The sequence below is a fragment of the Lygodium microphyllum genome, chromosome 20 (genome assembly GCF_053477565.2).
Source record: "Lygodium microphyllum isolate KBCC chromosome 20, Lygodium_microphyllum_v1.1.10, whole genome shotgun sequence".
NCBI lineage: Eukaryota > Viridiplantae > Streptophyta > Polypodiopsida > Schizaeales > Lygodiaceae > Lygodium > Lygodium microphyllum.
Window position 1 is genome coordinate 118,714,857 of NC_141154.1, and position 144,179 is coordinate 118,859,035.

General features: G+C 39.6%; 1 protein-coding gene across 2 annotated transcripts; it reads left to right on the top strand.

Moving 5' to 3' along the window:
• Nucleotides 1–13,395: 13,395 nt before the first annotated feature.
• Nucleotides 13,396–78,821, top strand: LOC148019307 (caffeoylshikimate esterase-like). Of its 2 annotated transcripts, none has more exons than XM_087660908.1 (9): nt 13,396–13,670; nt 13,953–14,259; nt 54,751–54,780; nt 64,398–64,524; nt 64,624–64,770; nt 75,734–75,864; nt 75,993–76,130; nt 76,286–76,384; nt 78,098–78,821. In XM_087660908.1, the coding sequence occupies exons 2-9, from the start codon at nt 13,993–13,995 to the stop codon at nt 78,317–78,319; spliced, it is 1,161 nt and encodes a 386-aa protein (XP_087517034.1). In that variant the 5' UTR covers nt 13,396–13,670; nt 13,953–13,992; the 3' UTR covers nt 78,320–78,821. The 2 variants fall into 2 exon arrangements, with proteins under 2 accessions (XP_087517034.1, XP_087517035.1); XM_087660909.1 differs by having other exon boundaries at nt 13,396–13,625.
• Nucleotides 78,822–144,179: the final 65,358 nt, after the last annotated feature.

Below are 144,179 nucleotides of genomic sequence, written 5' to 3' on the forward strand. Positions count from 1 at the left end.
GAACCTAGGATGAGCTTATTGTAAGGTCTTATTTCCTTTTCTCTCTTTCTCTCCCTCTCTCATTTCCTCTCCCTCCCTCACCCTCACCCTCTCTTTCTCTCTTTCCCTATTAGGTTCAATGATTTTTCTCTCTTTTTCTCTCTCCTTCCCCTCTCTCATTTTTTTCTCTCTCCTCTCCCTCTCTCATTTCCTCACCCTCACCCTCTCTTTCTCTGTTTCCTTATTAGGTTTAATGATTTTTCTCTCTTTTTCTCTCTCCTCTCCCTCTCTCATTTCCTTTTCTCTCTCCTCTCCCTCTCTCCTCTCTCTCATTTTTTTCTCTCTCCTCTCCCTCTCTCATTTCCTCTCCCTCTCTCACCCTCACCCTCTCTTTCTCTCTTTCCCTATTAGGTTTAATGATTTTTCTATCTTTTTCTCTCTCCTCTCCCTCTCTCATTTCTTCTCCCTCCCTCACCCTCTCTCTCTCTTTCTCTCTTCCGCTATTATGTTTAATATTTTTTCTCTCTTTTTCTCTCTCCTCTCCCTCTCTCATTTCTTTTTCTCTCTCCCCTCCCTCTCTCATTTCCTTTTTCTCTCTCCCTCTCCCTCTCCCTGTCTCATTTCCCTATTATGTTTAATGTCTCCCTCTCCCTCTCCTTGTCTCATTTCCTCTCCCTCCCTCCCTCTCTCTCTCCCTCCCTCTTCCTTTCCCATTTCCTCCCTCTCTCATTTCCTCTCCCTCCCTCTCCCTCTCCCTCTCTTTTTCTCTCATTTCCTCTCCCTCTCTCAATACACACGAATTATACCTCATTTCCTCTCCCTCCCTCTCCCTCTCCCTCTCTTTCTCTCTCATTTCCTCTCCCTCTCTCAATACACATATTTTATACCAAAAACAAGTAAAAGAGAGAGAGAGAAAACTCCATCTCCCTCTCCCTCTCTCAATACATATATTTTATACCAAAAACAAGTGAAAGAGAGAGAGAAAACTCCCTCTCCCTCTCTCATTTTCTCTCCCTTCCCCTCCCCCTCTCCCTCTCTTTCTCTCTCCCTCCCTCTCCTATTTCATCCCTCTCCCTCTCCCTCTCTCATTTCCTCTCCCTCCCTCTCCCTCTCCCTTTCTTTCTCTCATTTCCTCTCTCTCTCGCTTTCTCAATATATACAAATTATACAAAAAACAAGTAAGAGAGAGAGAGAGAGAGAGAAAACACAAAAGCAAAGCAAGAATGGACAATGCACTCACCGTAAAGACTCGAAGAAGGGTTTGGCAGCTCCTCTTTACGACGGCGACTCCTCTTCGCCCTCCATACACCTACTCCTCTTCTTCGCAAATAGCAGCGGCGGCGGCGGTGAGAAACTTTCTTTCTCTCTTTCTCTCCCTCTTAGCAAGATGTTTGCTCTCCCTCTTGCTCTCTGCTTCGTGAATGCGCGAAAAATGACGCACTCGGGTTTCGGCCCGTGTTTTTTTGCTCTGGGTACTATCACTATTTGTGTCGCTATTTGCGTCACTATTAAGGACGCAAATAGTGATGCCGCTATTTATCATCGCTAACGCCCATCTATAGGTTCATATCCTTGTAGTGAGAGTTCTTTGTGCATAGTATCCAAAACTATTGTAACACAAGACACAAGGAGGCCTTAGTAGAAAAGAGGGACTATGCCATTTGCAAGGTATCCCAAATGGAGGTAAGGAAAATCTTTTTTGGACTTTTGTATTTTATCATAAGGGAGACTAAGGAGAGAGATGAATTGGTCATCGTAGAAAGAGTCTCCAATGAAGATACACCCGTGGTCTTTAATAAAGATAGTAGAAGCCCGAAATTTAAAAAGAGAGCGTTTTCCATAAACTTCTATAGGCTTAACGGATGGCAACACCCATTTTCTTGATGGATTAGTTTTGTCTACTATGATAGTAGAATTAGCTAAAGATTGATATTTATGTGATAAGTTCCTAGCCAAAGATGCTAATTTGTTATGGGAGGATAGTTCCATTGTTACCAACAGAGATAAGCAAAGGACTCACTTGAGATTTGTATGGCCTAAACACTACCAGTTATCCATTTCCTTGCTTCCTCTAACTGAGAAACTTCTCTAGTTGCAACAACAAACTCTCCTTTGGCAAGCTCTAATACACACATATATACATGTGTATTTGTGTGTGTACGTGTGTGCATGTGCATGTATGTGTTTTTTTTTGTTTATTGCTATTTATATCTTTATTCTCTATCCAACTGTATATATGCTATCAAGGTTGCCCACAGTACATTTTCTCAATTATGGTTGAATTCAATACAACTTACTTGGAGACATAATGCTAGACTTCATACCCAAATGCAAAAAAATTATTTAGATCTTACTTCATTACATCATGGAAATCAAAATGACATGCTTCATCACTTTCCCTCTTCACATCAGTCTTTGCTTTACCCAAATCATGGTCACACTGTACCCTCAGTTCCTAATAATGGAGTTACTCATGAATCTCATGAGCTTACAATGTTGGATACATCTATGCATGTGAGTCCCCCTAAGGCATATTCAAGCTTTAGGTGCATATGAGTTTGAAAGAACCAGCTAACACCCAAATGCATTCCAAATTTAAGGCTTAATTGTGGCAATGGAGTTGTCCTCTCTCTTCTCCACGAGATGCATTGTATGGGAATTCATCCTATTATGTGCATACTACTTTATTGTCACGTTGGACATCATAGTCTTGTGAAAATGAGCAAGATATATGGCCAATGGCATGCAAAGATTTGGAGTTATAATTCCTAGATTGTTGGGGAGTTGATTGTGGGAAAGCATTGTTACATTGGGAAGATTTCATTGTCTCCCCTTCAAGAACCTCCAAAGTCTTTATAGAGTTTGTTGGTTGGTGAGCAACATGGAAGTAAAGAGTTTAGAAAAAATGTATATGCATACAATGTTACCCTTGCTTTTGTATCATTGAGTGCTAAGATTGATAATTCATTACTTGCTAGTCAAAATAGATACACCTTTTCAGTTCATGGCTCCATATATCACCATATTGGGTCCGTGGTGCCAAATATCGATGATTGCAAGACCAAGATTTGCATAATCATATGTATATGATAGTGAGCATGGACTTCAAAGCTAGTTATCAAAAATACCAAGTCTTGATTTGAGGATCATGGATTCACTACAAGAGATTATGCATGCTCACAAAATCCATGCTCATGCTTTACAAATAGTTGTTGAGAGAATGCTTGAGAATTTTGCAATAGAGATATAGATGACTATTTCAAAGCGTAGTGGAACATCAAGATAGTGCTTTGTGCCTATTGGTAATGAGATTTCTCCCATTATGTCTAGCCAACTATATGATGACTCCTTGCATCATCATGACATAATGAGATTTCTCCCATTCTATCTAGCCAACTATATGATGACTTCTTGCATCATCATGACATAAATATATATATCATGACTAGTGTTAGCAAGAAGCATTAACATAGCAATCCCTAACCATGAATATATAAATGAGCTACCATTGTAAACAACAATTGCTACAATGGAGCCTAACAAAGGACACCTTCATTTCCATTACCTGACTTCTTGCATCATCATGACATAAATATATATGTCATGACTAGTGTTAGCAAGAAGCATTAACATAGCAATCGCTAACCATGAATATATAAATGAGCTACCATTGTAAACAACAATTGCTACAATGGAGCCTAACAAAGGACACCTTCATTTCCATTACCCAACTACACAAAGACAATGTTTTGCAAAATAAAAGGACCCTTTTTTTTTAATTTATTTAAAGTGATTACTATAGTTTACAAAGTTATGCATCTCCAACAAAGAATGTCATAGTATGAGTAAGGGTAAGGCTTTGTACTTGCATCCGTGCAAACGAAGTGGGTAAGAACCAAAACTTCAAGTATGTATTCAGGTGTTGACGACCTTACCCAATTATTATCTTGATCCACCCTTACAAAATAATTTACCTTATTAGAGTCCACACTGAGCAAATGGTGTTACTGGAGCTGCTAGTGCTGTAAATTTGAAGTGAACAAAGTGACCAATGTATGATTGGTTCAAAGAGCCTATTGTTATACAAGGGCTTTATAGAGGAGGTTCCATCTTGGTGTGACCAATGTATTTTCAGAGGCAAGGTGGGGTTTAGAAAGACAGCTAGTGTGTGGGGGGATATATTTAGGTGTAGGCATAAGGTAGACGAGATAGAGAAAGGTGTGGCTAAGTAGGTGATTAAGAGCTACTATAGAAGTTATGCTCCTAAAGTGGATATTCAAACATGTATTAAGCACTTTTCAAAATACTAAAAATATAGCACATATCAAGCAGTATCAATTCATCGAGGAGGGTACTCCAAAAAACTATGTGATCGACATATTAATAAGTTAAAAACTAGGTAAATGTGAGCCAAATGTATACTATAGTACTTGCAATCATAGACTTAAAAATGAATATTTATATACATATCCACAACCGTTATACATTTACGTCTACTCCATAAGCTCTACCTATTGTTTATATAGTTTTATTTTTCTAATGTTACGTAAAATTATACAAATATATTATGAAAGCATTCTTATGGAAGTGCAAGACCCGCACTGTAGGTTGTTCATAATGCTCCATTGAGACCCATAGGGGAGGAGAGCATTAGAACGTAGATCTACTAAATGCTTTGTGAATGCTAACATCACATGGCACATCACCTTAGTTGATGTAATTTGTGTGACTGAGTACTATTGCACTGAGTACTATTGCACTGATGGTGCCTCTAACAACTCATTTGCGAGCCATGATTATGGTGCAGTAAAGTGTGCCACCTTGTAGATGTTGTGTGGCCCAGAGTGCCATCATGCACCAAAACTCATAAGGGCTATGATTCGAGTAGCAGATCAATGAGATATGGGAAATAGATGATGACATGTTATGCGTCTATTCAAGACTATCGGCGTGTCATGGATGAGGCTTGGGAGGAAAGCACTTTGTGAAAATGGCATGTGCATTTACTGTAGAGGCTAGGGTTTAGCTTGTGGTCCTTGAACAGGAATGTGACAAGGAACACTAGGCATCTAGGGTGAGTAACAAACGAGAAATGAGGATGGCATCCAACTCGGATGATAATGGAGGAGGATCAATTATAAAGCCATGGGGGAGGGGAGTTCAGGGCACTTTCTTGTGTGTTAATTTGAGCTAACATTCACTTAAAGATTTCGGTTTCCAAGGTCTGGTCAGGCCATTAATCCAAGGTCACTATATTGATGGGAGCTAAATAGAATCCAAGGCAACCTTTACAATAGGCTTAACCAGGAGGAGGGTTCAATTTTAGTTGTTCTAACTAGGATTTCAAGCAATTGTGCACTCCTATGCAGATGCATGTGGGCCTCTCCTTATTGCCTATTAAGATTAACCTAGGGGACAAAGTCTCTTAATAAGGTGTGCTTTTTTGCTTTGAAAAATTCTTGATCATTACTTACTTGAATCGTCTTAAGAAGTAGTGTAAGTAACATTATTGAGAGTTTGCCATCGCCTTAGAGAGTTAATGTGATGTATATATGAATGTGAGAACCTTGGAAAGTGTGTGCAGCGCATGCAAGTAATTAGTAGTTGAAATTTAGAAGGGCATTATTGTGTGGATATTAGTGAAGATCCTTATTTATACTAGTGTGACTTAAGAGTATAAATAATGGCATTGTAGTAACACATGAGTAATGTATATAAGAAGTTATAATAATCATATAGTTCGAATGCTACTAAAGATACATGAAGGTGTGAGCATATGTGTGTGAGTGTGAAAGTTCACTCCTACAAGGGTTAGGAAAAGGAAGGAGGTTCTATCCTTATCTCTTGACCTTAATAGATTATTGATAGCTTAAGTGTACTAATTGAGAGTTTTTAATTTAAGAAAGTTATTGATTATTACTATAGAGCTATCTATGTGTTTTAATTGGATAGCTTAAGAAGAAGTGTAAGTTGAACCATTGAGAGTTTGCTATCACCCTAGTGAGTCCATGTGATGTGTGTATGAATGTGTGGACCCTTTGGAATGTATATGCAAGTAATTATTAGTTGGCATTTAGATGGGTATTAGAGTGTGGCTATTAGTGAATGTTTTTCCTAACCCACCTAGAGCATCCAAAAAGAACACAATGCTACATGATGAGTTCATAGCATCAAGCCTATCCAAATATTCCCTCATATGACAATCATTCAATTTGGACTCTATTGAATACATGGCATGGTAATAACATATGAGTAGTGTATCTAAGTAGTTTTGGAATTCCCATAAAATTTAAAGATAAGCATATGTGTAAATGTATGTGATTCTAGATGAAGGTTTTGACCCACAAGTGTTAAGAGAGGGAAGGAGATTCTATCCCAATATTTTGTCCTTAATAGATGTTTTATAGGGGGGCTAGGAGAGGAGAGTTGAAAATGATAATAACTATGGTCTTTATCATGTGTGACGCCTAAAGCTTAGCAAAAGAAAGGCAAGGGATTCTTTTGATTGGATAGGTTTAAGTGGGCTACCCGATTATTGCCACCTAACTATAGGTGTTAAGAGGAGAAGCTTAGAGAGAGTAGTATTGTAAGTTAGCTTGACTTAACCACTAGAGTCTTCTTCCAAAAATACAAGGATATAACACACTTGCTAAGGGAAAAAAATTTGGTAGAGTTGTGACCAAGGTCAATGTTATGGAGTTTTAAAAGTGTAGCTTGTTGCATTCACATATGTTGTTGGTCTTGCATGATGCATTTAAATCCAAGGATGTAGACCACTATGATATGTTGGTTTGCATTGAGATTCCTAATTGAGAGATATTCTCCATGCTATTTGAGGCAATTCTTGCTTGCAATTTGCATGGGCCATGTGGTCATCTTGGGACCAACAATCCATGCATAGTGAATGGGAAATGTTTGAGACATTATCCACCAAGCTTTACAAATACAACTATAGAATATGATCATGGTTATCTTGCTTATATGAGGAGGAATAATGGCAAATGTGTTTTTGTTAGAGGTGCATACCTTGGCAACTATTGGGTTATGCCCTACAATCCTTATCTCTCTCAAAAATACAAAGTACACATGAATATGGAGGTTTGTTCTACCATATCTACTATTTAAAAATATGCATACAAAGGGCATGATCATGAGACAACCAGGTCCCAACTTGTGGCAAGAAATTTAGCAAATGCACAAAGTGATCTTGAAAGACCTCACAACGTTGATGAGGTACAAACATACCTTAATGCTCAACATGTTTTTGCTTTAGAGGCATGATGGAGGATCTCCTATTATCAATTGCAAAATGAAAAGTCAAATGCCATCCATTTACATCTACACTTGCCAGGGAAAAACACGATAACCTTTCATGATAATGATGATATTAGACAAGTGATTGCAAATGATAACATTTGGTGGATAACTCTAATATTTGTATGATTGTTTATTGGCAATATTGTGAGAGGGAAAGGAAAAGTTGCACTAGTAACTGCATCCTTAGGTATGCTGCGTTGTCTATATCCTTGCCAAATGAATGAACTACACACTTGAGATTCAAGATTCCACTAGAGCTAAAGAATACATCCTTCCATAATACTCTTATATAAGGCCAACTTAGAAAAGTTGTTAAGGGTTGCTTATCTTATAATTTGGGACGAGGTGCTAATGATATTTTGATATTGAATTCAAAATATTGACCTTCTTTTTGAATTGGTTGTTGCTATTGTGCAACTCTTGACATTCTCAAGGGAAATTTGAAAGAATTTGCTACATTTTCTTATTTAAGTGTAAATACCTTCATCACAATGGAAAAAGCATGAGCAACAAAACAAAGAGGGAGAGTAAGAAGCATGTCCTTGCAACTAAAGTATCCAAGTGTAGTTTTTACAACAATGAGTTCTTCGACTACTTGGAGTTTTCATAAAATTGAAGAGAGAGTATACATATTGGCTAAGTATCCTTGAACATTTATCCAAGGATATACAAACACTTGAGCTTCATAATGTTGTCAACAAGTTGCACTATGAGATTAAATGTGTAATGAAGGCTATATATGAAATAAGGTGATTGATAGATGACGTAGTAAAGGAGATTTGGCCTTATTTTAGGAAAATAGAGAATGAGAGCAATTCATTGGATGCAAGGGAGAATGCAAATCATCTTTTTCTAAAATTGTAGGACAAGTGTAGTTTATGCAATAGGTAGTATCATGTGTTAGGATGTCTATTGCTAGGTTCAATAATTTGTTGACACAAATGGGTTGATGTCTCCATTCCACTTGAGCCATAATATAGGCTTCTTAGGACATGCTTTCGTAATGCTTCGTATATTCTACTGATCAAATCATCAATTCAATAACTTACTTTGCTAAGCTATAATGGTGTCCTCAACATGCTATAAGTATGTTCTTTAGTAAATTTTTTATCTTTGGATGATTAAGAATGTCTTTATTTAGTTATTGATATCAACATATAGTATTGTGATGAAGTATCAAGATGGCTCACCCATTTTTTTGAAAATTGATTATTTTGAATGGTGCATTTGTGCATTGTGCATTGTAGATTTTTTCTCTAAATTGGCTTGTGATAAAGTTAAGCTTTTTATGGTATATAAATAGGCTTTTCCCTTTTTAATTTGACCTTTCTTGCATTCTTTTTCATTCCTAAATGTATTCAAGACCTCTCCTTTTCCAATTCCTTTTTTAGGTGTCTGCCCCCACCTACACATATATCCCATTTCAAAATTTAAATGCACCTACAAGAACTATTCACATATATCCCATTTCAAAATTCAAATGCACCTACAAGAACGATTTTCTTCTATGTTGACAAATCGCATTATGCACAGAGCCTTGCTCGCACTACTATGAAGAACCTACCTACACTCTCATTCTTGGATTCTTCAAGTTAGACATTTGTAAAGGTTTAGTACAGAATTTATGTCCAATGCTTTTATGTGTTGGTCCCTATGAATGCATTCATAATTTAAAAAACCCATTCTTTGTGCATACCTCAATATTGGGAGCATTATGAGTTCATGGATCTATCATGCTTACTTAGGGTGGTGCATCAAGTGAATCTTGATGTATTTGTAACCACTAGAATATAGATTCACTCATCTACTTCTAGTTAATGTGACTTCCTTTAAATTTTCTCTTTAATTTCAAATCTTTTTTAATGCAAGTATCCTATTAATAAGTGATCTAAGTGTGCTTTTTAGGTAAAAGGAGGTTCATGAAGACTAATACTCGTGACCATTCATGTTTAAAAAAAAGATGTTGGCATTGCATTGCACAATCTAATAGGCCCCCAATGCTATCTAACAATGTTCATTTGTAGAGAAGAAGACTTTTAAAAATGGTTTTTGTTACTTCATATATTTATTATGAGACTTTCTTAATGCTCCACAAGATCCTGATTATGATTGTAGTGTTTTAGTATACATTTAGCTTTATATGATTTTAATCCATCTATATTGCACAACAAATGATTCTTTGGTTTATTTGCAATGCATTCTTTGGAATATGTTTTGAAGAAGAGTCTGCAATGTCTTCTTTGGAATGCTTTTGTCTTTTTGCAAACAAAGTTGTGTCTTAGCATTCCTTGGAATTATGCAAAAGCTTGAAGTACATTAAAATATTGTAATGATTCATTAATAGCTATTTGTTTTTGGTGCATGTAGTGCATCATAAGTGATTTTCTTTATGAGCAAAGGGAATCAACTTGCAATAGTACAGTTAATTCTCTTTGCATTAAAAGGTTGCTTCCATTTGCTCAACAAAGTGTGAAGTGAAGAAGCCATAGCATTCCAAGCTTTACAATGATGCCAATCACAAAGCATAGTCAGGAGGCTTGGTCGGCAATGTTAGCCAAGCAAGCTAGTCTTTGCTTAGAAAAGTGAGTTGCATATGTTATTTTAAATAATCTAGCTACTACATACATTATATGGTGCTCAAATAAAAAGTATTTGGGCATTTTGATCACAAAAGAGTGAGAATGAGGGACTAGTAATAAATAGAGTGACACTCAAAGATGCATTATTTTAAGGTTTAACAAAATCCAAAAAGTAAAAAAATAACATGGCTCAATTGGTTGACTCGTATTAATTTGTATTATCATAGGTTTTGTGTGTGCATGTGTACACATAGGTGTCACATGTTGGAATGGACATGTAAATGTGCACCCATCCATCATACCCTTGCATTGTATCAAAGAGCTATTTGTAGCTATATCAAAAATAAATTTGTAGGGCTAGAAGTGGGTATGAAGAACATGATATAGAAGAAGAAGAAGAAGAAGACAACCATTTTAGTAGATTAACTCCTTGCCTTCTCCTCATAATTAATCCTTCCATATAGCCTCAACCTTTGGATCTATCATCTCCATGCTTTGTCACATCAAAACCTACTAGAATATCTCATTCTCCTCATCATTAATCTTTTTCTACTTCGGGCATGTTTGCCAATTTGATGCTTCTTAGTGCTCATGGAGAGAGAGTAGGAGAGTCCATAAAAAAAGTTTTGTTGGAGTGGACAATGTTAATGATGTTGCACACACACACACACACACACACACACACACACACACACACACACACACACACACACGCACGCACGCACGCACGCACGCACGCACGCACGCGCAGTTCAATTGGTTGTCAACAAACTTCAAAGTTTGCGTTGTTTTTCTTATGCCATATATTAGCTAAGTGGTCTAAAGGACTGTGAAGGGAGGATGATAGATGAAGAAAGTATAGAATTATTTGCTTAGCAAAACATTTGTATTGCAGGAACCTGGAAGAATCCAAATTAGGGGATTCAAGAGGGAAACAACCTGAATCATATGCTAAGGTCCTTAAGCAATCACTTAGTGGAAAAGGAGGCAATCGAGCATTGAAGCAACAAATGTAATGAATCTCGCAAGCAAACCCAAAACGAAAATTCCATCATATACTTTGTGCTTGGAGTTTGACCTAAAAAAACGGGCTTTGGCCACATGTGTGAGTGTGCATGTACCCGCACACACACACATAAACATTCACATAAGGTCAATATGACATGTGAGACAAAATCTAGAGTGCATTCATGTATAATGCCATCTCATCAATAAGGTGAAGATAACAATAAAATAAGTGGCCTATAAAACAATGTTGTGAGTAACAGTACGATAGGACTATGCTAGAGTTAACCACGTCTAGTGTTGTCCCATTTGGTAGAATGAAAGGGAAGTCCTAACATAACAAAACTATCTATAGAAATTGCTATGGATACAAAAGGTTGTAGTTGATCTCAAGATTTGCACATGATGTCAACTATGATGTGATCCCTAACTGCTTGATTAATGTGCATGGTGGTGAGTCTCTAGTATCTCGGGATCACAACTCTAATTTGACTATGGTGCAACCTCCTCAGATGTGGTCATTTAGCGGGGGGGCTCTATCACTACTCTGTGTGTTGGTCCCTCTGGGTGAGGTGGCCTCCTATCTCATCTCTAGAGCTCTAGGAGGAATAGATCAAGGCGTCTTTGGTCCTCATACTTTGTAAAAAAAAAGAAGAGATCCAAAAGCATCACGAAAGAGGTAGTGGTACCATCCTTGTATGTCATAGTATATTGTACATCTAAGTATGTAGTGGTCTTCTGTCTCAGGCCCTTGGTCACAAAGCTATCAAGTCCTATCCTTCATTGGAGTATTTGTCCATTTACTTGTCTTCATCTATAGCCTATGAGAGGAGGTATGAATTTGTCAAATAACAACATGTATACTATGTGAGAGATGGGTTTCCATGTAAGTGAATCCACAATCACATAGACACAAGACGTGACTTCAGTAGAATTCCCTCTTTGATCCTAGAGTGAGTGATGGGTGGGTCCCTCTCCCCACTATCTCAATCCTCAAGATATTAGCCTTTGATCACTTTGGTTTAGCTCTAATTGGCAAAGAGAAAGTGTAGGGTAGTCAAAGTTGTAGTGAAAAGGTGGAAGGTGGTCAAAATCCAACCCATGTAGACTCATCCAAAAAGTCATTTGTGAAAATTAGTAGTTCTTCTTGCCCTCTACTACTAGCTATCTAGAGGAACTCAATGCTAGCATGGATTATTTATGTTACGAGAGCTTCCATAAATTCTAGCAAAAAGTCATAGTCTTGAGGAGTGCCTCTGTGACTATAGGCATTGCTCCTAGCTCTACTTTGACAATGAGATATGGAGTGGAGGGCTTACTCTTAATCATACATGTTCGCATGATCAATGACCTTTCCATGCCATCCTAGCATGTGATACAAGTTGCAGTCCCATACCTTTACTTCATAGAGTAGTGTAAGTGTGACTACGATGTCTAACAAGCATAGTTTGGTGCAAGGCTCTTGGAACCGTATGTGAGCACATGGAGTCTTGATGAGTGCTCTTAATGCTCATAGCCTCATGCTAGACGGGCCTTTGATGCCCCTCTCAATGAAAATCATGGGCTAGTGAAGGTGACTCCCAGATAGACATTTTCCCTCACATGCTCCATTATGTCTCCTCCAAATGTGAATTGGTACATGGATCTAGTCACCCATGTTGCTAAAGGCCATGGTTTTGGTCTTCCCAAGGTTTACTATGAGGTCATTATCTCTACAAAAGACATGCAAAGCATTTAAGTGGCTTCACAATCCCTCTGGTGGTGAATTTGAAATGTGAACAATATCATATGCATATAATAATATTGGTATCAACACCCTTGCAAGGGTGGCTTCAACTTCTCCTCCTTGATCAACATAATTAGACACCTCATCTATATATAAATCAAACAATATGGTTGAAAGTGGGCATCCTTTTTTTAGTCCTATGGTATTGTCAATTCTCTCTAATAGCCCCTAGGTGTTTGTATATGGCCTATCACTCTCATATAATGCCCCCTAGAGAGAGAGAGAGAGAGAGAGAGAGAGAGAGAGAGAGAGAGAGAGAGAGAGAGAGAGAGAGAGAGAATATACATGTTAATTAAGCTTAGTTTATATTTCTTTAAAATTTTTATCCACATGCCACTTAGTTTGAGGTGTTATTTTGTGTGTTGGGAATTAGCTTTAGTGTACTTCCCTTAAAAGATACTAGGTGCTCCGTGCCTAGATTCTCAATGATGAGGAGCATTAATATGCAAGACATGCAATGTGGGAGAGAGGAGTGGATATTAATGTTGAACACATATGAGAGAGAGAGAGAGAGAGAGAGAGAGAACTTCTTAGTTAAGCCTAGTTTATATTTTAAAAAAAGTTATTTTCTTCTTGTGCTAGATAGGTTCGCGTGCGGTTTGGTGCTTCAGGAATCAGCTTCGGTGTAGAACAGATAAAACATGACCTAGGCTAGATTGTAAAATAAAAAAGCCTTCTCTCACAAATTCAAGATTCTTTTTGCAAATCTAACATTCCATCGGACACTGAGCGTGGTTTTTCAGTGCTTACGTGGCGGCAAGATAGCCAATCATTGGTCCTTGTTTGTTCCTTCTTTCCGACGTGGCCACGTGTCATGAAGCTGAGAGAGGGCGGGCCCCGGGGCGTCTTTCTCTTCAGGAAAAGCGCAGTCTCATTATCATCGTTATTCTCACATATATCTCATTAAGAAGAGGAAGAAGGGGCGAGAGACCTCTCTCTCTTACACACACATTCATCAGGTGGTCTCTCGCCATTAGCAACAGCGCGAGTCTCTCTGAGCAGGGGCAAGTCATCTATTGCTTCAATACCTGCCTTAGCTGTGCTTCAAGTGTTTGAGTTTTTGCTGGAAAATCCCTCAATGATCTCGAAAATATGTTGTATGATTGCTTGATCGTTAGAAATAGGGCTTACGCTGCTCACAGTACTGTTTATGTCTTACACATACCTGCCTTAAAGCTTCAAGTGTTAGAGCTTTTGTTGGAAAATTCCTCATCGATTCTCAAAATGTATCATATGATTGAGATTTACATTGCTGACATTACTGTTCATGTTTTGCACATACACAGATCAGGTGGACTGTGTTGACTGCCCTTGCCCAGAAGCGGCATGCACAACCTCATGAGCTGGTTTGCATGTGAAGATCCTTTCCAGCTGACGAGATTGCCAACGAGCACCACAACATTGGCCGTCTTTTGTGTTGTGGTTTTGGCGGTTACAGTCTTCTTGCAATCACGAGGGAGGTGCGCAAATACAATGAGCGAGTCCCGCCGTTTTGTTGGAAAGCTTGGCAATTTGGATCATGCTCCTGCCCGCCGACGTGTCCGTGCTGCTTTTCAGAAGGCACAGCAGGAATTGGACCATCCTTTCTTTCGTGTAAGGTCTTGCAAACAGGATCCTTGCAATGTAGTTTAAGGGAATAACCATATTCTTACTATGGGGAAAGACACTTTCATATAATTTCTTCAAGGGAATAACCATAGACCTACTATGGAGAAAGAGACTGCTGTTTAATCATGGAAGCAACACAACGCAGAATGGTAGCAGTTAGAGAGCCCTCAACGACAATGATGGCAAAATATGAGCCTTTAACGGCAATGAAAAGAATGCACCATGGTCTGAAGACTTGTCAGCTGTCTTCATCTTTGCTTGAGCCACTCAAGTTTCCTTGTATCTAATTGCAAGTGGCCGTTTAAAAGCGAATAATGGTGGATTGATGTGCCATCAGGACCTTGTGAGTCATGACGCTACACCCCATGTATTGCGCATGCATTTTTGGAAGTCCTAGAAGAAGCTCAGCGATGACTCCTCATGCATCCAGAGTTTTCTTACAATCCAAATACTAGTGAGGCTATATGCTGATGCACCGTAGCTAGAGAGGTTGTGTTAATTAAATTCAATCTTTGGAACATGCTGGCATGTTGAAAGCCAAGCATGGGAGATGGAGATGAACATTGACGTTTAACTCTATGAACTTTGCACATGAAGTTGGATTTTCAGAATGTAGGTGCAAAAGAGAAAAGTGAATGGATTTTAAATTTTAAACTTGAGATTGTGGGCACACTATGGTCCAATGTATTGGGGGAGAGACATGTACAAGGCTGTTGATGAGATGGAAACAAAACACTGCACAATTTCTCAAAATTGTAGCAATTTGCAAGTTGGAAGATTTGGTTTCTTAATCTGCAGTCTTGGTAGGTCCTTGGCCAGTCATGCATGACACCCTTGGCTCCTAGCCTTGGTCTCTTTGGGTGGAACCTTTTGGGTCAAGGTTCCAAGCCTTCTTTTTGCTCTCTTCGGTCACACTTTTTGGGCTTGAGAGGGGTTTACCACGGATTTGCTACTTAATTCATATTTTTCTGGCTCTTAAAACAGTCCCAACATCAATAAATATGAGAATCTAGAATATTTGGTTGGACAACTGGCTCAAAAAGTTCTATAAAAGGGACTGATTGTGCACTGTCACTGTCATCCCTCATTATGACACTCTTGTGTCAACAATCCTATGTCTCCATGTTGCTCCAAAACTTGTCGCCAACATTCTCATTCCTCTCATTCTCATTGTCATCATCTCTGATCAGTCCAGGCTTCAACTCCTCCATATGCTACATTCTGATCTATGGCCACATTTTCTTGCTCTAGAGGCCGTCACCAGGCTGCTGACTGTTGCATTATGCCATCTCAGCAATCGTTCACAGCTGTGTTTACATCCATGTCTGCTGCCCTACAGTCAGCAGCCCTCTATTCTCACACTCATCCTCTCTGCAATTGTTGCACGAGACAGTCCTCATTGTCTTGGTTGGTGCCAAAGTGGTCTAAACAGATTTATGCATTCAGATTAGTGGTTTGCTGCACTTGGGATTTGAGAACAAGCATGGCCCAGTACACTGTTGGCCCTAGGCTTGGCAGTGTCTTGTTTGGCTTTACAATTGGGAGGTGACTCTGATGTCCATTTCTTTATGGATTTTGTATCGTGGGTATAGCTTGTGTTGTGTCTCACATGCAAGTTGGATCCGAGGAGGACATTTCACCTATGCTTCTTGAGTATCCACTTTTGTTATGTAAACACTCCAAATTTTAAGAGTATGCCCCAAACATGGAGAGGAGAAGAGAAAGCAGGAACATAAGAGAAATTTGCACTGAGCAATGAAGGAAAGCTGAATACAACGAGGACGAATCAGTCCCTGCAAAGTGCGCAGCCTGCAGTCCACAATGGAGATGAAGAAGACTGCAGCCAACTGTTGGAGCTCCTGCAAGGGACAGAGAAGAATGATCTGCCCAGCCAGCTAACCTGCTATAAATAGCAAAAAATTGGCAAAACTGGCTGATTGTTGAGCTGGCTGACCTGGAAATTCTGGTTGATTGCATTTAATGCAGTTCAACTGCAATAAATGCAGCAAAATGATGATGTGGCAAGCCAGTAAAAGTCGCAGAAGTTTGGGAAGTGATCAGCAGCTGGTAGGACATCACAAACACTGGAAATGCACACTGAATGGAGGAGAAAACACTATTAGAGCTCCAAATGCCCTTGTCAAACTCCAACTAAGGCTCACAACTAGGAGATGACAAACAAAAAAAATAAGGTAGGTGAACACCCCCTCTCAGATCTTGGGAGTGTTTGAAGACCCAAGTTCCAAGAATCTCATGTGACAAAGCATAGAAGCCTTGGGTAAAGGCTTCGTGAAGAGATCCGCTGCATTGTCCATGTAGGATAGTAGACCACCACTAACTCGAAATCCATGATTCGCTCTTGTACACAATGATTTTGAACCTCTATGTGCTTTATGCAAGTAACATGGGGTTTTCAGCCAGAGCTATGGCACTCTGGTTATTCATGCAGAGTTGAGTGGGTCCTATTTGGGGAAAGCCAATCTCCACCAACATCTAGCAGAGCCAAATCGCCTCCATAGTTGTGGAACAAAGGGCATGGTACTCAGCCTCTATAGAAGTAAGTACCATAGCAGGTTGTTTGTCATTGCCCCATGAAATAGCTCTTGATCCAAGGGAGAGCATAACTCTTAGTGGATCATTTCGAATCCACATCACCTTTTCAAATTGAGTCACTTTCTCTAGAAAGAGTAGCCCCCTCTCCATACATGATCCCGTAGGATCGAGTTCCTTGTAAATAGCGCAAAATATGCAAAGCAGCTCTTCAAGAAGATAGCAATGCCACCACAAAGGAAATGCCCAATCGAGTATACATAAGCTAGATCAATGAACCAACAAGGTACCTTTAACGGGTAGCATCTAGGAGGGGATATCCAGTCGTCAACAAAAACTTGGACTTGTCAGAAGATGACACACCAACGAGATAATAGGGTTTGCGGGGAGGAACATGGAGTGAACTCGGCAAACATGGAGAAGAGAGGGAAAGAGAGAAGAAACTCTAATGAATGGAATGATGAAGACCTGAATCATGGAGTGAATGTGATACAAGGGAACAAGGGTTCCGTAGCACAAGGAAGATGATGAAGACAGCCACGAACCACGAACCCCAATGTCCTCTTGAAGGGGTGTGAGGGTGGTGGAGAGGTTGGAGAGAAGAGGTGACGGGCTGAATGAATCAACCGCAAGAAATGAATGACAGAGTGGCCTATAAATAGGCATAGTTAGTCTAGGATGGTGCCTCTTTTTGGGGTTGCAAACCCTAAATGCAAAACACATGAACACAAAAAACGCAAACCGTGGGTGAAGGGTTTCTCAACACCCCCTCTCAGGCCCTAAAAGGGGAACAAGCATAAAAACATGAAGCGGGGAACGGGAACGGGGACGGGGACGGGGACGGGGACGGGGATGGGGACGGGAATGCCAAATCTAGGGAACAGGGACGACATTTAAAAAGTAAAAATTCATGAAAAAAAATTAATATTTCACTCATAATCCATGTGGACTCTAGAGTGTTAAAATTTAAAACAAGGATATATAATCCACAAGGACAAATCATTTTAAGTTTTAACTTTAAGATATCATGTATCATTCTAAAACTACTCATTAGAAATTGAATTGCAACTTACAAGGCTCAAGAGGTAAGCTATTCGATTATAAATAATAAAATGCATAATACATATGCCATAAATGATAAAACAATGAACAATGAACTAAACTTTAAAGTCTAAGTTGAAAGAACATGCCTATGGTTCCATTGCCAAAAAACTTAAAAGATTATAAATATGAAATTGAAGTCTAATCTTTGAAAGAAAATGCTCATTGCCCCAAAGAAGACTACAAATATAAAGTCTAATCTCTAGACTGAAGCAAAATGCCTGCAGTAGGTATGGAGGTAGTACTTCTTGATACTGACTCTACTCTAGATACATCTGATGGGGATGGTGGCACAAAAGTTGCAGGGTTAATTGCAACACGTCGTGATCTAGATGCAAGATAAGCTTGTTGACCTGCTACACGGTCACGAAGCTTCCTTTTGCTTCTCCAAGGTCATATTCAGACAAAACTGTACCTCTGAATTTGACTCATGTAGGAGATGAGCTTGGACCTGATTATACATAAATATTAAAATGGAACAAGTGGCAGTTGGTATTCCATATTCTAATATTTAAGTAACTTTGAAAAATTAAAATCAATAAAATTTTGAAATATAAATGCTCAGCTCAATGGATTACCTTGTTTGCTCCACTAATTCGCTTGTATGGGCAAAGCTTGGAAGTCTATGGTCGAGATCCTTCACCACTCAATGGGTGGTTAGCATTTACTTTTTCCCACCATGACTAATCATCGGACCTTCTTCCTCGACCACCAATCCGATGAGCGGGGCGGGAAGGTGAAGCCATTTCAGGCTGAAAATTGAAGGCTCAAGAGTCGAGAGAAGGAAAAATTGAAGGCTCAAGATGAAGCCATTTTAGGCTGAAAATTGAAGGGAGAGAAGGGAGAAGGCTCAAGAGTCAAGACTCACTCAAGAGTCGAGAGAGAAGGGAAAAGGAGAGAAGGGAGAAGAAGAACAGAAGAGGAGAAGAATGGAGAACTTGGAACTTGGAGAAGAAGGAAGACTCAAGAGAAGAGGAAAAGAAGGAAAAGAAGGGAGAAGGTCCAAGGAAGAAGGAAAAAGAGAAGGGAGAAGTGAAGAGAAGGAAGAAGGAAGAAGGAAGAAGGAAGAAGGAAAAAGAGAAGGGAGAAGGAAGAGAAGGAAGAAGAAAGAAGAGAGGTTGGAGGCGGGAGGAGACGGGGGACTGGCTGCTGGTGACTGGGACTGGCGCAGCGCAACAGGGAACGGGGGGCACTGCGGATTGGTCATAGGGGCAGGAACAACGGGCAGACGATCTTGAGCAGGAGCAGCACGTAGGAGCTTGGCGAAATGTGCAGTCGCAGACGATCTGGGCATGAGCAGTAGCCGGCCGAAGGTAAGTGGTGCCACGTGGCATTCCTTGTCCCGTTTCAGACAGGGAACGCAACAAGGAATGCGTTCCCTGTCTGAAACGAGACATGGAACATTCCATCATTTGGAACGTGGCCCACTACGGCTTCGTGCCGGGGATGGTGATTCCACGTGCCGGGAGGCCGTTCTGGCCATTTCCTGTCACTATGGGAACAAGAGAAGAGTGAGGTGGAGATGCAATGCTACATGTTGAAGAATGCTCATGCAACAGATGCCACTTGGACAGTGTCCCTCGTGGAAAAATTGTTCACTTGCCCAAGCGCCCTAGTACAAAGATGATGAAATCATGCAATGCATAGGAGGAATGTGGGACTTTGTGTGGTGTCGAGAATCATAAGGATATGCTCGTACTCGATCTCGGGAGGTGGCTCCATGTTGACTAAGGGATGAAGAAGATCCACCTTGTAATCTGAGAATACCACCTGAAAGGAGACTTTTGAAGATACTCAAGAGATAGGATGAGTTGTAGAACCCGAAACTCAACCTTGGGAGAGAAGCCACTAGTTTTGTGGCTCCATGTTGGAAGGAATATGAAGGCCTAGCCACCAAGTCGCTGTTGAAGACCTTAGGGCCCCAATCTAGGTAGAGCATCTAGATCGTGGGTATGAGTAGAGGAAATGACTTCTCAAAGAAAAGCCACTCCTCGAAAGTGAAAGGTGGTGGTGTGTGAAGAACTTCATGGCACATAGAGTCCTTCTCTGAATCGGAAGGAGTAAAAGTAGGAGCCCCCTCTGAAGCCGAAGAACTGGAAGCCCCCTCTGAGAGTGAAGTAAGAAAATCCCCCTCTGAATCCCAATCTGAGAGAGAAAGGGAATCCAACCACTCGTGGCTCACAGAATGAGCATTTGATGACGAAGGAAGTGCCCTCGGTCGTGCCCTCGGTCGTGCCAAAGAAGTATCTGGGGCTCGAAAGAAGAAGCTGGGAAGCACCTAGAAGTGGCCTCTCAAACTTGAGTGGAAGAGGGTGGGGAAGAAGGAGGCTCAGGATGAGGCAAGGGTGGGGAATAGTTACAAGCTTTCAGGAGAGTGGACTGTGGAGGAGATGTGGGCCGTGGAAGCCACTGTACCTGAAAGTGGGTGGGGAAAATCTCCGCGCTATAGGGTGGTCTCTAGGAGGGCTTATCGCCTCGTAAGATCTTAGAGCCTCTGTGTGCTTGAAAAGACTTAGTGTGTGTCGGGTGTAGCTTATTGCCTTGAGTATAATACTCCGATAGCCGATGCAGAACGATCTCTGGGGCCCAGAAAGGAGAGGTGGCATAAGGAATTCTTGGTGGAAGATGCATATACTCTAGGAGGGTGGGGAGCAAAGGTCGATGTTGACAGTCGTCAGTGGAATGATCGTTCTTGCTATAGTAGAAACACCCAGTAGTTTGGTCATCTATTGGTAAAGAAGTCATCGGTACCAGTGTGCCTTGTTGAAGAAGGAAGAAGTCAAGCACGAACCATGAACCGCAATGTCCGCCTCAAGGGGTGTGAGGGCAATCTGAAGCACGAACCGCAATGTCCGCCGCAAGGATGGGAGGGCAGTGGAAAGGGCTGGAAGTGAGCTGCCAGTGCGAGGAGGATGCTACCAGCAGTAAGAGGTTGAAACTAGTAGAAAAATGCAAGTGAGGAGAGAGAAAGACTAAAAACGCAGGTGAGGAGAGAGAAAGACTAAAAACGCAGGCTGCAGGAGAGAGAAAACAGCAAACGCAGGAAAAACCAGTAGCAGCAGTTAGTATGATGAAATAAGCTCCGAACAGTGTATGATAGGTTGGAAACAGGCACCAGATTGTTGTAGACAGCAATGGCCAGCTTGGACTGCGATGTGCTCCGTGTCTGGGGTGTGGGCAACAAGCTGAAATACCTAAAATCTGCAAAAACGAGATTGTTTTTTGAATGGAGAGTGATCAGTAACAGTCACTTTGCTGTAAACAGCTGCAAACTGCGGGTGGAAGGTTGGAAACAGGTGCTAGACTGTAGATGACAGCAAGGGACAGTTGAGACTGTGATGTCCTTTGCGAAAGGGGTGTAGGGAGCAAGCTGAAAACACCTGAAACCTGCAAAAACGAGATTTTGATACAGCGGAAGAAGAAGAGAAGTGGATGCCAAACTTGCCACCGGTCTTTGCCGTCACTGGAGTGGAGGATCTTTGCTGCTGTTTGAGCAAATCCAACTTTGATACCATGTCAGAAGATGATGTACCAACCAACGAGACAATAGGGTTTGTCGAGAGGAACATGGAGTGAACTCGACAAACATGGAGAAGAGAAGGGAAGAGAGAAGAAACTCGGATGAATGGAATGATGAAGTCCTGAATCATGGAGTGAATGTGATACAAGGGAACAAGGGTGCTGTAGCACAAGGAAGATGATGAAGACAACCACGAACCACGAAGCGCAATGTTCTCCTGAAGGGGTGTGAGGGTAGTGGAGAGGCTGGAGAGAAGAGGTGACGGATTGAATGAATTAGCCGTAAGGAATGAATGAGAGAGTGGGCTATAAATAGGCATAGTCAGAGTTTAGGATGGTACCCCTTTTTGGGGCTGCAAACCCTAAATGCAAAACACAGAAACAGAAAAACGCAAACTACGGGCGAAGGGTTTGTCAATAGGATTTTGGGTCCATGGGGTAAGAAATAGGTTGACACTTGGCCATATTGAACTTTGAAAGTAACTCCGAGATATACTTGTGTTGGGATATGAAGATGCTTTGTGCCATTTGATAGATCTCCAAGCTAAGGAAGAAGTGTAGGATCTCTAGATCCGTCATGTGGAACTCCTATCTCAAGATCTCCCAAGTTTGATCAACCTCTTGTAGGTCACTCCTTGTGATAATTAAGTTATCCATGTATAAGATGATAGGCATACACTTGTTAACCTCAACCTTGTTGCTCCCTCTCTTCTTCTTGTCCACATGGACAAAATCATCGCAGGCAAATATACAAAAATGGAAAATGGAAGGCTTCTTTCTAAAGAAGGCCTCATGGGGAGTCATATCTTGTAATACGGAAGTAGGAAACTGGTTGTGGATGTGAACTACAATAGCCACTCCTATGTTCCAACATCAATAAGGCCATCTCCAGTGCAGTCTAATTGACATGCACTACCACATCATTTTAAGCTAGAGTCTTCGGATGGGAATACTCCATCCGAATGTTGTTATCCTTGTAGAAAAGAGTTTAGAACAAAACTCACCACCATGGGCTGCTCAAATGCCTTGAATCTTAAAAGATGTTTATGTTTTTATAAACACCTTCCAATTGTAAAAGTTGGAGTAAGCCTTGCTTTTGTGCTCTAGAAAATAAGGCCATACACAATGATTGAAGTCATCAACGATTAGCATCAAATACTTGGCCTTTCTAAGGGAGGCCATACTCGTAGGATTGCATAGATTGGTGTGGATCAACTCTAGTAGTGTAGAAGTCCTATGAGAGGCAACTTGTGGATGGGGTTGCCTATGGTGCTTGTCGCTCAAACAACGAGGGCATAGAGTTTGAATGGGAGGGAAATCGAAAAGTCCTCCATATTTTCTTTTGAGAAGCCCACTTGATAGCATCAAAGTTTAGTTGCCCATATTAGGCATGCCAAATCAATTTTAGCTTGTGGGAAGTCCTCATGGCAAGAGCTGTGAGCATATAAAGCCCACCATCTTGTGTACCTGTCCAAAGAAGTGCTTCTATAGAAGCATCCTTCACACTCACTACATCTTGTGTAAACACAATGTGGGTTTGTAGTTGTGTAAGGCCATGAATAAACAATAGGTTAAAACCCAAATTTGGTACATAGAGAACTTTGGTGGAAGAATGTTGCTGATCTTGTAATAGGGAAATGGTCTCCTCTCCACAAAAGGGTATGGAAGAATTGTCTTCTGAAGCCAATCTAGTCAATAGGTCATGTGGAAAGAAACCCCATTGTCCACCACGAGTCAAGGCTTCTCCACGGTAGAAAAATCAAGAGTGGTATCCTCCTCCTTGAACACATGTATGGAGATGGATTGAGTAGTACTATGGTAGCTAGGGTAGTCTTCGAATCTTTAGACTCCTCCTTGGGCTTCAAATGGGGGTACTTTTGCCAATAGTTCTCCTTTAGATGAGTATCCTTTCCATAGTGTGGGTACTTGGGCGGCTTCTTATCATCCTTCTTTACCTCTTTTGTTTCATCTTGTTTCTTTGCCTTTGGCTTCGCCTTCTTCTTTCCTCATTCTGAACTTGTTGTGAAAGCCTTCGTTGAGCTGGATCCACTGGCTCCTACCTCTATAAGCCACTTGTCATGCTCCAAGCCTAGCGGGGCAAGATTTTCCAAAGAAGTCTCTCGGGTCCTTGATGTGAGAAGGTTGGTATAGAACACATCAAACTTTGGAGATAGTAGCTAAGTCCGGAGAATCATTGCAATATCCTTTGAAGTGATAGTTCTCTCGAGGGATGCAAGCTCATCCCTCATGTCCTCTAGTTTGTTGATGCGATCTCATGGAAGAAGAGACACTGAGTGTCCAAAGTTTCTTCTCAAGAGAGATCTTTGTTAGAGAGTCATTTCCTGGACAGCAGAGTGCCACATCAGTAGTACGGACAGCACAGGAGCCACGTCAGCAGCCACGTCAGCAGTCTGTGCAGGTGCCATGTGGCAGCCTGCAGTCAGACAGTTTTTATCATTATTTTATGCAATCGGCTGCATTTACTGCAGCCGACCTGGTGCTGGGCACTATTTTTTCCTAGCTATTTATAGTCAGTTTGTGGCACACTTTTAGATATTCTGATCTGACATCTGACAGAGTTGGTCTGCTGAGATTGATAGTGCACGGGCTGATGGAGATCGAGATTCTCAAGGCGGAGACACACGCAGATATTTTCTCTGCACCCGTGTATATTTCTGCACTCCTTTACAGCATACTACACTGCAGATTTTTTGCGTTACATTGTCTCCATTTCTCTCTCTCTCTTCTCTCTGTGTTTACTCTCTCTCAGTCTTTGTCCTACGCTTCCGCATTGCTGCATTGTGACATGGTATCAGAGCGGTGAAATCAGACGGATTGATTGCAAAACCTACCTAAAGAGGAGTTTTCAGCGTGACACAAGGTTGCGTTTTCAGGATTGAAGGGCGAGCGGGAGGGCTGCGCATTAGAACAAGGCTGAACCGAGTGTGGGCGTGCGGGAAAGGCGTCCAACTAGTGAATTTGCTGCAGGTTATTGCTATTCGAAGGGGAGGAAGGTTGTGTTTTAGGCCTTCCATTGCAGATTTTACATTTTCATTGCCTCCGGCAGCTGAAGAAGGTTTGGAAAGCGGAGTAAACAATCCTAACAGGGTGCATTTACACAGTCAAAGGGGGGCTGATTTTGCGTTTGTGCAAGCATTGCAGGTGAACATGTCTACAGAGACTGATTTGGAGTTCCAGGCGATCATGGACAGGAAGGTGCCTGTCCTACCAGCTCTTCCATCAGATTAGAAGCTTGATGGTGACAATTACTGCATCTGGCGGGTGATGATGTTGGCCATTTTGGAGTCTTATGATTTGGTGGAGCTTGTGATGGAGGAGATTAATAGGCCCTCAGTAAGAGATGAGTCCAAACTCTCTTCCCATGCTCGTGCAGAGTTGACCAAGGCCCAGTCTCATTGGGACAAATTGAATGCCAGGATTCGTTCTTTTCTTTTTCTGTCTTGTACTACAGTCATGATAGCTCACATTGAGTACTTGACGGTGGCTTGAGAGATATGGCTAGAGCTCGATCAGATGTATAATCAGATGACCCTGATGAAGAGGGTTTCTTTGGAGGTGTAGATACAGACCTTGTTCATGAATAAGTCTTCTTCGCTTCAAGAACACATCAACAAGCTTCTCGGCAGCTTTAGATGCAGGTTCAAAATGCGGGGAAGCCTATTTCCTCTGAAGACATGGCGATCACTTAATTGTCCCAGTTGTCGCCACGTTTCGGTGCTTTTTAATCCGCTCTTATTGGATCAAGGCGGGAGTCAACTCTTCGGTGGGAAGAGTTGGTTCCTATGGTCTTGGACCAAGAGGAACAGTTGAAGGGATAGAATGCTTCCAAATCGGAGGCATTGGTTGGTCAAGCCTCTCAGAAGAAGGGGAAGGACCAAAAGAAGAAGAAGGACAACAAATCCAAGAAGGACAAGGAGAAGGAATCGGCTTGCCATATTTGTGATAAGACTGGTCATTGGAAGAAGGATTGCCTCGACAAAGACAAGAAGGATACCAAGACGAAGGACACGAAGGATTCTGGAGCAGTGACTGCACTCTCATTAGCTGCTTTTCTACACTTAGCAATCATCGAGGACTCTATGCCGAATACTTCTGATGCTGCGATGACAGCTCCCTAGGCTCGAGAGTGGATCGTGGTCAGTGGTGCCTCATGGCACATGACTCCTCCTCCGTTGGTGTTGCCCATAGGTGACCTTCACGTGGGCAGATTCTCATTGGAGACAGCTTTTCTGTGTCTATTGCTGCGCGGGGTGAGATGCAGCTGATTCCACATGGACGTGGTGGTACTCACACTTCCGAGGTGTTGCATGTGCCAGGCTTGGGGTATCATTTGCTTTTAGTCTATAAGATTTGTTCTCTTGATCTCCTGGTGGAGTTTGACAATGATGCTGTTTGAGTCCTTGATCGTGGATCGAGGAAGGTTCTCTCTTTTGGGTTTAAGGAGAATGGCATATTCAAATTAAAGTCTTCCATAGCTCTTACCTCTTTTCTTCTCACCTCTTAGACACAGCCCGAGCTATGGCATACTCGGTATGGCCACCTGAACTATGAGTACCTTTGGAAGGTGTTGCGAGAATCGTTTGTCCGAGGTTTGCCGGACATAGTGGTGAGCCATCAGCCATGTGTCTCCTGCATTCGTGAGAAATTGCATCGGGATGATGCGATTCCTCACAAAGCTTCCAGGCGGTCTATATCACCTATGGAGTTGTATCTACGGATCTTTGTGGCCCGATGAGGACCGAGTCTCTGAAGGAGAGCTTGTACTTGATGTTGATTGTAGATGACTATAACATGATGACTTGGGCCTATTTTTTGACATTGAAGTCGGAGGCTTTCTCTCACTTCAAGGATTGGCTTCTCTTTGAGGAGAACCGATCTGGCCGGCGATTGAAGACCTTGTGTTCAGACAAGGGCGGTGAATTTATGTCTAATGAGTTTGCTCGTTTTTGTGCAGATAGGGGCATTCACCATGAGTTTGCTAACACCAACACTCCTTAAGAGAATGACATTTTGGAGCAGAAGAACAGAAGTGTGATCGAGATGGTGCGCACCATGATGGAGCACCGACAGACATCTCAGTTTTTGTGGGCCGAGGCTACTGCAGTTCACATCCTTAATCAATCTTCCACTTCGGTCGTTGTGTGATAGGATAACACCTTTTGAGGCTTACTTTGGGACTAAGCCTGATGTCTTTTATTTTCGGATCTTTGGGTGTGATGCCTATGTGCACATCTCGAAGACGCAGCGTGACAAGTTTGAGGCGGCTTTCTGCCGAAAAGTTTTCGTTGGCTACAGCTTTTAGTCCCAAGGTTATCGTCCGTTTGATCTTGTTAAGCAGGATGTCTACACGAGCCAAGATGTGCGGTTCGTGGAAGTTCCGGCCATAGAGGGGGGTAAGGAGTACCCTGTCTTTGGAGATCCAGGGGAGAGTTGGGCTCTCGAGATAGTTCCTTTGGAGCCAAAGCCCCTTGAAGGTTATTTTTCTAATTTAGAGTCTTCTCTTTGTTGGGGGTAAAGGCGTCTCCGCCAAGCCTCCCGTGTATTACTACACTGGCAGTACCTGCCACTGCACACTGTAGGTGGCAAGCGTCCGTCATAGTCACTTATTTTTTATTCTTTTAGTGACAGCTTGAATAAAGAAAGGGCCAGCCACACATTGTAGTTTTTGGAGTTCCCACTTTTGAGTCTCTCTCTCTCTCTTGGCTCTCTCTCTATCCGCCATAGCTCTCACCGCCAAGCTTCTTCCTCCTGGGTTCCACTTCCCTTTCAACTGGTATCGGAGCAAAGGCATTGGAGCTTGTCTGGCATTCTCTTCAGCCCGGATTTGAAGAGCTTCAACCCGAGCTTCAATGGCAGCCATGGCACCTTTATTTGCATGTATGTTTTGATCTCCCGCCTCCTCCCTGAGCTTCCGGATCTTCATCGGCTTCTTCCCGGGCTACATTGTAGCCCCCTCGACATTGCCAAGTGTCCCCAAGGACTGTTGAAAACCCCCTAGCCCCCAAGAACAGCCAGCGCAATTTTCGGCGCATTTTTAGGGGGCTGGGCTGACTTGCTCTTGGCGTTTCCCTGCTCTTCCTCGGCTTCCCGGCACTCTTGGTAACCTTCCCGACCATTGTTGGACTCCCCGGCATTAGTGCTTGGCTTCTGGTGATCGATTTGAGTGCTTTCCCCTTCAGCCCTTGCTGTATACACAGTCCCAGGACTGTCAAAACAGGGCAGCACTTGACATTTACTATTTGATGCTTCTTGGCATTGCCCGTTTGATGCCTATTGATGCCCGGTGATGCCCGGATGTTATGGGATGCTATGCCTATGCTTTGGGACTGATTTGGAGCAGATCTGAGCACCGTTTGAGCTTCATTTAACAATAAATTGCTTGTTGTAATACAATGGGCTGAAGCTCATTTACTTGGTGTATGCATTGGTTCATGGATACGGGTTGCTTACTGGAGGTTTGAATGATCATACCAATGTATTTGGAGGTTGTCAAATGCTTCTTCTTGGTTCTAGAATGCTTTTGAGCTTGGATTAGGCTCCGACTTGGTTGCCCTTCACTGGCATTTGGCTTTAGTTGGCATGCTTTGGACCAGTTTATGTCTATTGTCACTACTTGACATTTAGGCTTCTTGCATTTATGCTTTGGTCAGATATGGATGCCACTTGGTTTGCCCATGCTTGACAGTTACTTAGAGCTTCGTCTTCAGATGTATTTGAGCATTTTGGACCTATTGGGCATTACATTTGGTTATCAGTTACATGCTCTTTGAATGCTTTCAGGCTTATGCTTTGCGGGTCTGAGATAGCTTGTGATTTATGCTCCGGATGTACCCTACTAGGATTTGGCATGTCTAATGCTATGTATTCTATGTATTAGAGCATTGCTTGCTCTCTTTGCATCTGACTTTACTTCTAGTGGGAGCCTCTTGGTATATTTGGATGTACACAAAGTCTTATTTACACTTGAGCTTGAGCTTGTGGGACAGTTACATGTATTTGCTCTCTTGAGAGCTTTATGTCTGCAGTTAGTCTGTAGTGGGCTGATTTGATACGCCTATTGGGACAGGCATCTATCTCTGTCATAGGTTTGTCAGTTTTGTATGCATCTTGGATGGATATGTATTGAGCTTCTTGCTCTATTAGTTGTGCTTGTGCTTAGTCTCTTCTCTTACCCTGAGACCCATTACATACATGACTTTTAGACCTATAAGATGTCTCTTACCTGACAGGTGATTGGTTTGACGGTTCTTGGTACCTTCTTGTCTCTGGACACTCACTGTTGGATGTATCTTGCTACTTGGCAGTTGCAGTAACATATGTATCAGTGATTGCTTCATTTTGGGACAATTTTACATACTGCTGTCATTTATTACAGCAAGCTGAAATCTGCAGATTTTGAGCACTTCTATGAGGGCAATGCTTACTATTTGATGTTATCTTAGTCATATTTGGTGGACAGGTGCTTCTCTTGGTGAAATCCACCCTTTCAGCCAGTTTTAGCAGTGATTTTAGTGCATTTTCTACTAATTACAGCAACCTGCAATTTTGCATTTTTTGCTTTGATTTGGGACAGTATGGCTGGTCATTTGAAAGATACAGCTCTCTTTAACATTGCCAAGTTGGATGGTACCAACTATGGGTATTGGAAGTCTTAAATATGGCAGGTTTTGGTGCAGAAGTTGTAGATTAAACCCTTGTGTTTTAAGGTTGTTAAACTTGAGGATATGGATGATGATGTTTGGATGGAAGTTGATGAGCTATGCAAGTCTACCATTATTTTGTCACTCTCAGAAGAGGTCCATCATAATGTTGTTGAAGATAAAAATCACAGTGCATGGGATTTATGGGAGAAGATTCAGGAGCTCTATGTACAGCAGAGTCCTGCATCATAGATGTATTGGCTGAAGCAGTTAATGGACCTTCGCATGAAGTAGGGGACCTCCCTTTCATCTCATTTCAGTCAGTTTCATGGTATCATGAAGAGTCTGTTGTCACAGGGTATTGAGTTCAAAGACAACTTGTACCCGTTGTTTCTGCTTGGCACTTTGCTTGAATCATGAGATGTCTTCCGTACTGCCATATGCACGAACAAGCTTAATGGGCTTAAAATCAAAGATGTTGAGAGTGCTTTATTGACTGAGGAAATCAACAGGAGAAACAATGATGCTTCCCGCTCTTCAAATGCATTGACCGTTAGAGGTGGCAGACATGGCAGGTATGATAATGATCATAAGGGCAGGGACTCTCAGAAGTCCAGGCCCAAGTCACGTGGTCGCAGTAAGTCTCGTGGATGGAATTCTGATCTTATCTGTCATTATTATTATTGTGGGAAAGTAGGACATATTAGGCCGCAGTGCCATAAAATGTGTGATGATAAGCGCAAGGAAAAGGGAAAAGAAAAAGCGTAGGAAAAGTCTTCTGAGCGCAGTATTGAATCTGCAAAGTCCAGTGTGAAGATAGAAGAGGTCAATGTCATGCAGGCCATTGATTCAAATGATGATTACATCCTTGCAGCTTCTTCATGCGATGCCTTACAAGCTTCTGAGATACATTCTATGTCTGTGTAGTGCTGGCTCTTGGATTTCGGGTGCATCCTTTCATGTGACACCCTGTAGAGATTGGTTTCATACCTATCGTACCATGTCTGGTTCTGTGCGTCTTGGTGATGACAGGTCTCTTGATATTGTGGGCATTGAAGATGTTAGACTATAGTTTTCTTCTGGCAGTTCTTTTATTTTGCATGATGTATGCCATGTACCTGCATTGACTCGCAGCCTTATGTCAGCTGGACAGCTTAATGATGCAGGGTATTTTGTGTCTTTTAGAGACTCTGTATGGAAGATTACTCGTAGCAGGCTTGTGCTTGTAAGAGGTGCCAAGTCTGGCAGCCTCTATCCCTTGTATCTGGAGCTACATTGGATTATGTTTTGTTTGTGGGTTCTATTCCCCATGTATCCCTTTGGCATGCTCGTTTGGGGCATATATCTCTTAAATGAATGAAAATGCTCCGTGCTTTGCAGTATCTTCCACCTTTTGACTCTTTGCATTTTGATTCTTGTGATCATTGTTTGTATGGCAGACAGACTAAAAATACGCATAAAAAGTCTGGTAAGAAACGCATGGGGGAGCCCTTGGCTCTTGTGCACTCAGATGTATGTGGGCCCATGCCTTGTCAGTCACTTGGTAGGGCAAAGTACTTTGTTACTTTCATAGATGATTACTCACATAAGGTTTGGGCTTATCCCATAAAGAGAAAATCCGATGTTTTAGACACATTTCAGCGTTGGCTTGCATTGGCAGAGAACCAGTTTGGGAAAAGGCTTAATGCCTAAGGTCAGATAATGGGGGTGAGTATGTATCACGTGCTTTTGAGCAGTTTTGTGATGAGCGGGGTATTAAGCGTCAATTAACCGCCCCTTACACCCCTCCCCAGAATGGTATGGCTGAACGCATGAATAGAACCATTCAGGAAAAGGTCCGTAGCATGCTTAGCCAGGCTGGCTTACTGCAACACTTTTGGGCTGAGGCAGTTACTACTGTAGTGTATCTCATTAACAGGTCGCCTAGCAGTGGCATTGACTTTCAGGTTGCAGAGGAGGTATGGGCAGGCAAGCCCCCCTCTTATGATCATTTGCGTGTCTTTGGATGTGAGGCATTCTGCCATGTGCCCAAGGACAAATGCAATAAGCTGGATCCTAAAAGTGTCAAATGTATTTTTATTGGCTATGGAGATGCATGAGAGATGGGTTACCGTTTATGGGATCCGCAGGCGCGGAAAGTAATCCGCAGCCCCATGATGTCATCTTTCATGAGGACAAAATGTATATGTAGCTTGAGAAAGTGGTTGAGGTACGCAAAGTTATCTTTTAGGAGGAGCCACCTGCTCCCTTTCAGCCCGCTCCATGGCCAGCCAGACAGCGTGCAGCATCACTTGATGCTTATGGCCCAGATGCTAGATATATTGATGTTAGACAGGATGTCGGTCAGGTAGCAGAGCATGGATTGAGGCATTCTACTAGAGATAGATGACCTCCTGACCGTTTTGCATCCTTTATGGATTATGTACTGGTTACATATGCAGGAGAGCCTCTCACTTATGATGAGGCTATGCATAGGGGTGATTGTCACTCTTGGGAAAGGGCTATGCAGTTTGAGCTTGACTCATTGCATAAGAATCAGACTTGGGATTTGGTTTCCTTGTCTCAGGGTAAGAAGGCTTTCAAGTGGGTGTACAAGCTGAAAAGTACCCTTGGACACCCCAAGCCGGCATACAAGGCTCAATTTGTTGTTAAGGGTTTTAAGTAGGAGCATGGTGTTGACTTTGATGAAGTTTTTCCTCATGTGGTCAACATGACCACCCTATACTTAGTCTTGGCCTTGGTTGCATAGCTTGACCTAGACTTGTACGAGATGGATGCCAAGACGGCTTTTTTACACGGGGACTTGTATGCTGAGATTTACATGGAGTAGCCTAAGGGCTTTGCAGACCCTGGCAAGGAACACCTAGTGTGCAAGCTCAAGAAGAGTCTATATGGCTTGAAGCAAGCACCTAAGGAATGGTACCATAAGTTTGATGCATTCATGCAATCGAAGGGCTACAGCCGTAATGCTATGAATCCATGCTTGTACACGAAGAAAGCTCGTGACGGTTCTTTATTGATTTTGGTACTCTATGTGGATGACATGCTTTTAGCAGGGATAGCTCATGAGGAGCTAGATGCTCTTAAGACTCAGCTCAAGAAGAGCTTTGAGATGAAAGATTTGGGACATGCCTCTCATATACTTGGTATGCGCATTACGCGTGATAGATCTCAGGGACTACTCTATCTGTCACAGAGGGAGTACATTCATAAAGTCCTTGAGCGCTTCTGCACGCAGGATGTTAAGCCTATTGGCTGTCCATTACCTTCTCATGTGAAGGTTTCACAGGCCGATTGTCCGCAGACAGATGAGTAGAGGGCCGAGATGGCCAAGATTCCCTATGCATCTGCTGTGGGCAGTCTTATGTATGCCATGATAGCCACCCGTCTATTGCTTTTGCAGTTGGGGTTATGGTATGCTATATGGCTACACTTGGCAAGAAACATTGGGATGCCGTGAAGGGTATCATGAGGTACCTAAAGGGCATAGCAGATATGTGTCTTTGCTATGGCAGCCAGGATACAGGAGTCGTGGGGTACACTGACTCTGATTATGCAGGATATGCAGATAGTAGGAAGTCCACTTCTGGCTATGTGTTCACTTATGCTGGAGGGCCTATCTCTTGAATGTCCAGGGCACAGAAGTGTACGGCCCTTTCTATTATAGAGGCCGAGTATATTGCAGCCACAGAGGCTTGCAAAGAGGCTATCTGGTTAGGCCGTTTGATTGCAGACCTTGGTATGACAGATGCTATGCCTACACTGCATTCGGATTCTATGAGTGTCATTCAGTTGGCCAAGAATCTGGTCTTCCATGCGAAGAAACATATTGAGGTGAGATATCACTTCATTCACGAGGTTGTTGAGGACAGGTCTGTTGACCTTGTCAAGATTCCGACTGAGTAGAATCCTGCAGACTTGCTTACAAAGAGCCTCACTACAGAGCGCTTTGCCTTCCTCAGGAGATTGATGGGCGTTGGATGAGATGACGTCTTTTTCCTCATCTTGTTGTACATGTGTACATCTTGTATTGTTGTTTCTTTTTCTCTCACTGGGGTAGATTCGCCTTTAAGTGGGAGGTTGTTGGGGATAAAGGTGCCTCTGTCTAGCCGTTCATGTATTACTACATTAACAGTACCCGCCACTGCACAGTGCAGGTGGCGGGCGCCCGTCACAATCACTTATTCTTTATTCTTTTAGTGACAGTTTGAACAAAGGAAGGCCCGGCCACACATTGTGGTTGTTGGAGTTTCCACTTTTGAGTCTCTCTCTCTCTTGGCTCTTGCTCTCCATCCACCATAGCTCTCACCTCCAAGCTTCTTCCTCTTGGATTCCACTTCCCTTTCACTCTTTCACCGGCCATCCTAGTGGAGTTGCCATCGGTGGATGTTCCGGAGTCTTCCGCTGATGGAGAGTGACGGGGAGAGGTTTCGGGGAGAGGCTCGGCCTCCTCCTCATTGAGCTTATGACATACTCCGAGATTCAGGGATTGAGGGGGTCCTTGAGGAGTGGGAACTGCAGGATGGACCGCAGAGGTCACGGCGGACCCAGTCACATTCTACGAAGCTTGTTTACTCTAACTATTGTTTGATGACCTGTGTTATGCAGGATCGAGAGCCCACTTCAGTAAAGGAAGCTTTGCAGTGTCTAACGGCTATGGACAAGCACAAGGGTTGCCTTGTTGCTAAAGGTTTTGCTCAGCGCCTAGGCATTGACTTCCATGATACTTTTGTCCCCATTGCTCGTATAGCGACTATTCGCGTTGTTCTTGCCTTGGATGGCCAGAGGAGATGGCTTGTCTATTAGTTGGATGTGAAGTCGGCCTATCTCAATGATGACTTGCAGGAGGAGATCTATTTTGAGCCGCCTCCTAGCTTTGGATCCTCGGATGGGAAAGTTTACAGGTTGAAGAAGGCCTTGTATAGCCTCAAGTAGGCTCTGCGTGCATGGAAAGAGAAGATTAACTCGTTTCTTTAGTCGACATTGGGATATTAGCGCTCCAAGGCCGATTTGCAGCTTTATGTGCACACTTCCGAGGTTGGTCGTGTGTTGTTTGTGTTGTATGTTGATGATTTGATTCTGACAGGGGATCATCCACAACAGGTGCAAGAGACCAAGATAGCTTTACATCAGACGTTCGAGATGACGGATTTGGAGCTTCTTCATTTCTTCTTGGGTCACGAGACTTATTAGTCTCAGAGGGGGATTTTTATCTCTTAGCAGATACATTCAGGAGCTTTTGGTGACTTTTGAGATGGAGACTTGTCGGACCATTTCTACTCCAATGGATCCGAACTGGAAGGCCACTTCACACTCCGATTCTCCCTTGACAGATGCTTCCTGCTACCACCAGTTGATTGGATCCTTGATTTGGCTACTCAACACTCGTGTTGATCTTTGTTTTGCTGTGGGTCTTTTGGCGGGGTTCGTGAGTGAACCCAAACAGGTGCATTGGTAGGCTGCCCTAAGGATTCTTCGGTATTTGCAGGGGACCTGCGACTTAGAGATTTCTTATCCAGATGGTACAGATGCTTCCGCTCTTGTTCTTGCAGATTGGAGCGACTCGGATTGGGCTGGTGATGTGGACCAACGAAGGTCTACTATAGGCTACTGTTTTACCTTGGGTATAGGTGTTATCTCATGGAGTAGCAAGAAGCAGCCCACGGTAGCCGTTTCTTCTACTGAGGTGGAGTATCGGGCCGCGCCTTCCACCACATCTGAGTTTGTGTGGCTTCAGAGATTGTTGGAGGAGCTTGGCTGCCCCCAGACTTGTCCTACTCTTTTACGGTGCGACAATGAGAGTTGCATTGTCTTGGTACGGAATCCTGTATTCCATGCCTAGACGAAGCACATTAAGATCCAGTATCACTTCATTCGGGAGAAGCTTCTAGATGGGACCATTGATGTGGAGTATTGCAAGACGGAGGATATTCTTGCCGATTTTGTTTACGAAGGTGCTTCCCTTGGCTCTTCTTCGGCAACATGCCAGATCCCTCAGTCTTTTTACCTGTTCAGGATTTGAGAGGGGGTGTTAGAGAGTCATTTCCTGGACAGCAGAGTGCCCTGTTAGCAGTGTAGACAGTGCAGGAGCCACGTCAGCAGGACATGTCAGCAGCCACGTCAGCAATCTGCGCAGGTGCCACGTGGCAACAAACAGTTTTTATCATTATTTTATGCAGTCGGCTGCATTTATTGCAGCTGACCTGGTGTTGGGCACTATTTTTTCCTGGCTATTTATAGTCAATTTGTGGCACACTTTTAGATATTCTGATCTGACATCTGGCAGAGTTGGTTTATTGAGACTGACAGTGCGTGGGCTGACAGAGATCGAGGTTCTCAAGGTGGAGACACACGCATATATTTTCTCTACACCTGTCTATATTTGTGCACTCCTATACAGCATACTACACTGTAGATTTTCTGTGTTACAGTCTCCTTTTCTCTCTCTCTCCTCTCCGTGTTCACTCTCTTAGTCTTTGTTCTATGCTTCCGCATCGCTGCACTTTGACAATGTTGTGGGCAAACATCTTCTGATGATACAAAGATGCAAGCTTTTTCCACACTTCTAATTGCTGCACTTTGACAATCTTGTGGGCAAACATCTTCTAATGATACAAAGATGCAAGCTTTTTCCACACTTCTACCACTATCTTCAACTTGTGGACATACATTGTGAAGATATGCTAGGGTTTGCACAAAGGAAGCATAGAAAGTACAGTCACGACTGAAACACAAAGACTCAGATAGTGACATACAAAACTCAAACGTAAACAAAGAAGAAAGAGAACTCTGAAGCGAATGAATCAATGTTGTATATGAAGGAAAGAATGCCCAAGATGCTCAAGAGTAGAGTTGTCCAAAAGTCAATGGCTCTGACGGGAGTAGGTCGAGGAGGTGTCGATGTGTGCTGTCCACTAGAGATGGATCTTGAATGCAGTAACCACTAGTTGGAGCAGAGGTTGATGAAGAAAAGTGTTGAAAACATAAAAATGACATGATGTAGATGCAAATATAAATCACGCCAATGCTAGAAATGGAAGGGCAGTATGTTGGAAACCCAAACGCAGCAGTCTCTTGGGCTAGAACTAGTAAATGCAACAATGTAACCACTTGAAGATGATGGCAGTTGATCACCCCGACACTAATGGAAGGCTATGTGACAGTTGGACCACGTAGTAGTGGTCTGGATAGCTAGTGGAAAAGGGGTGATAGCTGAAACTTGCAGGACAAGGATGAAACTCAATGGTGGGTGGCTTGTCTATTTATAGATATGGAAAGACCCTTCCAAATTAGGGTTTGCATGTGGGACACAACAACCCTCTAGAATCACTCTCTGTTTCATGGTACTTTTGGTAATTTGCATGTTTGGGGCAATTTTAAAGAGCAAATCAAATAAGTTTTGGGGCTATTTGGAAGGAAAGTTCAACTCAACATGCACTAGGATAGAATCCTATAAGTTAATGAACAGGAAGGATTGGGCTCGAGCGTTGAGTTGATCCCATAGGGCTGCACTATCCATTGATGTTTTCTCTTGGGGATCCTCCATGGGATAGAGTATAGGTAGGGTAACAAGCTCACAAAGATCAAAGCAATAAAGGATGCATTCCACCTCACATGACCAAAGTGAATAGTTAGAACCATCTAGCCGGTTCTCTTTGGGTAAAGATGTCACAACTCTATAGAAACAGAATTTGTATCCTTTTTCATTAATTTGTCTATATAATGATTTATTAAATTTATTTCCTTTGCACTAATTAGATATAAAGAAAAGTGCATTGGAGCTGGCCACTGATGAGTGGTCATAGGTTATGGTGGACCCACGCGGTGGGTTAGAGAAAAGATAGTTCACACTTCCACCTATATGGCCCGCTTGGACGCTTGTGACTAGAACTCCTGCATATCAGGGTTAGACTCGCACACAGAAAGGATTGATGCCTTGAAGTGTAGGCTAGATCCACCAGAACAGACAGTTACAATCAATAAGATGGCATGATCATGAAATGGTTGTATAATGTGCATGTGTGGGCTGAAAGCTTGAAATGCACATTTCTTTGTATAGGAAAGTCACATGAAGATTCGGATACCATTTTTGCAATGTACACGGAAAAAGCTTTCATATGACACCCATATTGGGGGGTCCCTAAATTTTAGGAGGTCCCTAAATTTTAGGAGCCTTGAATTAGCCTAAAAATGCTAGTCCTAAAAAGTAGGGATGTCATTCTAAAAATAGTAAGTTCTGTACTCTGACTGTGCTTACTAAATTTGGTTGTTTCTATTCTTGACAGTATTCAACCCAAAAAGGAAGGCCATAAATGACATATGGCTGGACACTTGTCTTGTGCTACTCCACTTTCCCCTTTTGTACTAGCTCTCCCCTCTCCTATAAATAAAAGCTCGTTTTTCTTCATTCAACATCATTTTTCTTTGCTGTAAACTCATGTACAGCACCCATAGATAGCCAGAAATTGGCCCCATCCATCCCCATCATCATCCCCCACTTCTCCATTATCGAATTCCTCCATATTCCCTCTTCTATCACTGCTGTTTTACAGGATAGCAAGCCTGTAAATTTATTACAACACCTCCTTTTCAAGCTCTTTCTTCCATTTTAGCAACAAGAAGCAAGCCCTATCCATGTACTACTGTTCAACGATGGAGAAAATTGATTTTCCCTTTTTCTTCTCTCATATTGTAAAGACATCAGTTCTCATCATTGCATAATAGATAATGCATGTGTGTTTGTACATCTTGCATGATCTTGTGAGAGTGAGAATTTCTTCTTCTTACTCTCAGGTTGATTGTAACTGAGCTCTTCCTTAAGGGACTTGGGTTGAGCAGAAATACATTCCTTCGGGGGGGGGGGGGGGGGGGGGGCGGGGGGTTGCCCATCTTCAACCCTCAATCTTGTCTCCATTACTTTTGCATTTTCATGGCTGTAATTTTGTGAGTAATTTTCATTTTCAGCTTTCAGTGTTCATTCTCTTTTATATTAAATCTCGAAAACAAGCGAATATCATAATTGTTAAGCATACCACGTTGTTCGGGGCGTTTACAGTGGTATCAGAGCTTTGGCTCGGTCCTCACCCCCAACATTGGTAGTGCTTACAATTATAAGTTTGTTTGTTTTCAACCCTTGCATTGAGTGCTTGAGCATATTTTTTTTCTTAAGAGTCTCAATGGACCAGTCGAGTGCTATCCTTCAAGCCATTCAAAGTCTTAGAGAGGAGAATCAGCAAATTCGTGAGCAACTTCTCAAACTAGAAAAAGTTGAGAATCCCAAAGAATTCAAGGAAAGAAGCCCATCTACTTCAAGGAGACAAAGCCATATCAATGAAAGGAGCCGATCAAGAAGTCCAACTACTTCTAAGAGGTAGTCCCATTCTACTTCAAGACAAAAGAAAGAGATCGCGTCGAAGCTCATCCTCTTCTTCAAAGTCATCTGGCGCCTATTCCGATGGATCCTCTTCTAGTAATGAAGAGTCACACTCTTCTCGTGGAAGACCTCATCATCGTCAAAGGCGTCGATATTCTTCACCCTCGACTCCATCTTCATCCCCATCAAGCACTTCATCATCTTCAACCTCAAGATACGAGCATGGACGAAGGCATAAGAAGAAGAAGACTAAGTCACTATCTCAACTTGAAAAGAAGATCAAGTTTAGTATGTATGATGGTTCCCGAAATCGTGATCTTCTTCTGAAGTTTATTCGTCAATTTCAAATTTTATATGGTCGTGACAAGTATAAAGAAAAAGAAAAGATTAAGTTTGCAGCTTTACATTTAACCGGCTTAGCCCATACTTGGTGGACGGGGTTGGAATATGATCATGCTGCCCCAAAATCATGGCAGTCCTTTGTTCGCATGATACAAAGCCAATTTCTTCCTGTTCATTTCAAAAGAGATGTAAAAATGGAATGGGATCGGCTTTGGCAAAGGAAAAATGAGTCACTTGGTGACTATACCAAGAGATTTTGGGAGCTACTTTTGAAGGTCCAACATTTCAAGAAGATCAGCAGTTCGGAAAAGCTTAGGAAGTTTCAAGGAGGTTTGCATTTTAAACTTCGTACTGCTCTTAATCATTATCATTGTTCTAGTCTCAGGGAACTCATTGACCATGTTGAGACATGGGAAATGGAGCACAATGGCAACAACTCATTCCAAAAGAATGATAACAAGAGAGTAGCTGACGATGAGGAGTATTCAGCCCCAAATGAAGGACAAAAACAGCGGCAAAAGCAGCCATCAAATCAAAAGAAGATGAAGCCCTATGCACCTCCTAATGCTCCTCAATTTCGCTCCAATCTGTATCCACAAGCAAAGCAACTTTCCGAAGAAGAAAAGCAACGCTTCATGAAAGAAGGGAAGTGCTTTAAATGTGGACAAACAGGCCACATAGCGAAGCAATGTCCAAACAAGGAACAAAGCAAGGTTTTTGACAACAAGCCTAAGTCGCCAGTGAAAATCAATGCTATCAGTGATGTAGTTGCAAACACAACTCACACTCCAGAGACACGCAAATTATTAAAAGCTTGGGGACAGTTGCAAGGTAAGCAAGCACTATTCTTGATAGATCTTGGGGCGAATGAAAATATCATTTCCTTGCAATTAGCTAAAGAGCTTGGATTAAAGAATGAAGAAATGGACACTCCGGCAGAAGTTCGCCAAGCTTTAAATGTTGATGAAGGTGACATAGTGAAGACTGTGATACCCTACATTGGCAAGCTCAAGTTTCAAATTCAAGGCTACAGTGACGAAGATACCTTCTGTATCAGAGACCTTGATGGTTGCGATGTGATTTTTGGCATGCCCTGGAATCATAGAGTAGATTCAACCATCTTCTCTCAGAAAAAGAAGGTAGAACTCACCAACAAAGGCAAGAAGTACGAGATCCAAGCTGGAGTTTCTAGAGACACCATACCTATGGTAAGCCATATGCAAGTCTCTAGAGCAATTAAGGATTGTGTTCAATGTTGTCTGCTTTATGTCACTGATGTAAAAGATAATATGAATGCTGAAAACCAAGAGCAACTTCAGCTCTTGGAAAAGTATAAAGATTGTTTTTCGGAAGATCTTCCTTATCAGCTTCCCCCAAAAAGGCCAGAATACCATCATATTGATATTATCCCGGGCAGTTCTCCTCCTAATATAGCACCATACTGTGTGAGCCGTCCTCAACAAGAAGAAATCAGAAAGCAAGTTGAAGACCTACTCAACCGTGGGCTAATTAGGCCAAGTAGCTCACCATTTTGTTCACCGGTTCTTCTTGTTCAAAAGAAAGATGGCACATTCAGGATGTGCATTGATTATCGAGCCCTCAACAAAATCACTGTGAAGAATCGGTTTCCTATTCCCAGAATTGACGACATTTTGGATCGTCTAGGAGGCTCAAAGGTTTTTAGCCGCATTGATCTAAAGAGTGGCTATCATCAAATTAGGGTAATACCACAAGATGTACACAAAACTGCTTTCCGCACTTCATACGGTCTTTATGAATTCTTGGTGGTTCCTTTCGGATTAACCAATGCACCAGCCATCTTTAATCGAATGATGGAGCGCATCTTTAGAGAGCATCGACAATATGTCGGTACTTTCTTTGATGATATTCTTGTCTTTAGCAAGAATGAAGAGGAGCATCATCAACACTTGGAAATTGTTCTACAATTACTACAACAAAATCAACTCTTGGTAAATGGTAAAAAGAGTGAATTTTTCATGCATAAAATAAATTACCTTGGGCATGTCATCTCTTCTGAAGGGATTCAGATGGATTCTGAAAAGATCAGGATAATCCAAGAATGGCCTCATCTTCATGATGTACATGAGGTGTGATCGTTTCTTGGCTTATGTTCTTATTACCGCCGCTTCATCAAGCATTTTGCACATATGGCTTCTCCATTTCATGACCTTACAAAGAAGAAGATCTATTTCCAATGGAAGGAAAAAGAGAAGGCAGCCTTTACAAGGCTAAAAACAGCTCTTACTTCTGGACCTGTTCTTATCATTCTAGATCTGGTAAAACCATTCGTGGTGGAAGCAGATGCTTCCGGTGATTGTATTGGTGCAGTGCTAAATCAAGAAGGCCATGGCGTAGCCTTTGAAAGCCGCCGTCTAAATGATATGGAGAAAATGTATGACATTTATGAAAAGGAGCTCTTAGCAGTGGTTCATGCTTTAAAGATATGGAAACATTATCTTTTAGGCAATGAATTCCTTATTAAAACTGATCATCAAAGCTTGAAGTATTTCAAGACTCAAAAGCATTTGTAGGAGAAACATGCAAGATGGGAAAATTTCTTGTCTATGTTTCATTTTCAAATTATGTACACTCCAGGGAAACAAAATGTAGTTGCTGATGCACTTTCTAGAGTGCCTCGCATTGCAACTATTACAGTGGCTCATCATGAAGATTTTCAAACCATGAAGAATACTTATGATGAAGATATTGATTTTGCAGCAATTTGGTCAAATTTACACCAAGGAGGTTCTCATCCAGATTATTCCATCAAAGACGGTTACCTTCTCATGAACAATCGCCTTTGTGTCACTCTTCCTGTTCGACAAAAGGTGCTTAAAGAAAGTCATGAACCCCCTTATGCAGGGCATAGAGGGAGGGCAGCCACTCTAAGTGCAATTGAGCGCTACTTTTATTGGCCAACATTACGAAGAGATACACATAGCTTCATTGAGGCTTGTCTGGTATGCCAAAAATCCAAATATGATAGGCAGAAGATTCCAGGATTGTTGCAACCTCTTCCAGTGCCCAAAGATCCATGGGAATCTATCACAATGGATTTCATCTCAGGTATTCCAAGAACACCTCAAGGTCATGATATGATTTGGGTCATAATTGATAGATTCAACAAACAATCACATTTTATTTCATGTCATAAAACATTGAAATCCGCATAAGCTGCAAGACTTTTCATTCAACATATCTTCAGATTACATGGTATGCCTTTTAAGATCATTTCAGATAGAGACTCCAAATTCACAAGTAACTTTTGGCGTGCTTTATTTAAGAATTTGGGAACCACTTTAAAGTTCTCCTCAGCTTTTCATCCTCAAACTGACGGCCAAACAGAGGTGATGAATCTCACTCTTTTGGATATGTTGAAAGCTTATGTTAGTGAACATAAGTCACAATGGGAGAAATATCTTCCATTATTGGAGTTTGCTTACAACAATACAGTGCACTCATCCACAGGGAAAGCTCCAAATGAAATAGTACAGGGTAAAGTGATTCCTCCTCCAATTATTCGTACTAAAGATAAGATTTTTGCTGTTGATGAGTTTGCTTCAGATTTAAAAACCGCAATGGATCAAGTTCGAGCCATTATCAAAGTTGCCCAAGAGCAACAAAAGAAGCAAGCAGATAAACGAAAAAGACCTTTGGCTTTTGAAAAAGGTCAATATGTCTTGCTAAAGTTTGATAAAAGCAGGCTCAAACAAGGTTCTGGTCAAAATTCAACTTTTCCAAAGCTCTCCAGTAGATACTTTGGACCCTTCAAAGTGATTGAGAAAATAAATGAAGTTTCTTATGGACTTGAGCTTCCTGCTCATTGGAAAATACACAACGCTTTTCATGTAAGTTTGCTAAAACCTTATATAGGACCAGAACCAAAGGAACCCATTACTGAAGATCCCCAGAAGTTGAAGAAACAGAGCAACTCTTGGAACCTGAAAAGATTTTGTTTCTCAAGGATCGAACCACGAGAAGTGGTCTCGTGACACGAAAATTCTTACTAAAATTCAAGAATCTACCCACAACAGATGCACAGTGGGTAGATGAAAAATTCATGAAGGATTACCCAAATATTCTACAGCAATATCAAGAAGCTTTTCAGCTGAGGACAGCTGAATAAAAGCCAGAGGGCTGTCACAACTCTATAGAAACAGAATTTGTATCCTTTTTCATTAATTTGTCTATATAATGATTTATTAAATTTATTTCCTTTGCGCTAATTAGATGTAAAGAAAAGTACATTGGAGCTGGCCATTGATGAGTGGTCACAGGTTATGGTGGATCCACGTGGTGGGTTAGAGAAAAGATAGTTCACACTTCCACCTATATGGCCCGCTTGGGCGCTTGTGACTAGAACTCCCGCATATCAGGGTTAGACTCGCACACAAAAAGGATTGATGCCTTGAAGTGTGGGCTAGATCCACCAGAACAGACAGTTACAATCAACAAGATGGCATGATCATGAAATGCTTGTATAATGTGCATGTGTGGGCTGAAAGCTTGAAATGCACATTTCTTTGTATAGGAAAGTCACATGAAGATTCGGATACCATTTTTGCAATGTACACGGAAAAAGCTTTCATATGACACCCATATTGGGGGGGTCCCTAAATTTTAGGAGATCCCTAAATTTTAGGAGCCTCGAATTAGCCTAAAAATGCTAGTCCTAAAAAGTAGGGATGTCATTCTAAAAATAGTAAGTTTTGTACTCTGACTGTGCTTACTAAATTTGGTTGTTTCTATTCTTGACAGTATTCAACCCAAAAAGGAAGGCCATAGAGAAGAGACAAGTGTCAAGACACTTGTCACACAAGTTTCCAAGTGTCCCACCACTTGTCACATCTCATGGCATGTGGTTGGACACTTGTCTTGTGCTACTCCACTTTCCCCTTTTGTACTAGCTCTCCCCTCTCCTATAAATAAGAGCTCGTTTTTTTTCATTCAACATCATTTTTCTTTGCTGTAAACTCATGTACAACACCCACAGATAGCCGGAAATTGGCCCCATCCATCCCCATCATCATCCCCCACTTCTCCATTATCAAATTTCTCCATATTCCCTCTTCTATCACTGCTGTTTTACAGGATAGCAAGCCTGTAAATTCATTACAACACCTCCTTTTCAAGCTCTTTCTTCCATTTTAGCAACAAGAAGCAAGCCCTATCCATGTACTACTGTTCAACGATGGAGAAGATTGATTTTCCCTTTTTCTTTTCTCATATTGTAAAGAAATCAGTTCTTATCATTGCATAATAGATAATGCATGTGTGTTTGTACATCTTGCATGATCTTGTGAGAGTGAGAATTTCTTCTTCTCACTCTCAGGTTGATTGTAACTGAGCTCTTCCTTAAGGGACTTGGGTTGAGCAGAAATACATTCCTTCGGGGGGGGGGGGTTGCCCATCTTCAACCCTCTTTTATATTAAATCTCGAAAACAAGCGAATATCATAATTGTTAAGCATACTACGTTGTTCGGGGCGTTTACAAAAGAAGGGAGAACATGCACTTGTATAGGAGGTGCCATGTTAGGCATTTTAAAGCCAGTAGAGTAGGCTTTGTGTGAAAGATGGAGAGGGAGGGGGGGGGGGGGAGAAGGCTGCTCCAAATGATGAGACCATACAAAAGGACTCGGTGTTCTTTGTTCTTCAATCACGCCGCTGTTCAGAGGAGTGATAGGAAACCTCCTTATCTAAGTCATCAAAGCCTTGGAATCGGGGATTTGACATCTTCATATAACCTGCAAACACACAAAGATTGCTGCATTTTGCTATAGAAGAGCCCAAATGGAGGGAAAATCAGCAACACCTGCAAAAGAAGAGCTGTGGATGTCCAGCCTTTGTTGAAAGCACCCATCCACTACAAAAAATTTGTGTTCACAGCAGTGAACAACAGGCTGAAATTTGAGTTTTTAACAATAGTGTGGTCTCCTCTTTGGTTGGAAACTCTGTGTTCTCACGTAGGCAATGATACCACATGTGAGAGTATGCAATGGAAGAAAATTAGGAACATGGAGAGAAAAAGAGAGAAGAGAAAGTAGTAAGAGAAGATAAATCTGCATTGAAAAATGAAGGAAAGTTGAATACAATGAGGACTGATCAGATTGCACGCAGCCCAAGGCATCAGGCTGAATAATGATGATAGCACTTGTGATGGTGTCAATGACGAAGATGGAGAATGTGTAGCCTGCAGACCATGATGGAGATGGAGAATACTGCAGCCAACTGTTAGAGTACCTGCAAAAGACAGAGAAGAATGATCTACCCAGCCAGCAAACTTTCTACAAATAGCAGAAAAATCTGCAAAACTGGCTGACTACTGAGCTGGCTGACCTTAAAATACTGACCGATTGCATTTAATACTGGCAGCAAAATGATGATGTGGCAGGCCATGAAAATTGCAGCAGTGTGGGAAGTGATCAGCACAACTAGTGGGACAGCACAAACATTGGAAATGCACACTAAATGGAGGAGAAAACATGGTTAGAGCTCTAAATGTCCTTGAATATGATATTTGATTCAATATCTCAAGAAATAGAGAGAATAAATACTTAAAGTTGAATATGATAATTTACAGCCATAGAAATGTAAAAGTAAAGGAGACAAGATTGATGGTTGAAGATGGGCAAAAAACCAATCCCCCCTTGAAGAAATGTATTTTTGCTCAACCCAAGTCCTTTAGATACAATCAATTAGAGAGTGAGGATAGTTCTCACTCTCACAAGATCATGAAAAGATGCACATGCATATATATATCACTTACTACACAATAAGAACAATTGATTTCTTTACAATATGGGAATGAAAGAGGAAAAATAATTCTTTTTCCATCGGTGAATAACAATATATTGATATGGCTTGCTTCTTGTTCTTAAAATGGAAGAAGAGATTGACCAGCAAGGGCTGTAATGAATTAAGAGGTTAGTTGCCTTGTAAAACAGCAATGAAAGAAGAGGGAATATGGGGGTATTCGATGGTGAAGGAGTAGAGGATGATGATGTAGATGGACGAGGTCAACCTTAGGCTATCTTTAGCTACTACTGTACAAGAGTTTACAGCCAAGAAAACTAATGTAGAATGGGAAAAAAGGAGCTCTCTTTGTAGAATAAAGGGGTGAACTAGTGCAAAAAGAAAAGGTGGAGTAGCATAAGATAAGTGTCCAATTACATGTCATGAGGTGTGACAAGTGGTAGGATATCTTGAAACTTGTGTGACAAGTGTCTTCATACTTGTCTCTTCTCTATGGCCTTCTTGTTTGGATTGAGTATTATCGAGAGTAGAAACAACCAAATTTATGGCTTTCTCAAGTACTATTATCATCCTTGTATGCCAACAACACAGAGTCAACATGATGATAACGAAATGTCGACCATATCTTGCGAATAAAGACAGAAACAAATATATGGTCTCATTGTTACCAGACTACACAAAACGAATTCTCAAAGCAAAGCCGTTATAATTTCAACTCTTGAGTATCATTGACACATCTGTCTGGGTCTCCAAAACGACAATAGCGATTGTGAACAGAACCTTGGACAGTTAATTGATTCTAGACAACCCTTTAGTCTCTTGGAATGATGCATTACTTTTGCAACCATCTATTAGGATTGACTTGACTATATTTGACATTGCAGATGTGTTCGCTTTCAATATACTACATAATCCATTGATCCAAAAGTACATGGCTCTTGTAGAACATCCACATCCAAGGACAAGGCTTTGCATCCTCAATAGGCAATCCATTGAAAGGATTCTAGAGCACTGCTAGAATATCAAACTTAAAATATTTTTAGAATGCCATCCTTTAGTATTAGTATTTTTAGACCAATCTAAGGCTTTTAAAATTTATGGATTCCTTGAAATTTAGGGATCCCCCACATGTGAAAGCTTTGTAGTATGAGTACATTACAAAGACAATTATGAAATATTTATACGAGTTTTCTATGTGCAAAGATATATGCATTTTAAACTTTAGTCTACACATACACATTATAAAAATATTTTATGATTATGCCATCTTGTTGATTGTAATTGTCTTTTCTGGTAGATCTAGTCTACACTTTAGGGCATTAATCCTTTCTGTATGCGAGCTTGATCTTGATATACTTAACTTCCAGTTACTAGCACCCAATTAAGTCATATAGGTGGAAGTGTGTATTGTCTTTTCTTTAATCCATTGTCTAGGTTTGCCTTAACCTGTGATCTCTACATCAATGGCTAGCTCTAATGTATTTTTAATATATCTAGTAAGGGCAGGGGAAAAAAAATTAATAAACAATTAAATAAGCAAAATAATAAGAATGATACAATTTTTTTTCTGTTGTGTTATGGCGTGTTCATTGAGTTTATTCATTGTCATTCTTTTCTTCTTTATTTGCATTTTGTTTGAGTTTATTTTAGTAGTCATGTTTGTACACTCTCTTGTGTTGTCTTTACAAACCCTAGTATATCTTCACATCAAATAGATGACTCATTTCTCCAAGATCATTGACAATATGTGTACCAGCTCTTATGCAACCTGTGCAATGGAGAGTTAAACCATGAAGATGTCCTATTTCATCAATTGTGGCCTTGGCAATGCATGAGACACTGATGCAAAGGGTGGATTGAAACCAATCCCAAAGTTTGACATGCAAGGAGAGTATTTGACGACTTGTCTAAATGTAATAGTCTTCTTGTATTTCTCCATTGCCCAAATTGATTTAAGTTGCTCCTTTGAGATGAAAACGTGCAAGTTTGTGGGCTTGAGTGTAGTATTGAGCTGCTTTGGCAATGAAGGCAATGCGAAGAAGGGGACATTGAATGGGAGGACCAAGTGAGGGAAGGAGGATAGGAGGAAAGGGCACATATAGATTGATGGATTGATAGTGGTGTGATACGTGAAAGGAACAACAATCAGAGCATAAACCAATGCCATATCAATTGTGAACAACTCCACATTTTAAAGGGAAGGCACCACATTGCAGCTTAGTAAGAATTGAAAAGGGTTGATGCTCATAGAATAGAAAATACAACCTTAGGATAGTTCAATAGTAAGAACATAACATTACAATCTTTAGGCTATGATTAGGTGGAACCCGGTTTATAAGGGTGTGTCCGCAATACAACTCACTTGGAGATGAAGTGGATGTTATTAATTTTGGGAGGAAAACTCCTAGGTAAAGGCATTATCTTAAGTATTGTAAACACAGAGCAACTCTCTTATTAAGACATGATATCCTTCATATGCATAGGAATTGTCCAAAAAGTCAAACTCTCGACCCACGCCTCACAAATAAATAGTCTCACCATCACAATCCTCTACAATCTTCTAGAGTAGTGGGCAAGTAGAAGATATTGGTTCAATCTGTTGAAGAGATCTTAATTGCAAAGTCTCATCAATTGTGAGGATCATCTCCAATCCATGAGCCGCCTCCACACCTCCACACCTCCACAAACACACTATCAAGATCGCCGGACATTTGACAAACACACATAGCCTTCTTGGTCTTCTTGTCCTCTTCCATAACTTAAGTCCACTAGCTCTCTCTCCAAACAATATTGCTGCTCCACAAATGGTGCATGTTGCTGCTACCTTTTTCCAAGAACTTCTCCACCACCTCCTCTATGAACTTTACTAGCTATTGCAGTTGCCTCTACACCTCAACTACCTTCACCCTTCCATTTGCAACTATGCCCATGCTTGGTCTTTTGAGTGTTGACTTGCAAAGCAGTCTAGATCTTGTGAATGTACGCTAGGGTTTGCACAAAGAAAACTTAGAATATATGAACACAGCTGAAATACAACAACTCAAATAGTAACGCAATAAACACAAACCCTATATGCAAAGCGCAAAACGTAAAAAATGCAAAATGCAAAATGCAAAAACACAAACACAAACAGAGAAGGAAGAGAACTTTGAAGTGAATGAATCAATGCTGTAAATGAATGAGAGAATGTACGGAATACTCAAGGGTAGAACTTCTAATTGCTGGTGGCTCTCGTGGGAAGTGTCGATGTGTGTCGTCCATTGGAGATGGTTCCCGAGTGCAGTAACTACTAGTTGGAGTAGAGATTGATGAAGAAATGTACTAAAAATACAAAAATGGCTTGCTCTAATGCAAATTAGGCCGATGCTCGAAATGAAAGGGCAGCAAGCTGAAAACCAGAATGTAGTAATCTCTAGGGTTGGAACTAGTAAATCCAACAATGTAATCGGGCGGAAATCTGCAAGAAAGGATTGGGCTAAATCGTGGGAAGCTTGTCTATTTATAAATGTAGAAGAATCATGTGAAATTAGGGTTTTGCTTACGGGACACAGAAACTCTCTAGGACCACATACCATTTAATGAAATTGTTGGTAATTTATATGTTTTTGGGCTGTTTTGAAGAGCTAATTAATTTATAGTGGATTTTTAGTTCAACATGCCCTCTCAAGCCCAAATTGAAACCAGGAAGGGAAGCTCAGGTCCATTTTGACCCCAAGGCATCCCATCCCAAAGTAGCCAGGGCATCGGACAAAGGATGCACATCAGTTGCCCAGTGGCCTACCAAGACTACAAAGGTAATCGTTATCTTACCAAGGGAGCCCAAGTGATCACCCTAGAGAGGCTAAGGCATCGGACAAGGAGTGCTCATTAGCTACCCAATGGCCTATCAAGACCTGCAAAGGTGGATGGAATCACATGCAACCTTTTGTTTTTTTAATTTTTTTTCTTTTTGGTTGATTTTTAATGATAGGATATGTTGCAGCTTGCTAAGTAACTATGTTCCATGATGAGAACGAAAAGGGATGGTTAGATCCACCACATCATTAAACATACAAGCTATCCCAACCATCTGTGGATATCAGTGACATTGAGGAAAAGGGAGAATAAGTATGTAGGTATGGTGATAAGGTGGTAAAAGAACCGTTGGTGGAAACAACTTAGGATTTGCTCAAGGATGCTTTGCACAATGAGATGCATAGAGTAGTGCTACACGATGCGAATGCGTATGCAACAAGTGCCACTTTGGATAGTGTCTCTTATGGGGAAATTGCTTACTTGCCCAAGTGTCCTTTTAGAAAGATGAGGATGATTATGTAGTGTAAAGGGGAGTTACAACACCAAAGGAAGGTCGATATGAGAGGACAAATGCGGAAACTTGTAGAATAGCAAGAAAGGATAGGAACCCCCTCTCAACCATGGATATTGATGCCAAACGAGAAGAGGAACTTGATGTTAGCGGTCTGCATGCGATGGTGAGAACCATGAAGAATCTGATGATGAAGATAGACTCGATACTCCTGAGCTAGAATAGCCAAAGAAGAATCGACTATCTAGATACTTAGAACATGACCATACTCAATCTCGAAAGAGGGCTCCAATGCTAATCAAGTGGCATGAATAGATCTGAATCTCAACCTCGGGAGATGGCTCCATGCTAGCTGAGAAACACCACGATAGTAGTCCACCATGCAAATGGATGAAGAAGAAAGACTTGGCCCTTCCCAATTGGAAGAGTGGGGAAATGTCAGTAGCCACCAAGATTGTCGGGAGGTGATGATACTGAATCTTGAGAGATGGCTCCAATGATGACCAAGTATTCTAGGCATATGCCCGAAACTCGACCTTAGGAGATTGCTCCAATGCTAGCCAAGAATGTGAAGGCATAACTACCAAAGTATTAGTCCACCTGTCATGAAAAGTAAACAAACTAGTGTAGGAAATGATGGTTAAACCATAAAAAAACATCCAATTGAAAGTTTTAAGGCAAGAATCAGAAGAACAAACCTTCAGCCCAGGTAGGACTTGCAATGTTAGTCCTAAATTGAAATACAAAATCCAACATGAAAAAATTAGTGAAGAAATTGACATACTGGATGTTTCATATTGAGATGGTTTAGATGTTGTGAGAGTGAGATGCAATTGAAGAAATGAAAGAAGGAACTGTGCAACGGAAGACTTGAAAAAGTATGGCTAAACCTAAAGTAAACTAGCCTAAGGTTCCTAAGGTTGACCTAGGATTCTTGATAGACTAGCCTAGTGCAAGGTAATGACCAAACCGATCAACGACGCTATGAGGCATTGATTGAGAGGGAGATCTAGGATCCATTGCATCTGTGGGCAGCCATTGATAAATATGGATGCTAGGGGGTGGAGAGATTGTGCTACCTCTTTGGGGAAGACCCCCTCTCAATCTCATTGGAGTGGCACTACCATTGCCAGGAGCTAAGGTTGGTTTAGGAATGGGGATAGGATTCAACTTTAGTGTGGGTAGAAGATCCTTAGGTGGGGATGAGGTGATTTGGGTGTGGGTCTAAGACCCTTGGCCTTTGAGCGACAATTGTCATCTAAACGGCCTGGTTTTTGGCAACCTATATAACATCTATTCTTTTCAGGCAAGAAGTGCCAAGAGAGTCTTCGTGACGGTGTGACTGTACTACTCCCTTTTTCCTTCAAAGATGGAGATTGACCGTTGGCATTGAAACATGGCCCGTGTTTAGGGTCAATTGGGAAGGTGGAATTGGATCTAAATGTGGAGGTGATTCCTTTTCACTCCTTTCCTTCAAAGGAGTGATTCATTAGCACAAGATGGTGATTCATGTGTTTGAGCAATCTAGGAGGGTAATATAACATACTGGAGGGAAATTTCCCACACAACAAGAACAAAGGATAGAGAATAATGCACTTGCAGGTCTGTGTGAAGCACAACGTTAAAGGGTGACATTTCTGCTAACAATGTACCAGGTTGTAGAGTGGTATAATTTTGAGTGTCTAGTGATGGCCTAAAACCTTGATGTGCATTAAAGACAATGTGCACTAAGACTGGATAACCTATTGTATCTAAAGTAAGGATCTAGATTGAAAGAAGAGGAATCTAAATTGGGAGTAAATGTGGGAGGGAAGGGTTGAAAATGCGAAGGTGAATGGGAAACAGGAAATTCATACTCAAATAAGATAGAGGATGAAGAATTACCTCCTGGAATATCTCTAAACACAGAGTTTTTTAAAAAACCATACCGGTACCATTTTGGATCTCCACAATGACTTGCATTAGATTCTTGCATAATTGAAGGAGCAATATAGACAAAATCAAACTCACACAAAAATGGATTGTACGAACCTGCCACTAGGCTTGATTGTGAAGAATTTGAACTTTTAGCGGTCTCGAGTGGATAGTCTTTCCTAAATCGAGAGGTGACGAGTCTCGACAGTAGAGTGCTCCAATTGAGATGTACCTTGTGAAGGAGTGTGAGGCGAAGAAAAATTGGGCTGTTTTGAACGATCCCTAAAAGAAAATTTAGTAGATGGAGCATTGTTCTCTAGATCAAGACCATAATGCCTCCTCAAGGCCTCCATCAAAGGAATAGTTGGAGAAAGTATTAGACGATTTGAAGACGGAGTCGTTTGAACCATCTTGAATTAGATATGGGTCATTTGGGTATCTCGCACAAAACCAATCTCTCCACAACAGTCACAAGATACTCTTTAAAAGAGCTGGCTCTAATACCATGTGAAGATATGCTAGGGTTTGCCTAGAGAAAACACAGAATGTACGAATATGACTGAAACACAATAACACAATAAATGCTAACTCTAAATGCAAAATGCAAAATGCAAAAAGACAAACACAAACAGAGAAGAAAGAGAAATCTAAAGTGAATGAATCAATGCGGTAAATAAATGAGAGAACATACAGAATGCTCAAGGGTAGAGCTGTGCAAGAGGTGGCAGCTTTCATGGGAGCAGGCTAAGGGAGTTGTCGATGTGTGTTGTCCACCGAAGATGGACCCCAAGTGCAGTAATCACCAATTGGAGCAGAGGCTGATGAAGAAAAGTGTTGAAAGCACAAAAATGACCTTTTGTAGATGCAGACACAAATTAGGCCGATGTTGGAAATGGAAGGGTAGTAGGCTGGAAACCAGCAGTCTTTGGGGCTGGAATTGGTAAACACAGCAATGTAACCACTTGAAGATGATGGCAGTTGATCACTAGCAGTAGTGGGAGGCTGCGTGATAGTTGTAGACCACATAGTAGTAGTTGTTGGGGGTTGGACAGCTAGTGAAAGAGGGCTGATGGCCGAAACTTGCAAGACAAGGATGGGTTGAATGGTGGGTAGCTTGTCTATTTATAGATGTAGAAGGATCCTCCCAAATTAGGGTTTTTCTTATGGGACATAGAAACTCTCTAGGACCGCGCATAGTTTAATGAAAACTTTTGGTAATTTACATGGTTTGGGGTGTTTTAAAGAGCTAATTAGTTTGTAATGCATTTTTAGCTCAACTGGCCTTATATAGGTTCCTTAGGCAAGCTCTAAAGCTTCCTCACCTTCTTGAAGCTCTTGCTTTTGCCCGCCATGGCAACCCTAGGAATATTGCACCTCCACGATCCTATTTACAGCACCATAATAGCTTAAAAAAGCTTTAATAAGTAAAGCTCAAGGTTCAAAAGCATTTAAAGCCAATATTGGTGGCATCAATTTGTCAACCAAAAATGAAAAAATAAATCTAATTTAAGTCTTATGCGCTCATGCTCAGGGCTCTATTCATATGTTGTGATGACTGTGAGGCTCTTAGCCTTTGCCTTACGGAACTTCCATTCTCTTTATCAAAAGCCACACCTTGTAGACTTTCCCTTGATGGCCATGTGATCATCTTATGGTACCTCAATAGCACCTCCACTCAAAATGTCTAGGCTAGGGTCCTCAAGTAACCACAATATCCTATATGCCAGCCAAGTGAACCTTTCTGCTATCAAGGTCAAGTCCGTGATAGTACATCTGGCCCCAAGCTCAAAATATAAAGCCTCAAACTCTTGAGTCACACATTTAGATCATAACCTACAACCTAAGTTACAACTATCATGATGTGAGGTAAAACCTCCAATAAGTAATAAGGAAACCTTGACGCACTTTCATGGAAAACCAAAGCTTTTTGTCTCATAAAAACTTCCCAAGTTCCCACTTGCTGTAGGGCACAAAACCTGCTTCTTCCTTCCTTGTGTGACTAGTCAATGCGTCATTATTTCATCCCTAGATCATTGTAGATCCTTAGAAAAATTCCTCATTGTGGAGAGTAGCAGTCAGCTCATCATCATAAAGGAAACTCTATTCTTGTACAGACAAGAGAATGCATGACTGACACTTTTGATTTGAGATTTTGGACATTGCATGAATCTCTTGTCATACCCACTAACTACAAGTTGAGAGACTAGAACAGCTGCCATACCCACTAAGTACGAGTTGAGAGACTAGAGCAGCTCTCATACCCACTAACATTGTACAAAGCAGAATACGGCAGATGTATGGCAGAATTGGGATTGAGAGACAGCTGTATAAAACTGAAACAAGGACGAGAAAAAGAGGGACAACTGGAGTGGGCAGAGGAAGGATATAAAATGCTTCTGTGAACTGCAAAATAGAGGAAAAAGAGCTGGACAGAATCTATAACAGTAGGTGTAATCAGGCTGAAGGGGTGAAAGGGAGGACAGAATGTGCAATCACAGAAAGAGATGACAAAGCTGGGGCAGACATAGGGAAGGATACAGCAGTTCACTTGCATATCATGCAAAAAGCCAATAATTTATTTCATGGGTGGTAACATTTGTGCCCAAGTCATATTTTAGCTGCATGATTGGGTTTTCACCGTTGTGTCCAGATTATTATTCAAGTTTCATATGGTTGATTCATGGTAGTAATTTTAGAATGATACATACAGGTTGAACACCATATGTTGGCTTTTGCTAACATTATTGACACTAGTTTGTTTCCTAGATCACTCTTGACCACAAACATTGATGACCATCACCTGGCTGCTGTTTTGTCCCTATTATAGTTTGCTATAGAGAGCTGAACATTTTGCTTTTTGATGGGTGTTACATGTGTTTATTATCCATTTGTATTTGCATCCTCTATTTTAAAATGTGAATCCATTTTTGTGCAGGAAACTTTGGATGGAGTGATAGCTGAGGAGGTATGTACAATTATCTTCATGTAATTATATGTTACAACATGTACATGCCTTTTGTCTAAGATGTGAAGTTTTGGATTGTGGATACTAGAGCAATCTATGAATTTTAGAAACCTTAATGTTAAAATTTGGGAAGTTAGTGCTTTGTAGCTTAAGTTAAACAAGGAGATGTGCTAGGTGCTACTTGGTTTCCTACATTGAAAAGTTTTACAAAAGGCACTTGATTTATCATGTTTTAGAGAAGGATGCCTCCTTGTATTTGCCCAAAAAGTTGCACGGGTACCTTTTCCACTTTATTGAATGGATGTTGTCCATTTGGAAAGAAGATTGGGTATTAGGTGTTAGATATGCAAAATGCTCCACCTTCATAAGGTGCCACCAATGATCCATGGTGCTCAAAGTTGTAGTGCTCGCATTACAAGGAGAAGCCATGTGTGAGCACGGGTCCCAAATTGTATTTTTGAAGAGATCTATGTGGCCAGACTATTAAAAAAAATGTGACCTATAATTGTCAGATGGGAGAGGATCGAGGTGCAGCTGAAGTGCAGTAGACAGTGTGAGAGTGAGAGACAGAGTTGAGCACGACACCCAATGCAATAGTACTGAATAGAGTGTTAGTTGAAAGTACAAATGATAACCCTTATACCTTAGAGTTATAAGGGGCTGTTCACACCCGAACACAGTAAGTGCCCGTAAGTGTGCACCACAAGCACATACAAAATAGTACACATAATCTGGGGGAAAAAACCTCTCCTACCGAGAGTAAAAAGTGCCCCAGTGTCCTAGTGATCACCCGCACACTCCCATATGAGCATAGGCGTAAGTAAGGCGTGTGAGATACCCAACAAACCCCCCTGGAGTGAAGAGTGATCAAGTGTACAAGGATCATCCGCCACCAAAGGGCGTCAAATTCAAAGCATCGCGAAATGCTTCAAATTTGTCTCGTGGAAGAGCTTTGGTGAAGATGTCTGCCACATTGCTGGTGGTAGGACAGTAGACAAGGCTGATATCACCTGCATGTAGCCTCTCTCTGACAAAGTGGTAGTGAATCTCTATGTGTTTCGTGCGAGCATGAAACACAGGGTTCCGTGCCACTGCAATGGCACTCTGACTGTCAGTATATAAAGGAGTAGGCTCCGTAACAGATACATCCAAATCAGCAAGTAAGCGTCTAAGCCATACGCACTCAACTGCAGTAGTGAAGGCTGCCTTGTACTCAGCTTCACATGACGACGTGGCAACAGTGGATTGTTTCTTGCTAAGCCAAGAAATGCATGACGAGCCAAGAAAGAAACAATTGCCACTAGTGGAGTGACGAGTATCAAAATCACCAGCCCAATCAGAGTCACTGTAAGCATGTAACTGCAGTGGTCCCCCCTTGGCATAAAGCAATCCAAGAGCTCTAGTACCCTGCAAGTAACGAAACACACGCTTCACAGCTTGCCAATGCGACATACGAGGCTGATGCATGTACCTGCTCAAAACTGAAACGGCAAACTGTATGTCTGGCCGAGTGTGGCATAGATAGATGAGACATCCCACTGCTGGAGCATAAGTATGGATATCAAACAAATCACTGTCATCATGTAATGACAGTTTGAGCTCAGGTTCCATGGGTGTACAAACTGGCTTGCAATCCTGTAAGCCAAACTTCTCAAGAAGTTGCCCAATGTACCTTGACTGACATAATCCAATGCCTCTAGCATCATGTACAAACTGGATGCCCAAGTAATAGTGCAAAATACCCAAGTCAGACATGTCAAAAGTTTGCTGTAAATTATTTTTGAATGCTGAAATCTGATCAGCACGTGTTCCAATGAGCAAAAGGTCGTCTACATATAGACACAAAATCAGCATGGATCCCCCCTCTTTATGTACATAAAGGGTAGACTCAGATGGGCTGTTTACAAACCCCTGACTAAGCAAGAAGGCATCTATCTTTGCGTACCAAGCTCGTGGAGCTTGTTTCAAACCATATAGAGCTTTTTTCAGCTTGCATACTAAATTTTCTGAGCCTTCAACTGCAAAACCAATGGGCTGCTGTACATACACTTCTTCCTGAAGTTCCCCATGTAAGAATGCAGTCTTTATATCCAGCTGATGGACTTTCCAACCAAAATGTGCAGCCAAGGCAATCATAGACCGAATGGTCGTCATACGGGAGGTAGGAGCAAAGGTCTCCTCATAGTCAATGCCCTTTTTCTGTGCGTAGCCTTTAGCTACCAGCCGTGCCTTGTACTTATCTATGGATCCATCTGCATTCCTTTTCAATTTGTAGACCCATTTCGTACCAATGGCACGCTTGCCAACTGGCAAAGACACCAAATCCCAAGTATGATTCTTATGAATAGAATCCAATTCAGCTTGCATGGCTGCCATCCAATGCACACTATGTCGTGCATCCTCAAAACATTCAGGCTCCTCATTATCATGAGTACATGCTGCCATAACAAACTCCATGGAATGTGCTGAATCATGCAGTCGAGTTTGCCTTCGAGTACGACCAGCCAAGGGTGTTTCCAAATGACTATCTCTCATAGTCTGCGTGTACCATCTAGGCACCTGTCTTGCTTCCTGACTGTGTACAAGTTCCTGCTGAATTTCAGTTTCAGCAATGTGCTGATTTACTGCATGTTCCATAGGAGCAGCTGGCTGAACATTAGGTTCATTTGCTGAAGTACCAGCTGAATCACCAAATGTGATGGGCAGCAGCCCTTCAAAGACATCACGGGCAGCCTGATATGTATCAAAACCAGCCAAGGATAATTCTGATTTTTCATCAAATACAACATCCCTGCTGACAAAAACCTTCTTGGTCACGGGATCATAGAGTCTGTAGCCTTTGCTTTCGCTGCTATATCCCATAAAGATGCATTTTACAGCCTTGTTGTCCAACTTCTTTCGAAGTACCTGTGGAATATGGGCATATGCAAGACACCCAAAAGTACGGAAGTGGCCAACAGAAGGTTTGCGGCTGTGCCAAGCCTCAAAAGGTGTGACGGTTTTCAAGGCCTTGGTAGGGCATCTGTTCAAAATGTGGCAAGCGCACATGACGGCTTCCATCCAAAAACTATGAGGCAAACTCTTTGCCTTCAGCATACATCTGGCCATCTCCATGAGTGACCGATTTTTCCTCTCTGCTATCCCATTCTGCTGTGGAGTATATGCAGTAGTGTACTGATGGATAATGCCCTTCTGCTGCAAATAAGAATTCAGCATAGAGGACATGTATTCCCCCCCTCGGTCCGAATGGAGAGTCTTAATCTTGCAACCAGACCGAGTTTCCACAAGTGCACTGAAAGCCAAAAATGCATCATACACTTCTGACTTCTTTTTCAAGCAGTAGACCCAGCACAAACGTGTAAAGTCATCAATAAATGTTACAAAATAGTAACAACCACCCAATGACTGTGTCTGCATGGGCCCACAAACATCCGAATGCACAAGCTGCAATCTGGCTGTTGCTCTAAAAGCAACATCACGGGGAAAAGAGAAACGATGCATTTTCCCCAAAATGCAACCCTCGCATAAATGCTCAGGAGGTCTCTCCAAGAGAGGTAATCCATCCAACATCTGAGTACGCTGTAATAGCATCAAGCTGCCATAGTTTACACGCCCCAAACGAGCATGCCATAACTCTGCCTCTAACATAGCAGGAGTAAGAGTGGATGTCAAATATGCAGACTGATCTACTGAAAGAGCATCCAACTCATATAACCCATGACACAAAGAACCTGTCAAGACCAATGTCATGTGTTCCTTGTCACGGACCATGCAACGGTCATCATCAAAGGTGACCTGCAAACCACAACGTGCCATAGAAGAAATGGAAAGCAGATTCTTCTTAATGCCAGGCACATACAAAGCATCCTGTAGGCGGAGAATAGAGCCATCAATGGCTGTAAGCTGAATGTCCCCAATACCACGAACAGGGTATGATGCATTATTAGCACACTGAACAGACTTCCCAACGGGAGGTGCACCAAGAGAAGCAAACAAATCTCTACGAGATGTGATATGCCGTGAAGCACCACTGTCAGAGAACCAAGTGTCAGCATCTTCTGTAGAGCTAAATGCTCTATCAGCCCAAGAGACATCATAACTGCAGGTGTAAAAACAATAGTCCCTGTCTGCAACAAAGGACGCGGACTCACTAGCAGTGGAAGGAGCTGCAGAAACAGACATCCCTGACTCCTTCTTCTTCTCTTTGGCGATGCGCTTCCTGCACTCAGTGATGTAGTGGCCAGGCTTCTTGCAGTAATGGCATTTTCCTTTCTTGGCTTGCGTGCCCCCCTGTTTCTGACTTGTCTGTGAAGTGTTACTACTACCAGAACTCTGCGAAGCATTTTTCCCTTGGCTGTTTTTACCCTTCTGCCTTGACATAAAAGCCTGCTCAGAGGCTATACCATCCACACCACTGTTCCGTCTAGTTTGTTCCTCCTCTAGAAGCAAACTGACAAGCTGAATGAAAGTGATGGGCTCTTTCGAAATCCTCATAGTGAGGTTCAAGGCAGTATGAAAAGCCAAGTAAGAGGGAGGCAGTGAATTCAATGTCGTAGAAATCAGCTGCGCATCTGAGTAGTACTCATCCACATTCATGAGTTGCTCCCGCAAGTCCTGAATTTTGTTGAGATGATCCTGCATAGAATCACCCTCATTCATCTTTAGAGTCTCTAGCTCTTTCTTCAAGAAAGAGATGCGAGTCTCATTCTTTCCTGCAAACATCTGCTCCAATATCAACCAAGCTTCTTGTGAAGAAGCTGCTGAACGAATATGAGGAATGATAGAACGCTGAACTGCCAATGCAATCAGCGACATAGCCTGTGCATCCCGTGTATCCCAAGTTTTCTGAGCTGCAGTTCTTGGGGGAAGTGGCTGAGCAGGGTGAGGTGGAGGGGGCTGAGGTTGCCCTCTTGTACGTCCTCCTGGAGGAGGAGTAGCGGGAGCCACAACTCCCGGTCGTGCTTCCTCTCCACTGACATAATCCCACAAATTTTTGGCCACTAATACATTCTTCATCATGAAAGACCAAAGGGAATAATTGTTCCCATCCAATCGGTCTTCCTTGGACACATAGGTGAATACATCTCCTCCCTGATTTGCCATTATTTCCCAAAAGGTAATAGAGCAATGTCAATGCAGTACGGGCTGGAAATCTGCAAATTTCCAGAAATTGCAGCAAACACAAGTCTGCAATTAACTTGCAAAGGGTACTCTGTCAAAAAAACTGTCACTGATGCACGCTTCCCAAGGTGCAATTAGTGCTCAGCAGCACTAAAACATCAAAAGCCCCAAAATTTTCTGCCAAAATTTCTGTCAAAAACAGTCTTTCTGTGACTGTATCAGCAGTTCAAATGCATCTGTCCTCCAAATACACAAAAGCCCCAAAATTTCTGACGATCCAGTCCAGAAATTTGCATGAAATTTATCCCCCCACTTGTTCTGTGCTTGCCGCGTGTGAACCTCCGCTTCCAGAACTGTGTTCTGGGCTGAAATTAAAAAAAAATTGTTGAAAATTTTACCTGACGTGGAGCTGACTTGCGTGTGCTGGTCGACGGGCAGTTTGGCGCAGGACAGGCTGACGTGGTCGTCAGACGAGCTGGCTGCGCGTGGTCAAAACGGCGGGCAGGACGGGCTGATGTCAGACTTGCGGGCTGCACGAGACGTTGACGGGCGGGCGCAGGTCAGTCGCGTGTGACGGGTGGACTGACGGTGGTCTGACGGAAGTCGTATGGGCTAACAGACGACTTAGGCGGCGCCTGGGCTGACGAGGACTGCACTGTTGGACAGCGCGCTGGCATACGTCAGCGCCTGCAGCTGACGTGAAGCAGACTGATGTCAGACGTGACTGACGAGACTAACGTTGACGTGGACCTGGTGCTGCTCGCGAGCTGCTGACGGACAGGGTACTGGTGGAGGCTGGCGACGACTTGTACTGTGCTGAGGCAGCTCTGTGGAACAGCGCCTCACTGCTGACAGAACTGACGACAGGTTGTACCTGTGCTGAGGTGACGTCTGACGCTGGAGCAGGACCGGCGTGTGCTGCAGAAGCTGAGTTCAGAGCTGAGCTCTGATACCAAATGTCAGATGGGAGAGGATCGAGGTGCAGCTGAAGTGCAGTAGACAGTGTGAGAGTGAGAGACAGAGTTGAGCACGACACCCAATGCAATAGTACTGAATAGAGTGTTAGCTGAAAGTACAAATGATAACCCTTATACCTTAGAGTTATAAGGGGCTGTTCACACCCGAACACAGTAAGTGCCCATAAGTGTGCACCACAAGCACATACAAAATAGTACACATAATCTGGGGGAAAAAACCTCTCCTACCGAGAGTAAAAAGTGCCCCAGTGTCCTAGTGATCACCCGCACACTCCCATATGAGCGTAGGCGTAAGTAAGGCGTGTGAGATACCCAACAATAATGGTTTAGCCTTTGGGTTAGATGGAGTAGTTAAACCAGCAATAACTTGAAGCACATTGCATCGAGTTGTAGGGTGTGGGAGTTATCAAGGATGCCTATTTTGTGTCTAAGGGGTCATGGAGTGTTAGGGGGGATTGGCAGCTCCAGTTGGTGGGGGTTTACTTGCAACACTTCTAACTTGATGGTAAAGGGAGTATTTCCTAGATGACTAGCAAAGGCTGATAATATGGTAGGTCAGTCATGTTGAATGCACCACCTTTATGGGCTATTAAAAAGAGGTCCTCTTAGAACCATGATCATTCGTGCCTAGGCAGAGTTCATTTGGCAAGCTTTAAGCTCTTCATCTAGAATCTATCTAGATTGCCATCTAAGCTTCATTGTAGAAGCACATAGGTATATAGAGCTATCGTTATATCAAAATCTCTGTTATTCTGTAATTTGATGTGCACTCTTTATTTTTTATCGAGGTTTCGTCGCCTCACATAATTTCACATCTTATTAGAGCATAGGGGTTTCTAAGGATTGAAGAGTACAAAAGAGACAAGGGCTTTAATAATAAAAAGAAGTGATGTCTACATTAGGAAGCAACATTAGCACATCGAGAAGTGTGGTGCTACTGTATTGGCAATTCGAACATTGGGGATTCTTCCATTAGTCTTCACTGAAGGCAAGTTAGATGATATAAATTATGCTTTGGGCTATCCTTGATTTTTATGGGCTTTTGAGACAGTGGTGGGGATTAACCTAGAACATAGCCTACCCCCAAGGCTTGACCCATAAAGTTTGAGAGTAATGGTTTCTCCAAATGCTAAAACACATGGGCTTGTGAATGCAAATGCACTGTGTGTCTTATTTGCAAGCACTTTGACAGAGATTTGACCTTGATTTGGTATGTAACCAAAGCATTAGAGGCATGGAATATATTAAAGACTCAACATGAAACGTAGAATCAAACAAGGATCCAATACTTGGAGAATCAACTAGCAACAAAGAGCGACAATAAAAGCATTCATTATTGAGAAGAATTTGCATGACTAGATGGCTGGTGCGATACAAAGGACTAGCAAGAGCTCGCTTGACGATGTCTTTGAATTTGTTCACCAAATCACTAATGAAGGAGGAGTTGTGGCTCAAAGCGCAAGAATGAAGCAACAATGGAGATGTTCATTCTTTGCCAATGCAAAAGGCAAAGGTGGTTTCCCACCAAAAGTAATGATCGTAAAAAGAAGTGGCAAAGAGAAGTTTCAAGGAGAGTGTGTCTATTATAAGATAAAGGGATATGCAATTGCATATTGCTGTGCCAATAAGATAGATGAAAATAATGGTGTTGTGAAAAGTAAAGAGAAGAAGATAGTGAATATGTTTGAAGTAGAGTAGGAGTAATTCATGGCTACCATTGAGTAAGTGTGTTGCTTAGTGTGTAGAAGCATCAATCACCAACTCATGGATGTTGGATTGTGGTTGTTCTTATCCATGGGCAACAAGAAAGGTCTATACAATTCTATGTAGCCTCTACAAGGACCCACCATTATGTTAGTTGGTAACAATGCAAAATGAATTGTTGAAGATACAATACTATTTCCTATGTTGCTAAAAATTGTGAAGTCAAAAAGCTTTCAAATGTGTTTTATGCTCTAGAGATCAAGATAAATCTATTATTAGTTGCTTCTATAAGTAATCTTGGTTATGAAGTGAGATTTACAAAGATAGGCATAGAAATTCTCGATAGTATTGGCAAGGTTATTACCAAAGGAGAAAGGATGTATAAGCTGTATGAGCTAAGTGCTCTATAGCCCTGCTAGATTAGGAATAAGCAAACTTTGGCATTAAAGATTTGGTCATGTTGGATTTGTAGTAGTAAAGGATATGCACAAGCATTCATTGAGCATTCATTGGATTGTGTTTAGTGTGTGTCATAGACTCAATGTTTCTCTTTGGTTGCGCTAGCATTCCTTACAAGAACCACCTTGTAGTGTAGGAGGGCCTAGACTCTGCATGTTTCTATTTATGAGTAGTTTCGTTTGAAGGAGGTAAATCACTGAGGTCATTGTGGTGTGCTAGTGTCTTGGCTATATTTTAGGGTAATTGTTTCTTCTCACTCGTTCAAATCACAAATCACATGTTAAAGCATGATCTTAAGTTTTAAGATTCTTCACAAGAGGATTACTTATAGTTGGCATAGTGGACATTCATCAGGTCATACAACTACATAATCAAGATATCCTCATGATTTGCATATCTTGATGTTGAGGGCTGGATTCTAATGTGCAAAAGCTATTTCAAGAACAACAATCAAGAATGCCCAATGCCTTGTAGCTCGAATCTTATTATTCATGGTCTAGAGCTTTTGCAAAAGCTATCTTAGAAGAGCTGTGTAATTGCAATCAATGACTTATAATCCTAACACTTTTTGCAAAGAATCTCTCAAAAGAGGGGTGTGATTGCAATTGATGCCTTGGAATTTTATCTTCCTTGAGTTTTACAAGCTTTATAAAAGGAGATGAGGGATTGGGCGTGGTGCTTGTCTCACCACTTTGAGGGGAGGGGATAGTGGCTGCTCTAGAGCATTTTTTGTTGCTGTGTGCAAATAAATATACTCCTACCAGTTAAGAGGGTCCTGCTGGGCTTCAAAAGAAAAGGCCTAGAGAGCAACCTAAACTCCTAATATGGTTGCAGTTACAAGCTGGCTACTCTAGGAAGTACCATGCTTGTACATATATTTTTAATTACGTATTTCCTTTTTGTGGTAATTTTAATTTTTTAATTTTTGCTTTTTGTGGGGTGGGGGGCAGGCTGGTATAGTCACGACTCACCCTGCTTAGTTGTTAACCACTCATTTCTTCTCCTCTTATCACAAAAAAAGGGACTTCCGGAAGCTGACAAAAAAGGTTCCTTGCTTCTCCCTCCTCCTCCCTGAAATTTCTCCTAGCAGTTTCTCAATGATATCTGGCCACTTACGGATGATGTTTGGTTGAAGAGGAGTCCTTTGGTGCTCAATCACAGGCATTTAATCATCCTAACTACCAAAAAATCCAGATATGATATACAAGGATTGACAAACAGAGCTAAAGCTTAAGTAAAAACATGTGCCCATTCTAGTTTGAAGCAGCATTGCAGTAACAAACATGTCCTCTGCTGCTCTGGCTAGGGTCAAGAAAATGCTAACTGTTTTGTGACTGTAATGTTGTTATCCTGCAGTTCTATGAGTTGAACTCACATGGCTTGGAGATATTTACAAAAAGCTGGTTACCTCAGGGAAAACATGTCAGGGCAACTGTTTTCATTTGCCACGGTTATGGGGATAGTTGTACTTTCTTTTTTGAAGGTGTGTAACTTCTATCTGTTTGCCTATGTTGTGCTTTCAAATAAACATCAAAACAGAATGGCTTTTCATTGAATTCACAGATCTACTGGGAAAATGTAGGTATTGCAAGAAAGCTTGCAAAAGCTGGGTATGCAGTCTTTGGAATGGACTATCCCGGATGTGGCCTGTCATCAGGGCTTCATTGCTTTATTCCTGATTTTGACAAGCTTGTAGATCATGTCATTGAGAACTACTCAAAAATCAAAGGTTTGTGTATCCCTTGAAAAAATGATTAATTAGTGTGTACAAAGCTGGTAAGGCACTGTGCGGGATGCTTGTGGATCTTGCTCTTCAAAAAAAGAACTTGCTATTAGAGGAGCTTCAGATGTGATCACACGATGGATTGGATTAAGTGCATTTGGAAATATTTCTTCCATGGATAAAGTGCCTTACAACCTATGTGGTAGGGGCTGATACTATTTACGTAAAAAGTTTCTTTGCATTAGTATAAAGCTATACAGGGCTCCAATGGAGGAAAGGTAATAAAAACATAGTGGTAACTTCATGTCTTGCTGACTTTGTGATGTGGCTCACAAGTAAGAAAACATGTTGCTGTACCCCCTTCTTAGACAGTAGATGCGTGCCTCTGCCTGAGGAGTGTAGATGATGACCCATTGTAGCAAAGGATGGAGATCTGGTACTTCGTCTCATGTAGAAGAAGAGCCGAACTTCTTAAGGATCTAATCCCAAACATAGTGTTGCTGAACCTTGAGGACATGACGAGATGGTTGAAGCTCCAAAATTCTTTCTGGAGGACACGAGGAGGTGGTTGTTCAGTTTGTGGCATTTTAGAAGAACCCGAAGCTTCTTGCGATTCTATGGTGTCATAGAAATATGCTGCCCTGTTGCATTTTATTCATTTGAATAAACTTCTTTAAGCTTTAAAGCTTAACCATAAGCCTTAATACTTAATAGAGCTCTTTTCACACTAGCAAGGGCATTGAACCGATTCAATCCTCTCTGTTCACATTGGAGCTCCTATGAACTGGATATTTCAGGAATTCTGTTCACACTGGAGCTCTTATGAACTGGATATTTGAGAAATTCTGTTCACACTGAAGGCAAGCTTGAACTGGTTATTTTCCAAACTGGTTCACTATTGTGAGTTCACATTGCAATCTTATTCAACTAGTTGTTTCAAGGCTTAAAGGTTGGTTTTTATGCCATTTTTTGGGTGTCAATTTAAAGAAAAAAAACTATTAGAAAAATTCTAGGAAAATTATTATGGACTAAACTTGTCTCGGACTTCATTCTTGGCATAAAAAATTGCAGAAAAACAATAGGAAAAGTGGTCAATTTTAGACTCGTATTTTGATGCTTTTAGTACCGTACAGGCATGATGTATATGTGTATGTGACAGCAATTGGACACATGTATGACATCCATAGCATAATGTCACAAACCGCACAGATTACACAAATTGTGGGTGATGAATTGACTAAGGACAACTATAGTGTATGGTCCTATTACATGGAGAATTTTTTGATGGGAAGATGTCTATGGGACCTCATTACATGTGAAGATATATACCCTAAACTTCCCCGATGAGCCCATAGAGGAACAAAAGAAAGCATACAAGGATTGGACATATGAAAATAAGGACTTGCACTAGATATTTATATGCATTTTGGAGACATTGATTCTACACATCAAGAAGGTTGCTACATGCAAAGATGCTTGGGATCGAGTTGATAGATTGACATATAATGGCTTTATGAAGATGCATTATGCATACATGGTATATTATGTGCAGCATGTAGAGCCTATTTGCGTTGAAGAAGTAGTTGAAAGCAAATATTGGAAGGAAGTCATGGATGAGAAAATGGATGCATTAACCAAGAACAAGACATGAAATCTAGTTGAGTTGCCTTATGGTAAGAAAGCAATTGGCTACAAGTAGGTGTATAAGGTCAAGTGCAAGTCAGATGGCTCATTGGTAATGTACAAAGCAAGGTTGGTTGCAAAGGGTTATCCATAAACATATGGATTGGACTATGAGGAGACCCTAGGGAATTCACTATATGTACACCCTCTATATTACGTGTGTTTAAGGTCTATTTATAAATATCATTATTTGTGAATTATTCATTGATAAAACATAACCCTTTTCTATTCAATTTGTAAGTAACCCTTGCATATGGGACCTCTTTGTACATAAAAAATGTGTAAAAATGGTATTTTAAAAATCCATTATGTTGAACTCACATGATACATACATATATTTATGACTGACCTTCTTGGGGAGGAAACATATAGTCCATTGGCAAAGATGGTTACAATGAGATCGCTGATTGTCTTAGCTTTGGTTTATGGCCGAAAATTATATCAAATGGATGTCAAGAATGCTTTCTTGAATGGTACATTGGAGGAGAAAGTATATATAGAATAGCCGAAAGGGTATGTACATTGGAGGAGAAAGTATATATAGAATAGCCGAAAGGGTATGTATATCCTAAGTATCCATATTATGTGTGCAAGTTAAGGAAGACATTGTATGGGTTGGAGCAAGCATCCAGAGCTTGATGCGAGAGGATCAATAGGTTCTTATGTAGCATGGGATTTCAATAAAGCATACTTTATGTCAGACATACGAAGGATGGAATGGTGGTTATGGTCATTGATGTTGATTTTATCATTGGAAGTACTCTTGAAAGAGATATTATTGAAGTAAAGCATGGGTTGCATAAGGAATTTGACATAAAAAACCTTGGATTATTGAGGTACTTTCTAGGCATTAAATGATAGATACTCGACATGGAATTTGGTTAGTCCAAAGGCAATATTCATTGAAGATGTTGGAGAAGTATGGGATGACAACATGTAAGCTAGTCGATACACAATTGGATTAAAACATAAAGATGGTTTGATGATGGACAATATATTGATGATGTTACTATGTTCAAAAAGAGAGTTGGTAGCTTGTGTTGGGATATAAAGGCCCAGTAACCTCCGTGTATATAGTACACGCACATTGTACATGTGAATGCACCCTTTACGTGCCCTAAGTATAAATACATTTTATTCTTTGTGTACCAACACATTGTTGGTACACTTTTATCATCTCGAACTTTCACTCTGCTCACACTCTCTCTAGCCGTCACTCTTATACGCTCTTGCTCGATCTCAAACTCTCTTAGCTGTGTCCTTCCAGTTCCAACAACTGGTATGAAAGCTTAAGGTTCTGTGTACGCTTCCCAACTCGAACGCGACCTTCAGCAGGCAAGCGACAGGCAGAGTCGACTGGTAGCAGACGTGCAGACAGGTCGTCGGGAACGTGGACCAACCAGGCGGCAACTACTCTGCGTGTACCAACCAGGCGACACTGGGCAGTGGGTGTGGATCAGGCGCCTGTTACTGCGCGTGGTGAAGATGTGAGGCGACTAACATGTTTGGCAAGGAGACTCCGTGTCGCGACAGAGGGGGCCATCGTGGAGAACTGACGGAGGGTGTGAGACACGTGCGTGGAACGCTGCTAGTAACGCGGCGGTCAATGGACTTCGTCTGTTTTTTAAATAAATTTTTTTCCTTCAATCTCTTTAATTACCACTTGCCTTGGCGGATGTTCACACACCAGAGGCACAGTTTCAAAATCTGTGCAAATCGGGCCACAGAATTTGGGGCTTTTCCCAGATTTGGCATCATTCATGCCTGTCAGTGACTTTTGAGTTAGAAATTGCAAACATTGCAAGCGGTGACCTCAATTAAATTGGGAATTTTGTAAATTTTGTCGAAATTTTGCCTTTTTGAGTAAAATTTCTTGACATTGGATCCTAGAAATTTGGGGCTTTTCATGTATTGGCAAAGCTTTAGTCAACTGGGTCAGATTGACTGATATTCATGCAATTTTGGACTTGAAATTTCTGCATCTTTTGCCCGTGCAATGGCTAGTTAATGTATATGCAGCAGAGATTTGTTTCTGGTTGAAGAAAAACAGCAGGGTACTTTGCTGGTTCAGCTTATGCTTCCGGAGATTAGTGCATTTACTCTTGTGTTCGTGATAAAATGGCTGCAACTTCTTCCAGTTCAGACATCAAGAGTTTGATGGAGATCAAACGGTTTGATGGTCACGGCTTTGACCTTTGGAAAGACCGTATGCAGGGCATTTTGTTCTTGAAGGATTGTGAGGATGCTTTGCAGGAAGATAAACCCGCACTAATGTCTGATGCAGATTGGGCCACAGTGAATAAAAAGGTTGTGGCTTACATAAAGATGGGTGTCACTGATGACATTCTGACAGACATTAAGGGTTTAGACACAGGTTATGCAATATGGGAGAAATTGAAGACTACTTATGAGATCACCACACCTGTTAATCATGTGCATTTAATGCGCAAGTTGGTGAATATGCGACTGGATGAGTAAAAGCCTGCAGCTGAGCACTTGAGTGCATTTACAGGGATTCTAAATCAGCTCAAAGATGCAAACTTGGACTTTGATAAGTTGAGGGCGATATTTTTGATCATGATACTGCCGGACTCGTGGGAAACCTTGGTGGTTTCACTCAGCAATAACCCCAATCTCTCATATGATGGGGTGAGGGGTTCTATCTTGAATGAAGAAATTAGACGTATGTCTAGTGGAGAAGGCAGCAACTCAGCTTATAATGTAAGAGGCAGGGTTGAAAAGAAAAATGCATATGTAGGGTAGAGAAACAGGAGCAAGAGCAAAGGAAAGGATAAGAGTGACATCACTTGCTATCATTGTGGTCAGAAGGGCCACAAGAAACCTGATTGTAGGTACTACAAGAAGGAACAAGAGAGAAAAAAGAATGCAGGAGATAAAAAGAAGAAGGAAGAAAAGACAAATGCATTGGAGACATCCAAAGACAAAGAAAAGGCCAATGTGGCCTCTAGTGTGGTTATAGAGGAGCTTTCAGATACAGAGGCTGATGTATTATGTGCAGTTGATTATGATGCCCTTGTATGTCACATGCAGGATATACAGATTACCAAGGCTGATGTGATTGATGCTCTCTTGTCAGTTGATGATGGTGTCACTCAGACTTGGATTGCAGACTCTGGTGCCTCTTTCCATGTAACTCCTTGCTTGGAGTGTTTTGCTATGTTCAATGCAGGCAGTTATGGAAAGGTGTACCTTGGAAATAACCATGCTTGCAGTGTTGATGGGATTGACACCGTACAATTGTCTTTAGAAAATGGTCAAGAGCTTGTGTTGAAAGATGTCAGATATGTGCCTGGCATTAAAAAGAGTTTGCTGTCTGTTGGTCAGCTTGACTTGCGTGGCTACACCACACTGTTTGGTGGTGGTTTGTGGAAAGTAAAAAAGGGTTCCATGCTGATTGCAAAAGGATCCAAGAAGGGCACATTGTATTGTTTGCATTGTAAAGCCTTGAATTGTTCCAAGAGTCGACTGGTAGTAGACTTGACCGAAAATCCACCAAAGGCATTTTCATGTTAGGGATGATCTGAGGAACAAACTTGACCGAAAATCCACCAAAGGCATTTTCATGGGCTATGGTGATGAGGGTGAATTTGGCTACAGAGTGTGGTTACCTTATTCGTAGCCGTAATGTTGTGTTTAATGAGGCAAAATTGCTGAAAGGCTCTTTAACCTCTAATGAAGATCTGAAAAAGGTGAAATTTCAGAGTTTGCAGCTACCCATAACTTCAGAAAATGAGCCTCAAGGTGCTGTACCACAGGCTGAAACTGATGATCAACCGGTTACTTTTGAGCCAGATGATGATGGACAGCAAATAGAAGCACAAGGAGGTCATGGACAGCAAGATAGGCTTGCTGATTATGAAAATGCAGGTGCTGGAAATGAAAATGAAGGTGCTGTACAGCATGAACAGCATGCTGAAAATGGTTTACAGCAGCAATGAATGCTGAAAATAATATACCTCGTGATGTAGACCCAATTCCTGACAATGTTGATCATTGGGTACGCAGGTCTACACGTGTAAGAAGGCAACCACATAGGTTTGACCCCTCCTTGCATTATGTGATGCTTACAGATGAGGGTGAGCCTCTTACATACAAAGAGGCCAAGTCATGTGAGTTCAGCTGTGTAAGTGGGAGCTAGCCATGCAGGAAGAGATTAAATCTCTATATGCAAATGATACTTGGGGTCTTGTGTCATTACCAAAGGGAAGGAAGCCACTTCCAAACAAATGGGTGTACAAAGTCAAGACAGTTGATGGGAACCCCAAGTACAAGGCAAGGCTAGTTGCCAAAGGTTATGCACAAAAGGAAGGGATTGACTTTCAAAAAGGTCTTCTTACCTGTTGTGAAGATGACCACTTTACGTGTGCTTTTTGCTCTTACTGCTGTTTTGGATTTAGAGTTGTATCAAATGGATTTAAAAACAGCTTTCTTGCATGGTGACATTGATGAGGAAATCTACATGAAACAGCCTGAGGGCTTTGTAGTTCTTGGAAAAAAGCAGATGGTGTGTAAGCTAAAACGCAGCCTGTATAGTTGAAGCAAGCACCACGGCAGTGGTACAAAAAGTTTGATACTTTTATGCTATCTCATGAGTTTACAAGTAGCCATGCATATCATTGCTTGTACATGAAAAAGGATACAGATGGTAGCCCCATAATACTTGTTTTGTATGTGGATAATATGTTACTAGCTGGGAAAAGAAAGACTAGCTTGGATGCTCAAAAAAATCAGCTGAAATCAGCTTTCTCCATGAAAGATTTGGGGAATACAGAGCATATTTTGGGCATGAGGATTCATAGAGATAGAATGCAGAAATTGCTATTTTTATCTCAAGAAAAGTACATTGGAAAGGTACTGGACAGATTTAGCATGGCTGAAGCTAAGCCTTTTGGGATACCCTTACCTCCTTATCTCAAGCTTAGCAAAGCCAACAGCCCGAAAGATTACGTGGAAGCAAATGCTATGAAGGGAGTTCCTTATGCATCAGCTTGTGGCTCTCTTATGTATGCTATGGTTGCCACTCGTCCAGACATTGATCATGCTGTGGAGTTGTTAGCAGGTTTATGTCAAATCCTGGCAAAGCACATTGGGAGGTTGTCAAGTGTATTCTTCGATACCTTAAGGGTACACAAAGAAAAAGTATTTGCTATGGGCAGGGTGCACTTAGTATTGTGATGTAGACATGGCAGGTGACTTGGACACTTGTAGGTCCACCAGCGGGTATGTCTTTACTGTTGTTGGTGGGGCTGTTTCTTGGTGTTCCAGATTGCAAAACATTGTTGCACTGAGTACCACTGAAGCTTCTAAGGAAGCTATATGGTTGAGCAGACTTGCAGATGATCTCGGCATGTCTATGGGTATTGCAGTTTTGGGATGTAATAGCCAGAGTGCAGTGTATCTGGTTAAGAATGCCATGTATCATTCACGTACAAAGCATATAGATGTGTGATATCACTTCATCAGACAGATTCTGGAAGATGGTCAAATCACATTGACCAAGATTAAAACACAAGATAACCCTGCACATGTTCTCACTAAAAGTCTAAGCAAAGCTCAGCACGAGCATTGGATTCGACTAGTGGGAGTCGGTTAGCTAGAGGTTCATATCGGACCTTTAAGTGGGAGATTGTTGGGATATAAAGGCCCGGTAACCTCCGTGTATATAGTACACACACATTGTACATGTGAACGCACCCTTTATGTGCCCTAAGTATAAATATATTTTATTCTTTGTGTACCAACACATTGTTGATACAGTCTTATCGTCTCGAACTTTCACTCTGCTCACACTCTCTCCAACCGTCACTCTTATACGCTCCTGCTTGATCTCAAACTCTCTCAGCTATGTCCTTCCAATTCCAACAGCTTGATCTATCTAATCATAACTAGATCGGACTTGAGTTATTTAGTGGGAGTGGTAAGCCAATTCATGCAAAAGCCATGCAAGTCACATTTGGATGCAGTGAGGAGAGTCTTGAGATATGTGAAGAAGATAGTTAGCTATGGCTTGTTCTATGAGAAAGGGATCAAACCTACATTGTTTGGATACATAGATGTAGATTGGGCAAGAAGTATTATGGATAGGAGATCCACCGGTGGTTATGTTTTTTCATTTGGTTTAGCCATGGTGAGTTGGAGCAGCAAGAAGCAATCCATTGTTGCTTTGTCAAGCATAGAAGCAGAGTACAAGGGTATAGCATTGGTAGCATGTGAGCAGATATGGTTGAGACTAATTCTATGTGATATGGGGATTGAGATAGATGGTGGAGTTCATGCATTGCGATAACATTAGTAGCATCATGTTAGCAAAGAACCTAGTCTACCATGCAAGGGTGAAGCATATTGAAGTGCGCTATCATTTCATCAAAGAGAAAGTCAGGGATGGAGAGATAGACTTGGTACGTGTCAAAATCAATGACCAAGTTGCGGATATATTTACCAAAGCATTAGGTAAAGATAAGTTTGAGTACTCTAGAAGTGCACTTAGGCTATTGTATCTGTAAGCGCATCCATATCGATTCTTTACACCTGCATCAATTTCAAGGAATAGCCAAGCAACTCTGACAATTGCATTGAAGCATGGTCATTTTACCCTTCAAAAAGCCAAGCAGTCAATTGGGTAAATGACAAAAAGAAGGTACACCTATGGCAGTCTAAGAGCCAAGAACTATTGCAGTCTAAGAGCCAAGAACACTTATTTTTTAGTCTACTTTGGGTTTATAGTCCATAGTGGCTGTAGTTGATTCCTTTCTCAGGCTCAGAGAAATATGGTTTGGAATGCATTTTAGACCCATCTGGCACAATATTGAAGCCGTAATTTAACCTTTCAGGCGATCTTTGTGGCTGCACTTTTTCAGTGGGAAAATGACAAAAGTAGACAAGCATCAGCCCCTTAATAGGCACCATTAGATTTTGTAGTCTTATCGCTTCCTTCTGCTGGACAAATGGAAACATGTATTTCACATGTCAAAACTTCACAAATTGTGAATTAGTTACCCCTTGAGTGAAAAGTTTTCATGTGGGGATGTGTAGCAGGTGTTGTTTTAGTTGGTGAGACATTGTCCAAAAAAAGATTGAGCTGTCAGTTTCCCATGCCCTTTTTTTCCCTCTATAGCATGCTTTTCATTGAAATCACTCCACTTTTCTACATAAAGCTGTCACAGATTTAAGGCCATGTGTCCATGGTATAGTTCTATTCCATATCACAAAGGATGATATCAGATTTAGAATGTGCATTAATCACTAGATCAGCTCTCTGGTCATGCTTTGATTTGGATGGGCTGTCTTTTCATATGGCCATGGATGACATTCACTTGCATGCAGAAAGGGCACGCTTGGTCATCGATATGCATCTTACTGATAAATTGTCAAGAAATGGTTGCAAATACTGTCCATGTCTTGAATTTCAAAGTAAGAATTTAGCTGTGACTTGATCTCATTTTGCAGTCCACCTCGAGGGGGACATATAAAAAATTATAGAAAATGGTGAAGAATATAGAAACCAATGATTTCAATCTTAGAGGAGTTTCGGGATACTTATACGTCAGTAGGAGGAATTGCTCTTGCCTCATGCAGAGTATGATTGTAGCAAAATGGTACTTGTAAGTTACAGAATTGGCAAATACATTCAAGACAAAAATCTTTATTGAAGAATAATTTTTCTTCAAACTCTTTCTTGAATGATTGCAATCAACCAGACAAAAACAAAGCATTTCATGTGTACAAAAGCATAGCGGAGAGTGGACTCAAGAAATCTATCATGTGTGAGCTGAATGTGGTATATTTTCAAACACTTTTGCAGTCTGCCTTACTCCATCAGCATGAGTTGCTCAGGATCCTCTCTTATATTTGGTCGCTGAAATCATCACTCTTTGATTGTTCTTTGCCTTTGGATCGTTGAATATGCAAATATCTGTTTTAGGCCTACACAAGCCAACTGATCAGTGGGAAATTAACACGATCAAGTTATGGCAACGAATTGCCTTTAAGGCAGAGACTTCACTTACGAAGTTTCATTGCAGGTGTGCTACTGCTATGGGGAATTGGTTAATAGAAAGAGAACTACTGCACATTACACCATATGTGCTTGTGCAACACAATGCCCGCTTTGGGATTGTCCCATGTTAGAGTTTCGGAAACAGGGTTGTTAGCTTTGCTACATCTCCGTATTTCCAGGATCTCTCTTTGCAGATATTTCTGCATCTTTTCCTTTGATAGATAATGCAGTGTTCTTTGCATGCACCAGATAGTGGGCTTTTGGGACTATTTGGATAGATTGCATGTTCACTTTGGAGCATATCTACTCTGTGATGTACCTTGCATTAAAGAGCAGTTTTCTATTTATTCTGAGGTTTTGGCTAGTTACATAACTGTCTGTGCTGGGGATGCTGGAGAATATTATCAGAAAAAGGTAAGTTGAACATCACAATCAAAAGGGGGTCCTATCATTGCCAAAACACGTTTTTTAATGTACTACCTCAGGATGTGAAATTTTAAAGTGCGACTTTACATCTGGAAGTTCCATACAGATCATGATGTATATTACAGCTCAATGGAGCATGGCTAACATTGAATACAGATCCCGATGCTAGAGTACAACCTTGCTGCACCAAACGCAAACTTTGATGCACTTGACATGGACTCTCTGGTGATGGGGAACAAGATACTGAGCCACATTATCTACACACATTTGTTAAGCTCCTCCTGGATCAACCTTGGGCACGATCCCGACAAATCAGCTGGACTCTCCCATTGTTGAAAGACTGCTTTTTTTAGCTTGAAGATGCTAAATGTTAAGTTCCAAGGTAGTCTAGATCTCAATGGAGTATGTTCAATACTGTAGGCAGGTTGTGGATTACAGGGTATATGTAAATCTGAGAATTGCAGTTGGATGTTTGCAAGGATAAAACTGTCCAAACCTAGTCCATATTACAGCTATTTGGGAGCACATTTATTGGATGGCAGTCTCATTGGGAAAATGACAAATGCACACCAATAAAATGACAAATGCACACCAATAAAATACTGAACATGGAGGGGGTCTATTTGTGTGCACCTTTATTTCTTTGTTCTTGCAGTTAGCTCATTTTGATAGGTTTAATACAACTAATGTATGGGTGCTTCTTTCAAAAAGCAAAATGGAAAATTGTGCATCCAAAGCAGAATGTTGAAGTGTCTAGGGTAAGCATTATGTGTACCTTTTCAGAGTTTGGGCTAATATTGATTTGCGGATGGAAATTATTTACACATGGATTTTATTTTGCAGCACGTCCAGAGTTAAAGGGGCTACCATGCTTCCTTTTTGGAGAATCAATGGGGGGTGCAGTAGCATTGAAAATGCATTTAAAGCAGCCCAGTGCCTGGAATGGTGCTGTGCTTGTAGCACCAATGTGTAAGGTAAGCCTTACAGGAATAATGCTTGAGATGTATCTTCACTTGAACATTTGAATATATTCTGAAGTGAAAATGGAGCATGTTCCCTGACAAGCTTTCTTAATACACCTATGTCTGATATCTATCAACAGATTGCAGCAGATATGTATCCTCCCTGGCTTGTATTGCAGATTCTGCTATTCCTGGCTTATTTATTCCCACGAGCAAAGCTAGTGCCTGATAGAAATCTGGCAGATGTCTCATTCCAGGATGTTAAAAAGCGACATCAGGTGCTGAGGTTTCCTTCCCCTACATTCCCTTGTAGATCTCTATTTTATATTTTACTTATTTAAATTTATAGTGTTTTAAAATTCAGATAGCTTATAATGTGATAGTGCACAAAAACCATCTCTGGTTAAAAACTGTTTCATGTTTTGAGATCCAGACAGGTTATAATGTGATAGCATACAAAGAGCGTCCACGCTTAAAAACTGCTTTAGAGATGTTGAAAGCCACTGATGAAATATCTAGCCGACTAAATGAGGTATGCTTTGGTTCATTGTCCAATTTTTGAGGTCCAAAAATCTATAAACTATCTGCTTTTTATCATAGAGAAATGAACACTGGAGGCTTTGGCTGCCAAGGCAATCAAATTTGCTTTTAAAGTAAATCCATCAGCAAGTGTCTTAAAATTGGTAAATAGAACCCATGTGAGAGCCTGGAGGACCCTAGTGGTGCAATAACAGGGTGATGAGAGGTCTTGGGAGATGGGATCAAGTCCACAAGGTGATCAACACACAATTGGCAGGGAATAGTAAGGGGCTTATGGGCCTATGGTCTTGAGGCTACTTCGCACTTTGAGGCTAGAGGGTTTGTCCATGGATGGCAGATTTATGATTGGGATTGGCAGAGTGCGGCAAGCCCCATTATTCCCAAGTCCAATTCAAGCATTAACCCTCTCAGGCTCATTTTCTGGGAAAGGGATTTTGGCTTATCAGGGAGGTGCTTCTATTATCACCACTCAGAAAGTTCCAGTAACCAGCTCTACCATCGTGATTTATTGCCCATTTCTTATGGGGATCAACAAAAAATACCAAAGGAAGAGCAGTTGGAGCATTAAGAAAGGGGGGATAACATTGTTTCTGTTGGTGGTGTGAGGGATCCTTTTATTCCTAGGTACCCTGTGTGACGAGTTTGAGAAATTTAGAGATGAATTTAGGCCCATTGAAGCAGGTCATAGGTCGTCCAATCTAGGGATGCCTTGATCTCCTCTAGTAGAGCAAGTGCAAGTATGCAATTTAGAGATGATTAAGGTCTATTTAAGCAGGTCATAGACTATCTAATCTAGGGATGCCGTGATCTCCTCTAGTAGAGCAAGTGCAAGTATGGAAGTCTTGTTGCCAAGAACTTGAAGCAACCTGTGCCTCTTAGTGCCCATGTCTAGATGATGGGTCAACTGAGGTTCAAACCTGTGTGGATGGTGTGAAAGGGCATCCAAGAAACATATAAGATAGCTGTTCATAGCAAGACCATCATAGTGAGAGTGAAAAACATAACAGTAACTTGGAGATGGCTTAGACAGCAAAAAGTGTCAAGAGACCACGTGGGGATCGTAATATCCCAATTTGGTTGATAAATTTAGACATTCTGAATGCTTTTAGATATTTCAAGTCTTACTTTTGGCATTCCTTGACATTGAGTGTGGAGTTAATGGTTAAACACTCAAAATAGAGTGTCAATCTAAGTTTGTTAATGCTACTTTTCCACATTGTCTCTGAATTTGGGGCATTTTCTCTGTATTGCGTGTCAACTTAATGAGTAACACTCAATATTCAGAGTCAGTCTGAGCTCCTTACATCTGCTTACATGCATGGCAAAATGAAGCATCTTCTTGGCAATGCTGACCTCTCATCGAAGTTTCAAATGTAGTAGTGAGTGAGAAAAACACATTAGGTCAAGACAGCGTTGAGTTTACTAAGCTTGTAGACTTTTGTTGTAGTCAGATTCTTAAAGTCAAACCAAAGATTTAAATTATAGAAAATCTCATTGTTTAGCTAATCTGTTCCATATTTTTCAATGTCAAATTGTATTTGCTATGATGAAGACAGCATTGAGTCCACTAAACTTGTGAACATTTGGTGTGTCGGCTCCTTAAAGTTACGTCAAAGATGTTGCTTGTATAGAATGTTATTACATAGCTAATCAGTTTCATCTTGCCAAATATTACATGGCTTCTAATGGTCCTGTTCTGCTTCAGATTTCCTTGCCTATGTTAATTTTGCACGGGGCCTGTGACATTGTAACGGATCCCTCAGTCAGTAAGGTGCTATATGAGCAATCCAAAAGTAATGACAAGACTCTACGTATCTATGACAATGCATGGCACAGTATATTGGAAGGTGAACCAGATGAAGTAATCTCACAGGTTTTAAATGACATCACATCTTGGCTGGAGTCTCATGCAGAACAGGTGGTTTGAGGTGAAGTTTTTGGGCCATCTACTGAATAAAATATTTGGTGATGGTAACTTATTCAAGAGTGTCTAAGACAGATTTAGCTTTCAAAATCACAAAACTGACTCCTTGAGCTGCAAATTGTAATCTGAAAGAAAATTCTTTTAATCCTTGAAGCTTTTGGATCTGGTGCTCTGAGATATACTGCATGGAAAATCTGTAGATGAGCTTGTGGCTTTATGAAGTGAGAAGAGAGAAGTGGTGGGAGTAAGCTGTGTGATTCTTAACAATTGGGCAGCTGTCATCCTATGATGAGAGTTTTCAATGACCCTAGTGTGAATATGTATGGGAAGTAGTCGCAGATAGGATATGCGTGCACGTGTGTGCATGCGCGCGCGTGTGTGTGTGTGATATATGCACATCTAGAGTCATAGAAGGCATGTCAAGTGTGTGTGTGTGCACGTGTGCTGGTTCAAAATTTCTGTACTTTTATCATGCGATTATATCCCACATGTGCTACTTATTTAGGTCTCATATGTACTTCGGCCTTTTTGGAAATGATCTCTCTAGCAAGTGTTGGTACGAGTTGAGATGCATCTAATGCAGGTACTAAGAGGACCTGGGTAGCATTTAAGCAAAAAGATGGCACTCTACCAACCATACTTCTTGTATCTCTCCTATGTTGGATTTCTCTCATGCTAATCATACATAGATACATACCTCTTCCATAGCCTTCGATGCATTGTTACTTAGGTTCATACTTCGTTGAAGGGACAAAAATGGGGCGATATGAGGGTGTCATCACAGAGGATCAGATCTGCCAGTTATGTGGAATAGAGGTAGATTCAGAGGAGCATTGCAAATGCTATTGCATCGTCTAATACCATTGCTTGTTTCAAGAGCATTTTGGGCCATTATGCAAAGTCATGGAGTACAAGGATTAGAGGTTCCTAGGATTGTTCTTGGTTGGAGTTGCAATGCGGGAGACTCTTTTGAGAGAGAGGGGATTGATGCGTCTAGATCCACCTACACAATGTGCTCACAAAGTTCCTTACATCGTTGATCACTAGGGCTCCTTCTCCACTAGTCTCCACTATCTTAGTCTTAAGGAGTTCATGCTCATGTGGGAGTACTCTAGAGGGAGCCATATCCGTATGGAATCTACTGCCTATAAAAACATCTCAATCTTCTATGTCTCTAAAGCTTGTTGCTATGCTACATCTAATTGATCATATTTGCTTTCCTTCACATAGCAATTCAATGGCTATAAACCTTTGTTGGGCTGAGCTATCTACTCTTGGAACATATTGTGAGTAACCAAATTAACGTTCTTTGTTGGACTTAGTTACCTACTCTTGGAACAATCTACAAGCAACCAAATTAGCATTCTTTATGTAAAACTCTTTAAGCCTTTTTAAATTCAACCCAATCTAGCTCCTTTAGGTATGATCCCATAATGTGCACTTTTAACTTATGCACAGTGAGTTGAACAATGTATTGGATCCATGCAAGCTGTGTGATCCCAAGAGCAAGGTGTCCTTGACCATGAGGGCAAGAAACCAGTCATCCTCACCATTGATAAATATGAGCCATTATTGCTTGCCACCCAACAAGAGATGCCTATCGTGATACTTGAGTAGGTAGCTATTTTGCCTCATGAGGGGGATCCTTAGATGAGAATAGACTTTATAAACTTTAGTTTTCTAGTTTTTCAGGATTTAGTTTTTACTTCTAGTTTTATTTCTTTTGGTACTTTTGTTTTAGATTTAGACATTTGATTCACTTGTTTAGATATATTTTGATTAGACTCTTTGATGAGATATGGTTGTCGTTGTACTATATGCTCAAGTCTTATTGGCCACTTTGGCCGTTTGCAAGTGCCCCCCTTGCACCAACACCCCCAACCCCCCCCCCCCCCCCCCCCCCCCCCCCTTGATGAGATATGGTTGTCGTTGTACTATATGCTCAAGTCTTATTGGCCACTTTGGCCGTTTGCAAGTGCCCCCCTTGCACCAACACCCCCAACCCCCCCCCCCCCCCCCCCCCCCCCCCCCCCCCCCCCCAACACACACACACATACACACAACTCAAAGCAATTCCAATTGATATTCTTAAGCTAAAGGGGTTTTGTAAAGTGTGCAATTGGACAATTTTGTGAGGTTGCAAAGTGATCTCAAATGAGTTTTGAAGGTCTAAGAATCAAGCTAGTTTAGGGCCATGACATGCATAGCAAGGAGGATGGGATCTTATGAAAGACATGTAAGATGATTCTTGGGCTTATTGTATTCATTTAGGCTTCAAGTAGTACTACAAGCACACATTGGAACAATAATATTGTGACTCGAGCTATGTTATTTAAAACATGAATGGTGAAATCACCTAGGGTTTTGTAAAGTGAGAAAATTTGAAAATGTAGTAAGGTGGCAAGGTGAACTTACAAGAGTTTTGAGGCCTAAGCATTGCTCAACTTTAGGGTCATGACACATAGAAAGGGGGGTGTATCTCATGAAAAACCTTTATAATGATGTTGTGCTTATTGTATTCATTTAATCTTTATGCTGTACATGCAAGTGTTAAAGAAATATATATTGACGTGAGCACACTAAATTTTTCCTTTGTTCATGCATTAGCATGTTGATATTTGGATTCCACCCTCATTAGGTCTCAAGATTATTCTAAGTGTACTCTTTTACAATCTTTGTTGAAATCCACTCACCACTAGGCCACTATCGCAAGATCTAAATGGAATATAGTCAATAACATATTTGTATAATATATACTTTAAGCATATTAAAAGACACTATTTTCATCATACATGCATAGAGATGGACAAGACATGTCACTATTAATCTACTAGCTAATTAAAACTAACCTTGGTAATTAATTAATCAAACGATTTAATTAAAACTAACTTCTGTAGGCCTTATTCAATGCTCTTATTTAAACTAACCCCTAAGTTAACTACATTACACATTTAACACTATTATGTGTAATTCTTAATAATACTAATTAAAGTGATTAATGATAAATAATATTGAATTCAAACTTTAATCACTCACACTTTGCAGTTTCTCTCTCGGTACTTTTGACTCACATATATTGTTTTTCCAACCCTAACTTAGGATTCACTTGGGAATCACTCATTCATTTTTGTCACTCTAACTCTACTTTAGGTGCCAAAACTTAACCAACCAATCAAACAGTCTATGTTTTAACAACAAATAATGTCTATAAAATAATCAATGGTATTATCTGTTTAATCAACAGATAATTAGTTAATATGTGAATGTAGTGACTAAACACTAATTTATTATATGTCATTATTAATCATTTAATAACACTATAGTCAAAATCTAATCTAAGTCTAGCTTTGACTAGTTACTAATTTACCCCACACCTCAAAATCTAATACAATTATAATCTAATCAAACACCCCACACTTCAAAATCTAAACTAATCGAAATATAATCTAATACATGTGAACACAATGATTAACTAACACTAATTAGTTGTATGCCATGACTAATTATTTAATAATACTACAATGAAAATCTATTCTAAGATTAACACGAATCAAATGACTAAAATTTGATAAATTCAAATAATCAAATAACTAAATCCAAATCTAATCCAATACTAGCACTAATTAACACCGCCAATCAAATGACTAATACATTTGAAACCAATCTAATCTAACACTGACACTAATTTACTAATTAATGCTATACTACTAGCTAATTTAATCTAACATTAATCCTAATAAATAAGATTTGAAAACAAATGACTAACCAAATCAAACACTATTAAACATACTAATCAAATCGAAGAGCCAAAGAAATAGAACCAAATTAAACAAATCAAATACACTAATACACATATTAATCAACCTCCTTAATGTTGAACGTCAAACAATGCAAATCGTTAAGGGAATGGAAATCCTACATGTAAAGTTGAACAATACAACAATGCCAATGCAAATTACTAAGGGAATTCATCACCTCCAACTGGACTTGGCTGGCTTGACTCTTCTCACATTACTTTGTCTTGCATCACTCTTGGTCTTGCACTTTGTTTGGTGTTCTCTCTCTTCTTCATCATCTATTGTCTCTCTTCGTTCCTTTTTAGCATTTTTGTTGCTTTTCATATACTTTAGCAGTAAAAAAGAAAACTAAAAAAGATTTTTGTTGCTTTTTCTAAACACCAAAAAATATTTTTGTGTGTCCAAAAAGATTTTAGTGTGTTTGCATTTCGAGAAAAAAAGTTTTTCAAATTGAAAAAAGATATTCGTGTGTCTATCAATGAGATAAACGATAATTTAAAAATGATCATTTAATGCATGTGTAAAAATTTTAATATATACCCACATCTCTTTTTTTCATGTTGTGGAAGATGCCTATTAGGCAAACTAAATTTGACAATGTCACAAAAAAACTTTCTCTATTTTTCTAAAATGGCTATTTTTGGGCAAAAGCAAATCAATCTACTAAATACATGTATTTGGAATAACCCTCTCAATGCATGGAGGGAGATTGTACCCAATCTTGTGTTGAGTGCTCTCTCTTGCTTTTTCATGCTTCATTCTTTTGTATGGTTCCTTCTCAAAATTGTGTCTTAAAGTGCTAAGATATGGTGAGAGGATTTAACACTACTTTTAGAGCTTTGGTATGATTGGTGTAGTAATCATTTTTAGCCATGGCTTCTTCCTCACATGCATGAGAACATCATCATCATCATCATCATCATCATCAAGAAGTGTGCTCTTGGTTGATGGTCCAAGATTTGGTCACCAGGTTGTGGTTTTTACTTTTAAAAACAAAAACATTTGTGATACAAGCCAACAAGCTGATTTCAAGAAGAGGTAGGTACCTAAGCTTTATACCCAAGCCTTATCTTAGTGTGTATTAAAAGCTAGAAGGGATTGTTCATATGCAGCCCTTTAGATATAATTATGTGGCAACAAAGAACATGGATTCATATTTTGGACAATAGACCATATTGTTTTTTTGAAGTTGTCATTTATTAATGTGAAAATTAGAGTAGACCACAACTTCAAAATTTAAAATATGTGGTTGTTTGTATGTAAGCTTTGACCACCACAAACAATTGTTTCTATGGGGGATCCTGCAACATCTTTGCCTATGTTAGAAAGCTTTAATTCTTCATGGCCGCCACCTACTAAAAGGTTCAATCTTCTATCAATGTAGCTAGAGGAAGAATAGAAAGAGCACATTCAATTTCAAGAGCAATTATTAAAACTCAAAAGACCGCATGATGAAAATTCTAACCAAATCACTCTTACCATAACTACTATGCTCGATATTCAAGCTGAATGCAATGAGGAAATAGTTAGTCAAAGAACCTTCAAATTTGGAACTTGTGATGGTAAGGAAGATAGTATTAGTTTTATCTTGGATCAATTAGTTCAACGATTATTTTCATGATGAAAAGTATTCAAAGCAAGAGAAGATTAAATGCACATTGCACCAATTGTTGGATAAATCATCTTTATGACGGAATATTATACGAGTGCTAGCCATTCTCTTAGAACACTTTTAAAAGGAAGATAAGTGCTTTTTACCTCTGTAGTTCAAGCCACATGCTCAACAACAACGAGACATTCTTGCCTAGTGAGGACAAGTGACAATGCCATGGTATGATGAGCATTTTTGGCGTACCTTCTTCACTTGTGTATTCCTTGATCACACTTATTAGTGGAAGTTTATGTCTAGAATTACCACTACTCTTATCTCGGAGGTGAACATGTTTAAGCCTACTCTTATTTAATGTGGTTATTTCCTTGGTGCATGATGCTGAGAGGAAGAGTATCAAGGAGCTCAAGTTGCTATACACACCATTAAAATTGAGCATAATAACCAAAGTGTCACTTGCATGGAATTAGGAAAAATAATCTTACCCTTTGCTTAGTCACACTCAAGGGAAATATGCAATCATAAAGGTATATAGGATCTCTTTCTTTTTAATCAATGAAATTCAAGTTAAGGAATCACAAATTCCACTGGCCCAACAAAAGTTATTTGCTAATTTTTTTGATTGCTTTGTTCGATGATCTACCACCCGATTTGCCATCGTCTAGACCTAAGGATCATAAGATCAACTTAATCCTAGGAATTTAGGAACCTTGTAAGGCTCCTTATCATCACAATTTCATAAAGCAAAAAGAAATCCAAAAGCAAGTAGAAGAGCTCATTAATCATGGATTGATACGACCAAGTAGTTCATTGTTTAGAGCTCTTGTTTTACTTATTAAGAAAAGAATCAAACTTACCAAATGTGTATCGACTGCAGAGTACTAAACAAAATCACAATTAGAAACTACTATATGATTCCTAGAGCTGAAGCCCTCTTATATAAGCTTCAAGGTGCAAACATGTTTGCTAAAATTGACCTTATGCCTCTCAATTTGGTCATTAAATTCTTGGTTATACCATTTGGTTTGACTAATTTTTAGCTGCATGATGAATTGCATATTTTTGAAATTTCAATACTGCATAATTGTTTTCTTTGATTATATTTTGGTTGTTAGCAAGAATGAAGAAGAACACAAATAATACTTGCCTTGTCTTTTGTAACAAATCCAATTGTATATAAACTTAGAGAAAAGGAACTTCTTTTAAACCAAAATTGAGTATCTAGGCCTTATAGTCTCAAGTGAATGAATTAAAATTCATTCTAAGAAAGTACATGCAATTTCTAAATTATACATAAAGTTCGATCTTTCTTAAGTTTAGCTAGTTTTTATTGAAAATTTATTCATATAATTTTTTAAATTGCTTTGCCTTTGACTATGTTATTAAAGAAGGCAATTGTTTTTAGTTGGGGTGAAAGCCAACAAAAATCTTTTGGTTTATTGGAGCACACACTCACCCATGCACCTATTTTATAAGTGCATGATTTTAATAATCCATTTTTAAAGTTGTTATAGATGCAAGTGATTTAGGCATTGGTATTATATTAATGTAAGATTCTCACCCAAGTGTATATTCAAGTTGTAAACGTAAGCATTTTGAATTGAAGTATAACACACATAAAATAGAGTTGTTAATTGTTGTAGATATGTTGTGCACAAGTTGAAAATGGAATTTGTTTAACCTCTATAATTGATATATTAGATGGGTTACCTTTATTCAATCCTTTTGTCCACTTGTTCAGTATCAACTTTTGACTATGAAAATATTGTTGTTGATGCTTTAAGCTGATGTTTTTCTATGCATAATATTTCTATGATACTTGCACTTTGCTTGATTTTTTGAAGGATACATATATGCATGATCCAAACTTCCATGATGTTTGGCCTTATATTTTAAATAACAATTGGATTTTGTGACAATTTTGATTATTTGGACGGTTTTCTTGTCTTTGAGGAACTTTTGTATGTCACCCAATTGTCTCAATATTTTGTACTTCAAGAATTCCACAATTCTCTATATATGGGCCATTGAAGCATTCTTTCTATTCTTCATGACAAGATGATTGACAAAATATGGATAAGGATGTTGCTAACTTTGATTTTGAATGTCAAACTTGCAAATGGGATGAAAGACACCATGAAGTACAATATTGGTTGCATATATCTCTTTTAATTCCTAACCTACTTTGGAAACAAATTTCAATGGATTCAATTATTCGTTTTCCCACTACTTCCTCCAAAAATTGTATTCTTTGGACTACTTTTGATTGCTTAAGTAAACAATCTTATTTTCTACCTTGCAACATGAAAACTTTGATTGCTTCTCAAGATACTTATCTTTTTCTTAGGATGATTTTTGTCCATTATGTTTTGCCTAAAATGATCATATCTATTCATGATTATTTTAGTGCATTTCATCTTGAAACCAATGGACAAAGTGAAGCCATCAACTGCACAATTCTTGATTTATAGTGTGCATACACTATCTCACATCCTAGCATTTGGGTCAAATACATTCATTTAGTTTAGTTTGCACAAAGTGATACATTACACATTGCTAATAAAAAGGCATCGTTTGAAATTTTTTGTGCTAGATGTGTGCGTACAACTTTATTCCATTTGTCTAATTGCATACTAGCTCTTGTTGATGAATTGGTGTAAGATCAGCCATGGAATTTAAGGAATGTGATTTTATTTGGCTAAGAATGGAGAAACGTAGACTAAAAAGTGTCAAGTAAAATCCTATGGTAAAGTTTTCTCCTAAGATTTATGGGCCTTTCAAAATCATTACAAAGATCAATGTCAATGCATTTACTTTGGATCTACCTTCACATTGCAATATTCACACCACATCACATTAGTATTCTTTGACTCTTTAGAGGAACTCTAAGCATTCACCTTGTTTATGAACAACCACTTTTGGTAGAGGAAGATATTGAAAATTTAGAATCTAAAGCACCAATCAAATGATCACTAGGCTTGGAAATACCTAGATATTTAGTCAAATTTAAGAACCCCCTATTAAAGAATAATCCTAATGAATGATAGCTCACATTTTGCACTCTTATTCTTGTCGACCCATTTTATCACAAGCAAGTGAGGATAGTTGTTTTTTCCACTTTGGGAGTATGCTACCAAGGGGTGTTAGGAAGAGGGATGGCCTTAAATGGTTCTCCTCTAATGATGAACTTAAATAATTCTTCTTTATGCATTGGGGCATGTTCTTAAGGGAATAATGTTCTTAGATGGGTTTTCCTTGAGTGAATAGTTGATGGAGATATTTTTTCTTTCCGAGCACGAGACTCACTCTTGTGTATGTGGATGATTTCCACTAGTGATTCCATAATATACACATTGGCCCAGTGTTAGTGTTTAGGTGTGTAAAGTGTTCTTCTATAGTATCCTTTTAATTGGTTGGGTACTCTTGGAGTATCCCTTGACTATTTATTTCAGTGTCAAATGGTGTTTAATAATTTTAACATTGTTGAAAAATGATTTATTTATATTGATTCTTACATTGAATTTATTTATGACAATTATCACACTGATTTTATTTGTTGTTAGAATCAATTGATGTATAGAGACAATAAATAATACATTCATAATGCTGTGTTGAGTATTCAATTGGATTTTGTTATCATTTCACATTTATTATTATTTATTGGTATTATTAGGCTTATTTATTGAAGGCGTGCCAATGGGTTTATATATTTTTAGGCATTGACTACTATTTGCCAATCGTTATTTTTAAGGCACATTAACATTGGAATTAGACTATTATTTAGCCTTAAAGTTTGATTATTTATTTGATACATGAAGGTTCAAACTTTATTTCAATTAAGAAAGGAGAATTAACAAAAAGCTTACTCTATCTTCATGAAAGGGCTATCTTTGTAAAACCAAATGGAACAAAGTAAATATATGCATTGAAGAGGGTATTTTCAATGCATGGGGTAAATTGTATCCAATCTTGTGTCGTGCATTCTCTCTTGCTTTTTCATTCTTTTATGTTTTTATGTGATTTCTTTTCAAATTTGTATATTGCAATAATAAGTTATGGTGAAAGAATTTAACAAAGGTTTATGTGACCTTATTATATTTATCATTATTCTTATTCTCTCCCTCCCGTCATCTCTCTCTCTCTCTCTCTCTTTGAGGTTTCAAAACACAATTAAAAAACTTATATATGCTTAAATGAATTGATATGGTTAATTTATTATTATAGTTATTTTTTTGCAAGAAATAAAATATACTAATGACACTTTTAATAGATTTGGCTACTTATAAGCGATCACAAGTTATGGTGGACTTACACAATGGGTTAGAGCATAGATAGTATCTCACTTCTATGTAAATGACCTAATTGGGTGCTTATTACCAACTCAAGCATATCATGGTTCAACTTGCTTAGAGAAAGAAAAAAATATGTAGGATTGTGCGCTAAATCTACTTGAGTAGAGAATTATAATCAAGAAGATAACATTATCATGAAAATAGTATATAATATAAGTATAGCTTGAAAGTTGAGAATGTGTATATCTTAAGAGCTTATGTATGATATCTATATTGGGAATCTCTAAATTTTAGTAGGGTCCCTAATTGGTCATAGTTTAAGGGTCTCAAATTGGTCTCAAAATGATAATTTGAAAAAATAGAGATGATGTTTTAAAAAAAATATGTTTATCTTCATAGTTTTTGCAAAATTTGATTGTTTCTAAAAATAATTAGCAAGATCGTAGCTTAAGATACCTAGAAGTTGCTCACATCCATCTCTCTTATTATGTTTCACATCATCATCATCATCATCATATCTCATTTTTCTTTTTGCACTATTGCTTTTTAGGAAAACAAATGCATGAATGCACTACAATAACTTGTCTTAAGCTCTTATTCCGCTTTGAGGTCATGAAATAAGCCATGAAAAAATGTTTTTTTTTCTCTTTTTCTACTTTGAATTGATGAAGAAATTAGATGTTTTGTTTCATAATGGGGTGCTAAAAGTTGGGGGGGGGGGGGGGGGGATACATAGGGGGACAAGCCTATAAGTGGTATTCTACTAACACTCAAGTGATACTATATTTGCATTTTTGCAAGAACTGTTGATTAAAGTTTGGGTTGTATTGAAAGATTTGCTAGCATATTTAGTGGGATTGGGTTTGCATTGAATAGTTGTGGATGCACTTGGGGGGCTAGCAATGTGAATATATTCTTTTTCATAAGAAGTTTTCCAATAATGGGTGATAGTTTAACACATCTTGTGGGGTTTCTTCATCATGTTTAGATATTAGCTAACCAATAATGGCATATACACAAATAGGATCATATGTCATGGTTCTCTTTACCCTACATTGTTTAGCATTGGGTGATAAGGTATCTTTCTAAAAGGTTGAGTTTTCTTACTTGTGTACCAATTTGATAAGTGGGCATCCTCTGAGTCCCAACCAACTTTCACAATTGTGTGATGTCTCTTGTAGATTAGTTCATGTTCATCCCAAGTGATAAGCCATTTCATAGCATGCAACCACTCATTTTTATATTTTAAACTAATGTTACAAAGTTCATTGGCCCTAGTAACAATGGTATATACCTCCTCTAGTTAATAGATATGTGCAAGACATGCTTTTTGAGATTTATGTGTTCTCTAAGTTGCATTTAGAAGTAATTCAACTTTGAATTAGCAAGAGGGTTGCATTTAGTTATGCTTACATTGTTTACAGGTACTTTGCCTCTTGAATTGGTCATATTCTCATGTGTCATTGTTAGAGTTGAAGGGGCTATAGGCAATTTTTGGTTTCTCAATTTCTTTCTCTTTGCATTTCTTGGGAGTTGCCATGGTTGACTTTCTTCTAGTTTTGGTGGAGCTTTCTTGGGGGGAACACATTGGCTTTAGCTTTGATAGGCTTTTCTTCTCTAGTTTTGTGGGCTCATCCTTTTGTTTGGATGAGGAATCCTTGGGATAGGTCTCTTGGATTTGAAGAAAGATCCTTGGTTTGTTGTTTTTGCATGTGATCAAAGTTTATCAACATGAATGGTTAGTTTTCTAGCTTTGGGTGTGGCCAGATTGTCTTGTTACCTTCATATTACTCTTGAACTTTGAGGAGCCTTTAGCCACCGCCTATGCTTAGAATGTCACCTCCAAGTGCATATTTCTTGGGATGAGGGTTCTTTTGTTTTCTTATCTCATGGGTTTTCCTTGACTTAAGGCCACCATCCCAAGTGCTATCTTGAGCTTATTATCCTAGTCATCCTAGCTGAAGGAGACTATCTTTGGCATTATAGTGATAAGAGTCCTACTCATTGATTTACCCTATTCATTTTCTTGAGGTTAGTAAGGAAAATACTTCTAATGGATAACTAAAAAGGTTGAAAATAGATAATTACTTTATTTAGGAAGTGCTTCTCTTGATCACTTGCCAATTCTGAGAAATAGCAAATCTCAAGATCACCTTCTCGTGTAAAAACATCATCATGGTATGGGTATTGTTATTTTATGTGGATCTAGCTTTAGCTCATTTTATAAGATAGTATTTGACAATAATGATGTATCATGCTATGAGTATTTTATAGCCAACGGAGTTTGTGCCCCACTTTTTTAAATGCTGGCAAGATATGATGGCATTAATTATATCTCATCCTTTCTAATAGGGGCTTCCATGCACTGGCATTCATCATAATGCTATGATAAAGCAATATGCATCCTTAAATAGGGTCATCCACCAATGTTTGTTCCTTGCACCTTGAATAAGGGGCTTCTCTAGCAATCCATTTTCTAACATCTAGACTATGCCATCTTGCCATTCGCATGTGACTTTAGATTGGCATATATTGGCTTATCCTTATTGAATGAAGAGCAAGTGGGTGTCAAGAACATTGTTATATTTTCTATTATAGAATATCCACTAGTCAATCTTATGACATTCATACGCGATGTTATGTTTTTGTCCTATACTAGTATAAAATAATCAAACTTGAGTAGAAGCAAAATACATCTAGCAATCTTCCTTGTAGTGAATTGCTTTTACATGAGATATAATAAAGCATATAATAGTGCATGGCTTTTACATGAGATCTAATAGTCTTTTCAATTCTTTATGAAAAATATTATAAGTACCATTGTTGTGATTGGTCTTTCTTTATGTATTGTTAGACATGCATGTATAGAAGATTCTAGAGATGGTGCTTTTAAAATAAAGACACAAACACAATCAACTTAATAAATGTGGTAGTTTTGTCTTTGAGCATTAGTGATGATGAACTTCAAGGTTCATGATCTTTAGAAGTTCACATATATTTTGAAGAGAGGCAACCTATGCATGTGCCATCTGAACCATGTGCCACTACTATTAAGGACATAGAAAATTATGAGTGAATTATGAGCGATAGATGCATGTCATCATTGATAATGTAAGTCCTTCAAAAAATGTGCAAGTAAAACTTGAAGAGAAGTAGCTTAAAAATACGACTAGCAATGAATGTGCCATTATTGAGATAATCTATGAAATGTTGAATAAGAAATTCTTAATGTTTGATATGTTGGGCACATAAATGCTAATCAGGAAAATGCTTGTGTAGAAAATGTAATAGGAGCATGTGATTTTTAGCCTAGCAAAAAGGTATCATCAATGGGAAGATGAAAGTCATAATAAATTTGAGTCAAAGGCTGCATTGATTTTAGATCTCAATGGTGTGTTCATTTATTTCTCATATAGAGGGTCTTGCCCACATTTTTCTAGTACATGAAAGTAATGCATAGTGCACAAAAAGAAAATTTATGTTGCTATGAAGCCAGATGCAAGTGAATTCTTGGAATGGTACCTAAAACATTTTGATGTCTTTTTTTGGACATCTTTATGTATCCAAAGGCTACAAATATTATAATATGGTGCTTTCCAAACCTTTATAATCATATTAAAGATGTGTTGGCACTATAGCAAAGAGGACCTTGTCACTATTGGCAAAGGTAAACCGATATTCGACAAGAAGCTATAGTATTTCTAGAATGCCTTTCTTAAATACCATCCAATTGGTACACTTTTGATTTACCGCCTTACTTGTGGTAGCTCCAAACTTATTATTTGTACTTCCTACAAATAATGGGTAGTTTGTTCTCAGTAGTGTGTAGTAGCATGATTTAGTTTAGTAACTACCACCTTATGTACAGTAACTATTATCTTGTGATAGCTTCCAACTTATAATATTTACTTTTTAAAAATAGTGTGTTGTCTAATCTAAGTTGTGGCTAGCCTCATGCAGTTGTTGGTAGCAACCATTTTGCATGTGCTAGCTACCAACTATTGGGATAGATACTAGACGACACATTGTTTGAAGTGCTATTTGTTCGAAGTAGTCTAGTAGAATTTTGTTAGTAGACACCACCTATCTTGTGGTTTCCAATTATGGCAATAATTTGATTACAAAATCTATGAATATGTACAAGAGGACAATTTTTATTTCAATACTATAATTTTGGCATATTTACAATCTTTGCATCCTCTCTATATCAGAATTGTCCAAATAGTCGGTGTCGTCAGTCAAGTGCACATCATCTAAGTCAATGGCATTGGGATGGGGATATGGCATTCTAACTTGGGGTTCTGGGTGTGGAGTTGGAGGGTCATATGTAGGTGGTATTGAGATATTTCGATGAGAACTGCAATTGATTAGATTTTCAACAATCTCTGCTCTAAATAGAAGAAGGTCATCATCTGTGTAAGTTGCTAAGTGCTCACCTTGCATAAAATCATAGAAATGAGACTAAGTATAAAATTGTTAAGGCTATGCGGGGTTAAATGAACAAAAAGTAAACTTACATCACACATTTGTTGCCCAAGTAGATGTTCCAGGAGTAGTTTTGCATTGTAGCAAACTCTCCATCGACAACTATGGCCGTCACAATACTCCGGCACTGTGCAAAGAATAATTCTTGTGTTGTCCAGCATTTCATGGTCTTGAACCATTGCCTTGAAGCTATTTACTAGTTTTTTTAAAAGATTGTTTTGGTAAAGGAAAACATAGTTAGGACTTTTCTTTCTCCCCCTTCCCCTCTTTGTCTCCGTCTTCGTCTTTGTCTCTGTCTTCATCTCCATCTCCATCTCCATCTCCATCTCAGTCTGAGTCTTAGTCTCAGTCTCATGGAACTTATTGCTTCACATTGTCATGGTATCCTTTAGTTGAGTTGGCTAGAAAGCATCTCCGTGTGGGAATATCATAAACAATCAAGCTCCAATGAGATTTACAAGGCAAGGAGGACATTAAAAATTGGAAAAAAAAATATTTGAGATAAATTAAAAGAAACATACCAGAAAGGCGTTTTTTTCACGGTATGCCATAACTAGATGTTGTATGAGATCCAACTTGCAATCTCGATATCATGAGCACACATCCAAAAACGATGTTCTCTTCTATGTCAAAACTATCGATAGGAGAGAATCTATGACAAAAACCTTCTCTTGAACATAAAAGGAAGGTTTACAAGAATTAAGCTACAAAAGCAAATAAATATATGGGTTTTGGTTACGAGGTGCCTATGCACTTATTTATAGACATAGTGATATGATACATAACTACTTCAATAGTAACCAACCATACAATTCAAAGTTATATTTGAATGTCATATAGTGATCCATATCATGTGAGAGTATGCTGACATGCATTACATGGATTAGGACATTGGCTAAGAAATCACATGAAGATATTCTGTTGGCAATTCACTAAGAATATCGCCAGATATGGGTGGATCATAATGTTTAATTTTAAGTCAATGTGAGTACTTGAAGTGATGTAGGAGTAGGGTTGTGCTTGATAGACTTCATGGAGTGATTCTATTGAAAAATCTCACAACTAACCATTTCCCAATGTGAACCATCTCTACAAGGAAACATACTTGAGTTTTGTGAGACAATCTAGATCTACAAGATCTTTTGGTGTCATTTCTATGCAATAAAGTTTGAAGGAGGTTATGAGGCATCATACGATAGTTTTTCCCCACAATATTTGAGTAGCTATGAGCTCTTTGGCAATCAATGGGTGTTTGATGAATATAATCTCAGATTCCTCCCACAAGCAAGGCAGAGACCCCATAGCCTGGATCATATTTTTGTTTAGGAGGCCTTGTATCTACAAGAAAACAAGGTAAAGGTGAGATATCTAATGCATGTGATAACATCCTTAACCATATTGGCTATGAATTCTAGAGTATATGGTCTATTGTAAGGTGGTTTTAGGTCAAGAGGCAGATTTGGATTTGTGGGGATCATTTGGTTAATGTGATAAGAGTGTGATGGGGTGTTTGGGTGGGCTTCATGAAACTTGTGCACTTTTAGTGCCAATGGTGAAAGGTGCACTATTTCTTATTGGTGGTTGTACTTGTTGCTAGCTCTCCTTTGAGAGAGTATCATGTCTAAGGAGTTTAGGGGTGGCAAGGAGACTTGAAGGCCCAGGGGTGCCTTGTGTTTCTTTCCATAGTTCATGACCTTGTCAATTGGTATATGGCTCTGAGCTTGGGTTTATGGTTTGCATTTTAGGTAATGATTCATGTAGAATGTCGATTGCATTTTCAACAATGAGATTAGTATTGGATTAGGCATTTTCTTCTTGCATACCAACTTGGATTTGGGGGTTGGAGCTCAGCATCATCCCACTTGTTCCTTTGACCTTTTCTATGGTTCTGGAAATAGTTGGTGTTGTGATTGATACAAGTCATTTGTAGATGCTGGTATCACAAAATCTTTGAGGATTCAATGGTCGTGATAAATTTGGAAACCATATTCATGAATTACCCACATACTAACCATGGATTTTGATGCTAGGGATGGTAATTGGATTTTCATGACCATTTAAAGCAAGGTTGATGGGTCTACTTTGGTTTAGCCATAGTATTCACAAGTGTGTGTTGGTTTGCTTCACTTTAAGTAGCTTTTTGAGTAGTGTTTTACATTCTCCTTAATGATTATGTCTAATGAGGGTGACAATCTCAGTGGCATTGCTTGCTTTGAGGAAACATCTATGCCCTTATTGAAAGCCTTGATGATCTTCATGTTGGGTAGTGCAAGGCAAATGCAATATGTGCCATAATCAACCATGAAGTTGGCTTATTGTTTAATGGTCAACCTAACAAGGCCTCTTTCCCAATCCCTTCCGCATTAAGGATTACATAATAAATAACAATTTTTTTTAAAAATATTGATAGTTAACATTACTTTACATTTTCCTAATAGATTGTAAGGTCTGCCTCCATATGGGTTAACTTGGCATTGGTAGGGATCAATTGCTATCACTCGATATTGATTCAATTATTGTACATCATGATTTTGTAATCATCTCCCTCATCAATTACAGCATCAATTGTAAGCTCTTTTGTCATGAGTTTGATCCTAAGATAGCTAGGTGGTGCAATTTCCTCATCTTTGGATTTTCACAACTCATACCACAAATGGTGGTAGTAGCATTGGTGACTCATGCAATAGGTGGATTGGATGTTAGTACTTTTTGATACAACTGCACTAGAAAAAGTCAATGCCTTCTCCATCAAGAGTCTCAATCTCCACATTACTAGTTTTTCTAATTTGGTGCATATAGAAAGAGTTGGGCCTCTAGATTTTATCTTTTGTTTGTGGCCTTTGATGGAGTAGAGCAATACTAGGTCGCCCTTCTCAAAGTATTTTTGTTTGATGTGCTTGCCAAACCAAGATTTTTGTGTGGGCTTTTAGAAAATTAATGCATGTGTCACCAGTAGCCTTTTTTTCAACAAGCATTTGAGTTCCAATTATTTCAAGGGTATTAGAGTGGCATCATTGTTTGGTGTTTTCATACTAAAAAGTTCAAGTGGCATTGAAGGCATCATTGCAAAGCTAGTGTAGGGTTTCCATTTAGGAAAATTGACATATAAATATGCGACACTGTAGTTTGGAACCTTAGCTTAGCCTCATCTTTGTTTGCTTGTTCTTTCTTGAGATATCTTGTTGAAACATATCTTGATTGGCCATAAATCTAACAAATGAGAGGTTTCAAAGTGGCCCCCATTCCTTAACCTCTTCCTTTGCCCAAATCCATCACTAGAACTAGCCTAAAATGCATGTGAATTGGAAGCTCTTCCTCATTATAGGTGATGTAAGGGTTCACATAGAATTCTTCTTCTAGTGGCTCTTCCACAATGTGTATGGGTATATTGCAAGGTGGATGAGTAATGATGGGTCCAACTGGTCTAGGTATATTCAGACTAGGTGTTGTAGGTGTTTGCTTATTGCATGTTGGCAGTGCTGATGGAGATTCTCTACCATATTGAGCTATCGATTCATCTGGTGAAATGGTTGTTGTTAGTGTCAAGGTATAGAAGCCTCCCAGATAGCCAATAGTACATGGCCTCGTATCTAAATCTTTCACAATTTATGCAAGTTTATGATCAAGGGTTGGGGCATTATGCAGAAGGTGGTTACCATCATAATGATTGCATTGCATTTGTGGTCTTAAGGGTCATTTCAATGAATCTTGAATCTTTTTGAGCCTTAGCTTAAGGTTAGCATGTTCTTGTGTGAGGTCCAAGATTTTCCATTTATCTTGCAAGTCAAAGATTGCCTACTCACTACAAATGGTGGATATTCTCACTATGTATGGTGATAATGCCTATTGGATGAATAGCCTTAGCATTTTGCTTCTTCAATAGGTCATTGATGTGTATCACTTCTTTGAAAACCTTATCCAATATGTGCCTTTGCAAACTTGAATTGTTTCTAGCAGTTTATAATGCTCCTCATTTCTAATCCTATTAGTAAACATCATGGAGACAACCTTTTGCATGGGTTGCTTAGTTGTCAAGATTTTGCAATATAGAATCTATACTTGACTGATGTAATCACAAATTTCTTATATTTATGGCTCTCATTCATGAGCTTGAGTATCAAATTGTCCATGTATCTAGCTCCCAAAAATCACTTGATAAAGAGATTCTTGAGTGTTAGCCTACTTATATTAGTCATGTCAATCTATTATCTCCTAGTTCTGAGCTCTAGTCAAAGTCTGATAGAGACACATGAGCTCTACTAATTTATGTGCATTTTCTTTAGTTGTTGACTTCCTATGTGCATTATTAGGCCAGTTCCACTTTCCATAGTCTGCCTATACTTGTGGGCATTGTCATTGTCATTTGGGTTTTTTTTGGGGTCTCCCTAATTTTTTGGCTTTTTGTGGAGAGTGACCAATATTTATTGCTGGGGTCAGTCAACATTATCGACCCTACAAGTGTAGGTTAGACAATTTTTTGGTCTTCTGGCTATTTATAGCTACATCTCATACTTGGTAGACATACACACTCTTCAGTTTTCAATCTTCTGTTTGCAGGTGTACACTCCATGCTTCGTGTTGCCATTGTCATCAACTTGATCTGGTGTCCTCACTCATGCTTTGGGCAGCTATGTGTAGGGATTGATCAGTCTATCCCCATTGTATTAGCATTCTTCTTTAGTCAGTGTAGTATTATTCCTTCATCTTTTGTTTTCTCTCTCTCTCTCTCTCTCTCTCTTTGCTTCTCTCCATATTCATGTTTCTCTTCCATTGGATACTCTCACATGGTATCATCACCTAAGTGAGGACATAGTTTGGACATTTCCTACAGAAGAGTAGGTTTTTGTCATAGAGGAGTAGCCCATATTTATTAAATGCCTATTTTCGCCTAGATTTGATGCATTTAGCGCTCGTATAGGTGGTTTAATGACTAGTTGACCCTTTCAAAGACAAGGTGACATCATCAAGGACCAAGCAACCTTATCCATTAGTGGACAACTTTTTGGTGCAAGAAACCCCCTTCTGGTGGTAGATCATAGCTTTTCTTGATAGACAACACATCTATAGTCTATGTAGCTCACTTCCTTCTATCTCCTATTCTATCTCCATGAAAATGTAGCTTTTTGCGTGATTGTAGGATTGAAGATGTCTTATCAATTTATGAGCTTTGATGACTGAGAGGAGGAGCTTCTTTCTAGACACTCTTTTGATGAGCGGATATGTGATTATCACAATTATAGTCAGTAAGAGGAGTCCCCTGTTCACACACGTCCCCCTTCTATTCATCTATGTAGAACGCTCTGTCCAAAGTGAATATATCATCCTCAATACCCTTGGTGTAGATGCCTATCTTACCTTTATTACCCAAGGAAGAAAAACTCAATGGTTTGGACAATTCGTTTTGTGATTGTGTAAGGTGGAGTGCATACTCAACACCTTCTATCTTTGGGCTCTTGTTTCTGATTCTATCCCTCATCCTAAGGAGGATCTAGTAGATGGGACTTCTATGGACCATGTATCCTTGTGAGATCTGCTCAACTCTTGAGCCTATTTTTTCTCTTTATGAGTTTGCAAGATTCTATCATAGTGCATGCTTGCAAGTTGAAGACCATAGGAAAAAGTGTGGAAGAAGCGTGTGTCTTTGTATCCACATAAAATGTTTTCCCACAATATTTTCCTTGAAAAGAAATTGTGAATGCTTAGTATTGATGACTCTTCCTCTATGAAGGAGCACATTACAAAGATGGAGGACACGAGGGGTGAGCTTGCCTCTCTTGGTCAGATGATATCCTTTGAAGTCATGGCTATGATCCTTTTGACACAACTACCATCTCCTTGGTTTGATGTCTTCTACACTAGCCTTATCACATCCAGGACTTGTGAGACAAACTTATGGGAGGAGATTTCATTGCTTGTCTTGAAGCATGATGAGAAACTCAAAGAGGTTGGGGCCAGTGGTTCTAGCTCTACCAAGGCATTTACTATAGATACACCTAGAGGAAAGAAGAAGAAGTCGTAGGCCAAAGACAAGAAGCAGGAGGACAAGAAGGATGAGAAGAAGCCCAAGTGCCCACACTATGAGAAGGGCACTCATCCCAAGGAGAAGTGTTGGCAAAAGTATCCCCATTTGAAGCCAAAGGGGAAGGGTTCAAAGGAGAAGTGTTGGCAAAAGTATTCCCATTTGAAGCCAAAGGAGAAGGGTTCAAAGGATATGAAGGTTGCCATCAGGACGATAGAGTTTGTCTTTATGCATGTATTTGCCGAGGAGGATATAACTCTTGTTTCTTCCACTCAAGAGAAGCCTTGGCTTGAGTTGGTTCACAATGACCTTTGCGGCCCTATGGGCACGGCCTCCATTGGGAAGGCCAAGTATCTGATGTTGATTGTAGATGACTTTAGCTATTACATGTGGCCTTATTTTCTAGAGTAAAGAGTGAGTCATACTTCCATTTTTCTGAGTGGAAGGTATTTGTGGAGACACAAACTACTTCCAAAGTTCATGGTTTATGAGCAAATCATGGTGGAGGGTTTAATTCTGCACTCTTTTTCCAAATTTTTAGGGATCATGGCATTTAGGTGGAGTGGTGGTGGATCTACACACACATTTAGAAAATGGTGTGGTGGAGCATGCAAATTAAACCATGCTAGACATGGCCGATCAGTTTTGAATTATTGGCATGTTTTCCTCATACCTTTTGGGGTGAGGTGGTGGCCTCTCTAACTGTACATCATGGAGTGTCTCATTGACAATTATGACCTTTGAGATTTTTTTAACTATTCATATACCCTGACCTACCATGGATCCTCATGATGGTGTGATTGCAGTTTGATAGCTTCATGGGATCGGTTGAATGCTAGAGCCCACTCTTCTCTCCTTTTGAGTTGTACAAATTTTGTGATTGTGCATGTTGGGCATATCTGCATGGATCCAAACATTTGGGCATCGATTAACTCTTGAGTTGAATCTAGACAACTTTCTATCATAGATTCGCCTATGATGAGGGGTCACATTCATAGGGGGAGGAGGTTTAGGATGAGATTTCATAGGATGGGCATATTTGCATGGATCCAAACATTTGGGCATCAATTAACTCTTGAGTTGAAACTAGACAACTTTCTATCATAGATTCGCCTATGATGAGGGGTCACATTCATAGGGGAGGAGGTTTAGGATGAGATTTCATTCCTTGGTACATATTTTCTTTGGAGGACCTACCTATGACACTTCTCTCACATCTTCTATCACCAACATATGATGTGTTTTACACTAGTCTTCTCACTTCTCGTTATCGGAAGACTCTCACTTGGGATGAGCTTGTTTCATTGGTGCTTGAGTAGGATGCACATCATAGTGAGATAGATTCTTGTGAAAATTGTAGATATGGTAGTGCTTATGAATGCAACTTTATCTATAGGTACAAGACAAGCCAAGCAAAAGAAAGGGAAGAGGAGGAAGTTGGAGTCATGTTTTGACTCTAATACAATTTTTGTGGGGAAGTTTAGAGGATATCCCACATGTTCCCTCACCTTTGTTTAGGAATGAAGGGAGGATCTCCATTGGAGCCTTTGTCGATCTCTACTTCATCACTCGTTATTACCACATAGTTACTATTTCTACACATTTATCAAGTGGAGGACCCTTCTTTGACTATCTTTCCTTCTAAGTAGCCTTGGCTCTTTGATAGTGGTGCTTGGAGTCTTGCTCGGGGGGTTCACTATATATATATTCTCTATATAACATGCGTTCATGGCCTATTTATAAATATCCTAATCTGTGAAATTTTCTTGAATAAAACACAACCCTTTTCTATTCAATCTGTAAGTAACCCCTTTATAAGACACCCTTCTGTATGTAAAAAATGTATAAAAATGGTATTTTAAAAACCCCTTATTTTGAACTCACGTTATGTATACATATATTCATGAGTGACCCCCCCCCCTCCCCCTGTTATAGGATCTCCATGTCTTAGAGGGTATTGTCATTAGTGATGACATCTATTTGATCCCTATTATTGGCATTGGCACCTTGCCTGTATTGTTTGACCATCCCTTGAGCTCCATTCCTAAGTCAGATTTGGGCTTCTCTCTCCTCTCAATTCATGGTCTTCCTCAACTTGGGACCCTATTTGTCTTCACCAATCCAGACATCTTTGTTGAGGATTCTTCTACCGAATACACTTTTGTGACAGGTTGGATGGAGACATGGCTTTATATGCTCCATTCCTCTTCCTTTTTGTAGGCCTCTTTGAGGTAGCTGCCTATTGCTACACCCATTTGTGCTTATGTACAATTTATCCCACAAGTTCCATCCCATCCCCCACTGTCTCCTTTACTGGTTTTCTTGTACCTTCCATCCCTTTCATAAGGGGATGATATTGGTGATGCAGCTATGGATTTCCTAGCGCTTTGTGCTTGGAGGAGGACTTTTTAGAAATTCTTCAAGGCTTTCACTCTACTTTGGGCATTTCCATTATGGAGTTATCCCATTTCTTCATCATTAAGCCACCATTCCTTACCACTTGGCCCTTGGTCCCTGGTGTTTCTATGTAGCTTATGACACCTTCGATAATTTGTCACTATTATTTCCTAGTTGGGTTCGAGGCTTAGCTCACTCATCCCCACTTGGAGTTTTTAAGTGTGATCCGTTTGAGGCCTCTTTGTTTCCATTTCCCTTTGGTGGCCTTCCATTTGATCAAATGTTCATATATTGAGAGGGGGTCTTGCTCCTTGAGTGGCTTTCTTTGTATGGACTTCATCGCCATTGGCACTCTTCTTGCCACCCTTGGATCCACATCTCCTTTGGTCTTCCACCACATCTAAGATGATCTGAGAGGGTGTGTTAGTAGTCGTGTGTCTTCTTGTGTGGTCATCTCCTATCTGCAAGCCTCAATTCGAGTTAGAAATGAGGACATTAGGAGCTCTAACATTATCTTTGTCTATCATTTAATGTGTTTTAGACACTTTAGCTGGAGGGTACATTAGTGCATTTCTCTTTGTGCACTTTTGGCTATTTTTTAGGAGTTTGACCACATTTAGGGTTTTCTCTCTTTTTGCCTATATATAGATAGCATGCCCTCCTACTTTCATTATCCATCATTGATCCTTCATGACCAGCCAACCCTCCTCATTCTAACATCCCCCTACTATTGTTTAGTGACATTGGCATATAGACTTGCACGTTGGGCTAATTGTTGTAGCTTTGTACCTTCAACCATTGCACTCACATTGGTCCTTCTTTCTCCAGCATTCTCTTTGTCTCCTTTTTCTCTCCATGTTCACTTTCCTCTTTTCATTATGCACTCTCACATTTTAGAGAGTGACCATCATTTATTATTGGTTAGCTAGCATTTATGACCCCTGCAGGTGCAAGTCAACCAATTTTTTGGTTTTGTTGCTATTTATAGCCACACCCCCACTTAGTAGACATACACTCTTTAGTCTTTAGTCTTCCATTTACACAACTTGATTTGGTGCCCTCATTGATGCTTTAGGCTCAAAACCTAACTATCCTTGTCTCAATAAGGCTGATTAGGTTAGGCAAGGAAGTGGTGGATCCCAAGAACGACCCCTCATACTCTTGGAATTTATCATATGTTTGATGTGTCATGTGCTAGTGTTAAAAGGTTTCTACCCAAATTTCCCTCATTGGATAGCAAGGCTCATTAAGCATTGTGGTTTCTATTGCATGTGAGATCTAAGAAGTTTTTGATGGTAAGATCCATTTTTGAGGGCGTGTTTCCCTTTGGTTAAGTTGTGATAGTTGAGTTTCTTAGGTAGCCAATTTTTGGTCTTCTCTATTTCTCAAATTTCTTAATGTACAAAACTAGCATTTCATCTTTCCACAATTAGTGTAACTTAATGCAAATGCAATTATCTTGATGATGATGATGCTAAAAAAAGTTTTTTGCTATCCAATTCAATACTAACATGCACATATAAGCATTCAATTAGAAATCTTACAATTGCACATTACATAACCTAGATATTCTCTCTTATTATCCAACCACTTTGCAAGTGTCTCTACAAGTCAACCACGATAGTATCATGCTCTTCTTAGGGTCAATTGTCTCTCTTGATATAGTCACTCTTGGTGGTCTAGTTACATAAACTCCCAAGGTTTAGTTGTTATCGCTAGCTAGTACCTCCACTCAGGTTGTTTCCACACTTTGTATTTCTTCTAAATATATTTGGTTGTAGTTCGATGAGCCTTAAGCACATTGCAACTTTTCCAAAGCCTAACGAAATTGATCAAGGGGATGAGCAATGTTTTTCTTTTAGGAAACTTTTCACTTTTTAGGCTAAAATTTAGGTCCCCTAACAAATTGGGCAAAAAGTAGGGTCATTCATTAGTCCCCCAAAAAATCATTATTATCGCTCAATATTTTAAATATTGGCATAAAAATTGAGTTTTGATAACGTAAAGTGGCTAATTTTGTAGAGAAAAGTATGGATATCCATAGATAGCCATACAAAAGTATATAGGAATATGTAATAAGTAACCTCCCAAGTTTAGGACATTGTGGCCAAATAATGATATTGAAAAGAGGTTGTTGAAAACACAATCACTTGCAATGAGGTGCTAACTAATATAATATTGGAGATGAAATTATACCCCATGGTGTTAAGATTGTACATGAGCATGCAACTAGTTGTAGGTCTCCTAGCATAATTGTCCAAGGCACTATGACTCCTAATGGAACTCCTTAGCAACAAAGACACATGATCTAAAGGTGCACATGGGCTTCTTTATACAAACTCAAACTCAAGAAGGCTCAATTTATTGCTAGATTTCCTTCTATAATTGATATTATGACTTCAATGGCGCTTTATGAGATGGTTTTTCAATGTGCCAAACACACACCATACACATAAGAGGAAGCTCACCCAAGAACAAAAGAAGAGAGATGGAGGCCAAAATATTTTCTTTCCAGTTTCTTCTTCTTCTTTCACACACTTTTCAATGTACACAAAGTATAGATAAGGTACAATATAAAAGGAAAGTGGCCTACTGAGTTAAATAGCACATAATGGGCTATACTAATCTACTAGCACTATAACTATGCCAATTGTAGATAAGTACAATAATAAGTGATAAGACACTGTGGCTATTAACCCTGGTTCAAAGAAAGTGCAAGAAAGCAAAGAAAATTAAAAAGACACAAAGGATAGGATAGAAAAAGATGGTTCAATGGAAGAAGTAGAAGGAAAAGAGCCAAAAGCACAAGAAGCAAACTCCAAATTCCAAGGCAAGTGCAAAAGAAGAAAGGTGCATTTTAAATATAAAAGTGCACCCTAAATCCTTGTAAAAGAGTGTTAGGCTCCCTCCTATGCAACTTGTAAATGTAGCATGGGTTAAGGAACCATGTAAATAGGAAGGGAGTAGAGAAAGAGAACCTATGCTAAAATGGTTAGTCATGTAAAAAAGGGATGGGCACCCAAAAAGGAGTAGGGCATATATAAAAATGCAAAAAGTGAATGAAGAAGATAATTCTTGTGTGAGGCCAAAACTAGCTTTCTTCTTCTTCTTCTTCTTGCTCTTGCTTTTGCTTTTGCTTTTGCCTGTGCTTGAGAGGGAGTGAGGAGGGAGTGTGAGGGAGTGAGGAGGTGAGTGTGTGAGGGTGAGGGACCTTGGTGGAGAAGCTCTCCATCTTCTCCTTTCTTCTTCTTCTTCTTCTTCTTCTTCTTCTTCTTCTTCTTCTTCTTCTTCTTCTTCTCTTGTCTTGTGTGTGGGAATGGAGCTTGGAGCTTGAGGATTGAGCTTGCACTTTAGATCATGGAGCTACCAGAGATCTTGAGAGAGGAGGCAACTCAATTGGGCATGAAGGTAAGCTCACTACATTACACACATGGCTATGTGACAGGTAACCATTGCACTTGGCTTGGAATGCTTGAAACAATAAGTGGTCCATGGGTCTTGGCATTTGAGCGAAGAGCTTCCACATTTTGGTTCCAATGTCAGAACCAATGGATTCAAGCTTTGAGTGCTTGCACACTTGGAATCGAGCATTAGAGTAGGTTTGTCATGAACTAGTGCTTGAGATAGGTAGAAAGCAAGTCGAAAGGCATTCAATCTCTTTTGCAATTAATTTTTCTATTTTTAAAAAATGTTTATGCAAGTAGGTTGGATTAACTCAAGTGTTTAGTTGTGATTTGGATGCATTTAGGTAGGGAAAACTCAAGACAAACAAAGCAATAATAGTAGGGTTATTGCTGTGAATAGGGTGAAACAGGGAGAAAAAGGGGCTTCAATGCATAGAAAGAGAAAAGAGAGAAGAAGAGGAGTGGAAGATTGAATAACAAGGGGTTTAAGGGGCAAAGAGAGCAATGTAGAGCTCATTTATACATTTAGAGTTGAGAGAGAGAAAGAGAGCTGGACAAGTTTGTTGCAAGATATCAGTTAGGTGTGAGGTGAGCTTCAATTCATGTGACTAGATGCATTTGAGGTCTATAGGTGAGTTGTTTTGATTGCTAACTCCTTATTGGTTGATCCTGGAGCTTGCCAGGGATTGGGATGATGAATTGGGAGCATTGAGATGGATTTTTGATAGGTTTGCACCTATTTTTGTTGCTATGATCGGATTGCTTGATTCCTAGAATCAGATTGTTCATTGCCTTGAAGTCATTTGATATTCAAAATTGGATGCAATCAGATCATTTGATCTAACAAACCTTAACTAGCAGTCCAAAATTGGACAACCCAAAAATCAGACAGCTTGGCTGTCCGATTTGGACACAGTCTAGAGTCAGATAGCCCAGACCAAAAACCTACAAATCAGACAAGAAAAATGAACATAAAATTCTGATAAACTCTGATCTTCCTAGACCCTATAGGGGCCTAGCCCTAGCCATAGGACACCATAGTAGATCTTTAGGTGAGTGAATGGGGCAATAGAGACAATTGACTGAAGAGTTGGGACCCAACAGTCTAGGAGCGACTGCGATAACTAACCATATCCCAATAGAGGTCTGGATGGACAACTTGAAAGTTCTACCCTTTAGACCATGCATCAATCATGCAATAGGGACCTAGAATGGACCATGCGAGTAGCCACCACTTGTACGGGAGAGCTAGTATTCGCTGAAATCAATCAAGGGAGTGTGATTTGCATTAATTGTAATTGAATTCACACACTTCATCACGTAATCACTTGAAGTGCACAAGAAAAAAAAGAAGGCCTGATTTGGCACAAGTCCACTCCATCATGTATATGTTTAGTTCATGTAATGTTGCAAACTGATTTGTATAACAAGGAACACACTAATGGGGTCTAAAGTAAGGAAAAAACCCACTAATAGGAGCAAACCCTAAGAAGTCGAATACAACCCAATAACTAGGTCCTTAAGAAAGCAACTAAAAATTGGCAAGTGACGGAGAAGGGAAATGGAATCGACACAATTAGGAACACAACTTTGCCCGATGTGATCAATTTGATTAACATACTAGCTGCTCAAAAAATTTTTGACATGTCCTTGCGGACTAGCACCAACCCTGTAGGTAACGGGGGCTCAACTTGGGAGAATTCCTAGTCAACATTTCACAAATGGTAAACCAATATGACTTGCAAACCAAAATGGTGCACCATGGTAGACCAGCTAAGTGCTTGGATCCTAGATCAAGACCATCATGCGCTTGTGGTAGGTTTAGACATGATGCAATGCATTGCAGATTGCCAAAATGATTTTCGTACCCCCAACCATACAATTGGCCATACTACTTAGGGAATAGGCCACCAAAATTTGGGAGGGGAGCTCCATTAGCTCTCCTAGAACCAAATGACTCAAAGCAAGCCATCCCTAGGATTGACATCAATCTTATAAGGATATCTAGTCCACCTAGACCCATCGTGACCCATCCACCAAGTGATGCTTTGATATATTACATAGAGGAGTTGAACGAGGATGAAACATACGTGAACCCTTAGGTCTCTTACAACAAGGAGGGTAACCCTATCTTGATGGATTTCAAACTAACGTGGATGATGGCTTTAGGTAGGGGAAGAGGTGGAGGTCTAGGAGGATAGCACCAAGAACCCATTGCATACTAGACTTGCCTTCACCCATGCATATCTCATCTCATTGCTTCAAAAGGGAGCAAGCCAATCTAGACAGAGCTGACTTGAGATGTCCAAAGTGCATGATCACACACTTATATGCTAAGTGCCCTAAGAAAAACCCTTTCACTAGTTCGGCAATTATGTCATCTATATCCTTGGGGCTCTTTGGACTCGAGACACTTGATGGGGAGGCCATCTTGATCCTGTTGAACATCATGACCCGAGCATAAACAAAATAGCCCAATATCTCATTACTTGGACATAGCAATCTTGATGAGGCTTCAATAGGGAAGATGAACCATAGGAGATAGAAAAAGTGGACTAAGACAAAGGTGACACTTAAGACAAATAATATTGCTACACTACCCAAGGGGAAGGAGGTCACACATGTAGAAGCAAAAACATCTGCTCCTAAGATGACATAAAAGGGAAGTGTCAAGATTGGGGAGTATCTCGACCCGAGGCGCCGAAGTAGTGGATAAGGTCAAGAAGTGGGTGAGAGAAGCCCAAGAGCACCTTAGGGATGTCAAACCCATCATGGAAGACAAGACCGATGAGCTCTCTAGCATAAGCACACCAATCTCACCTACACGGCTCAGATCAATTGACACATCCGCACCCTACGATGCACCGCATAGACAAAGCCTAGGTGTCATAGGAAGAAAACCCAACTAGGATGATTGGAAAAAGAGTGTAGAGGCTAATGAAAAACAAGCACTTGGTAACCTAATCCATGATGTTGATATCAGCCCTTGTGACTCTCCCTCTAGGAGAGCTATAGGCAAAACCTGACACTATGGCAAGGGTTGAGGCAGTGGGTCGATAGAATGACCTAATTGAGCTTGAAGCGATCAACTTGCCTATCCATGATATAGTAATGCACATACCAAGCTTAACCCTGAACTCATTGCCTAAGTCTTTGCATGTAAATACTTTTTGGGAAGTCATAGAGGAGATGCACACAGTCTTGCCTGTCCCATTAGGAGATGCTACAAGGAGAGTAACTGTAAATATAGGAATGAGAGTCAGTGTGCTAAGCCATTTAGTCCTATAGGTTCTTGAGGTAATCCACCTATGGAGATTGCTAGGTTTAACGTCACACTAGCTAACAGAATAAAGGTCATACCATTTGGAGTGCTTAAATATTGGCCTTTGAAGATAGCAGGAGTCCGATTCTTAGTGAACTTCATAGACATAAAGGGAGTGGACTATGACATTCTACTAGGCTGACCATGGATGCAAAATGCACGAGTGATAGAAGACTTGAACAAGGATCTAATATTCTTAGGCAACATGTCAAAGTGGTGAGAGTTGAGATGGATATTTGGAAAACCATGCTAGTTGACCTAGATGCCATCTTCGACATTTTGAAAGGAGACTTGCCTTTTCCTCCTCCACTGTATGCGACTACACCTTGAATACCGCATCAAGGCTCGCGATGATCTTCTTTGCTTCTTGGTCATATAATTTGTAAGCCTTTTGCTCATCACTATAACCCAAAAAGATACATTTTTTGCTTTTTGGTTTTAACTTGTTTCTCTTCTCATCTCTAGAACATGTGCATAACATTCACATCCAAAAATTCTAAAATGTGAGACAAATGGTTTCTTATCAATGTAAGCCTCACGAGGTGTTTTTCCCTTGAGAGCCTTTGTGTAGCTTCAATTTAGAATGTAGGTTGTAGTATTAACAGCTTAAGTCCAAAAATGGTTATGCAATTCCTTGCTCTTTTGCATGCATCTTGCCATCTCCACAATGATGCGATTCCTACGTTCCACAACACTATTCTGTTGAGGCATGTGAGGCATCATCAATTGATCCTTGATCCCTTTGCTCTTGCAGAAGTCTTCAAACTACTTTTTATCAAAATCTTTTCGGGACATATGACACATTTTTGGTGGAGAAACCACCTTTGCCATTTGCATTGGTAGAGAATGCAACATCTCCATTGTTGCTTCCTTCTTGGGCTTTCAGCCTCAACTCCTTCTCCATCAATAATGCACAAAACTCCTCAAAAGTCAAAGCTTGAGGTCTCACTTGAGTATTGAGGGTAGTTACTAGTCCATCAAACTTTTGTGGATAAATCCGAAGACACCTCTGAGCTAGCTCCTTGCTAGTCTTTTGTATCATCCATTTGGTCGCACAGATTCTTAATCCGAGTGATGAATGCTTCAGCCATCTCTTCTTTAGCAAACTTATCTGCTGCTAGTTTATTCTCCAAGTTTTGAATCCTTGTTTGGTTTTGTGTTTCATAGTGACTCCTCAGTACATTCCAAGCCTCTGATGCTTTGGTTGTATGATGAATCAAAGCAAGAACATTGTCAGAATAGCTTGTAACTAAGGCACACAATGCATCTGCATTCCTTTGTTTCCAAGCTCATAGAAGATCTGCATTTGGAGGAATCATCACACTAGAATTTGATGGGTTGAGGTAGCTATGATTCTGTGTCAACATAGTCTCCAAAAGCTCATAAGAATCAAGGATAGTTGTAATTTTAAACTTCCACAAGGTGTAGTTTGTACCATCTAACTTGCCTTTGCTGAAGGTTGGTGGATCAATCCTTAGTGTTTGAATAGCCAGTATAGTAGCACCACGTCCTGTACCACTTTCTAATGTGCTAGAACCACTTCTAGAAGATGACATCGTTCCTCTTTGCTATTGAAGCCTTTGCCTCTTATGCACTCTTTGATCCCTAGAGCCCCCTAGGCTTTGATACCATGTAAAAATTACACGGCACATCGAATAGAATTTGAGAAAGAGATAGAGAGTACATAACATATAAGAGAAGAATAACAAAAAATTCTTTAGCTCCAAACAACTGATACAAAGCTTGCACTGTCCACCTGTGCACTTCCACTGTGAAGCTTAGATGGTGATCTAGATAGAAGATAGGTGAAGAGCTTAAGGCTAGCTGGAACAACTCTGATTGGGTGAAAGATAGATCAAGAAAACTATGAAGTGGTCTACCTTTTATAACGTGTGAAGGGGGTCATGATGGATGGCCTTCCATATGTACTTGTGTTTGTTGACTTTCCATGTGCACCTTCACTAGTTGGCTAGGGAATATTCCAAGGAATATTCCCTTTACCATTGGCTAGGGCCCCTAATAAATCCCTTACCCCACAACTTGATGCAATGTGCCTCGAGTTGCTACCAGCTTAACTATTCAATCTAACCCAAATATTAGACCCACAATGGTCACCTTTTTGCCATCCGGTCACATAGACCTCATCTGATATACAAGTAAGGACCCAACCAATATTCAGGCTCACATATGGCTTCTCCTCATAATGGGGTCCTTACAACTTTGAGCACCATGGATCATTAGTGGCACCTTATGAGGGTGGGACATTGAGCATATCTAACATATCACTGAATTGATTAGAGCCATGTTGAATGAGAAGAGCCTACCAAATGCATATTGGGCAGAGGCTGTAATGACTACTGTGTATGCCATGAATCTTACACCAACAGTAGGGATACATGAGGTGACTTCTCATGAGAGGATTTATGGGATAAATCCTAGCATTAGCCATCTTAATGTCTTTGGATGTTTGGCATATGTACTTATTGGGTATGCACAAGATAGGAAGGCTTACAAATGCTACAATCCTTCTACTCATGAGACATTGGTCTCAAGAGATATAGTATTTGATGAGCTAAATTCATGGCATGAGAAGAAGACCATCTTGATGGATGATGATGATGTTTGTCAGGAGACTTATGTACATGCAGGTACAAATGAGAGTGTAGAAAATTTTGGGCCTTCTAAAGATGCTACTACATTAGTTAGTCCTTGGACAGGTAGATTGAGGAGTTTAGCATCTTTATCCACCACTAACACAAATATGTTAGTGAAGGGGAGAAATGTGGATAAATACGTGAAGGAAAAATGCCGATTGGTTGCAAATGGGTATACAAGGTGAAGTGCAAATTAGATGGCACATTGGAAAGATACAAGGCAAGACTTGTGGCAAAAGGGTATGCACAACAATATGGTCTTGATTATGAGGAGACATTCAACCCTATTGCTAAAATGGAAACCATGAGAACAATGATTGCATTAGCAGCATCTAGAGGATGGAGTATGTATTAGATGGATGTGAAGAATGCTTTCCTCAACGGTGATTTGGTTGAGGAAGTATACATGGATCATCACGAGGGCTATGTACATCTTGATTTTCCTACATGTGTGTGTCGATTGAAGAAAGCATTGTATGGGTTGAAGCAAGCACCTAGATCTTGGAATGCTAAGATGAGTGCATGCTTACAAAAGCTTGGTTTCACTATGGGCGAGGCATGGTTTATTAAAACCAGAGTTGGTGAATACCATGGTAACTTTCTACCTATCTCCACCTACCAATACCACCTATTGTAAGCCTATAAAAGGCACTCATCCCCACACTCATTCCATAAGCCATTATCAATAAGTTGTACTTGCATTATGCTTGGATAATATTAGTTGTTCTTCTTTGTCAATGCTTTTGCCTCATTATGATTGGTTATTTGCTCATCAATGATCCTCCATAGCACGCATTCTCAATATTTTAACATGATATCAAAGCGGGTTTTAAGTTAGTGATTCATCAAGCCACTAATTGAGTCATTTTAGTTTGAATTTATGGCTCCCTCCACTTTTCCATGAATCTCTCACCTATCTCCATAGCTACCCACATTCAGTGGAGGACTTGAATCTCCCTCTCCAGGCCGTTTCAGCTTGTGGTTTCTTCTAGGAAAATACTCTCTCATTCAAGGTGCTCCTGCCCATCACATCAAACCCTGACATTGGTGGTTCTACAGTTGAGCATTGCATGGAATCTCAGTTGCACGCCAGTTTGCACCCTATGTCGTTCGTACATGTTTAGTCTGCATGCATACATCGCGATGCTGATGAGCATCATAGGGATTTGATAGTCTATCTCTTAAACTTCATTTCTATAAAGAAAGTTTTGAAAGTGATAAAGTATTCTGTTCATAGGAGCTGAAAAACCAGGCTTCCCCTAGAAACCCTCATACAGACCCCATAGCCATCAACCTCAAAGCTCAAATTTTTCTTCATTTTCCTACTTCATTTGGCTCAGTATTGTCACCGACTCTCTGATCTACTATAACACTGATTTCCCAACTAAATTACCATTTCGAATCAGGAGGAAGAAGATTCAACATCAAGCGCCAACTATATTGTATCTCTTAATACTAGTGTTGATTGACACTAATCCTCTTGTGTCCTTTGACACACTCAAATTCAACACTTCTGCTGGACTACTCATAGTTTTTTTTGCAACTCCAGCATCAAATCAAGGAGGGGAAGACTCAGACTTGCAAGATCTTGAAGATTCCAAGTTCAAGGGCATCATAGTCACCAAATCACCTAGTATCTCTTGATACTAATCACCTAGTGCTTCTTGGCACTTGTGCTCAATTGAAATTTGAATTTTTCAGAGCTGATTTTCTATTGATCTTGCAATATCAACATGGTTAAGGACTCATCGACATCCCGATTCAATGGTGTTGGATTCCATACATGGCAAACTAGGATCAAATTGATCCTAATGAAGAAAGGCTTGTGGTCAATCACAAGTGGTCAAGAAAAGAAACCAAGGGAAGTTGCACTTTCAGTCATATGGGATAAAAATGATGATAAGGATCAAGCTATTATCAAGATCAAACTTGATTGACAGCTATATTAATCATGTTGATGACTGTGAAACCTCTTATGTGACATGGGATTGATTAGGAACCTTGTTTGGAGCTCATTCAAGATCCTCCAAGTATGGCTTATTGATTGAATTTTTTAGGCTCGACATGCAAAGTAATACCTCACTTGCAACTCATTTGAATTATATGGAAATCTTGTTGACACAACTTGCAAGAATCAACTTGAAGATGGATGAAGACATTTGCATTGGAGTGCTTCTCAAGAGCCTTCCACCTGAGTTTGATAATGTGTCTACCACATTAATCAACATGCCAAAGCCGAAACTTGTGGACATCAAAGCCTCTCTCCTGGAAGAGGAAAAGAAGATCAAGAACAAGGGAGAAACAAGCATCCCAAGAAGAGACCAACAAATCCTCTATATGTGAAAGGGAAGAAGAGCGTAGTCTGTGATTTTTGTAAGAAAACTAGGCATATTGAGAAATTTTTCTATTCTAAGAAAAGGTCTCAACGAGCTTATCTTGCTATAGTCAAAGAAGATGAAGACAACATTGAAGAAGAAGGAAAAGAAGAACCCTAAGAACAAAAGGATAGGACTCACCAGTCTCTCTTTCATAGCTCATTTTCGGATAGAATTTTTTTAAAAGGTTAAAAATGTGGACTTTCCTAATGTTCCCACCATAAGCTCCTATACTCCTCATGTAACCTCTGCACATTACAGCCTCTACGCACTTAGTGAGGCCTTGTAATAACCTCTAGCTTTGTATGGTTGTCTTTGTTTCTTCCATGTCTACACTTAGCAAGGTTCTACTCATGATAGCCTCTGTATACTCAGTGTCTTTTTCGATTGTGATTGAGGAGGGGTGTTGAGAAATGTGCAATCACATCCACCAAAGCCTCTTTGTTTGGAACAAACAAGGCAAAGAAACAGACTGCAAATAAAGCCTTAGACTAGGTCATGTATGCATGGTTTATTAAAACCAGAGTTGGTGAATACCATGGTCACTTTCCACCTATCTCCACCTACTGTAAGCCTATAGAAGGCACTCATCCCCACACTCATTCCATCAGTCAATATCAATAAGTTGTACTTGCATTATGCTTGGATAATATTAGTTGTTCTTCTTTGTCAATGCTTCTGCCTCATTATGACTGGTTATTTGCTCATTAGTGATCCTCCATAGCATGCATTCTCAATATTTTAACACATGGGAATTGGAGAGATCAAGGAAATGTTATATTATGAATTTCAAGTTAAAGATTTGGGTGAACTGAAGTATTTCCTTGGGATTGAGGTTGTTCTACACCTCATGGTACTTGGTTGTTGCAAAAGCAATATGCACAAGACATGTTAACTAAGTATGGTATATTGAATTGCAAGTCTTTGAGCACTCCATTGGAGCAATATGTTAAGCTACTTGTAGATGTTGGGCATGAGATTGAGAATGTCACTATGTATAGACAGATGGTGGGTAGCCTGATTCACCTTACCATTACTAGATTGGACCTTAGCTATTCAGTTGGACTGATTACCCAATTCATGCAAAAGCCTAGGAAGCCTCACTTGGATGTAGTGAGGAGGATCTTGAGATATGCAAAGGCTACATCATATTATGGTCTATTCTACAAGCACTGTAAGCCTTTGGAGCTTATAGGATAAATAGATGCTGACTAGGCATGAAGTACCTATGATAGGAGATCTACTAGTGGGTATGCATTTTCCCTTGGTAGTAGTATGATCAGCTGGAGCTATAAGAAGCAACCTACAGTTGCATTATTTAGTACAGAGGTAGAGTATCGAGGTGTTGCACTTGCTGCATGTGAGGTAGCATAGATCATGAAGCTTCTTGATGATTTGCAAGTAGTCAAGCCTATCACACTCTATTGTGACAACATGACTAGTGTGCTCCTAGCCAGTAATCCTGTCTATCATGCTAGGACTAAGAACATTGAGGTACATTATCACTTTATTAGAGAAAAAGTGATTGCAGGTGACATTGATTTGAAGACCAAGTTGCAGATATCTTTACTAAGTCATTGGGTAAAGATAAGTTTGTGTATTTTAGAGAGCTACTTGGAGTGGAGTACTACACTTGAGCTTGAGGGAGAGCGTTGAGAGTCAAACTCATGTACCTTTGGTTTTGGTTTGGTTACCTTAGTTGAATAAGGTTTGGGTCACACTGATTCAACCATGGTTACATCTAGGTTACTTTACTTCTGTATGTTTGGTTGTATGCACACAAGAGTGTGTAAGATAATGGAATATGAATAGAGAGCATGGCTGCTCTCCTTCTTGCCTAACCTTTGTCCCCCCCCCCCCTCTCTCTCTCTCTCTTTTCTTTTAGGTAGCAACACTTGGATTTTGTTGCCCAAGTCCATGAGTGGCACCAGTGACCCTCAACCCCACTTCTTTCCAAGCCATCTCCATAATATTGTAAGCCAGCTACATATGAGAAACAAACTACCCCAAAAAGAACCAAAATCATTGAGCCCCAACAATTCTATCGACCAAAACTACAGTAGGTAGCACATCAACTATGTTGCCATAGGACCAATCTATCACACAAGTGGCCGATAAACACCCCATTGAAAAACCCATGCAATAGGCATCAATAGTGGATTTATCTAGCTCAAACAAACCGTAACCTCTTGTAGGCCTTAGACCCTCCTATAAGTGGAGATCCATCCTTACTTTGGCCTTATACCTAGCTGCAAATATGGGAGACAACCTTGTCATCTGCATTAGACACTTAGACATAACCTTCCCCATGTTTGCTGAAAGCTAGGAACAATTGGATTTAGGCTTCCTTGACGAGTCATTAGTAATGGAAGTACGCTAGGAACAATTGGATTTAGGCTTCCTTGACGAGTCATTAGTAATGGAAGTACGCTCCTTGCCCTGTATTTGGGAGGAATATGAGTTCATGTTTGTCAAGATTCTTGATGTGGCCGAGGCCTTGATTGCCAACAAGATTTCTTGAGAGCAAGCTTTCCAACAGTGGTTGCTCACCTCCTCTAGCAAGAGAAAAGTCTTTGAAACAACCTAAGAACTAGAAGAGTTGAAATGGTTAGCCAAGTTTGACTCTTTCTTTCTATGAAAATGGTATACTTTGCATCTCCAATGGGAACAAGAGGGCTACCAAATTATGACCGATGCTGAGTAGAGATGCGCAATCAAAACCTCTAAGCACAACCTAACCTATATGGCTCCTACCGCATTTAGAAGAATATTGACCATCATGTGCAAACGACCTTTATAATAACATGTTATGGCCCTACAGGTCAACATAGCAGGATGAACTCTGGAGACTTCCTAACTGATGTCTCAAAACATGGACCATCACATCCACTTTGAGTATAACCCATAGTTCTATGCTTTGCTCATGAAGAAATAAAGCACAACAAGCAAGTGTTTAATGTCCTTAACCTTTCACCCTCTAATCCTAGGAAGGATTTTCATCATTCCCAAGGGGAGGGGGTAAGGTATAAAAGAAAATAATTCTTGAACTTTAGAACTTCAGAATGAACTTCACATTCAAAAAGGTTCAAAAGAAAAAAAGGATGAATAAAGGGAACTCCTACTTGGAAAAAATCTTTTATGGAATTCGTGTTGAAATGTGTAGATTTCTTGAAGTATAAAAAGTTTTCATAATGTTTGTTCTTAAACTTTTTCTTTTTTGCAAAAGGTACTCTCAAATGAGCTAATTGTAAGTGGTTGTGCCATGACAAGAACTTGAGATGGTAGGCCAACTCCCTTTCTCAGAAGAAGGCCACAATAGGTATTGATGATCAGTCTCAGCAATTTGGGAGAGTTTTGAACAAGGAAGGCGCGGTGAGATAAATAGTCGACCAGTGCAATATCCACAGGTACATAGAGAAGGTTGGCCAGAAGATTTTGACCACGACAGGTGCACAGAGTTCCTGAGAACTTTCAAGGTAAGGAAGAATAGTGGCACGGTGAAGGTCAAGAAGGAAGGCTCCCCCAAAAGGATAGAGGTTGTTCTTAGACCTAAGATAGTGAAGAAGGATTTAGGGTTGGTCAACACATAAGAAAAGAGACCAAAGAGGGATGTTTATGGCATGCTGAAGATGTGAAAGATAAAGGTGCACACTAATGATGGGATCAGTCTAACATACATCCCTAACCCCACCATCCAATTGTTGCAAGCAAAGATGGTGCATGACTTGTTCTCCAATCATCGATACAATATCCTCACAACTCAAATAGTGTCGATGCTTGAAAGTATTGCATTAGGGGCCTTGGATGAAGTGAATCTAAATGTATATGTCCACAAAACAATTGAGTCATTAGCCAAGGCATTGTCCTCAAGTCAAAGACCTATAGGAGGTGAGTCATCGATCACCATAATTGAGTTAGACTAAAAAAAACTTGCATCAAAAGCATCCCTGATAGGGTTTGGAGGGGTGCTCATCACCATAATCCAAGAAGCCACCATGGGAGAAACAGAAAGGGAAAAAGAAGTAGGGGAGACTCCAGAGAGATCTCCCATCCAAGAGCAGCACCTCTCCCCAGCCCCAAAAAGCCCATCAGTATCTCCAAAAGCTAGAAAGGTGGGGAACAAAGAAGTGAGCAAGCCACAAAAACAGAAGACAGAGCGAGCTGCAAGAAAGAAGGAAACTCAACTCTAGGCATAGAAACACTAGGAGAACAAAACATTAGCGAGCAAGGCAAGGAGGGTTTGGTTTTGTTAAGCCAGGAGGAGCAGAAGAAAATCTTGCTCTAAATTCCAAGTAAGAATAAGCTTCAAAAATTTTGAAGCTTCTCTCCATCAGATACCTTCATGAAGGTGTCATCTATCTGATCCTATGTATTGACATATACCAAGTTGATCTCGCCTGACCTATCTCATAAAAAGTCCATAATGCCAAGTGGACTTCACATACTTGAATATACATCTAACTACATCCAAATGAGGCTTTCTAGGTATTTGCATAACTTGATCGACAAGGCCAATAATATAGCTCAATTCTGGCCTTGTGATAGTCATGTAAATCAAACTCACTACCATCCTCTTGAATATAGTAGGCCTTCTATCTTATCCCTAACATCAACACTCAACTTTACATTTTTGTCCAATGGCACTAAAAGAGGCTTACATGCTATCATACCATACTTGGAAAATATATCCAAGCTATACTGCCTTTGAAACAACTATATACCATAATCACATTTGATCACCTCACTACTTAAAAAGTACCTCATCTCATCCAAATCCTTCATCTCAAGCTTATTCTTCAAATGGTCCTTGAGTTTAGCAATCCCATTGTCACTATGATGTGTAATAATCAAGTCATCCAGATAGATGACTATGATAATCAAACTTGTATCTCTTTTTCTCACATAAAGTGAGTGATCAGCATTACAAACATAAAAACTAATGTTGACAAGATATTGTTTGATCTTGTTAGACCATGCTCTAGGGACTTGCTTTAGCCCATAGAGTTCCTTCTTTAACTTGCACACATATGTGGGATGCTCTAAATCCTCATAACTTGTTGCTTACTCCATATACACCTCTTCTTGCAATTCACCATATGTGAGAAGTCATTCTTTACATCCATTTACTGCAAACTCCTACCTTTGGCTGCTACCAAAGTAATTACACATTTAGTAGTTGCCATCCTAACAACTGGACTGAATGTCTCTTTATAATCTATGCCACATGTTTGATCATAGCATTTTGCAACTAGTCTAGCCTTATACTTGCTAACAAAACCATTTGCATTATGATAAATTTTGTAGACCCACTTATAAAAACCAATATCTTTCTTGCCCTTAGGCAATATTACTAGATTCCAAGTCTTATTGGCTTCTAATGTAACCATCTCCTCATCCATTGTTGTATCCCAATGAGCATGACCAATAACATCCTTAAAAAAAGTGGGCTCAACATGCTCAACTACCTTTATCATATAAGCATAATGGTGAGCTACATAACCTACCAAAAAAAAATCTTTTAACATGGTATCTAACCTTGTTGCTAGACCTCCATACCATTGGATCACTCAGTGGAGCCTTTACATTACCATGTGCTCTCTATATACCTAGTGTCCTAACTGAAGGAATACCAAGATCATTATCTAAACTCATTGAATCACTCAAATCTCTATCAAACCCAAAATGACTAGCAGACACATCATTACTATCTGACACTTTCTTTTTTCTCTCTCTTTACCTACAACACTAGTAGATGCACATGAAGATGTGAGATTTCTCCTTAGTCTCCTAATAGACTAAGGGTAGACCAAGATGATGTTTTTAGTCCACTAAGACTCTATGATTCTTGCTTTTCTTTATGCATATAACTATCATGAACATGATCATCATCTAATGTATCACCATTAGATGCATACCAATTGCTCATCTCATAAAAAATCACATCCCTACTTACTTTGAACTCACATGTGATAGGGTTATAATAGTGATACACTTTCTCATCTAAAGAGTATCTAATGAAAATACAATTTCAACATTTGGATCAAGTTTCTTCTACAACTTATCTAGCACATGAACATATGCAATACACCCAAACACTTTTAAGTGTGACATATTAGGCCTCTTGCATGTATAGCATTCTTTGGGGATCATTCCATGAATCGCAACTATGGGAGTTTTGTTCATAATATAAATAGTAGTATGAATAGCTTCAAACCAAAAATGTTTTGGTAAATTATTTTAAGCCAGCAATGCTTGTGTAACATTGTAATATACCTATTGCAAGTAAATTGTCTGTTTATTCCATGAGACTTCAAGAATTCACTGAACTCATTTGAGAGGTACTCTCTCTATTCATTTGACCTCAACCACTCAACTTTCAAGCATGTTTCTATTTCAAAAATAGCCTTGAAAGTTTTGTGCTCAAATATATCACTCTTTTCCTTCATGAAATACACCCATAGCTTTATTGAACAATCATCAATAAGTAGTATAAAATATGTACTACCATCAAGATATATATTCTATGTAGGTTTCCAACATCTATAGATACAACATCAAATATATTCCTTCTCACATCTCTACCATGTGAAAAAGGTTGTTTAATTTACTTACCAAACTAATAGGCTTCACACACTTTATAAAATTCTACAACTCTAAAAGCAGGCAACCTTATAACCAACCCCTTGGATCGTTCTAATTTCACCCTTTGCACATTTATATGTCCAATATATTTGTGCCATATTTCAATATCTGCAACTACTCCTTTGCCTTTAGCATACATAACATTCATAGTAGGAATTTCAACATCTAAAGTAAACATGCAACCAACTCTGCTTTGTTTTGTGACCAACATGCAGTTATCATTAAAATCTTCCATAAAGTAGCATTTTATATTAAATCAAGCATGTAACTCTTAGTCTACCATCTAACCAACTTACACTAAATTCTTTATGATGGATAGCACATGCAATACATTTGATAGACTTTTTGTCTAACCGTCATGCAAGGATAAGAAATTTTTTCTAATGTGTGAAATTGGGTGGCATGAATTATCACTCATTTACACATAATATGGATTTTATAAAATTTCCATCTCTCCAAACAATTCAACATGGTTGGTCATATGATTAGATGCACCTAAATTAATATACCATATATAATCATGTGTCTCCTTTCTTGTAACAAGAATCAACATATGTTGCACAACAAATACCTACTCGTTTTTAATATTCATTTTGTCATGAAGACGATGCATAATTTTCTTGCTACAATTTACCATTGCGGATAATATCCTTGTTAAGATAATAATGGGCTGCAATATGACTTTTTTTTGTCCATGTTTTTAAGTGCCATAGAAAAGGAAAGGCTTGCAAGATTCTACTCACTTTGAAGCTTCAAGGATGGATTTCAACATCATAGGGTTTCAATAGAGATCACTCAGTTTGGACATAGATTTCTCAAGATATCATTGAAACAACAAGTATTATGGATCATTGGGACAACATGTATGTAGGAAATTGCTTTTATGAGCTTCTTCAAGCAAATGTATATCAACATAATGATGATGCACATGGTATTGTCTCTCATGGAAGGCAATATAGTCTTGACTCTCATGGACTGGCATTACCTAGAGCTCTTGAAGATTTGTGGTCTAGGTACGATCAAGAAAATGCAAATATGGTGGAATAAATTATGTGCAAGTTTGAATTGGGAAGAGTAATACAAAGACATAAGCTTAGTATTGAGGATCATAATCAGCAATGGTATGATACTTGTATGTGAATATACTTCTTATGGAATTTTAACTCATGGACATGCCAATTGTGGAACTTGTTATGCTTCATACTCATATGGACAGCATAACGAGGGATATACCTACGATGATCGTAGCTTTATGCAACATATATGCAATACACTTTGTCATGAAGATGGGGCAACATTATGCAAGTGATGGTCATAATGCTTTTGGATAGTAGCAACATTTCAATCATTATGCTTAGGGTCAAGGATATCCTTGCAACCATTTTGGATAACCTTCCATGTATGGGAATCATGTGGGATAGCCACAATGACTTGGGAATCCTTAAGGTTAGCCTTGGGAATCCTTGGGAATTCGTGGTGTGCTAGCCACAATGCTTAAGGTCAACCTCATATGCAAGGTGTCTCCAAAAATGTTTCAAAATGGCACTCGTAAGAAAATGATTAAGTTGCTAATTAGAGGAGATTTAGAAGAGAAAAACCCTCCAAATTTGATTGCCTTAATGTGATTAATGAGAGAATGTATGATTCATTTAAGAGGTCATGTATTAAATATCTTCAATATTTAATGGATATTAAGTGTCACCTTTTTAGTCTTATTCTCTTGGAAATTGCAAAATCTTGTATTTTTGAATTTTTGCACCAAAATACGCTGCTCGTTTGTTACTTGACATTCATTTTCTACACCTCTTTTTCCTTTGGTTCTATTTCCTTCTCTGTGATATTAAGGACACCATCGAGCAAAGAGATGTGTCCTTAATATTTCAAGTATTAATATTCGAGAGAATGATGAGAGGATTAAGCTTATTAAAGAAACCATGACAAAGAAGGACATTATAATGATTCTTAAATCACATGAAAATGTAGACTTGAGAAGCCAAACTCTGAAAGAGTTAGTGAAAGATTTAAAAGGAACAATTAAACCAAATGAAATAGTGGAGACATGTGATAGTATGGGTATCAGCCATAGAGGTTATCGTGCTCTCTCTAGATTGTGGTTTACAAATCTTAAATGTCATAGAATAAGTGCATTTGGTTTGCCTCGGCCTCTTGCAATTTCAATTGCTAGGACAGCTATAAATCATAGGATTCCAAATGTTTTTGGGGAGTATATCCATATAGAAGGATATATGCCCTATGAAAAACATAAAACAAAGGCCTTTTTTGAATACAACACATTTAATAATATTTGGATTGATCTTAAAAGAGTCTAGATTGCAATGGTCCATATGTATAAATCTATTGTCCAAGAATTGGTGGTATTTTGAAGTTTGCACTAAAATTAGATGAAGCACAGATTCAAAAGGGATGAAAGATAGAAAGAGTGAGCATCTGTATCATGGATAGGGCATTGGATTACAGTATTGGTAGGGGGCAACAACAACAATTTAAGATACAATCCGAGATGGAGCTTTGGTGGATTGGTGCAGTCTAAGTACCAACTGAAAGTCATGAAATCTTGAAATAGTTATTCTCTCATATATGTATTCTTGATATTATAAAGTCTCAAAGTGAAGGTGAAATGTTGATAGTCGATGGTATTTATTGGTAGTTTTAATATTGAATGGCATATGACTGCTGACTTAAAAAGTATCAAATGTATGCTTGGAGTAAGTAATGGGGCCAATGCAAAATATCATTGTATTTATTGCATGGAGATTTTGGGATCCAAAGAATGGAGTACTTTGCGGCCAGCAAGAAGAGCCTCGACTTAGAACTCTATAGATTTGAGTAAGTTCAAAAACATGGATGGCTTGTGGGATCCTATTCTCTCAACCTCTCTAAGGAACATTCATATTTGTACATTACATCCATAGATTAGAATAATCGATAAGTTGCTTAGATTGCATCTTGACTATGCATATTTAATAAAACCAGTATCTTTGTTAGATGATTACATTGATAAATGTGAGGCTTTACTATCAAAAATGGATTTTCATGAAGGTCAAGTTCACCTGAGAAAGGATCCAATAGCCCAAGGGAAAACATGAGAGGTCTTAGTAGATGTCTCTATGGGGGGGTGCAAAGGCTAGACGATTTCTAAGAAATCATATTGGTAAACAAATGAATGCATTGTGGGAGTGCTGGAGAGAGTTGTGTGCAATCACAACAAATGTGGCTAGCACACCATGAATTGCATTCCTACGAATGGAGGTTTGGAGATACCTTGAAGTATTTTAAAAAGGCTCATTGAACAAAAGATAACATCTAACTATTCAAAAGAGTACAGACGTTCAATTGTGAATCTTGTTCAAGCAATTAAGGAAGCTTGGGGAGAAAATGATATTACTTTCTACTTGGTAAGATAGACATAAATTTGAACCTTTTTGCTTTGAAAAAAAGTTTTAATGATTTAAACTGATTACTACTTGTTGGGTTGTCACAACATATTCTTCTTATTCATGGGCCTTATTTTGTGAAAGAGCAAGGGCCCCTAGCAACTTATAGTAGCCAAAGTATGGAGAAACCTCACTACCAAGCATGCATGTGTTTCTTTCGAAGCACTAGACATAGAGGAGGAGCAACAAAAACCAATGCCCTTTAGGAGTTATTCAATTGGTTTTTTTGAAGACAACTTCAAAGATGGAGAACACAATAAATGCGGTGGAATCTAAAATACTGATACTATTTTCAAAATATTATATACATGACTAGCTTTTAAGAGCCTTTACATCCTCGTCCTCCTCAGGCATTTTTCCTCTATAACGTAAAAACTTTCTTCTCTTGTATCTAGCTATGGATTTGATATCTATTTTATTTGTTTCTAAAACATAAGATGATTATGCAAGGAAGTATCCAGCCTTGGAGGCAGAGAAGCTGGGACCATAACCAAATATTCGAATGGTTGCTGTCTTTTCCAAAAACATAACTTTGTGCGCATTGTATTGCAAACCTGAGTATCCAAGAATCTTTGTAAGTGCTTTAACACAAACAATTGACCATGAGGCCTCCTCTAAGAAAGTGCTGTGCAAAACCAACAGAATATTGGGATCAATACTCGATATGTAACGCCCAAGTGCGACATCCTTTAGGGAACTACCACACCAACTCTCGATCCTTTGGCTCTTCCCAAGAAATTATGACATCTCTATACTAGACATATTCTTGAGTTTCAATAGCTTTATAGGCTTTAGACTGCTTGCTTATACAACACAAATATCAACATATAAGCTGTTTGAAGTGCAGCGCTCGCTCCATGTTGGACGAGTTAGGAATACAACATGAATAGAAGCATTTCGGAATCTCCAAATGCCAGCATCGCGCCATTTTTGTGAGGGTAGGAAAATGCAATTTCCGACGAGAATACGACGCAATAGGAAGAAAATCAAAACCTTTTTGTTTATCTTCTTGCATTGTTTTGGTGTATTTTTCCTTGCGGCCCGACTTTGGGAATGTGCTTGTGGTGGAGTGGAGCCACAAGAGGAACACCAAGGAAAAGGGGATTCTACTGCAAGAAAATCTATCTTATAACATCAACACACTTTTATTTCATTCTTTTGATGACCAAAACAAGGAAAATAGCAATTCTTCACGCAGCATCATAGTAGATATCTCCCACGGATTTGATAGAATTAGCCATAATCTTCAACATCTTCATAGAATCCTTCAATAAAATAATGATATAAAATAATACACCATTTTTGAATGGAAATCAATCACATAGTATTCATCTTCAATGTCTTTATAGTTCTCTCTCTCAATCTCTCATATACAGTTATCCTGTTTTGATAGAAATTGCTATCTCTCTCTCTCTCTCTCTCTCTCTCTCTCTCTCTCTCTCTCTAACATATTATCTCCTCACTACAATACTCTAATAATGAATCTCAATAATCCTTCTTAGGTCGTGGATACACCTCCCAACAGGTATGTCTGATGTGAAGAGGCACCAGAGCCACTACAGTGTCTCTTCATAGCTCACTACTGTCACTGTCACTTCAATCTTCTCTTCAGTCTTCAGCAGCTTTTTCCATTTGTCTTAACTCTTTTGAACTTAGATTCATCCTTTCCAAAAGTTAGAAAAATTTTCCGAAGTCACACATAAATTCTACAGAACACTTACATAAGATCTACAAAACAGTATAGTACCAGAGCAGCTACAGAGCAGTTATAGAGCAGAGACAGAGGCTCTACAGAAGGTTTACAGAGGGTTACAAAAGGTCATCAGAACCTCATAACTCATACTAAAACCATTCCAAACTATCAAAAACTATTCAATAAACCTTCAAAATATTTCAACCTTCATTAATAATCAATCCATGCTTCATATAGAAGAAAATCAGAACAAAACAGAAGCTATACGGAAGGTATACAAAACCAATTAGAACCTCAACAAAACCTATCAAAACATCTCAGAGCTTCATATCTCCACTGAAAATCATCATGAACTTCCAAAACATAATCAATATCATCCAAAACACTCTCAAACACTTCCATTAACAACCATACATCACTCTAAATCCATAAAAAGTCAATCATTTAGACCTCAAAAACAACAAAAATTAGTCAAAAATTCAGTCTTTTTCCACTCTCAACATGGAGGACAACTTTGACGGAGGGGGTGATGGAGTATGGACGGAGGGGGTCACAGAGTATGGACGGAGGGGGTGACAAAGTATGGATGAAGGGGGTGATGTGGAGGTTGAAGACATGATTATGGACAGAGGGGGTGTCGAAGATGAAGAAGGAGATGGTTGGTCGGAGCCAAGGGGAGAAGGAGACGACTAGTTCAGAGCACCATCTAGAAGGAGACAGAGACAGAGATGGAGTTGTGAGGAAATGGGAAAGAAAAGTGTGCAAAAAACTTTGGGTGGCCTTAAATAGGCATGAGGAGGGAAGAAGGAACATTCTAAAAACCCTAATCAAATGGCCAATGAGAACATGACACATGGACATTAGCACCCACGAGTATATAATAACTTCTCAGTTGGCACGAATGTGAATTCACACCTTATGTCATGACTGTTGTTAGTTCGATAGTACTGGCGTATCTGATTGACAGAGGTGCCGTACGTCCGATGTTAATGATGTTGAAAGCTACTGAGTTGTCCTAAACAATGCGATAGCATACTTCACCAACTTTAGCAACAACCTTCATCGCGTTGTATTGGAGCTATAGAGCTGCTGAGTTGTCCAAAATAGTGCGATAGCATACTTCACCAACTTTAGCAACAACCTTCATCACGTTGTATTAGAGCTATAGAGCTATAGAGCTTCTTCTTGTCTTCTCGTGTTGCATTGCAAGCAGGGAAAATACGAAGAGAGGGTGTGCAAACAGAAACACAAGGAACTCGTGCATTTGCATTGTGTTAGAATCCACCAATACGAAGTGATAAGGGCAAAGGAGGAACTAAAATTTGCTCTATCGCGTTGTATTGGCCAACCTTTATTGTGAAACAAGGAGTAGGAGTTCAAGGCTTCCATCTAGTCTTTGTTTCGGCACGATGGGAGTAAGTTGTCTTCGTATTTAGCTTCCTTATCGCTCTGTGTTGGTTTCAATGGCCAAGACAAAACAAATTGCAAGGAAGGTCTTGGTGAAGAAATCTTCTGAAGAAGGTGGTGAGAAATTTATTGAGGAGATAGTTGAAGAAATTGTTGCCCCTGTTACACTAGTTGGTAAAGTATGTGAGGGTGAATCCTCAGGGAACAAGTCACCTTGTAAGGTTGAGAACTCAACTTCTCCTCAAGAGTAGCTTTCCAAGGAAGCCCCTGTGAGGAATAAGAGAAAGTCAATATGGTTTTACATGCATAGATGTTTTGCAGAGAGATCAGGAAAGCTCAAAAGTCAACTAGTCATCTCATTTCTAAGGCTGCATTTTTTAGACTGGTCAAGGAGATATCTGATAGGTTGTCCTATGTTGCTTCTGTGGATGACCTCAGCAAGAGATATAAAAGGAAAGAGGTAATACAAAATGAGGATATGATATGGTAGAGAAAGATTTTGTCTCTTGGCCTAGTGAACTACGAGAGGATGGGCAAAGTGTACGGCCAAATTTTTTTGTTAGTCCTGAGAAAGAAGACTACCTTAGCATTTCTCCAAAGGATAAGATCTTACTTGAGAAAAAAGAAACTCAACTAACAGATTGAGTAGTTTATTTTGTTTGAGGTAAGGTCTTTTGCTTCTCTTTATTTATAATGAATTTTTCCAAGGGTCCTTATATTGCGCTCATTCTCTTATTCATTCTTTACTCTATATACATGTCATAGGTTGCTTCTCTTAGCATTGATATTGCTAAGGGTATATTTGTTATTGATCTACTTCTCTCTATGGATTTTTTTTCAAAATTTGATTCAAATATTGCAAGGTTTTTAAGTACTTTGATAGTGTCACAAACCATCATATTTTTTTTCCATATATTGAAAGGTACTTTCTTCAACATTCTATCTCTTGATGATTTGTCTTTAGGGTTATTTCTCACTTGTGTTTTGGTTTGCAGAGGACACTGGAGCCTAATCTATATTGGCATTCTTGAAAGAGAGGTCACTTTAATGAATTCTCTTTCAGGAATCTATGGCCAATAAAAGATGTATTTTCAATAAACACTCTTTATTTTATCTTTTATTGGATAAAGTTTATAATATTCACTAATAAGTTAATGTGTGTAGTGCTGCTAGACTTGTTACTACCCACTTGGACACCAGCTTTGAAAGCATTGTTGATCCTCAAAGACCTTTCAAGTTTCTACTTCAAGAGGTCCCATTGCAACATGATGTACATAGTTGTGGCTAGAGAGTGGTTTCAAATCCTTCAAGGATAATAGATTCAAAGTTATTGAATGTGGAGAGGGTGAATGTAAGTCTCCTATGCTTTATCCTTTTTATAGTGAAAGTCTCTTGCTACTTCAAATAACTTGTGTGCTTTTTTACAATGCAGAGACTACCCTGAGTCATACATGTGGTGGATACAGGAGATGTGTATTGAATTAGTTTTAGATAGGGAAATTATACCAGTGGACCCAAATTCCCCTCTCCCAGCTAAAAATTCCAAAGGATAGGCAACAAATGAAGGGCAAAGGCAAGAAAATGGCAATCACCAAGAAAAAGAAGTCTCCAAGGTCCAAGCAAAAGGGGCCCAAAATGAAGGGCATGCCTAAGCTTTCTCCATTGAAATTTAATCCATCCCCTCTAAATCCCAATGAGAAAAGAGTGCGTGAGGTAATTAAGTTCTTTGAGCGACCAAAGAAAACACCTACTAAGATGAAACTAGTGATGATGGATGAAAGTATGGAAGATGAGGCAACTTTTCCAAAGAAGGAGAGAAGTCTTAAGGATAGAGAAGCTATAGATCAAGGAGAAGCTAAAGAACAACGTGAGGATGGAGAAGCCAAAGATCAAAGAGAAGCTAAAGAATAGCCTTATAATTATTAGTTTGTCTATTTGTACTGAAGCAACATTCCCCTTGTGTGTACATCTGTAGTGCAATATTCTAACCCAAAATGTAATGATATGTCATTTTGATCTTACCCATGAAAGATGATTTTTTGTTCATAGAATCATAAAGAATGATAAAGCTTGTACCAAGTCTTTCCTAATAAATTGTACTGCAATTTTGTAACTCATGATATAGTGAAATCATTTTGGTCCACAAACGACGATTTGTTATTCACAGAATCACTGTAAAGCTTATACCAAGATTTTTTTAAATTGTACTTATCAATGTGTATAATTTCATGTTTCTAGCAACAATGTTTGTGAGCAAAAGAAATATTCAAAATTATTTATACATGCATATTTATGGTCCAAAACTCACAACACTAGGAGGCAAACAACTCATACATGATACAGAGCTCTCGGCTCTTTTTCCAATTACAACACCATTTACCTTGAACCTATTTCCAGGGGTAACATTCTCTAGAAAATCCAAGGTGTCTCTTACATCCTTAAGACTCCACTTTGAAGTAATGTTCACCTCCTTTACTTCTTGTGCGGTAACTTGCACTTGTAAGTTTCAATGTCTTACAATCAATATCTGAATCTAAAAGAACCCAAGCACCCAATCTAAGTTTGTATCTTCTGTAATCAAAACCTTTGATAAGATATTGTCGAGATATATTATAGGATAGACCCATTGATTGAGGGCACACATTGCACCTTATAAAGTCACCCTTGTGGTCAGATTCCTTCACTTTCCAACATAGACCTAAAATTTTGTCCCAATCTTCATTTGAAAATTTTCTATTTAGCCATGAAACCTTTGTCTGTTGTAAACATGCTATTTTAAAGCAAGCTACAAAAACATGGAAGGGCAAAAACCATGATAAGCGTCCTCTTCTCGAGATCCTTCTTCCAAGAGTCATAGCCTTTTGGATATCTTGAGCAATCTTGAGTTTAAAACTCTCCATTGTTGCTTCATCAAGTATCTCCCAATCCAAAGATGAGAGGCTTGGTAACTATAGATCTTCAAGGAATCCATACACACCTGCTCTTGAAGGAACCACATATTGTGCATAATACACAAAAAATCTAGTTTCATGAAAAAACTCGTGGTCTGATAAGCACAAATAATGTCTGCAAATTCTTTATGAATGGCATGGAATGTTCCGTTGAGGCTCTCCATAGGTTGCCACTCGAAACTTGTTGATGGAAAGATATCTACAGCCAATAATCCATTATTTAGCGTATGCTTCAAACAAAACCATATACTCATGTATATTTTACAACTCATTTGCGAGGATGCTTCTCATTTCATTGTGAGAGAAAATGATGACACCCAAATAAGCACAAAAAAAAGGCACAGAAGAATCCAAGCGTGAATCATATATATATATTTTTCAAGAGAATAATACTAATTTTTTGCAAAATCACCAAAAAGAGATAGAGACATGAGGGGGCCACATCCACATCCATGATTAATAAATGGTATACACAAAAGTGTACTTGCATGCATTTGTGAAGAGTTAGAAATAATTAAAATGTAAAGGTTAAGGCCTTACAAATACAAATGTATCAAAAAATCAAAGAAATAATAAAAAATATGAAGGGTTGTGTGTCTTTTGGGAAAAAGGTCGGGTGGAGTGCACGACTGATTATGTACCTCTTTCTCTCATTTCTTCCAAGACACACACATTCTCCTTTTGTGTGGTGCAAAAATTTCTCTCTTCTCTCTCCTTTGTGCAAAAGTTATCCTCTCCTTCTCTTTTTCCTTTTCCTCTTTTCTCTTGTCCAACTTAAGTTATGGAGGATGAAGATGAAGATGATGATTCTGTTCATTGTTAAGTGAAAGATTTGTGATTCTTCCTTGTCTTGAGTTTAGTGGCTCAGCCATATGCATACATTTTGCATGCTTCTACCTTGGTTTTATGGTTGCTTTTGTTCATGGGAGGGTTTATTTCACTTTTATATCCTTAGGAGGGGGTGTTTATCTCTCATTGATGTCAAATACGCTCTCTATCATATTCACTCTCAAGGCTTTGCTCATGTTTTTAGTTCTCATGGTAGGGTTGTAGTTGATCTGTGGTAAGCTAGGGATTGAGTGATGGAGGTGCGAATGAGCTGATTGAATATGTTTGCATCAGGGTTTTAAGATGGCATGGAGAAAGAAGCGAGGTGTGGATGTCAGTGCTATTACATGATAGGTGAGTGAATGTTTAAAAGTTTTTAAATATATTATTTTAACAAAATCCCACTCCCTAAGTCCCCATTCACATGGAAAGGAAAAATGCAGCGGGGGGGGGGGGGGGGAGATATTATATCCTCTCCTCAGAGGAATCGATAAGTCATCATCTCAATATAAACTTAGGGTGTTCTCCTCTAGGGTAAGTTGTATTTTAGAATATATAGATTAAGAGCCACCATGCTCCTACTACGCTACTCAGATTAGGCACAAGGGCTCAAATTTTAAGACATCTCAATGAAATCAATGATAAATTTATTACAACATATTATAGCTCAATTCTTATTGCAATAGAATGGGAAAATTACAATTATAGGGTTCATTACATCTCATGAAGAGTTTTGTCGAACTTCTAATCATCCTAAAAGATATCAATGGGCTCTAGGTCTTCAATATTATTTGATTCTTGAGGGAAGGTAAATGTTGAACTTGTGTGGGTTCACTTTGTTTCTGGTTCCTCCACTTCTTGTTCCAATTCAGGGCAACCAACTTGGGTACACCCTAGCTCATTACAAAGGAAGCATCAATGATCAAGGCATTTCTTTTGAATGTGCCCTACCTCACTGTATTCATGACACTTATTTCATTGGTAAAAATTCATGATAGTCTTCTTCTGTATTTCCTGTGAAGAAGTTATCCTTAAGAAGTTGATATCCACTAGGATGGATCAAAACTTTGGCTCGTATAAGAGCATCTTGTGAGTCAATTAGCATTAGGGACTCTAGTCAAGTGTCCAATGATTGATTTAATCCATGCAAAATTTGGCCACTTGTTGGGTAATATCCATTGGTGGTGCATATTTTTGAAGTGTCACGAATTGAGAGTAACAAGACTCCATGCTTAATCCTAGCTTTCATAAGGAGAAGAACTCATTCACTTTGATGGTAGGATAGGAAGGCCACAAGTATCTATGTCATATTGCCTTCTTGATATCTTCTTAGCTTACTAGGGTTTTGGTGGTGGTGTTGTCTCGGCACATTGCTTCCATCATAAGTATGCCTTACATATAAGCTTTAATTTGGTAATCATGGCCTTGTTAGTTGAGCTTATTCTTGCTATATTAAAATAATCTTCAAGGGTTGCGATGCAAACTTTAGCATCAGTCTCCAACATTGGGTTCTTTTCCTATGAATTCAGGTGGCTTGATTTGGTCCAAAATGAATTTTTTTTGTTGAGGATCAATGTTCATGGTTGTAGAAGGTGCATAGCAATCAAGACCATGCTTTTAGCATGGCTTCAACTCTTGAACTTACAAGTCAAAATGTTAAAGGCAATACATGCATAGCTTATGGCCAACTTATACATTTTATCTTGCTCTAATACCACATGGAGCATGCCCGAGCGAGAAGCTATGAGCGTGGCACAATTTTAGTGGCCGAAGAAATATTTTGAAGTGACAATGCCCAGTATTTCTTAGAATAACATAGGGTTTATCAACTAGATTTTCTTGATTCCGCTTCACAATCAAAGGTTCCAGCCATAATCCACAAGCATTGATCTGATTTTGAGTTCCTAGAGTAGACTAAGGTTACCTATTGGTTCATCTAGCATTATCTTTGAGTGTCCACTTTACGCTTGCTTGAGCCAAAGCCAGTCTATGTCACACTTGGTTCAAAGAGAGTGAGAGATAAGGGGGAGTGTAGTACATCAACCTTGCTACCCATAAGGCATAGTCTCACTTCAATTTCCTAAAATGACAACAAGGAGTCAGGGTCTTGAATTTGTAAGTGGGTCATTGGATGGATCCTAATGATCATTTCTTGAAGAAATATCTCTGTTCACTGAGACTACCCATTCATAGGACAAACCCATCAGGGGTTTTGGCCTCCCACTTTCCTCAATTGTGGGTTTTACTTATTTAATTAACCTAATATATTTATGTTCACATACAATGACATCTTTCTTAATTAGCATGTTTGCACAATATTTGTTTATGTAATTTTTGTAGAAGCATGAACAGAAGATCAAACAACCTTTAGAAGATAGTGATAATAATGTATTTGTCTACACCTTCTCCAGGTGCAATGCCAATCGAGCTTTCTGTCCCCCTTACACCAGGTCCCATATCCAAGCACTTGGATATTTGTGTCCAAGTCCCATGAACACAATCAATGATCTAGCCTTTATCTAGAATAGGGTCTTCCAATCTCTAAAGACATTAGGCCGTGGAGGTTTTCCAACTTCATCCTAGGGCCAACTAGGGATGTCCAAAGCCTCTTGATTTGCAAGTTGTGATAGGAGCAAGCCAACATTCTATGTTCAAATGGTAGCCTTGATACCATTTGAACTTTGGCTAGTGTATTGAGCAATGCCTTTTGTATTTCTTGTCTTTAGTGGTATCTATTTTTTGTAGTGCGATCCATGGAGGCGATCCACCCATGCATCAAATCCTCATTTGTTGACAAACCCTTGGAATGAGTAAACTCTTCCACTTTGGGGATTCTAATTATTCAAACAAAGCCAATGTAAGAAATCTACCTTTGAACTACAAGTAATCTTTTCTCATAGCAACCATGCATCTCTTCAAGAAAAAATAGAAAATTCTTTCCCAAATAAATAGTGCCTAGTAAAAGGACATAAAAAGTCCTTTACTTCACCTTTCAAAAGATTGTCAATTTAACTTTACAACTTAATGTATGATTTCCTACTAGTGGCTATACTTAGTATGATTCTTTTGATGGTACAATCAAATTTCACAAATGAACAATGGGCATTTCTAAGTCATGATATTTATTATTTATATATTTTTAAATTTAGCTTAACATGAGGTCACCTAATGAAATTTAATAGCAATTGGGTTTGCTAACATCATCATGCTCCTCATGCTAGGCCTTGGGTAGTCGTGGTAGCTTGTGCAATTCCCACAAGTAGCTATGGTGAACATAAAGATTATAGCAATGAAGTATTTCAAGAGTATTGATTTCCATATCAAAGAGGTTGGAGTTGGCTTCTCTCTCTCTCTCTCTCTCTCTCTCTCTCTCTCTCTCTCTCTCTCTCTCTCTACTTCCCTTCTCTATCTCTATTTGTCTATCTATCTATCTCCCCTCTCCATCTCCGTCTCCGTCTCCGTCTCCCTTTCCCTCTCCCTCTCCCTCTCCCTCTCCCTCTCCCTCTCCCTCTCCCTCTCCCTCTCCCTCCCTCCCTCTCTCTCTCTCTCTCTCTCTCCATCCATCCATCCATCCATCTATCGATCCATTGACCTATCGATCTATCTATCTGTTTGTTTGTCTGTCTGTCTGTCTATCTATCTATCTCTTTGTCTGTCTGTCTGTCTGTCTGTCTATCTATCTATCTCTCTGTCAGTCTGTCAATTTGTTTGTCTGTCTCTCTGTCTATCTGTCTATCTGTCTGTTTGTGTGTCTATCTATCTGTCTGTCTGTCTGTTTATTTGTCTCTCACTCACTCTCTCTCAATCTTAGTCTCTCTCTCTCGCCCCCCTAAGTGGCATGTAGTTGATGACCAAAAATACCTAGGCTAATGGTGTATTGGTAAGGCTTTTATAGCCTTGGGCAAGGGGGGGGGGGGGGGGGGTGTTTAGCTCTCCTTGATGTCAAATACTCTTTCTATTATCATCACTCTTGAGGCTTGGATCATCTTCTTAGTTGATCTACGGTCAGCTAGGGATCTAGTTTTGGGGGGGGGGGGGGGGGTAGTGAACTCAGATGGTAGGTAAGTGAAGGTTTAAAAGCTCTTAAAAATTTTAAATTTCTTTTAAAAAACTATCCCTCCCCAAGTCCCCATTCACATGGGAAGGGAAATCGAGGGGGAAAATTATACATCCTCTCCCCCCCCTTAGAGGAATCGAGATCTCCTTATTTCAAGATAAACATAGGGTATTATCCTCCAAGGTAACCTATATTATAGAATCTATGGTTAAGTTTCACCACGCTCCTACTGCACTACTCTAATTATACACAAGCACTCAAACTTCAAAATAGCTCAATGAAATCAAAGGTTTTGTTTACATTATTTATGCACAAGCATGAATAGAAAATCAAATAGCCTTTAGAAGATAGTAACCATAATGTATTTGTTTGCACCTTTTGCAAGGTGCAATGCCAATCCAGCCTTTTGTCCCTTACATCAGGACCCATATCCAAACACTTGGATACCCGTGTCCAAATCCCATGGACACAAGCAATGATCCACCATTTATCTAGCACAAGAACTTCCAATGTCCAAAGACGTTAGGCCATGGAGGTTTTTCTACTCCATCTTAGGCCCCCATCTAAGGAGTGTCTAAAGCCTCCTTGACCTATAAGGTATGATAGAAGAGTGAACCAATGTTCTATGGTGGAGGCCTTGACACCATGGACCTTTAGCCAGTGTATCAAGCAATGCCCTTTTGGGTTTCTTGCCTTTAGTATCTCCTATTAAACATGGTGTGATCATGGAGGTGATCCACCTGTGCATTAAATCCTCATTCTCAAGACAAACCCTTAAAATGACTGAACATTTTCCCTTAGGAAATACTCATGATTCAAACAAAGCACCAAGGCAAATAGCCTATCTTTGAACTATAAGAAATCTTTTATTGTAACAAGTATACAATCTATTCAATAAAAAATAGAAAATTATTTCCCAAACAAATAGTGCTTAGTAACAAGGCAATAAACAACCATATACTTCACCTTTCACAAGACAATCAATTTATCTTAACATTACAACTTCATATTTGATTTCCTAGTGCCTATGGAAAGTCGAATTCTTTTTATGGTACAATCAAATTTCAAAATGAACAATAGGGATTTTTAAGATATGATATTTATTATTTGCATGTTGTTTTATTTACCTTAATACAAGGGCACCTAATGAGCTTGGGTAGCAAGAATTGAGTTTGCTAACATCGTCTTGATTTGTGTGTCTTGAATAAAAGGTATTCCTTTTGGGTGCCATTTGTCACACTTGGATGTATTTGCTTCTCACATTAGTCATGATAGCTTGTGCAATTTCCATGAGTGTTTATGGTGAACATAAATATTAGAACAATGAAATATTTCAAGAGTACTGATGGCCTAGTAGCTCCACCTTAATGAGTTTGGAGTTGGCTTCTCTCTCTTTTTCTGAAATCCCCACCCTCTCTCTCTCTAGCACTATCTCCTTTGCAACCAATCTAGCCTTGTATGGTAGTTTTGGGTGACCAAGAGTACCCTTCAACTTGTACATCCACTTTCATGGAAATTCATGTTTTCCATCAGGCAAGGAAACTAAGTTCCATGTATGGTTATTTTGTAGCAAATCAAACTTAGACTGCATAGCCCTCTCCCAAGAATGAGAATCACCTTTGCACATAGCCTTCTCATAAGTAAGTGGTTTAGCAGAGTCTATCATCATGACATAATCCATAGATGGCTTAGAGTGACTAGGAGGACATCAAGCTCTAGCAAAGTGCCTCAAGGATGGCTATGGAGCCTCTATGACATGTCTTCTCTATCTAATAGCATGATCCTACACAATAGGTTGATTGTGGGCCATAACATGATCAATTGTAGTAGGTTGTCTCACTGGTTCTAGCTATATGGCAACATGAGGCTTCTCTTGAAAGACCGCCATGCGTACCTTAACTACCTACTCAGGCTACTTATGCATATTCTCCCCTTAAAAAACCACATCATGGCTACATGTAACCTTTTGAGTCTATGCATCCCAAAAGCCATAGCCCATCTCACATGCATCCCCATATCCAAGAAAGATGCATTTGATAGACTTCAAATCTAACTTATTATGCTTGTCTTTGGGAATATGGTAGAAAACCTCATATCCAAGGACTCACCAATGAGCATGTGATGGAACAAGTTGATTTATCTAGTGCATGAAAGAGCATCAGATTAGATACTAGGTGGGACTCTCCAATTGACTCGTATTTAGTTTATGCTTATTTAGTGAAGACTCAAGCCACAAAGGTGATTGTTGAGGAAAAAAGAAAGAAGGATGATGGTGTTTCTAGAATTTCCAAGAAGAATAGAGTGAGTGAGCCTATAACATTGCCTTCTAGATTGGGGCTTTGTCAAAGTAAAGAAGATATTCAAAATGAAAAGGCTAGACCAAAGAAATAGCGAGGTCACAAGGTTGCTTCAGATATTGAGTCAGCCACCATAGATCTTTAAAAAGTGCTAGAAGAAAGAGATGATCTCAAATAGCAAGGTCAAATTCACTCTAGGAGAGGTGTTGGGGATGGCAAAGGATAGAGTTTTAGGAGGAAATTGTAGATATCATCAAGAAGAAGAAATATGTGATTTAGACTACAGGGGAACCTATCATGGAGGGTATCATGATTGAGGAAATGGTTGAGGAGAGTGATGATTATGTTCTTGTTGAGGATGGCATAATATGTGTGAAGAATGTACATCCAATGCACTATGTGAAGGATTGTGCACCTGTAATGATTTCTCGTGTCCATTTTTTTGGAAATCATTGGGCATGATCAACCAATGAGAAACTAGACGTTCATGTAGTTTTATATGTTCATTCCCTTGAAGTTAAGATGGATGAAGCTTTTCATGGATATCCTTTTAAAGTGACCAAATGTTCTGAGACTTCTTGGCATTCTACATGGACTCCATTGTCTTGAATTAGAGATAGTTGAAAGCCCCTACTTTAGTATAGATCTTATTTTGTACATTGCACAAATTTGCCTTTCAAAACTTCCTTCTTTGATGCTTGTTCATGTCCTTTAGCTTTAGGACCTTTTGCTTCCTCCTTAATGTACTATCAACAATTCTCCCATAGATTTGAAGCCTATCTTTTCCTCATCTCATAAATCCATCTTTTATTATTCCCCCTCATTTATTCCAAGCCTCTTTTGATCCTCATATTCCTATCTTTACCCATTGTTCATACATTACTCATCGTATATTTTCTCGAACCCCTTTTTAGCTACCTCCTACTTTTGACCTGCTTATGCTCTTACTCCATTTTTGTAAGATTTAGTCTGTTTCACTGAAACATATCTTTATTGATTCCTTCCTTCTATGACTTTGCTTATTCCTTTCCTTCATTTGTTGACTCTTGTTTCCATTCCTTCCCCTACTCTTGTTTATGATCCATGTCAGCTGGTTAGTGGATATACTAGGTTTGAATTATAGGTGACTACAAGAAGACACTGGAGTCTGAAATTTTATTTAATCAAATCGGCTTGTGATTCCACAAGAATGGGATGTTCCTTCAAAAGCATTTCATTATTATATTCAGTTTGCCAAGTTCCATTGCCAATCAAGAGATTCTTCAGTTCGTGTAGTTAATCAATTTTGTGGTGTTTGGCTTTTATGCATAAACACTCTCATAATGATCCAAAGCCAATGCCAAAGCTATGCCTTGATCCCAATATTGATATTGACCTTCAACAATTGGATATTTTATATTTTCATGCTCATTCACTTTCTAGCCATTATATTGCACTTGTGAAGAGGATGTGTGTGTTGTTTGTAGTTTTTGCGAAACCCTCTTAGGACATTTTTTATGAGGCATATCCTTGGATAGGTTTAGAAATTATCATGCATCTAAAAGAAAACATCATCATTGATGGTTTCTTCTAGGATGTATTTGGTGGATGATCGTTAATAGAATCTCTTTTCATTCTCCCTTATTGGGGTGTCATTTAGATTTATATGTTATGTGTTTGTGAGTGGGTGTGTTTGATTTGTATACCTATGAAGACATGGTTTGAGCAAGCTAATGAGATTTGAAGATGTTGATTTTTTTATATGGCAAAAGTTTTGAAGAATTTCCATGAGATTTAAGAACCTCTTATATCATTTACTAGTTTGTTTGATTATCTTTTGTAGCTATGATTGGCTTGATTTGATTCAAGAGAATTTTCTTTTCTTGAAGATTAATGTTTATGGCTATAGAAGGTGCTTGGCAATCAAGACCACATCATTGAGGTTGTTCTCTTAGGATAGCTTCAACTCTTTTGCTCTTGAACTTACAAGTTGAACTGCTAAGGCTACACATGCATACCTTATTGCTCACTTATTTATTTTATTTTACTTTGATAGAAAATGTAACGTGCTTGACATTTAAGCCCTTGATGACACAATTTTAGTGGTGATGGAACCTAGAACGGGCCGGCACTGGCTCATGCACTAGCCGGACCTCTATCTCACGCGCTCAACAACCCCACGGCCTCGTGGCCAGGAGCGTTGATGACACATACATTGCCTTCCTAAATGTCTTGCGTTTGTATTACGTCGTTTGTAGCCCACTCTTCTCTCACCCACTACTCCTCAGAGGGAGTCCCTTACACATTGCCTAATGGCACGAAGCACAGACATAGGGGGTCCTCCAATGGCTGAATGCCGCCACCCCTCTGCGACTCTCCTACACCTTAGGGATTGGCCCCTCGGTGCGTCGCTCAACATATAAACATTCCGTACAAAATCCACTCAAGGTATCATTTAATCGTATACATGAATGTACCATTGTCTTTACTCCTCTTTCCCTTAGACCCCACGACTAGCCTATGGCTTAGGGTATCCTGTCTCTCACTCAACGTGGGTCAAGGTCCTAATGAAAGCAATTGCTGTGCATCCAGGATTTCTGATACCTTTAAATATTTCCATGATTTATACATATTGTGGATGCTAAGTGCTCAAACAATTATAAAATCAATATTGTGCACATGTGGAAAACATCCTTTTAATGGTTTTCAGCTACCGTTCTTATGCGGCGTTGCACGAGCCTAGCACCGAGGAAACCCTCGTGCTACTAGGCCCTTATTCTATAATTATTCACCGACCTATATGGCATGCAAACAAAAACAGCAATCTTTTCATCATTTTATTCCGCATTTAGACACATTTTAACCACTCTACCCTCCCATCGATCAAATGTTGCATTGTTGTATAGATTTATGAGGCATTTTGTCATCATTTTATGTGTAAAGAGCGGGAAAAACACACTAGAACAAGAAGGTGGGGCTGAACTGAGGCAAATCCTCATGCTTCAGTCCCCACAAACATTCACGAACATTGTTCTTAATTTTCGTTAATTTCCCGCACCCAAAATGCATTTTTCCCCTATTTTTTAGTGGTTTTTCTCTATTTTCCTTGTATTTTTCCTTATTTTTTGCATTATTTTATTACTAAAAATTCTAAATGGGTTATGGGCTATGGCCCTTAGTTTTTTCTTGCAACAAAAATGACAATTTAGTTGGTGTTCCTATTCATTCTTCCATTTTTATGCCCAAAAACATCATTTTCCCTTGATTTTCCATATTTTACGTGTTTTAGTGTATTATTTTGAGCCACAAGATGCATGTTTTTCTGATTTTCTGATTATGAACAGCAAGTACTCATGGAAAACAGCAACATAAACAATTTTTAGCCCACATGAACAACATTTTATCAATCAAAAGCCATGAAATCTCAAATTTCCTTTGAAAAAATTGAATTACCGCTTATTTGCGTTTCGGGTTTCATGTCCATGGCTGCAAATCTGAAAATCAGTAGCACTTCATGCTCATGACGATCACACGTCACCATTTCCAGCCCGTGGAGCAATCCGATCGATGCCGGACAAGCCTCCACCATTCTTTCTTCTTCCCTTCTCTTCCCACATGAACTTGCCTTTAGAAGAGAGAGAGGGAGGAGAGAGAAAGACTAGATTTCTATCTCAGCATTCAGGCCATCAATTGAGGAGCAAAGGACGGTGATAGAGTATGCATTCAGGAGGGAAGCAAGGGCCAATGTCTGTTGGATAGGTTGTTTGCAGGCTGCATGAGGCATCTCCATCCATATGGCGATTTTTTCGGCGTGATGCAGGCGCCATCTTCTCCTCCTCTCTCTCTCCACGATTTGCTTCTAACTTTTCATGTGGCATTTTCAAATTGGGCTCCCAAAGGTCATGCCCAGTTTGGCCACTCTAATGTCCACCTCTTCGCATCTTGACCGTTTCCTTGGCCATTTCCCCGTCCGGACTCGGAATTGAGTTCTGAAAAATCCTGGGCGTCCGGCTTAGCATCCTGCATTGGCCAGTAGCTCGTGTCAACCCGCACAACTGTCTGAAAAATTATGAAAAATCAACAAGTGTCTCTCGGGCACCTCTAAAGCACTTTGGTGCTTAAAATCGTCCTAGATCGAGCCACCGCCTTTGACATTGGATATTTTTCCCTTGATATTCATAATTTTTAGCTATTTTTAAGCACTTCCCAGCGCCTAAATTTCACTCTCAAGTGGCTTATCAAGAAATATTCCTAAGTGATGCCACCGAGTGCTTATTGGAATAACATAGGGTTTGTCACCTAAATCTATTTGAGTTTGCTTCACAACCCGAAGGTTCCAATTGTAACCCACAAGGATTAATCTGAATTTGAATTTCTAGAGTAAAGTAAGGTAACCTATTGGTACATATAATGTTGGTATTTGAGCATCTGCTTTGTGCTAGATCACATAAGACAAAGCCAACCCATGTCGCACTTGGTTCAAAGAGAGTGAAAACAAGGGGGAGTGTAGCACACAAATCCCTTTATCTATAAGGCATAGTCTCACTTCAATCCCCTAATATGATGCAAATGCCATCTTGCTTTTTTTGATGGTATGTTTTAGTTATTTGATTAACCTAATACATTTATGTTTGACATGCAAAGACATCTTCCTTAAGTATCATGTTAGCACAAGGTTCATTTACACAATATATGTACAAACATGAAGAGAAGATCAAATAGCCTTTAGAAGATAGTAATAGTAATGTATTCGTCTACACCTTCTCCAAGGTGCAATGCTAATCCAACCTTTCATCCCTTACACCAAGGCCCATATCCAAGTACTTGTATACCCATGTCCAAATCCCATGGACATAATTAGTGATCCACCCTTTATCTAGAATAGGGCTCGGGGAAGTTACTATATGTATATCCTCTACATCACGTGCATTCAAGGCTTATTTATAAATCTCCTTATCTGTGAATTTTTCATGAATAAAACATAACCCTTTTCTATTCAATCTGTAAATAACCCCTTTATATTACACCCTTCTATATGTAAAAAATGTATAAAAATAGTATTTTAAAAATACCTTATTTTGAACCCATGTGATACACACATATATTCATGAGTAACTTACTTGAGGAATAGGGTCTTCCAATGTCCAAAGACATTAGGCCATGTAGGTTTTCCAACTCCATCCTAGGTGTAGAGAGGGGTGTCTAGAGCCTCCTTGACCCACAAGATATGATAGGTGCAAACCACCATTCTATGTTGGCCTTTATACCCCTTGACCTTTGGTTAGTGTATCAAGCAATGCCCTTTCAAGTTTCTTGCCTTTAATGGCATCTATCTTTTGCAATGTGATCATGGAGGTGATCCACCTATGCATCGTCTGACAAACCCTTGGAACAAGTAAACACTTGTCCCTAGGGGATTCTCATCATTGAAACAAAGCCAAGGTAGACACTACAAGCAATCGTTTCTCATAACAACTATACCAACTCTTGAAGAAAAAATAGAAAATTCTTTTCCAAATAAACAGTACCTACTTCACCTTCAGAAGATAGTCAATTTATCCTAACGTTACAATTTCATGTTTAATTTCCTAGTACCTATGTTTAGTACAATTCTTTTGATGGTTTAGGCATACAATTGAACTTCTCAAATGAATGATAAGTATTTCTAAGCCATTATATTTATTTTTTATTTATTTTTCAATATAATACAATAGTACTACTTGATGAGCTTGAATAGCAATTGGGTTTGCTAACATCATCTTGATTTTGTGTGTTGAATCCAAAGTGTTCCTTTTAGGTTCCATTTGTCACACTTTTCTTGGATGCCTTGGTTCTTTAGTTTGCTCCTCATGATGCTAGGCTTTTGGTGTGGTCACAATAGCTTTCGTGATTCCCAGAGTGTCTATCATGAATGTAAATATTATAAAAATAGAGTATTTGAAGAGTATCCATGGCCTAGTAGCTCACATCAAAGAGTTGGAGTTGGCTTCTCTCTCTCTCTCTCTATCTATCTATATATCTATCTATCTATCTCACTCTTCTTCCTTCTCTATCTCTCACTATCTATCTATCTATCTCACTCTTCTTCCTTCTCTATCTCTCACTATCTATCTATCTATCTCACTCTTCTTCCTTCTCTATCTCTCACTATCTATCTCTATTCTCTTCCTCTATGTTTTTCTCAAACCCTCTTCCTATGCCTTCACACACACACACACACACACACACACACACACACACACACACTCTCTCTCTCTCTCTCTCTCTCTCTCTCTCTCTCTCTCTCTCTCTCTCTCTCTCTCTCTCTCTCTCTCTCTCTCTCTCTCTAAATGATGAAACAAAGGACCTTGATTAATGGTGTATTTTCAAGGCTTTTATAGCCTTAGGAGGGGGATGTTTATCTCTTGTTGATGACAAATACTCTCTCTATTATCACCACTCTAGAGGCTTGGCTCATATTTTAGGTTCACATGGCGAGGTTCAAGTTGATTTTCTATGAGAGCTAGGGATCTAGTGATGGAGGTAATGGTGAGTTGATCAACATGTGGATGGGTGTTTGGGGGGGGGGGGGGGATTCCCCCCTCCCCAATTTTGCATTCACATGAGAAGGGAAAAAGGGGGGGAAATATTGCATTCTCTCCACCATAGAGGAATCGAGATGTCCTCATCTCGAGAGAAACTTAGAGCATTATCCTCTAAAGTAAGTTGTATTGTAGAGTCTATGGATTAAGACCCTCCATGCTCCCAGTACGCTACTTTGATTACACACAAATGCTCAAACTTAAAGATAATGAAATCAAGGACAAATTCATTGTAACATATTATAGCTCACCGATTGTTGCAATAGTAGGGGTTTATTACAAGTATAGGGCTTATTATATCTCATGAAGAGTTTTGTAGGACTTCTAATCATTCTCAAATATTTCAGTGGGCTCTAGTCTTTATGATTATTTGCTTCTTGAGGGAAGGACAAGTTAAACTTGTGTGGCTTCACATTGTTGCCAAATTCTCCTCTTCCTGATTCATCAACTCGAGGCAATCAACTTAGAGAGGACCTACCTCATTGCAAATGGAGCATCAAGATGATTGGGACATCCCTTCTAGATGTGTCCTATCTCACTACATTCATGACACATTTCCTTAGTTCTTTGTGTCATCATAGTCTCCTTTGATATTTGCTACAAAGTATAATCTAACACATTTATGTTTAACATGTAGGGACATCTACTTTAATTAACATGTTAGCACGAGTTCCATTTATGTAATTTACATACAAATAAGAAGGGAAGATCAATCAACCTTTAGAAGATAGAAACAATAATGTATTTGTTTGCACCTTCCTCAAGGTGGAATGCCAATCTGGACTTTCCTCCCTTACACTAAGACCCCTATCCAAGCACTTGGATACCTATGTCCAAATCCCATAGACACAGTCAATGATCCATCCTTTATCTAGAATAGGGTCTTCCAATGTCCAAAGATGCTAGGCCACAAAGGTTTTCCTGCTCCATTCTAGACCTAGGGAGGGGTGACAAGAGCCTCCCTAACCCGCAAGTTGCAATAGGAGCAAGCCAACATTCCATGGTGACCTTCACACTATTCAGCCTTCAACTAGTGTATTGAATGGTGCCCTTGTAGGTTTCTTGCCTTTATTGGCATCTATTTTCTACAATGCAATCATAGAGGTGATCCACCATGCATTAAACCGTTGTCTGCTAAACCCTTGGAATGAGTAATCTCTTCCCCTTAGAGGACTCTCATAATTTAGACAAAGTGGAGGCAAAAATCCTATATTTGAGCTACAAGCAATCTTTTCTCAGAACAATTATAATATTTCTTCAAGACAAAACAAATAATTATTTCCCAAATAAATAGTGCCTAGTAACAAGGCAATAAAAAGTCATTTACTTCATCTTTTAGAGGATAGTCAGTTTATCTTAACTTTACAACTTCATGTTTGATTTCTAGTTCCTATGCCAAGTACAATTCCTTTTCTCATATAATCAAATTTTACAAATGAATAATAAGCATTTCTAAGCCATGATGTTTATTATTTGTGTATTATTTTATTTAACTTAATATGAGGGCACGTGATGAGCTTGAGTAGCAATTGGGTTTGCTAATATCATCTCAATTTCACATCTTGAATCCAAAGTGTTTCTTTTAGGTGCCATTAATAATACTTTTTTGGGATGTTTCT

What these genes read in the sequence shown, in the direction of transcription:
- LOC148019307 (XM_087660908.1), top strand. Translation starts at nt 13,993, where the DNA reads ATGCACAACCTCATGAGCTGGTTTGCATGTGAAGATCCTTTCCAGCTG. An exon ending in TGGACCATCCTTTCTTTCGT is followed by an intron (nt 14,260 to 54,750) that starts GTAAGGTCTTGC and finishes ATTTTTGTGCAG; the next exon opens with GAAACTTTGGATGGAGTGAT. An exon ending in ATGGAGTGATAGCTGAGGAG is followed by an intron (nt 54,781 to 64,397) that starts GTATGTACAATT and finishes GTTATCCTGCAG; the next exon opens with TTCTATGAGTTGAACTCACA.